This window comes from Acinonyx jubatus, chromosome C2, assembly GCF_027475565.1.
Source record: "Acinonyx jubatus isolate Ajub_Pintada_27869175 chromosome C2, VMU_Ajub_asm_v1.0, whole genome shotgun sequence".
Taxonomy (NCBI): domain Eukaryota; kingdom Metazoa; phylum Chordata; class Mammalia; order Carnivora; family Felidae; genus Acinonyx; species Acinonyx jubatus.
In genome coordinates, this window is record NC_069384.1 from 98287421 (window position 1) to 98431599 (window position 144179).

At 35.4% G+C, this 144179-nt stretch overlaps 1 protein-coding gene across 5 annotated transcripts; it reads left to right on the forward strand.

Moving 5' to 3' along the window:
• Positions 1-31102: 31102 nt before the first annotated feature.
• BCHE (butyrylcholinesterase) lies at positions 31103-117709 on the forward strand. 5 transcript variants are annotated; one of them, XR_008297840.1, is made up of 7 exons: positions 31111-31255; positions 36477-36618; positions 37249-38773; positions 88366-88532; positions 95032-95148; positions 113984-114110; positions 117487-117709. XR_008297840.1 is itself a non-coding variant. In XM_053221238.1 (6 exons), the coding sequence occupies exons 2-6, from the start codon at positions 36558-36560 to the stop codon at positions 117579-117581; spliced, it is 1965 nt and encodes a 654-aa protein (XP_053077213.1). In that variant the 5' UTR covers positions 31111-31255; positions 36477-36557; the 3' UTR covers positions 117582-117709. The 5 variants fall into 5 exon arrangements, 4 of the variants coding, with proteins under 4 accessions (XP_053077214.1, XP_053077213.1, XP_053077216.1 ...); XM_053221238.1 differs by lacking the exon at positions 113984-114110; XM_053221239.1 differs by lacking the exons at positions 36477-36618; positions 113984-114110 and having other exon boundaries at positions 31103-31255.
• Positions 117710-144179: the final 26470 nt, after the last annotated feature.

Sequence of the window (144179 nt, forward strand, 5' to 3'; positions counted from 1 at the left end):
GAGAATACAACTTAAATGTTCTCACCACACACACACACACACACACACACACACACAGTAATGATATGATAGAATGTATTAACTAATTCTGTGGTAATAATTTTACAATATATACTTGTATCAAATCATCACCTTATACACCTTTTGCTTACACAAGGATATATAGCAATTATATCTCAATAAATCTGGGAGGGGGGAGTAAACATCCCAAGAGTGGTAGAAACCCTTCTACAGAGAGGACCCACCCACACAGATAGCTCTTTTCTCCCTTGTACCACACATGGGAGACAACTGATAAGATGGAGAGATGCGCTGTCACTTAGCTAAACTACATCTATCTTTCAGTTGGGTCTAACAAGAAAGGTCTCAGGTTTCACGACTTCTGCCTTGAAACCAACAAATAGATAAAGTCTATTTTTGTGTTTAAGATTAATGTTTCCACAAGAGATACTGGTTGAGAGACACTGAGGAAGTAACATGTTGCTTTATGGGGACTTATTATTATTTCATTAAATGTTCTACATCCCCCCCCCATTTTTTTTCTATTAATAGTATTCATTTGCACAACACAGTCTCATCAGTAACACTCCACAGGCCAAGCTAGGATATCTACTCCCGCCTCCTCCTTGTGATTCATGGGGAGGCATATTTTTTGAACTATACTTAATCTTGGATAGCCTCTTGTTTTCTAAATAAGGTCTTTTCCCACTTTTGTGTGTAAAATTCCCCTTAAAATTAAGAACAGGTAATATAAAAAAAATCATATAATGTAAAAGTTACCTGAAAGTTTCCGAGGTAATGGAAGTGTTATTTGTATCAGTTGCGTTGTTGGCTTTATGGGTATATGCATTGGTAATAGCTCACTGATTTACACAAATGAGATCTATGCATAAATTCCTCATATATAAATGTCGTCAAAAAATAGAGTGATCTATGCCGATGTCTTTTGTTTGGATTTTAAGATAGAGTTTTACACTGGTCATTTTTCTGTGTCATAAATGATATGCTTACTTATTCCAGCTCAAGCAAAAGAGTTGAAGCCTTGAAGTCTAGACTATGTGGCAATATTATCATCTAGTAGCAGCATATTACCATTGCAAAAAAAAATGAAACTTAAAAGGAAAATTGCAGCACATAGCTGCAAACAATGGCAAATCATGGCTTCTCAAGGACCTTATCTTTTAGTTACCATAGTTCCAAATATTTTGTTTCTTGAGACCAATGTAATATTTCAATCTATGAAGAGTATCTAGGACTTGAAGAGACCTAATAAACATTTCTGACCACCCCCAACATTCCTAGCATTGAGAAAAAGATTAAAAAAAAAGTCCAAAATGTCAGCTTTCCAAGGCTACCTTGGTGAATACAGTTTAAAAACAAGAGTCAAATGGATTAACCCTCAGTTCAGGTTTTTGCAAAAGGTTGAAGACCGTAGAGCAAACATGCTTATTCTGTTGTCTGTCTTATACTGGTTTGACGTGGAGGTGCAGAAGAGATAAAATTCCCAATGCTTGTATTTTTTGATACACAGGTCAAACCAAAAAATTCATAATAATACCTATTATCTAGCAACCAGATAATTGGTTCTGCCTGTGTGAGTAAAAGTAGTGGTGGAAGAAGAAGAAATAAATGTCCAGGGAACATTGAAATCAGGAGCATAAAAGAAGGCCCTTCTCTATTTACGAAAGAGACAAAATGCATATGAAGAAAATATGTGAAATCAGGACATGGATTGTAGGCATCACTGGCTGCAGTCTTGGACCTTATGTAACACAGATCACTATCACTGGAGTTTGGTGATATACAAATTCATCAAAAGAGTTCTTTGCAGACTTCGACAGATTTTTTAAATGTTATTACAATACCAAAACATCAACGTGAAAAATAAAGTAAAAAGACATTCATCCAGTAACGCTTGGTTAAAAGGGTATTTGTCAATCCCTGTGTATTATTTTCCAAGCCATATTAAAAGAATGCATGTGGCTATCTGCTGCTGAAGTTGAGGGCAGATACAAGGTCAGGAGACTTCTGTATGTCTGATAGGATTATTATTGCTTGCAGGTAGAAAGGCATAGAGACAGAAATCACTGACAAGGGAAGACCCTGAAGCCTGATTGTAGGTGTAACATAGGACTAATGAAATCTCTGGGCTTCTTGTCATTTGTCAAAACTTTCCAGGGGCTTCTCATTTACTCAGGGTAAAAGCCCAAACCCTATTAATGGCCTACAAGATCCGACCTGATAAGGCTTCCTATTACCTTCTATTCTAATCTACAACTACTTACCCTCTTGTTCACTCCACCCAGACACACGTGCCTCCTTGCTATTCCTCATACACAGCAGGTATGATCCCACTTCAGAGTATATCTGTTCAGCTCATACCCTCACTTCCTTCAAGAATTTTTTTTTTAATGTCACCGTCTCAGTGAAGACTAATAATTAGCTCACTACTCCTGGAAACCCTTGCCCTATTACTTGTTTCCCAAGGAACTCATCACCTATCACCATATAATATACATATTTATTATGTTAGAGTTCGATTCCCTTGACTGGAATATAAACTCCAGGAGAGAAGGCATTCTTGTCTCTTTAATTCACTGCCATATCTGATGAATGAATGAGTAGTCACACATAAGATGACAAAAGCAAAGGGCGTTCAGGATTCCCTGGTGCTGCAGGATACATGCCTTCTGTCGGCCATACTCTGTTATACCCCTGACACACGCAGCGAGCTAATCGAGCAGCAAGAAATCATCCATAGGCACAACCCAGTTGTTGGATATTTTCCCAGGATAACACTTCAAAGGCCCTCGTGCTTAGCCAGCTCTCTGAACCTGTCTTTTTTGGTCCCTGACTTCATACTTCAGGCCTGTACCTCAGCCTCTGTTCCCTTCATGTCGATGATTTGTTTGGGCTCTAGTTGGGCTCTTTGCTCTTTCATCCAGATCTTTATATTGCATCCATGCTCACCTCCATCCAGGGTCACCCCTCATCTTGCACAAAGGGGGAGAAATAGAGAGCAGCCCGCTTCCTTTTTACATTTTTAAAATATGCAGCCCTCAGGGAAGTAATTTGCCACCTACAATTTTGTACTTATAGCCATGTCTGAAATTTTAAAAATCCCAGATATAACATGCAGAACATAAGGAGGAGAGACTTTTTTTATTTTAATCATATTATTTTCTCTGTTCTTCAATTTTCCTCTGCTCTCTTTTGAGTTATTTTATTTTCTGCTTGCCTCAGGGTCTCTTTTCCTTGAAAGTATCCTAGGGGCGTATTTCCCATGGCTTGCGTCTCTATATGTTAAATTTCAGAAGCAGGTGTGGAGTGCAGGCATCTGAAACACATCATCTACCAACAAGGTACAGGGGTGAATACTGAGTGGAGGCCAGGGATGAAGGGGGAGTGGGAGTTGGAACCAGAGTGAAACTGGCCTATGATGCTGAAAGGTGCAATAAAAGTCACAGAACCAAGAGAAAGAGCTAGATATAAACTTTTCACCGTACTAAGATTTTCCTTCCAGGAACAAGAAAGATTTATTTTTAAGTCTTAGTGTCATTATTTGCTAGTGGTGTAAGACTTGAGAGAAAATTTTAGTTCAGCTGTTTTCATCTGGGGATGATAAAACCTATCTCTACTGAACACAGCTGACATACTCTAAGATCCCTCTGTTCCCACACTGTGATTCCAGCCAACTGAGATCCATGCTTTTGTGGAAAACTCTCCCTCTGAGTGTGGATAGAACCACACTTGATTCTAACCAACAGACTTGCTTCTAATAAACAGAAGCTGGCAAAGGTAGATGATGGATATCACTCCTGTGGATATGTTACATTAAATAAAACTCCGTCTCACTAGCATACTTGCTCTAGACTCTCCTTGTTGACTTGATGAGGTTAAATGACATGTTGGGAAAGCCACTGTGACTAGCAACTGGGCAACCTCTAGGAACTAGGGCAACTCCTAGCAGCTGAGGATGACCTCGAACTTTTAGCCAGCTACATTAAGAGAGGCAGTCAACCCTATAGCTGCGAAGAAATGAAGTCTGTCAAAAACCTGAGTGTGTTTGAAAACAGATTCTTTCCCAATAAAGCCTCCAGATGAGAATGCATCACCAGCTGACCTGTATGGCAGCCTTATGAGACTGTAATATTTAATGATTATATCATTATAAGCAAATAGTTTATACCTTATAAGCAAATAAGGAGGCTAAGCTGCACCCAGACTCCTGACCCGTGGAAGCTTTAATTAAGATAACAAATCTGTGTTGTTTTAAGCCTCTAAATTTGCAGTAATTTGCTGTACAGCAGTAGCTAACTAATACACTGAGTTTGCAAACCTTGGTGGTTTGCCCATGGTAAAAACACTTAAAGGATGCTGTCAACAGTGATTTTTACCAAAGGAATCCATTTCTCCTACTTTCCCAGTCACATTCTACCATACTAGGATTGGGCAACTGCTAGTTCATAAACTAAAAGATATGACTTTGGTAATCTTGCTTGAAAACTGAACTATGCCAGTTAGATTTTCTTCACCCAGTGAACACTAAAGAGTGCCTTAAATTGTCACAGATTTTTGGGAGGAAGATCAAGTTTGAGAGCATAATGAATGTATTTACTACAATATGCAGTTCTATCTACATATGAGGTATTGATAATTTATTCTTATAATTTTCAAAATAAAAGGTACATAAGTATCAAATATAACCTTTACAATCAATATTAATTTACATTTGTCTCTACCCACTTGTGTTGTTATTTCTATGTTAGATATCTTTTTGACAATATTACATAATGAATGCATTTATATTATTAAACACTTGCTAATGACAGATACTTAAGTCAGAATCTTTTCGATGGGAAGAAATAAAGATAGCACGGGGCTCCTGAATTTAGTCATATATAAAAATGTGTAGGTGGCAAAGTGGGTGTTAAAAAGTGCTGAGGGTATAGAAAAGCAAATTTGTAATTTTATTATGGTTAACATTGGTAGAAATCCAAAACCAAACCTTTTTAGTAGCCATCCCATAGTATATCCGATTTATTTAGTGTTTTTAAAATAACAATTATTGGGTAGTATCAATTATAGCAGATAACAGGTACCACTGATAGATGAATGAGACACAATACATTTAATCAAATATTTTACACTCAGAGAAATGAACATTATATATTTCAAATACATTTTTTCAGTCTTTAATAAAATTGTTGAAATCAAATGCCACATTCTTGAGAAAACCTTGAAGGAACGCTTGATATATCTTAAAATATAACATTGGATAAATATTACTTTTTTAATAAAGAAGGAAAGAAACATTAACAAACATAACTGTCATAGTGAAATCTACACTTATGCTCATCAGAAAGTTGAATTCTATTTCACTTAATACATTTCCCAAGGTCAGTCCTAAGGACTGAAAAGTTTCCTTTTGTAGTTCCAGACATTTTTGACTAGTGCTTTGATAGTATGAATACTATTCATAGGGAACTAAGTGTGCTAGGATATTTATTGAGAAGATATTGATCCACTTAAACTTGTAAACAATGCCATAGGAGATTGGCAGGATTGCAACATGTACATGGTGCTCTGGGAACACAGAGAAAGGGGACCCAACAGAAAATAGAAGAGCAAGAAATGGTTAAGTTTCGCTTTGAAGAACAAACATCAGTCAAAAGCAGAGAAGGAGTAGGAGAAATGGACACAGATATACAAAAGAATGGCATATTAAGGGCTTAAATGTACATTTAATTAAAATATATTGTCACTGGGGCACGTGAGTGGCTCAGCTGTCTGAGCACCCAGCTCTTGATTTTGGTTTAGGTCATGATCATGTTTAGGCTTAGGTCGTGGGATTGAGCCCCAAGTCAGGCTCCAGGCTGCACCTGGAGCCTGCTTAAGATTTATTCTCTCTTTCCTTCTGCCCCGCCCCCACCCCCGCTCGCACATGTGCCCTTGTTCTCTCTCTCTCTAGAATAAAAACAAGATATGGTGTCACCAAGTCTATTTGAGAAGGTTCCTTTAAACATATGTGATCTATGGTGCAAACGTTTTAGTAATATTCTTACTCTTATAAATTAATGTACTTTTTCTTTTAAAATAGATCTAAAGATCACATACAGATTTTATAAGCAGTGTAAAAAATTCTAGAAAAATGTCTTATCTAGTATTTATTCAACATCTTAAAACCGATTACTTAAGTAGGCATCTTAGTTCAGTTAATAGGGAAGTCATACACTTAAGACATTTTTTAAACATATACTTTGTAATGCCAATTTCATACTGAATTCCTTAAAGGACGGGTGTTGTGTAACAAACACTTGTGGGAGAAAATATATAAAAACCCAAACAGTTCTCCAATCATTGTTAATAAAACATTGAAGGTGCAGCATATACATTAGTGTGATGGTTAATTTTTATGTGTCAGGTTGGTTCAGTGGTAGTGCCTAGAGATTTGGCCAATCATTATTCTGGAAGTTTCAGTGAAGGCGTGTTTTTGATGAGGTTAACATTTAAATCATTAAATTTGACTACAGCAGATTACTTTATAATATGGGTAAGCCTCATCCAATCAGTTGAAGGCCTTCAAGGAGCAAAGACTGACCTGTCTTAAGCAAGAAGGAATTCTGTCAGTGCACTGCCTTTGGATTCGGGCTGTAGTTCTTCCCTGGGTCTCTGGCATGCTGGCCTGCCCTGCAGATTTTAGACTTGCATCTTCACAGTTAGGTGAGCCAATTCCTTGAATTCTATCTGTTTCTCTGTTTCTCTCCATTTCTTTGGAAAACCCAGACTAATACAACTATCTCTGTCACATGAATACTTAATCACACTGAATACTAATTTCCCCATCTATAAAATAAAAGAACCAGACTGGATGACTTCAAAATTCCTTATAGCCAGAATTTCTATGAGCCACAATTTAAGGTGAGATATGAGATATGAGATCTTGCAGGACTTGCATTCTAGTTTCATTGTTGATCACAATGTGCTTGGGAGCAAAAGTTGTAATTACATACAAATTAAGTAATTATGTATATAGACTCTGTTTCTAAGGAAATAAGTTATGTCCATATGATACCAGTACAAATGGCAAGAGACAAAAATAAAATCTAGATACAAGGACTTTTTTCCCCAAATAATGTCACTTTGTTACTTTTCTTCATACTGTTTTTCTTCATGAACTGACCAGAACAACTAATACTTGGTTATCATTTTTGTTAAGAGTCATTGCTTTGATTGGGATTATGTTTGTTTTCAAGGATTACTCCATCTTTGCAATGTTATTTGGCCTTTAGAAGCTAATGATCTATGGAGACTTCACATGCATATATCATCAAGAGCATTTACATAAAGACACAAAATAATTTATTTTCTTGATCATCCATCCACATTGGCAACCATGTTTTTTAAACAGATGGCACTATGATAAATTATCCAGTATGTAGAAATCGTGGCATGACTCTGGAAACTTTGCACAGATGCTTGTAATGAGATGTTCATGATCACACACCACTTGCACATTCAGAGAATGACAGAGCCTCCTGTTGTGCAAGACGCTTAAATGGTGAGATTCCCTTTAGTAATGTTTAGAGATGCTGCTTGCTTTAAGGGTGATGCATTCCCTAGGAAGTAAATATATTTAGTGGTCTCAGTCATTCAGGTAGAATATTTCTAAGAGAAGTTTTTGATGGAAAAGATCAATTTAGAGTTTATTCATTTTAATAAAAGGAGATGAAAACGCTCAGGCTTCAAGGAATTTACAAAACTAGCTTCCCAGATCTCAATAAGATTTTCATTTCCAACCACAGTGCTCTCCAGGCTGTCAGGAGAAAAACTTCAATTTGTTATATGGAGAAAATGTTTCAAGTGAAAAATAAAATGTTGATATCAAGACATATGAATTATGGTGCTATGTTAATTCTCCTTGAAATACAGGTCACAGAATAGCAGGTTAACTGAGCCACTCTGGAAAAAATATTTTATTCCAAAAGCACAGAGGCACTCAACTTGAGTTGTAAAAGACTTTAAGATGATATTAATAGGGAGCTAGTGACTTAGAATGTTGAGTGATGATTCCCAAGAAAGGCAGATAAATCACTTGACATAATATGAATACAAATAACTGGCAGAAACATGGATCATAACAATCTATATCTTGGTTCTTTGCTATTGAAATATTTAAGAATCTAACATTCTGGCATATGAATCTTAGCTCCAAACACAATTATTAGTTTCTCTGATTTATATATGGAGAAAAACACATGAATCCTAGCATATTCTAGGCCCTAATTTACTTACTTACTATATGTCTCTTTGCCTTTCTGTCTTTGTCTCTCATACACGTAGCACATGTACATACAAACATGCTTTCTAAAAATTCAGTGAAGCAGACACGGGACCATAAGGAACATACACAAATATTACTAATTATTTTAACTTCATTTTAAACTTGATATTTCTAAGTTATACATGAGAAATTCTCATCTGTCCATATATATATCATATTGGCAGTCATTATTGAACTTTACGTCTGCAAATCAATAGTGATGAATTGCAAACTAAATTATGTGCCACCTGTCTTTCGGTTTTATATTTCTAAACTGAATTACGAACACTTGTTACCTAGGCACACTTGAGAGTTGCTTAAACAAGGTATAAATTTGATTGACATATAATAACTTCTATGTCTCTATTATAAAATTTTTAAATGTTATCAGTGACTTCCATGGAGACAAACTGTGATAATATTGAAAACTGGAACTTAAACTCTATAATATTTTGATTTAATTTATGTGGACCATAAATTATCATTTTCTGATTAAGAAAAATATAATAATCCCTTACTTAGTCAATAAAAAATGTAGGAGCTATTTTTAATTCGTTGAATTTATTGTATTTTTATTAATTTTTCTCTCTTCACTCTTTACTTTTACTTATTTTTCTCATGTTGAGGTATTGTGTTTAGTTGCTATAACAAAACAAGAAAACTGTCGAGAAATAACCAAGTCAACATTTAAAATATATGGTCTGGGGATCCCAGGGTTTCAAGGAGACTTTTTCAGGGGTTCTATAATGTCAAAACTATTTTCATGACATGGAGACTTTATTTGCCTTTTTCACACTCTTTAGCTTATGAGTGTACAGTGGAGTTTTCCAGAAGCTACATGACATGTGATATCACAGCGGATTGAATGTTGAAACAGATGTGGAAATCCTACCGTCTGTTAAGACAGACATTACAAATATTTTCAAAAATATTAACACTGCTTTTCTGACTAAACTGTTTTGTGATCTAGAAAGCCGAGTTATTTTGTTTAAAATTGATTTAAATGAACATGTGATGGGCTTATTACTATTTTAAATGAATTAATACATTTTAAACATTTCTCTATCTTAAATTCTAATACTGTGAATATTAATATATACAAATCACATCAAAAAGCTATTTGAAATTCTCAATGGTTTTTAAATATATAGAAGAACCCAAAATTCAAAAACTTTAAGAAACTCTACCATAAATTAATCTTCAGTACCTGAGATTATTGCCATTTTCCATAAAAACTAAAGTGGCCAGGAATGCCTAGTATACACATCTACCTCTTCTGTTAATTTATTTAATTAAAAAAATTGAAATTTATCATTTTAAAATCATTGTGCTAATTACTGGGTGTAGAATGATCAACAAGACCTTATGTCTATCATTGAAGGAAACTGTCCTGCATTATCATGTTCTTACAACTAAGAGGTATCCTCTTGTGAAATTGGAGCGTGTATCTGATAAGAAGCATTGTTTACTGAATCCTGCTTTTTGCATTTTTATATTAATTATTATGCCTTAGCTATTATTTAACTGGAATTATAGCAATGAATCAAGGTGACTGCCTTTCTGCACCTAACGTCATGTTGCCTTAGTTACAGAAGTTCCAGACCACACTGGGGCTACACATACTGACTTGAGAAATGTTATTATGGCAGAAATAGAAAAAGAAGTAAAGGAAAATATCCTTACAATATAGGCTTTGGGGAGCCTATTTTAAAGTCAAAGCTTTTGGGACATCTGGATGGCTCAGAGAGTTGACTCTTGATTTTGGCTCAGGTCATGATCTGTGCTGAGTGTGGAGCCTGCTTGGGATCCCTTCTCTCCCTCTGCCCCTCTCCCACACTTGTGCTCTCTCTTTTTCTAAAATATACTATAATAATATAATATAATATAATATAATATAATATAATATAATATAACATAATATAGTCAAAGCTTTTGATTATAAGGGATGGGCTTTGTTAAGAGAACACAGTATTCTTGAAAAGCTAAATTGAAGGCACTTAGCATAGAAGAACATAAGCTTATGTCACAATAAAATTTGAAGAGATGATAAAGAAAGACATATTACTTAGACCCAGGAAGATGTACCTTATCTGGCATGGAATGGAGTTTAGGATAAGACACTGCTATAAGAGATGAGACTTAATGGAGGCCATGTATGGAGAAGCAAATACAGCATCATAAGCCTGGCCAGCATGGGTCACACCACCATCAGAGTTACATGGGATTCTCACCAATACATGAAGCATTGTCTGTTCCCACATGAGCACGTGCTTCATGTGTGCTGGGCTGAGGAATCATGTAGGCTATACTTCTCATCATCACCTGATAAGGGCTTTCATCAACAATTTCCTGCAGGTTGCTCGTGAGTCAACTCAGGAAAATGATTCTCATCTGTGCTTCAAGATTTTTCAGAACTCCATCCAAAACAACCAACACAGTGCTCCAATATTTATTTCTGGACTTTTTGTAAGCCTTTTGAATAACACAGAGAATTTATGAAGTTAGAATGATATGAAGGGAAAGACCTTAGCTACTGGACTATAGAGGTGTAAACATCCCAGACTTGTTACTCATGGGGATTTATGTTGGCACCACAGAGGTATTACTAATCCCTGGGAAAGAAAATAGAAGCCTAGTCATTTGAACCCAAGGTCATGACCCTTTAAGGAATAAAAGTATTATGCCAAGGAAAAATCAGGTTATTCATGGGTGGGTGGGAGTGGAAGGACAAAGAAAAAAAGGAGAAAAGAAAAATAAAGGGCATAGAAAACAACCTTTAAACTTGGTTCTTGGAATTAGAACTTTCAAAATATGGCACCTCTTTTTGGATACAGAATACAAGTTGCCACAGCTCAATCCCTTAGTGTTTTGGCCTAAAGAATATGTGAAGAGGTTGGAATATGTAGGAAAATATTGGTATTCATAATCAGCTTAGAAAGAAAATGTGCTATTGGTAAGGCAGACACTAAGTCCCTCTGGAGATGTCTTGGGAAGTCAGTGAAGAGTCTTGTCATTATTTAGGATGTAAGGTCACTTGCATTCCTCTTGAATCAGATGCAATTGTGACTCATAACTGGAAAAACGCTGCATAACTACTCAAAGAAAGTTTTGCCTGTGCTGTTGGCATAGCTACTAGTGAAGGAAATGAACATTCTTAGGCCCACTGCAGACCTACTGAATCAGAAACTCTGAGACTAGTTCCTAGGGATTTGCTCCCCCAAGCCCTGAAAATGATTCTGATGTAATTTGAAAATCACTGTTCTAGGATAAGACTAATGTCCTCTAGTGTTCAGATGTTGGAGAAATGGCAAGTGATAGAAAAATCAAGTTTGAAAATACTTAGCCCTCAACGTCTAGTACAAAATGGCATAAGACTAAGTATTTTACACCTTACATAAGATTAAGGGTCTTTTTCAAGAAAATATTGTTTTACTGGGGTAGGATGAAATTGAGGTAATATAATAGAATTCTATCCCAATATCTCAGTTGTACCTTGGCTTCCATACCCATTGATTGTGCATTAGTTTCAGAAGAAGTTTAAATTCAGCCTAAATAAAGCATGCATTGATTAATTTTGAATTTCAAGTTAGATATTTTTTAATCTACCAGAAGATAATAAACATGGTCATTATTTTTTCGTGCTTTTTAAGAGCTTATTATTAAATATCGAGATGAAATTTAGAGGTCTGAGCATGACATTTTGCCAACACCAACGTATAGAGAGAACATAGTATATAAATGATATCAGGACAGCTTTACTGTGACTTAGAAAGGAAATAAGTGTACGTAACAGTGACAGAAATATAAATATATACAATAGAAGGCTTGTTAAGTTATTGAGTAGGTCTCTGATAAGGGATCAAAGGCCCCATCGAGGATGAGGAAAAGCTGGAGCAAGCTGAAAGGGAAGATCTGGAACCTGACACTCATTGCAACCACAGAAGAATAGAACTAGCAGCCTGACATTCACAAGCAGAAGGAGAACTGGAGATGGTGCCACTGGGATCTATCTCACAGCTTGCCTAAGCATGCAAGAGCTACAGAGCTCTTCAATTACTCTCTGAGCATGCAAACACGAGGTAACCCCAAGAACTTGTGACCTGCAAGGTGCCTCAAGGTGAAATAAGGGAGCAGCAGAATCTGGTAACCTTGTGATGTGAGGCAGTGGAGCTACCCAGTGTCATCAATGAGTACCAGCCTGATGGTCTAAAACCAGACCAAACTTGCTACACCGGGGCGGACATCAGTTCAAGAGTGACTGTCAGCTCAGAGATCAGGGAGGACAGGAAGATGTGCATAGACAATGCCTTCCACGGAGATTAAAAAGTTTCACTCTGAACCAAGGTATCAAAATGGAGAGTCATGATAAGAAGAGACCTTTGAAACAGAAAATATCCTGATAGTATGCTTAAACTTTATATGGACTAAATATTTAAGGAAAACAACTATATTAACCAAAAGGGATCAAATTATACTTAATAAGCCAATGAAAGGTGCACTCCTCTGTCAACACCATCAGCAGGAAAATATGCTCCAAGAGACAATGAGGTGAATTACAGATAATAAAGTCATGTTTTCAGAGTTAAAATGTATAACAAAACCAGAAGCAGTAGGACTCATGGACTTATCTTCTCTAATAAACTTCTCGGATCTTCCAAGTAAAGCCTGCCCTTGCAGCAAGTGAGGCATTTTGTTAACTTCTCAGATAAATAGATCAATTCCATGTCCAAAGTGATATTATATTGCACCCAAGTAAATGCACACTATCTTAAAAAACAAAAACAAAAAACAGTTACAGGTCATCCATGCATTTTAAATAATAGCAGTAAGTTGTATTTGTTGAAGCAGAATTTTCACTAACATACCAGAATCTCTTAAAATAAATTTGAGAAGCTATAACAATTGACGAGTTTCCCAGGAATATTTTTGAAAAGTCAGAATGATTTAGTTACCAAAACTAAGCTGAGTAATCTGACATGTGTATTTTTCAAATATTGGCATCCATTCTAAGGCCATCAGATAAAGCTTATAGCCAAAGTTTGAGTGCAAACAATTCAAGATATGCTATATAAAATGATGCCAAATACAATAATAAATGCCTTCTATAAAAACAAGACTTACTCATAAAAGACATTCTTTGTGGACAGATAACTCATGCTGACAGCTTGTGAATTCCAGAATTCTTCAGGCAATGCTTCTATTGGCTATACTCTTTGGCCCAAGTTTACAATGTTGACCGATTATCACAAAAAGGTGACTAAGAATGCATTTTAAGAAGAAGGTGGATAATTTTGGATTTGCGGTGGCAGACAACGGAGACCTTTAACATGTTATATTATCCTTCTAGATGTGTAGACAAGAGGATTAAGCACTAAAAAAATGGATTCCAGCAAAGCACGCATGGTTATATAATTAAGACTGTAGCCTTATCCTACAAACAAAACTTTCCGAACAGCACACATTTAAAAATGCAGCCATAAATCTATTTAAAGGGCTTCTTCATTCAGGCTTGCAAACATAGCATTGTCTTTGTCAATTTGTCTGTAGTCCATTCTGGTAGGTGACATTGTTCTTGAGTACTAATCAATTGATGTCTCCGTGCCATCTGGCATTTTGTTGCTAAGCACAGCTGCAACACTGTACGGTGAAGTGTGAGTGGCAAGAAGCAAGGTTTGTGTTCATCACGATGTCACAGTCCAGACTACACAGTCAATAAATCCTTGGTATGCCAGGCTTATCCTACCAAGGGAAGAAATGCCTTGGAGATGCATTGAAGAAAATATGATGAAAAGTAATTGCTCCAGTGAGATTCTGAAGATCTTTTGCTTTGTTTATAGAGTGACCTCAAGAAAGGATACTGTTTTTTACTTATTAACATCGAAATCACTACATAAAAGGACATTTACTAAAAAATCTGAGTTCATATTTGCTCTTTACCAGTTGGCTATATGTATAATATTTCTCAGTGACTCATTTTTAACTATCATTAGGGGCCTTTATAATTTGTTTTTCAATTTCTGAGAGTGGAAGGCAGCATGCAGAGAAAACAGGCATATACCAGGAGTGACCCAGACAAATATAATACAAGTCTACAATTTGGGAAAATGGAATCCATTAAATATTGTAACGTTCAAGTAAAAACTTAAGTTCTTATCAAAATGTTTTCAAAATACTGATGGTTTGTTTCCAGAACTTCATAAATAATCAGCTGTCGTTAAGCTTGGGGTGGTAAAATTTTACACAAATCTTCCATTTTACACAAAATAATAATGGTAAGGTGTTGATTTCAGTAATAATTACTAATGCATAAGATCAAGAGTTATGGTGTACCTATCCATTCCATGAAGTCTCTCTTTGCAGTTATGTTTCATGATACCACAATCAGCATCCCTACCACCTTAGAAATATGTGTGACTAGATCAAGAACATCTTGAATTTTATACTCCGAATCTCCTATTGCATTCTTTAGACAAAAGGCACAAGACTAACCTTCAAATAAATCACTTCATTGAGTGTATCCAGCTGGAATGGAAGGTGTTCAGAAAACACCTTTGGGAAAGATATGAGAAATTCCTATAGTAGATAACCACCTATAACAGTTGAATGGTTTCAAAGAAATCACCAGTGATGGGAAACATTTATTGCTTTAAAAAAATGTATTTTCTCCTACTAACAATGAAACTCTTAGAGAAATAGGCACATTGCACATTTAAATGGTTTTGAGTAAATTGTTCTATATGTTTTATACATTCCTTTATACATTCAAACAACTACCAAGTTTTTATACGGTACTTAGTATATACCAAGGAATTTGCAAGGTGCTGAGAATACAAATACAAACATAAACAAAATTATGCCCATTTTATAAATCCAAATGCAAAGGGTGACACAAGAAAATCAACTTAAACTACAATAAAGTATTTACTCTAAAAGCATGCCCCCTCTTTTTTTCTCTGATGCCCTCACTCATGCTGGCCTGTTCAGATGTTTTAACTGAAGCAATCAGTGAGTACAATATTCACTTCAAGGCTACTGTTTATTTGAGTGGTATCAAAGGGAGAAGAAATAGAAATAGGAGTAAGCACCTGTCCTTCTATTTTCACATCCTTGCTTCAAAAGTGATATATTCTTGCAATATGGCCATCCTTCCTCAAGATCATTGTGACTGCCCATAAATGTGCTTACGTTTGCTCTTGTATTTTGACGTGGCTGCTTCTGGAAATCCTCCAGTGACTGGTGTCATAACAGAAATGGGCATTTCTCGCTTTTGTAAGACCAAGTGCAAAGAGTGGCACTGATCCTTACTAGCACTGCAATGTTATTGTGCTTCTGGAGACACAGTATGATTAGCAACAGACATAAAAATATTTTCTGGTCATTTATATGTATAAACTATAAAGTTGAGAATGATAATTCACCACATCCTTTCCTTACATTACCTCATGTGATTTTTCACAAAATTGAATAAAATAGACAAAACAGAAGTACATGTTCTCTGCTGAAGGCTCTTCATGTCTTATCTATATCTAGTAATAAAATTACACATCCATAAGTTAATAACTACTGCATAAAAACAAGCTAGATATGTATAATCTACTTGTAGAAGAATACTTTGCAAGGTATACAAATAGGTAACCCTTTCATATTATATTTCTTGGTATTTGTAGTACTAATTCATGCTTTATTTCACGTTGCTTATTTAAACAGAGCCAGAAATTTGACATCAGAGGAATGATTGATGACACAGAGAAGTAAAATGCCATCTGATGGGTTTAAGGAAGAAATCAAAGGTAGAACCATAGCTTGGAGGCAGTAAGTTATCTTAAGTTTTCTTGCGGCCCCCAAAATAAGCTTCTCCATGTTTAAGACTATACTCTGAATAAATTTCCTTTATATGGTTAAATGATTCTGTGAATGTAATCACCAAATATGAACAGACCGAAAAACAATATTAAGATGCAGACGGTACTCAGACATGGTAAGATTAATTATTAGTTGCCTGATTATATTTAGTAACTGCAGTCATGCCCCAGCAATCCAGCCCTCCGCTAAACGTCAGACTCTTTCGGCAACACGTGCACACTCCAGCTGCACAGCAAAGGTGAGTCTTAGCAGTTTACAATTTCTGCATTGCGGCTTTGACTCTATTTCTCCTTACTCTCTCCAAAAATAGTAAGATTTAAATACTGGCATTTGAAAAGTCATCCTGAGGTGATAAAAATAGTTGCTCTTAAAAAAAAGGCAGAAAGAGATCTATGGAAATATTGCAGAGATGATGAAGGGAAAGAAGATACAGGAGACAGAAGTTGGGGGTGGGAGGAACTGAGGAGACATTACCCTGGGAATCAAGGCAGGATCTTCCTGGGGAAGGGCCACCGTTGCTCTTTTTTAACTCTTGTCTCAGAAGTCGCTGTTTGACTCCAAAATGTGCTCCTGTAAGCATTAAAATTATTTTATAAGAAGCTTATTTTTAATTAAACATATTATGTGTAAATTAGAAAAGTTTTCAATTACGGAAGTGAAGAAAGCAAAAGGTTACAATTTCCCACCTCAGAAATACAGTAGCATAACTATTTTATTTTATACCACATAAATCTCTCTCCTTTTTCCATTGTAGGTCTCTCTGCGTATTTTTGCAGCCAGTGTCTCTGAGTACTTACACACACACACACACACACACACACACACACACACGTGCACGCGCACACTCACACATACATTTGTTCCAGAATCATTGAAAAACAATGTTAGTCTATACTACTACCAAACTCAACCTTGAGGATTCTCAGGAGGGATTTACACCTCACTACAAGTATCTTCCCTTCCTGAAAGTTTTTCTTATGCATGTAACTCCCCAACAATTGCACTCTTTAGGGCAGTTCCCCAAATCGCTTCCCTCTCCTTATCTTCTTCACCTCACCCACCCTAAAATCTCCTTGCTTCAGCTTCTTTAAACTGCAACTTCTTGTTTTGTTTTTCTTTTTTTGCCCTTAACTTATTTTGCCATGAAGTTTGTATCATTTAAAAAATATCAGCTGGGTAGCTTTTCCTCTTTCCAATTCCCTAAACCAGTTAACACGCGCTAAGATCTCATGAGGTCCATGGTGGAATTGTTTCACCGCTATTTATTTAAATTTGACTCTCTATCTGGGTATATATACATAATGATTATAGGATTATAGGAACAATAATTTTGCATTACAGAAAACTGGAAAACATAGAGAAACAAACATTTAGAAGTAAATATTATATATACTCACTACACAGCTGCAACCACCATTAATATCTTAATGCACATCCTTTCAAATCTTTCTCTGTATATGTATGTGTGTGTGCACTACCACAATGGGATGCATTTCATAATGTTATGTGACCCACTTCTTTTAATCAAGAATTTTCACCACAGTTTTTCTCATCTAATGTAACACCCAATAATTATTCAGATTTTCAAAAATGACCCCCCAAATAACTTCTGATATTCAAACCCATTTCTATTCTGTGCCACACACTGCGTCTGATTATGTCCTTTATGTGTTGTCCAATCTTACATAACAGAACCCTTCTTCACTGTTTGGTTGAAATTACCAGGCCCAAATATTCCACTTTCTGGAGTTGTCTGGTTATTTCATTGTGATATAATTTATTTTCTCATTATTTTCTTAATTTCATATAAAGTATAAGTCATATCTTAAAGCTTGGTGATAAAATATTTAATTTAAAAATTTTTAGGTACACTAGATGCTGTTCTATGCCAGATGTTCCATTGATCCCACTATCCATGATGCTAAATTTGACCCCCTGCTTAAATAATGAAATTCTGAACATAATTCAGGTTTCTTGGGAATATCAAACATCCAGTTCTCCATCAGTCATATACCTAATGATTTTAATATCAATTGTTAATTGTTGCCTGACTCAATATTTTCACCAGGGTTTGTCAAATTTTTGCTTCTAGCATATTATTCCTTCTTTGTTTATTAGTTGTCTTTTTTTAAGTTAGCCTTGCCCCTCGATAACAGAGCTGTTCAGTTGTGTTCTATTTATCACACTGCTGATTGAATTCACTTATATCAATAGCCAGAGGATTTTCATAGATTTTATAGGACAGTTTAGGGTAAAGGATAGCCTTTTATTTGTTTGTTAGTTGCAAATAACACTGAAATAACTCAGAAAAAAATAAGAGGCACATATGTATACATGCACATATATTATCATATACATATATGTGAAGAAAAAATGATATTGAAATGGGTCAAAATATTAACATGTGAATCTGGGTAAAGGTATCTGAGACTTCTTTAAACAGTTTTGAAACTTTTTCATTCATTTGAAATTACATCTAAGTAAAAGTTACATTTCAGAAAACTAATAAACACAAGAAAATCGTAGCAATAAGCAAATGAATTAAACATAATAATATTTTATCAAGCGAAATGGGAAAATAAATAACAATCTATTTTCCTTGAGCATTAGAAAAGAAACATTTTCTTAATGTGCATTGGAAATTTAAATTGATAATACTTTGTAGGTAGTTGGTCATATATGTCTTAGCCATAAACTGTAAATTACTTTTGAACAATTAGGATTTAGGTAATTATTCCATGAAAAACAATAGATGTATAAAGATATTTGCAATTATTATGTCCATTTTTATATTACTATCCATGAAAATTTAAAACAATCTATCTTTACAATGAAAATGAGTTAGTAACATTATAGTAAAACCATAAAACCAGTTAAAATACAGGCAATAAAATTAAGCTGAAAAGAATATACGATAGCAGTTATATGAAAGCCTACTACAAAATATTATATTTGACACATTTCCAAGTTAGCGTAAAGTTAAAGATATAATTGCACATTAGTAGATAGGAGGAAAAAGATAAACTGTACATATGATAGACTAGCAATTTCCTGAGGAACCCAACCCTGGAACCCTGCCTCTTACAGTGTGGTCTGTGAACTTCCCTAGTCAACCCCACAGAGGAGGCTAGTTTAGAAGATCCCACCACTGATCTTCTAAAGCCAAAGGCCAAGGATGTGGTCCAGGAATCTGTATCTTCAAAGAGCACTTGGATTGATTCTGTGGCATGTTAATGTACAGTTTTTCTGAAAGTAGAACTCCAAGATGAATCAAATGTTTGGCAAGAGTATATTGAAGCCAGTTCAATAACTTAGATGGTAAACAAGGAAAGGTGCCGCTTCTTTTCCCTTTTTTCATGTTTAGAACAATGAGTTTCTCTTTCTTTGTTTAAGCCCTGTGTGATTTAGTTTCAGAGTGTGTTTCCTTAGAGTCTAGTGTTCTAGACTCTAACCAAATTGTTGGTGCCTACAAATCTCTATCCAGAACTCCTCTATACAAACTACCTGTATACCCATATAAATAGCACAGGGTTACTTCAGACTCCCCTTCATCCAGTCTTCCTTAACTCCAAAAGATCTCTGTTGTAGCTCTGTTGCCATTGCCTGCAGGCACTTCCATATTTGCCACCTCCACACTCTTAAATAATTTTATTGTTTGCAGGGCTAGGCCCACTTCTAAAATTTGTCCAAAAATCTACTTTTAAGCACCTTCCACACCCAGGTATTTGAATGTACGGTCTCTTGGCTCCAGAGACTTGCTCAGATTTATTCTGATTAAGAAGATTTCCTTTTTTTTGTCAGAAGGTGGGAACTTTTTTTTTTTTTTTTTTTGAGAGAAAGAGAGAGAGAGAGCACCAGTGGGCAAGGGACAGAAGAAATCTTAACCAGACTCCATGTCCAGAGTGGTCTCCATCTCAGCACTGTGAGATCATGACTCTAAGATCATGACCTGAGCTGAAATCAAGAGTCAGACACTTAAGGGACTGAGCCACCCAGGAGCCCCTGGAAACCTATTCTTATTTAAAAGTCTGTGGAGGCTCTCAGAAGATTGCAAAAAAAATAATTTATTTTGTACTAGTCATATTCAGTTATTCCAATTCTGGGAAAATAAATTAAGAAAATAAGCAAAAGTTACATCTGAATATCCATATGCAAATATTTCAATTGTAATAGCGTTTACATAAAAAATACTAGAAAATAGTTTTATTACCTGCATGATTTTTGTCAAGTTTCTTAAAACTTTCATGGCTAAATTTCCACAGCTGTAAAATAGGGATAATAACTGTCTTATTTAAAAGGTGTTTTTAAATTTTAAATGAGTTAATATATTTAAAGTTCTTGGAACAATGTTTGCAAGCAGTAGTTATTAGCTAAAATTATTATAATAAATATAACAAATGTGCAATAAATTATGGTACATTCACTATATCACTTGGTCATTAAAGTATTTTAATAAAAAATAATATCATGATAAATTTTTAAAAGGAAACAAATTATGATAACCTATTTGACTACTGCTATATATAACTCTATAATTATGTATACATTTTTTAGAATAAAATACATCACATGATTTTTTCCATCTCTGTGATATGTAAAATGTAAAAATATCCTTTCTGTAATCCATATTTTCTTTAGAGAAGGCATTATTCTTGTCAAAAAAACAAAGTATTAATAAAAGATTAGGGCATTTTGTGGCATCAGTATGCCTAAGGAAGACTAATGTGTAATATGGGATTAGGATTCCCCACTCTTTCAAATCTCCTTGAATGCTGCTCTCTAGAAAACAACCAGCTCAGTGGTACCTAAGTTACAATGAAAACCTAGAGGCAAAAAAGCCACCATGATAGACTAACTGAAAATGAGCATAGAGTCAAGACCACAATGGTTGTCTTGCCTGAGCTTCAGCATATGTGGCTGCCAAATCTGAGCAGTGTCCTATGATATTTCAGGAGCATCACTTACAAGGCATACTCAATAGATAACAGCATGAGCCCCGCTTAGGGTGAGCTCAGCCCCCTTTGGGTGAACGGGAGCTCTGCATGGGGTGAATACAAGCTCTGCTTCAGGTGAGCCCTGCTTCTCTCTCTCTCTCTCTCTCTCTCTCTGCTCCTCCTGGGATTCTCTCCCTCTCTCTGTCCCTCACTCACTTGTGCCCTCTCTCTCTCAAAAACAAAACAAAACAAAAGCAAAACAAAAAACAACAACAACAACAAAACACAACTCACTGCCTTTGACCTACATGGTCGGCTGGATATATGTAAAAGAAAAAAAAAATAATGATATCACAGAAGTAAAACAGCTGTTGAGCTGTTCTTGGGGTAGGGTCCCCTCCCTAAGGAGAGAAAAAAGAGGAGAGAAAAGAAAAAAAGAAAAAACCTTCAAGGTAACCTGGGTATGCGCCTACGTGACAACATCCCTCATGACCTTGTAAACTGCGACTACTTAATCAGCCTACATGTTTGTGTGTGTTACCATGTATGGGAGACAAAGAAACAGAAAATGTATTAAAAAAAAAAAAAAAAAAAACCTATGCCCTGGGACGTTCGGGGCTCAGTTCTTCAGGTGTGAACCTAACTGAGCAGTAATGGCAGGAATAAAGTTGCTTCCTGGAAAGAAAGGCCTCGGTGTCACCACTCTCTGTGCGAGAATCCTGCTACATTACCTGGGGGCTCGTGTCCAGGATTCAGAGATGGTGTGTTTCCACCTCCTTTGCCACAGAGGATATGACCTCAGGGCACCGGGAGAGGCAGCCCACCTGGTGCCAGTGGACCACTTGATCTGCAGGAGACTATCCCTCCTGGCGCACCGGGGTGAGGACGCCGTGTGCACCAACAGAACCTGTGAGGCCCAGGAACCAGCTTAAGGAGCACTGCCCGTCAGACTGGTAAGAATCAGGGTTTGTTTTGGCAGACCTGTCCCTAACAGACAGAAGGGGAACCTGATCACCTCCCAGAGTTGCCCTAGTAGTCCCACAAGGGACGAGGAATGAAGCTGCAACTCTAAGGCACTGGGCACTGGGTAGCAGGTTGGAGTCGCCTTGTGACTGTGTGTGGGGACTTGTCTCTCCTTCATTTCCTGGGTCAATGACAATTATAATTAGAGCCAACTGTCTCTGGTTATTCTACCTTAGAAAGGGCACTTTAAGGAATATTCCTAAGCAGCTGCCGAAACTCCCTTTGTTTTGGGGAAATTCCCTATCTTCTCTGGACTGACATGGACTGCCTAATTCCACTAATGGAAAACAAACCAAAACAAAAGAAACCTGGAGTCTGCTCCTCTGTCTGAGTTGACAAGATTTAAAACAGGGGATTCTCTTTCTCTGCCTTCTGTTGGCACCTCTCCTCTTCTGCCCTCCCTTCCCCTGCTCCTTTACTGCCCCACCTGGGTGGGGGGCAGCCTGCATAACTGGCTCCTCAATGCATCAGGCACTGTCAACTCCTCCTCCCACCCTAGAGGTCTTGGAGCAAAGACCACACACTTCAGATTTCCCCACTGATGCCCCAGGTAAAAATAGACAATGGGGAACAAATTGATTAACTTTTAAATGGACTCAGATGGAACATATTTGGTATTTAAGTGGAGTTAAGTTTGTTGGTCTTTATATATCTTTAGAGTTATCAGCATTAAATATATAAAACTTTTTTCTACCTAAGGTTTTCTAAAGGTCAAATAAGCTCTTGTTAACTCTGTTGTAATCTGTTAGCAAAAAGGTGACTTAAAATGATGGTTAATTTTGTCTGTCTCAAAGTTTTCATGGGTAATTGTTAAGACAGCTTTCAAAGTCTTTGGTAACCCAAAATGTTAAATGTTTCCTTGCATGATAAATTAAGACTGAATTCATTGGATATCTAACGAGATAAGAGGCTAAAGCACTAATTACTAGATGTAGGTTTGTGCTTCTGACTTGCTGCAGAGAAACTAATGATATATGGATCTATGGGAAAACATATTTTATGCTTAATGGATTTATAAGTTTGCCATCTAAAAAAATTCTGATGTAGCATAGAGTTCACTATTGGTTGCTACTTAGTTTTCACTGGAGGTTTAGGTTTATAAGACTTAAAATTCTGCTAAATGTAGTTAAAATGTAGTTAAAACTGATAAAAATTTAAAAAAGCAACTCTGTACGTAGAAATGTAGGAGATATGAAAGAAATAAGAAATGGAAATATATTTTTGTTGAAGGTAAAAGAAAGTAATTTTGTCCTAAATGAGACTGGTTATTTGGAGAGAAATGGCTTGGGACAAAATCTAAATGCAAAGAAAAGTTGTAGAAGGTTCATGAAGGAAAATCTTTAAAAAGAAGTTTTATGTGTGGTCAGGACAGATTAAGCTTAAAATAAATGGATTTTAAAAGTACACTGGGTTAAGATTAAAATTCCTCCTGATTTGATCCAAAGGCTGCGAAAATGATGGTAATACCCTTGGTGCCAGCCTCCAAATCCTCCACGTTTGTGTTGTTCCTGTTTAGCAGAGTAATGGATGCCTCTGCCATATGAGTGATGAGTGATAAATGAAGGGCTTTTGCTAAGATACATAGGAGTCATTTTACTAAAGTTAGCCCGCTGTATGCCAAAACTGGATATCCACATGGCTGAAACATATTTATGCGGGCATTGTTGAAAAAAGAAGTGAGATAGACCTTGATGTTGGCCCCTTAACCTCCTTCCTCAATGGCCAGTGAGCAATATGTAAGTTACTGTTGGGTCAAAGTAAAATTAGTGCATCCTACGATAGCCAGGAAAGTCTTGCTTGATCACAGTCCATTCCCCCAAGATCCTGCAGGCAGGAAACGGAGGGGTAAGAGAAAAATAGGAAAGACCAGGTCAGCTCTCCGAGATAGGGTCAAGCCAGGTTAAGAATGACTACTCCCAGGACCTCGGGAGACTGACAGGGCTTTTGGCTGCCAGTCGCATAGCCAGCCAGAAACCTTATCTCCTGGCCAGCTATAGGAAACTGAGAGAAGAGCCAGCTTTCTTCCTTTTTCCTACAGATGGGTAATTCCCCAATCAAGGCCATTATTCCTTTGGAATGCATTATGACTCATTTTCTTTTGCACAAAGGCTTGGCCCCAATACATATTGGAATAGGGGACCTGGCTGCCAGGGGGAAATTTCACTGACAATACTGTTCTACAATTGGACTTGTTTTGCAAATGTGAAGGGAAATGGGGAGAATTCCCATATGTTCATGGTTTTGGGGCCTTAATGAAAGAAATCAAGATATATGTAAGCAATGTAAGGTGGATCCTGATTTAATGGCAACCCTTTCTGAAGTCCAGCAATCAGGAGGGGAAACAATTAAGGACCCCTTACCTGTATCCAAACCAGACCTAGAGAAGGAGGAAGGGAAGGGAAGGGAAGTCTTCCACCTCAACCTCCTCCTCCTCAGGTCTTGGGTCTATATTTAAAAACAAAACACAATTCTGCGCCCTGCCACCCACCTTACCCAGACCATCCCCGTAATGTAACAAACATGTTTCCCTTACAACAAGCTAAAATGCCAGAAGAAAAACCCTTTACATTACAAGGTTTAAGACAGATAAAAGAAGATCTAGGTAAATTTTCTGATCAGACAAGTATATAAATGCTTTTCAGAATATTATGTATGTTTTTGAGTTGACCTGGAAAGATACAATGCTTTTGTTAAATCAGACTCTTAATGAGACAGATGTTTTGAAAAAATAAATAGTAAATAAATAAGGAAATCTAAGATTTAACCCTTAAATTATGCTAAATTAGCCACTATTTTACAAACACAAAGTGAGAGCCCAAGGGCCTTCCTGGAGAGGTTGTGGGAGGCTGTCATTAAATATATGGCTATCTTCCCTGACACCCCTAAAGCTGAGATGATTTTAAAGGACAAATTTGTCACTCAATCAGCCCTAGATATTCAGAGAAAATGCAAAAATTGGCTGTTGGCCTTGAAGGGACCCTAGAGGAGCTCTTATGAGCTGCCAGTTGGGTATATTACAACCAAGATCAAGAGGAGGAAAAAAAAAATACAGAAAAGGAGGCTTAAAAAAAAAAAAATCTGAGGCCTTAGTTGTGGCCTTATGTACTATGTCAGACCAGACTTCCCAAGTTCCTGGCACCAGGTGCCATTTATATGGCCGTTCGGAGCACTAAAATGAGAATGTCCTCAGAGGGGACAACCAAAATGAAAACCCCATAAGCCATGTCCCTTATGTGGAGACAATCACTGGATATCTGAATGCCCTCGGGGACCTCTATCTGTGAGGGTTCCGATAACCAATGTCCCTGGAAAGGGACTAACTGGGGCCTAGGGCTCTTCACTGTGGCTCCCCTAAACCAACTGTCTATCAGAAACCCAGAGCCTCAGGTAACTCTAAATACAGAAGGAAAACTGGTTGATTTCCTTCTTAACACCAGAGCTACCCTTTCTGTCCTCCTTTCCACTCCAGGCCAGCTATCCAAATGCAGCATAACGATTAGAGGCATCTCTGGAAAACTTCTAACTAAATTTTTCTCTCAGCCCCTGGGATGTATATGGGAAAACCTAGTTTTTGTTTTTTGTTTTTTTTCTCATTCTTTCCTGATAATGCCAGAGAGCCTTACTCCCTTGCTAGAAATGGACATTGCTACTAACTCCAGGACAGAATAAACAATGATGTGAGTTTTGGGAAATTACTAGATATTTTAGGCTGTAGATACCAGGGTTCAGGAAAATAGTTTGCCTGCCATAATCAATTATTAAAGGAGACTCAATCCGACCTACTCTCCCCACCCACCCCCCCCCCAAAAAAAAACAAAAAACTGGGGTTTGACTCCTAGACACTGTCTCCAGCCCTTGGAATGGTTACAAACATAGCAGGGCAATTATTATTACCAAGCTCACAGGGCTAAAAGATCATTAAAATACAGCATCGAGCCTTTCCTTTAGGGAGAGACAAAACTTACCAAATGGCCCAAAGGATGTTTACTGAAAGTAGTATCAGCCTGTGAGGTCAACCACAAACTTGCTCTCCCAGGCAATCAAGAAACTGGAGGCTCTCCAGAAAAGACTGACAATTAGGTTTCAATACTTTTACTAATTGGGTAAAGACCCTCCCCTTCAAGACAGAAAAGGCACAAAAAGTAATAAAAATCCTGCTTTATAAAATAATACCCAGGTTTGGCTTACCTAAAAATTTACCAATTAATAATGGTAAATAGCTGCCTCGACTCTTTCTCTAGGAGAACGCCTTGCTCTTGGAAAAGTTTTACACCTCAAAATAAAGCAAACTGTCAGCCCATACTCAGGAAATCTCTAAATAACACCTCACAAGCATTAGATGCTTTAATTTTCTTTTAATTAAGTTAGGACCAAACTCTTAAAAATAGAACCACCATTAATTACTTACTGCTCCTGCTTCTCCATCACCTGGGTTATGAGAGATTCCCTGACATATGTTTACATAGCCAAGGTCTCTCCTAGATTGTTGGACAGGTTTGGAAACTATATACATTATCTTAAGATGCCATCTTGTTGGTCAATATAATCTTTACTTTGTTTTTCTCTTTGTGTCTCCTAACGTTTATGCTCTCTTATGCCTGCCAGCCTTCCTATAAAACCATACTGTGGGCCACTTGACTGACCCTTGGGAAGACTCTAACTGCTATACCCTACACCGCCCCTTATCAGCTTGCAGAAGCCAGAGCAGTCATCTCCCTTTTTCCTAACAGCAGTTACAGGCCCTATTTCAGGGGAGAAATACATAGGGAAAGGGTTAACATTAGGCAGGGAGAGATAAGGGACCTTCAGGGAGGCAGACTGCAACTGCAGGTGGGAGGCTAAAGCAGACGGGGTTCTCCCCTTATAAAATCCTTTATGGGCACCAAGGGCATAAGGCAGGGGGATCTAAGTGAGACAGGCAATCTAACCCTAAGACAACAGATGCGGGCCCTTGGCTTTACCTTAACCACCTTACACCACTGAGTCAGGGAGCGATAACATATGAATCTGACCACAGACACTCACCCCTTTAAACCAGGAGATGCAATATGGATAAAGGAGTGAAATAACCAAACCCTAAAACCCCTCTGGAGGGGCCCATTCACTGCCATTTTGTCCACCCCTACTGCAGTAAAGGTGGCCAAAGTGGGTCCCTGGATTCACTACAGCAGAGTGAAGCTGCCCTCTCGAAACTGGGAGTGTATTCCTGATTCATCAACGCTGTGCAAGCTGACCATAGGAAGAAGCGATCTGCAACTCCCCAGGCTCCAACAGACTGGAGTCCTGCTAATCTACGTATGGCAAAAGCTTGAGGAATCCACGATCTGGCGAAACGAAAGACTGTCCTTATTTTCTATATCTGTTTCCTTACTCTGATGCACTGTCACGCTTTAGTTCTCACTATTATTGTGATTCTTGCTCTACTCTTTGCCATAAGATTGGCTGAGGCTGCCTGGCCAGCTGGAAATGTGGTGAGAGGTTTCTGTTGACACTCACCTTCCTTTTGTGGAAAGGATACTTCATTGGCACTGACATGGGGCAACAATGGCCATTAGAGCCTAGAAAATTAGATCCCCACAAACCTTATAGTAAAACAAAACACCCCAGTCCTACTACTGGGGTTTGGCTTCTCAAGAGCTCAATTATTGGGAAAAACTGTCTTGAGTAGTGGGGAAAAAGTTCACTGTTGTCTCTTTTAAAAACTTAACATGCCTACGCCAAAGATTTTATAACTCAACTACCCGAAAAACCCAATTGTCGGGGGGGACCCCAGATCACCTTGAGCCAGATCCCCACCCCTTGTCTAACTTGTCTCATCTCTGAGAGGCCTGAGGCAATGTCACAGCCATCAAATGGCAGGTCCAGGTGGACTATACTAGATCTGTGGAAGGACATCCTATATAATACTTCCCTCAGTCTGGTCAGGGTCATATGTGCTGGAAACTATTCGTCCATCTTTCTTCCTCCTCCCACTTGCCAGAGGGAAATATTTGGGAGTCCAAGTGTATAGGGACAGGGAGACTCACAGGAAGCAGTGTGCCTTACAAATTGGCAATTAAAAAGATGATAAATGGCCTCCTGAGCATATAATCCAGTATTATGGCCCTGCCAACTGGGCAGAGGATGGGTCCTGGGGCTGCTGCACTCCCATTTACATGCTAAACCACATAATCAGACTGCAAGCAGTTGTAGAAATTATAACCAATGAAACTGCCAGAGCTCTTAACTTACTAGCCACGCGGCAAACCAAAGTGCACAAGGCCATCTATCAAAATCGCTTGGCCTTAGATTACCTGCTTTGCTTCTGAGGGAGGTGTTTGTGGAAAACTTAACCTGAGCAACTGCTGCCTACAGAGAGATGATGAGGGAAAAGTCACAGAGGACATCACAGATCAAATGGGAAAGGTTGCTCAAGTCCCAGTCCAGACTTGGAATGGTTGGAAACCCGGGGAGTTATTTAGAGGATGGTTTTCAACTCTCAGGGGATTCAAAACCTTCGTGGGAATTACCCTTCTAATTTGGGGAGGGTGCTTAATCTTACCCTGCTTAGCTCCCTTGATTGTACAGTCTGTCTCCAGTCTCCCTGAGGCCATGATTTAAAAAGGATGGCCATTCATGTAATAATGCTATAAAAATATAAACCTCTAAACCAAGATGATGCTCTTTGACCCAAAATAGAGGGTTTTGAGCATCAAAGGGGGGAATGTGGTAGGGTGCCCTCCCTAAGGAGAGAAAAAAGAGAGAGAAAAGAAAAAAAAATTCAAGGTAACCTGGCTATGTGCCTACTTCACAACAACCCTCATGACCTTGTAAACTGAGACTACTTAATTTTGTGTGTGTTACCATATATGGGAGACAAAGAAATAGAAAATGTATTTAAAAAACAAAAACAAAAAAAACTGTGCCACGGGATGTTCCTTCGGGGCTCAGTTCTTCTGGTATGAACCCAACTGAGCAGTGCTGACAGGAATAAAGTTGCTTCCTGGAAAGAAAAGTCTCTGTGTGAGGACTCTGCGAGATTCCTGCTACATTGTATGTTGAGCCACAATGGAAGAAACCTTCAAATAAAACAGGAGGAAGAAATGCACTGAAATAATGCATCAGATAATGTAGAATAGCTGAGAAATCAAAGAAAACAAACTAAAGGGGCAGTGGCTTAAGATGCTTCACTGAAGTGAAAATACTGAACTGAGGAAAAATTGCCAGGTTTTGTAGTCAGCTGATGCTGCTAGTCAGCCAACGCAAACATGTGTTCAAAATAAAAATCTGCTTGCAACAGATTATTTTATTGTTTGGCTTCTTGTTTACCAGATGAAAATGAAATATGTGTATCCGTGTGCTATATTTTACCTGGTGGTGAATGGATAGTAGGAGTGTGCAAAATGCTCTGCCGAATTCACTAATATCAAAAACATCCCTTGACAATTGCAGGATTTGAGAATAAGTCATGCTGGTCCAGAAAACAGTGCAAAAGAGCTGTGTTGGAGAGAGTTTTGACATTTGCATACCAAATCACATTTATTAAACCAATGAATGCTCTTTCGCCAGAATGACTACATTTTAAACAGAAATGCCATCACTTTACAAAGCATTGCTTAATTGTCAGTGTACTCCCTTTTAAAAAGCCCTCCTTCCTTTTAGATAGACCGTGTATTTTGTAACTTTTTTTGTGACTAGGTAATCATTATATAAGCTACATTCTAAATGCATTAGGGATCATTGTGATTGGGAATTTTTTATGTCATAAATACCTCCTGGGTAGCAATTTTTGCAGAAAAGATCATTTTTAAGACCAAAATTGCTGTTATCTTAGAAACGGTTACCGTGACATGACATCAGGCAAATCAAAGTTAAAATTTTGATTCCAACAACTACTAGCGGTAGGATATATAACAAGTTTCTTATCTTTGTAAGCCTTAGCTTCTTCATTGAGAAATATGACTAGTGATATTTAACTTATATATTTTTTGGACTAAAATAAAATAATTTATGTAACTGTCTATTATAATGACTGGAACAAGATAGTATGCATAACAAATGACAGCTCTTATGTTTGCATGTTTGATATTTCAGCACAATATTAAAAACAAAAATGGGTTTATCTATAAGTACATGCCTACTGATTAGTCCTCGGTGAACCCAATAGTGAGAGATTTAAAAGTTAAAACTCATTTGCAACAGATAAAGAAATAACTGCACTGAGAAAGAGGCATTCAAGTTTATTTTTTCATTTTCCTAAATATATATTTCAAGGAAGATAAAAGCCCGAAAGTTATAAATACATCCCTGGGAATTCATATTCTTCCAGCTGATAAATGTGTCTTTTTAAGAGTTTGGTGAAGATTGTTCATTGTATTTTTGTTTTGATGAGAAAATTGTTGCTTCTCATCACACTTGACTGCTTGCAGGGCCCCTGAATAGGAAATTACCAATGTTGAGATTTGTATAACTTAAAGAAAGTATCGGGGCACAGTGCTTGAAAGGACATAACTAATAGAGACATACATTCAGTTAGTATAAGTAATCTTTTGATTTGCATAGTTTTATCTACAGAGTAATTATTTTGTTTCCTATTACCTCTTTTGCACTCCTTTATAACTACATGCAAGGCACAGATTGAAGGTACAAAGAATTTCAATACCACACTTCTTCAGGACAATGTGCACGTCTTTAAATCTTAAAATAAGCACAAAAAATTCATATTCTATAAAAGAGGAAAAACACTTAAAAGTTCTGGTAGTGTTTAAAAAGGAAAACACGTGCATTTTCTGTTCAATATCAGCTTCTGTTAGTTAAAGCAGCTTCTCTTTTTTTCCCCTCACTCTGAAACTAGCGCCTGCAATTCGTAAAGAATCTAGTGATACTTTTGTAAATGAATCACTATTGCATTCGTACCATTAGCCTCTGAACAGATGTCAGAGTGTAAAGATTGGCTGCCTCTAGATCAAGTTGCTGCTGCCAACTCTCGCGAGCTTTGTCAGTAACAGTTGATTGTAATGTCAGTGCAGTCCAATTTACAGGCTGGAGCAGCAGCTGCATTCTGCATTTCCCTGAAGTATTCCATGACTTCCACTCCTTGCAAACTTTATCATCTTTTGTTGCAGTGAGTCAGGTAAGCTGCTCAGAATTTACGTGTTCGTGTAGAGATGCAACTTGCGGTGAACCTCATTCTGTAGGAGGATTGTTATCCCTTCACTTGTCTGCTGTGCCCCTTTGGTGCTCTGTGGAGGACAGTTATTGCAAATGGGACAGATGAAGCGAGCCAGCAGACACATGCATCAAATCTGCCTATTATTCAAGGAACGCAAACTGAGTCCATTTAACTGCTGAGAAAATAATGAATTTATTCAACTTTGTGTAAAGGACCGCAGCACTTGTGGAATCACTGTGATGTATGTTCTCAGGGCACTCCCTGAAGGAAATATTATTATGCTCTATTTTGCCCTTAAAAGCACGATTTAGTGAATCTCTCCTGAAAAGGGTAATAAAAGTGGTCTTTGACCTGTCTTAGTCTATTTTTTTTTCTTTTTTTCTTTTTTAAGTGGAATGAAATGAATAGTCCTCTTATTGTCTGGCTTGACAGGGTACTTTTCTTAATCAACATTTTGTCATCTGAAACTTTGCCAGTATCAAACTGGCAAAGAATGAGGTGTAAGTTTCTTGTATCTAAAAGAAAATTCTGTTTTCTAATTTCATTCACGAACTCCCCCCACCTTTGTCCTGTTTGTCCTCTTTTTTTTTTAAATATGTGCATTTAAAGTATAGCAAAATATTGGAAATTTTCTATTATTACTATTATTATGGAAACAATTAGAAATATAGATTTTCTATTCATCCTGTCGTCTGGCAAATCTACTCTTATTTTGATGATATCAGTACTTATTTAATCAGAGTATTGAACATTGAGTGTAATATGTATGAATGATAAAAGTAAACTGAAATGTGAACAAAATTATTTCATTGTTTATGATTTCCATATATAATTTCCTTTTATTTCAAGAGTAGGCCTTCCCAATCTTTATGAGTGTATAACATAGTAAAAAACTCAACCAGAAGTTTCTATCCCTAGTCTATGTAATATCTTCCATAATATAAACTATCTCATACTGATGGTAAGCTTAATTATATTTCATTTATGTAAATAGGAACTTTCTTAAGGATGAACATGAGTTTTTAAACGTCTTTATACTTTAAATGAAGATCTTCAGAAATTCTCTGTGATTTTGAAATAACATTATCTTTGAATGACAAATAAAATTTCTAATTGGATTTGCTAAGTTGTTTTATTCTCCTAGATTTGTTGTTCTTTCGTTGTTTTTTGTTTTTAATGCTCTGCTTCTTTAACCTTAAGAAACTGCTTGAGATCTATTCCACATTTCAGTTTTTGAAATATAAGTTAATAATATCTTAGCAAGTCACATCTTGTTTATAAATTTAGTTTCTGCTTTGAGTCGTTTTTTGATAAAAATTAATAACATGTTTAAATTACATGTTGTCTTCATACTGATGCTTTCATGCCAAAATCTGCTTATTCTTAGAAACTGAACTGTACAGGATGTTAGAGAATTATAGTTGAATAGATGTCAACCTAAGACCAGACTCAACTTTCAAACAAGACCCAAGTTATCTCTCTAATATTAAATGTTTGATTTATTCACACAAGGAAGACTTTGTGAATATTCTTCCGAGTTGAGGAGAGATACAGATCTTAACATTTCTAATACGTAACATCGTGTCTTCTATCTGTACACATTCTTTTATTGCCTAAAAGATATCAGAAAGATCCCTGAAAGGCAGTGGTAGAGTCTATTATAAACAGACTTCCTCAATTGCCCACTTCAAATAGCCTGCAACAAAACAAGCTTTTTAGGTTTGGTATAAAGGTTTAACTGTCTTACTTTGGCCAAATACATCTTAGAGACGCTTGTTCTAGATCATATCATCTAGATGTCTCTTGCCCGACTATTTTAAGAAGCTTTATTTTTATATAGAAATACATATTATACTGTTTTTAAAAACGGAAATTACACTCAGAGAAAACTGTTAGCAATATTTGCTTGACTGTGGGTGGCCAATTATTTTGAAAATGTGTTTGATAATCAACTATGGCAAATTTATGGCAAATAAATAGCTCTTTCTATCAATCGTTTTACACCCATATCTTATAGCATAACATATTTCTTAAAATTGATGCTTTCAAAATTAAATCAAAAATCCAAAAAATGTATTTTTTGCCTTTTTTTATTTTTCAAAGTTTTACTATTCAAAGTTTAGAATATTTTCCAAAGATGGCCAGTAGATTTTGATATCCTAGAGCACTTGATATCCTTAGAATACTATAGTCTTAAATATCTTTCAGCTTTTTCCTCTTCCCACTTCCATCATTCAATTTCTTTTGCAATTCCAAACAAAAACTCCTGCCTTTCTTTCAAAAACTATGACAGTAAGTTAAATGATCTAAATTTAGATATTCAGTTGTTTTTCGTATGAAAATTTTCCCTATTCTTTATAGTAAACGTGTTATGTATTCTCAGAGTTTAAATTGTTTATTTAATGTGACATTAGCCAATTTGCACTAGAATTTATTGAAGAAAATGGTTTAATTATTAATAAAGATTTAGATATATATGGGGTGACTGGGTGGCTCAGCTGGTTAAGTGACCAACTTCGGCTCAAGTCATGATCTCACAGTCTGTGGGTTCGAACCCCACATGGGGCTCTGTGCTGACTCTTGGAGCCTGGAACCTGCTTCAGATTCTGTGCCTGTCTCTTTCTGCCCCTCCCCACCCCTCTCTATCAATAATGAATAAACATCAATTTGGTTAAAAAATAAAGATTTAGACATACAAACTAATAAAATTTTCTTAGTCTCCTTTATTTATCTTTTGATTATTTAATCATGTGATAGCATATACTAAAAATACAAATATCTCTTAGTAGTAAAACTACAGAGAAACCTGTTAGACTAGAGAATACCAGATTATGAAAATGCTTATTTAAATAAGTGCTGCGGCTAAATATAAAAATATTAGCCTACACTAACAATGAGTATGTGAGCACATCAGTATTTTTGTATTAAAGTCTAGATTTCATAATATGGTGTATAAACATTCCAACAGGTAGCATGAGAGTGAGTTGGAATTATATTGCCATTCTTGCAGTGAACACATGCTTACAATGAATTTTTTGAATGTTCCTAATTACATTATTTATAAGATGATGACTCACAGATAATGGTTGAAAAAGCAAGCTTAGTTATTATTTGGATGAATCATACTATACAACATTAACACCTATTCAGCACAAATATAAATAAAACCATATAAGAAACAGTTATGTAAATCAAGCTAAGTGGCATGGGAATGATATGACAACCTTTTAACTGTTATAGTAGATATTTTTTTTAAATAGTCAAGGAAGATTATTGCATGTATTAATTACATGCAAAAACAAAACATTTCGGTGGTATTATACTTGCTGTGCAATAAAATTAATAAACTGTACAACAAATGTTTGAAAAGTATCAGAGACCAAAAATTATTAGCATTAGGTGTTTTGTTAATAAAGGCAAAATAATATTTATATAAAAACAAGAAAAAAGCCCAGACAATCTCTGCTTCAGACTCAGAAGAACATAGCTTGAGCCAGGGAGGAATGAGGCCAACCAGAGATACTGCAATTAATCTATTGAAATGCAGCTTAAAGTAAACCCACTTGGTATCTTAATTCTTTTTTTCCTTCCCAAACAGGTTTTTCAAAAAGAAAACAAAATCCATTGCAGCATTTTGTTCTCCAAATGTCACTGAAATTTATTTAAAAGAAAGGGTTTAGAAATTATCAAAAGGAAAAAAAAAAGACTGTGGTAGTCATGCCTCTAAAACTCCTAAACTGTCAGAAATATAAAATCTCATTAGTAAGTGTCAAGTCTACAGGAAACTTTACATTATTATTACATTATCATAATAGTGTGAGATTATACTATAATATAATCATAAATAATATAAATATATCATAGTATAGAAATAATATAATAATATAGAAATAGTATTAAGATATTATATACTTCAATAATATATTTCAATGGTTTTAACACAGATTCAATTGTATCAAATTTGAGAACATAAAATAATTTCACATTTTGATTTTTTAAAACTTGATTACCATAATAATCATTATATATAGACATATATGTAAAAATATGCATATACTTAGGGACATTGAAAGAATAAGATCTACATGTATAGCTGTATAGATATAGACAGAGGCAGAGATAAAGAGATCTATAAGTACACTGAACAAAATACTGTATACAATTGATCAATTTATTTAGATCTTTTGGGGGGCTCAAGAAATACTTTTTGATCACTAGCTGCACTATTAGCAGTGGTAAATGAGGTTGATTTAAAATGTGAAAATTATAACTCTGGCACAGTTTTCAGGATGATGCCTTCTTCTCTGCCTTCTGAGATAATCTAAATTAAACACACACACACACACACACACTAATACAATTTCTCAATGCTCACATGATTAGCTTCTTAGACACATAGATTGTTTTACAATTATAATACCAAAAATAATAAAGAAAAAATTTTGCACATTTATGGACCTTTGTTATTATTGTGTGGATGGAGTCAGTGTTTGTATTTGACCGTTTTAATCAGGTCTTCTTTCAATTATATAAAGATGGTAGTTTTTTTTATTGATATGGGCATTACATTTTTGTGTCCCTCTTTGTCATTTGGAGTTTCAGAATCTGAATTTTAAATGTTATTAATTTCAAAGAAATTCGAGTGTGAATTATGAAATTTTAATAAAACTTTGATTTCCATAAGCAATCTCTTCATGTCATCAATAAATATTTTTTAAATGTCAAATATTGCTTTTTCTTCTACCTTTTCCAGTAATTTCTCAGCATTAGTTCTCTTAATTTCACTAATTTTGTCCACTATCAAAATGTAACTAATCTGATCATGTCAACATATTTATCATCACAAGTTGTTAATCAATTAACAAATAATAGATGTGCATTGAGTGATACCTGAGTGTTAAATTCCTTCAAACTATCTTCTCCCACACGATATATTATCAGCTACTGGTTCTCTCTATTGACATTGTAATTCAGGTATAGAGAAGGAATTTCTTCGTTATTCACTTTCCAGAACTTGTGTGTTATATGTCTGCAGCCTTCTCTTCCAGTTTTTCCCATAGTTCTTTATAGGGGTCACAGATGTGTTCATTTTCACAATTTTTAAGATAAATGACAACTGCTGTATTTTTGTTACTTAGTATTCTATGAACAGATTGTTCAAATTCTCTTCTGAATTGTGTAGAGGAAGAAACCATGAGGCAGAAAGGACCACAGAAGGGACCATGGAAACAGAAAAATACAATAACAGAAGTCTAAGCTGGCCATGAATAGAACAGTGCGTATTTCAGAAAATACACAAGCTTGTATTTCCTCCTCTAACCAAGGTAGAAATTATATCTGACATAAATTGACTACTACTTAATTCCACTTTTGGTGGGTCTATGTATGGTGGAGAAATATATATATATATGCCTGGGACAAACTTCCTCTTGAAAATATTAAATCTTCTAGGGTGCCCGGGTGGCTCAGTTAGTTAAGCCTCCGACTTTGGCTCAGGTCATGATCTCACGTTTCTTGAGTTCAAGCCCCACTTCAGGCCCCTGTGCTGACAGACCCGGAGACTGCTTTGGATTCTGTGTCTCCTTCTCTCTCTACCCCTCCCCCACTAGTGCTCTATTTTTCTCTGCCTCTCTCTCTCTCAAAACTAAACAAACACCAAAAACATTTAAATACTAAATCTTCTTTGCAGACACTTGATAATGAATCTTTCCAAAGTGAAATGATTTCTGCTTTTCCATTCCACTTATTTCTATTCTAAATTGAAAACTGAAATATCTCCAAGCATTTTCTGGTTTTTTTTTTTTTTGATAAAACCTTAATAGTGGTAGCAGATTTATTAGTTTTCATAATTGGTAGGGTTAATTATAACTACTGTGTTTTAATTAATTATCATAAATAAAATATAATACTTGATGCATGAGGCTTTTAAAACTCCCTAATCACCTCTCTTTCAGAAATCAATATGCAGAGCAAGGGTACAATCATAAGCATCCAATTTCTCTTGCGGTTTCTTCTGCTCTGGGTGCTCACTGGGAAGTCACACACGGAAGAAGACATCATAATTACAACCAAGAATGGAAAAGTCAGAGGGATGAACTTGCCAGTTCTTGATGGCACGGTGACAGCCTTTCTGGGAATTCCCTATGCACAGCCACCTCTTGGTAGACTTCGATTCAAAAAGCCACAATTCTTGACCAAGTGGTCCGATATTTGGAATGCCACAAAATATGCAAATTCTTGCTATCAGAATGCAGATCAAAGTTTCCCAGGCTTCCCTGGATCAGAGATGTGGAACCCAAACACTGATCTCAGTGAAGACTGTTTATACCTGAATGTGTGGATTCCAACACCTAAACCAAAAAATGCTACTGTAATGATATGGATCTATGGTGGTGGTTTTCAAACCGGAACATCATCTTTACCTGTTTATGATGGCAAGTTTCTGGCTCGGGTTGAAAGAGTTATTGTAGTTTCAATGAACTATAGGGTGGGTGCCCTAGGATTCTTAGCTTTACCAGGAAATCCTGAGGTACCAGGGAACATGGGCTTATTTGATCAACAGTTGGCACTACAGTGGGTCCAAAAAAATATAGCAGCCTTTGGTGGAAATCCTAAAAGCGTAACTCTCTTTGGAGAAAGTGCAGGGGCGGGTTCAGTTAGCCTTCATTTACTTTCTCCTAGAAGCCAGCCATTGTTTACCAGAGCCATTCTGCAAAGTGGATCCTCTAATGCCCCTTGGGCAGTAATGTCTCTGGATGAAGCCAAGAACAGAACACTGACCTTAGCTAAATTTATTGGTTGCTCTAAAGAAAATGACACAGAGATAATCAAATGCCTTCGAATCAAAGATCCCCAGGAAATTCTACTGAATGAACTATTGGTTGTCCCCTCTGATACTCTTTTATCTGTAAACTTTGGTCCAGTCGTGGATGGTGATTTTCTCACTGATATGCCAGACACACTACTCCAACTTGGACAGTTCAAAAAAACCCAGATCTTGGTGGGTGTTAATAAAGATGAAGGGACAGCATTTTTAGTATATGGTGCTCCTGGTTTCAGCAAAGATAATGACAGTATCATAACTAGAAAAGAATTTCAAGAAGGTTTAAAAATATATTTTCCAGGAGTGAGTGAATTTGGAAGGGAAGCGATTCTTTTTTATTATGTGGACTTGTTAGATGATCAGAGAGCTGAAAAGTACCGTGAGGCCTTGGATGATGTTCTTGGAGATTACAATATCATATGCCCTGCATTGGAGTTCACCACAAAATTCTCAGAATTGGGAAATAATGCCTTTTTCTACTATTTTGAACACCGATCTTCCCAACTTCCTTGGCCAGAATGGATGGGAGTGATGCATGGTTATGAAATTGAGTTTGTCTTTGGTTTGCCTCTGGAAAGAAGAGTTAACTACACAAGAGCTGAGGAAACTTTGAGCAGATCCATCATGAACTACTGGGCAAATTTTGCAAAATATGGGTAAGTGTTGATTTTTGGAATTGTTTTGATTGTGATTGCTTTTGCTTAACTCTGCTTGCTCTGTGGTGTAGACTTCATTAAAGGCACAGACATGTTTTAGTTTTTTATTCTTTTTGTACCATAAGCTAGTTTTGGTTTTTATTATGTAATGAATTTCAATTTCTTGCATCAGGGTACTTAACATAAATCATCAAATGACTTTTACAAAAAAAAAAAAAACATTTTCTGATTTCATTTCCAAAATACTGTGAAGTACTTCAGTAATATTAATATGCCAAAGTTTGTATGGAAGTGGATGTTTACCTTGAAAACTAAAGGTCTTGTCACCATACTCTTGAACCTGAAATGTATAATGTTTACAGGTTTAGGGAAGAGCAGGAATATATCTTCTCTTCATGCTTCTAAGCAGAGGTAGTGAAAAAACACATTCCTGATCAGGAAAATCAAAGGGCAAGATGGTGATGGAGTTGGCCCTCAGATTACTCCAAATACAAATGCAGAGTTTGGCATTTTATCAATTTTTCCCCTACTAGGTTTGTTCAGAGTTTTCAAGTGATCTGTATTGGACAAGGGCGTCTACAAGGGTCCCCATGTTTAGCTAAGCTGTTTTGCATTTAAGCAGTCATATAGCTAACATTAGATAACCAGACATATGACAAAAGAACCCATTTTTCCTCATCTGTTATAAATATTGTGATATTATATCCTCAAGAATCAGAAGAAAAAAATCTGTTCACATGTATTTTCTAATTTGTGTATTTCTCAAATATATAAATGCATGTGCATTGATATAAGGGTTTTTTTGTAATCCTAAAAAGAATTTTCTATATTGGGATACCTTGTATCCATGGGAAGAACAAAACAAATAGAAATTTGAGCACCTATGTTTAAAAGAAATACTTATAGATACACAAATTGATGGATGTGCTAATCCAATCTGTCATAATATCTTTTATAACTGAAAAAATGTTGATACTAGTATTATTGCATTCCGGTTTTCTTTTCCAACCTCCATTTGAAATTCATTGTACTTCATGTCACTATATATATATATATCTTTCCACAAAGGACTTGTATAATATAATTCTTCTCAAAACTTTTTAATGCTTACCCACTGTGTCTATAGCTAAAATTCTATCTTTCATTAAGAGGCTTTTATAATCTTACTGCAACCCATATTCCCCAACAATATCTGGCTTCTTGGCAGGGCAGTTATCTCATGAATGCCAAAGATTTCAAGCTTAATACACCTTAGAGCCTTGCTCTTGCTCTGCGCCCTGTTTAAAATGTCTACCTTTCTTTTTAATGACACACGTCCCACTCTTTTTTTGAAGATCCTGAGCACCCACATGTTTCACCAAGCATATCTTTAATTCTTAAAGTTATAATTGCTTTGGACCTCTTTTCACTCTCCACAGAAGTGATTGACTGTAATTTGTCTCTGTGCTATTTTTCATCATATGCTGAGCCTCCTAACCTAGACTAAACAGGCTTCTGAAAAGAGAAACTGGTTTTACTGGATGCCCATTCATTAGAGTTACTGCCATTGGTATATAACATATTTATCAAATATTTGGCTATCCAATGTTATCCAATGATTGAGCAAAAATAGGTACAGGCTAGAATGAGTAAAAAAAAAATATATATATATATATATGTATGTATATATATATATATATTAAGATTTGTGGGCTATTAATTTACCTGTAGTTGTGCAATATCTTTTGCCTTCTCAACATCAAATTTCTGCTGAAGAAGGATCATCATTACTGGAGAAGCATTAGAATTATTTCTATCTCATTTTGTTCTCTGCCTAAAGGCTATGCCCATATTAAATCATTTTAATATGTTTTAAATTCTTTCTTATAATTCTAGAGATTGTAAAGAATTTAAGGAGATATATTTCTTAAGATTATTGATGGGCCTGTAATTTTTAAAGGACTTTATATTTTGCATATTGAAATTACCAGAAAATTTATATTTTCTCATGTCACAATGGAGAACACTGAGAATCAGATGTGGAATATATCTTGACACACAGATAGCAAGAGTTCCAAGAAGAGAATCTTTGACACTTAATAGAATATATTGTTTAACCCCAATCTACTTCTATTATTAATATATTTTAATGAGAAATATATGAAGGTTAACACATTTCAATCATAAAGACAAGTTCATATAAGTAAGATTTTAAGCCATAAAGATTAAAGTAAACTTTTCAGTGTAGTTTAGCTATCACATGATGTCATTTCAGTTAGGGAGTGTCTTTACAGTTCATATTCACACAGTTGAACAGAAATAATAATACTTCATACATGCTAACAGTTAACTTGATGGCAAACATAATGTTAATCTCCTGGTATAAATTGTCTTTTTTCAAAGTATATCTATGAATAAATATAAAAGTTTAAAATAGTTAAGTAAACTCCAAAGGAAACAAAGTTGGCAAATACACAGTTTGTAAATCCATCCACATCTGTCTTACCACAAACATGATGTTCTAACTCTGGTTTTCAATGCTGGGAGATTAATCCTCTACCCTCTCACGCTCTCACCGCCCCCCCCCCAAACACTTGGGAACATTCAATAATGTCTGGAACTGTATTTGAGTGTCACAACTGGGAGTGGGGGTAATGCTGGCAAGGAAGAAGCCAGGGATGCTCCTACACTTCCAGCAAAGCACAGAACAGCTCCCACAACAAAGAATTAACTATTCATTCCCAAAGTGAATAATTCCAAGATTGAGAAACTACAGGTTTCTACTTCTTCATAACCCAAAAACAATGCATTAAGAAAATAAAAAAAGTAGAAGTAGGAGTTGTAATAATTCTTCAGAAAAACAAGGTATCAAGTTCATGGCTCAGAAAATGTTTTAACAAATTTAACAAATAATGTGTAGTATATATTGTACTGTTTGTTATAATTAAATTCAAAATAATTTTGAATTGTTCTATGTGATTTTTTATGTTGCCAATGGGTCATTTAGTAGACTGTTATTTAACCTCCAAGTATTTGGATAATTTCTATATATTTCGTTGTTGATTTCCAATTTAGTTCCATTCTAGTGAGAGACAATACTGTAAGATTTTCCCCTGTGAAATATATTAAGAACTATTTTACGACCCAGTATATGATCTATATGGGTGATTATTTTATGTGCTCTTTAGTTTACTTGGTATGATTCGTTCCATAAATTAATTAGTTCACAATTGCTCAGGTCTTCTAATACTCTTCCTAATAATTTTGTCTACTTGCTTCAAATGCTGAGAGAGGGGTATTAGCATCTTCAATTGTAATTGTGGTGTTACTCATTTCTCCATTTTGCCCTCCTAATTTCTTTTAGTATTTTAAAGCTATGCTATTAATTTCTATGCATAGTTAGAATTATGTAGTCCTGATTAATTGGCTCTTTTGCCATTATGAAATGTCTCTTCATCCTGAAGTTGGATTTGCCTAATATTAAGATAGACAGGTCAAGGTTCCTATACTTATGTTTGCATGTTTTGTTCTATCCTTTTCTTCCACTTACATTTTTAAAGAAATCTTCCTTACAATCGGTGTGATTAATCCACCAATTTTTTTACCCTAATTGAAAAGTTTTTTTCAATTTAGTTTTTATATAGACATTTTTTTTTAATTTTTTTTTCAACGTTTTTAATTTATTTTTGGGACAGAGAGAGACAGAGCATGAACGGGGGAGGAGCAGAGAGAGAGGGAGACACAGAATCGGAAACAGGCTCCAGGCTCTGAGCCATCAGCCCAGAGCCCGACGCGGGGCTCGAACTCACGGACCGGACCGAGAGATCGTGACCTGGCTGAAGTCGGACGCTTAACCGACTGCGCCACCCAGGCGCCCCTAGACATTTTAATTTGCCTTTAATATGTTTTCCAGTGGCTGCTTTAGGGCTAACAATTGTGTCTTTAACTTATGAAAGTCAACTTAGAGTTAATATCGAAACATTTTTCATTTTGCAACTGGCATTTCCCACTTTCTTCACAATTCATGCTTCCCATTTTCTATTTCACCCTTACTACCTCACAAAGTCAGGAAACTAACAATATCATTTCATGCATTCTCGATGTTTTTCAATATTGCTGCCACATGTTTAGGCAATGTGTAATATAAAATCTCTCCTAAAATCTTATTCACTTTAACCATAAGTTATATTTATGTAAATTTATGGGAAAAAAAGAAAACAATATTTTGTATTTACCCACAGACTTGTCATTTCCAATGTTCTTTCTTCTTACCTGTGGATTCTAGTTTTCATCTGGTATCATTTCCCTTCATGGTGAAGAACATTCTTTAGGATTTCTCATTGTGTACATTGGCTAGTTACAAATTTTGTCTGTTTTCTTTTATATGAAAATGTCTTTATTTTACCTGAATTGAAGGATTTTTTTTAGGAATATAGAATTCTGAGTTGATCTTTTTTTCCTTCTCTTTCATCAAAGATGTGTTCCGTAATGTTTTTCTCTCTCTAGTTCTGATGTGAAGCTTTTACTCATATGATTTTCTCCCTGTATGCAATATCTGCTTTTTCACCCCTCTGGTTGATTTCAAAATTTTCTCTTTATCTTTGGTTTTCAATAGTTCATTCATGACGTTTCCAAGTATGAATTTTTTTTTTATCTCGAGTTTACTAAGATTCTTCTTGTTGACTTTTAATGTCATATTTGAGATATTTTGGGTCAGTATTTCATCAAATATTCTTTTTGTCTCCTCATTCTCATCTCCTTCTCAAACTCCATTTATACATACACTAGGTTGTTTAATATTATTCCACAGGTGACTAAATTTGTTTCTTTTCTTCAATTTTGCTTCTGTTTTTCAAATTAAATAATTTTTATTGATTTTTTTGCAAGCTCACTGACCCTTCTGCCTTCTCCAATTTGTAGCTGAATGAATCCCATGAATTTTTTATTTTACTTTTGTTTTCAGATAAAAATTTCCTTTTTTAAAAATACTTACATTTCTTTGCCAAGAGTCCCTCCCCGTCTCCTACATAAAACATATTATTTTTTAAGTTCTTAAACATACTTAAAATAACTTAAGGTTTTGTTTGTTCATATAATATCAGGGTTCAGTTTCTATTTTTCTATGTCTTTACATGCTTAGTAATTTTCAAGTTTATACTAGACTTTGTGGATTATATGCAGCAAAAATTCTATATTATTTTAACCTTCTCCGAAGAATGTATGCTTCCACTGAATAATGTTTTTTTTCTATTTTACCAGGCCATTCAATTAAAGGATGTATATAGAATTGAATTTTTCTCAAATGTGTAATCAGCGTGGTTTTATATTTTGTTCAAATGGATCCAGGGAAGGTCAAAGATATTTTATAGATCCTCCAACTTGGCAGGACTTAAACTCGAAAGTCTGTGTTCACTGAGGGCTTTGGGGGTAGTTGGTTTAATAGTCTGTCAGGGTGGGGATACACTAGGTCTTATTGTATTCTGTCCTTCTAAGGCATGACCATCCGTCCAGCTGGACACTGAACATTAAAGAGGTATTAATGAGATGTAAATTAAGTACTGACAACTTGACGATAGTTATTCACTTTCCAACTTTTCCATCTCTTTCCTGCTCTTAGCCCTGCAGCATCTTGTCTCTGGTCAGCCCCTTTATACTCTCATCCTATATATATTTAGTCCAGGCCTGAGTCAAAGATCTGTAGAGGACCCCTGAAGAAAATTTGAGCCTTCCTTCCTTCTTTCTGGAGTCCTGCTCCACAGATTCTAGCTCCTTCTATATCCAGGAACTCTTATTTCTGTCTCTTGACCTTAGTGAAGCCGCTCTACTGCTTAGGCTTAAGCTCCCTGCATCTTGGATAAGAAATTATGCTCTTGTGGGGTGCCTGGGTGGCTCAGTCAGTTAAGCATCCAACTTCAGCTCAGGTCATGACCTCACAGTCCATGAGTTCGAGCCCCGTGTCAGGCTCTGTGCTGACAGCTCAGAGCCTGGAGCCTGCTTTGGACTGTGTCTCCCTCTCTCTCTGACCCTCCCCCATTTATGCTCTGTCTCTCTCTGTCTCAAAAATAAATAAACATTAAAAAAAAAAGAAATTATGCTCTTGTGAGTAACCACGGTAAACATGGGCTCACCTTGGAGTTCCCTTCTCTCATATAACACAGACTTCTACTGCCTATTACCTGGTTCCTGAAACTCATTGCCATTTTTCGTTTGTTTGTTTGTTTGTTTTTGTTTGTTTTTTTATATAGTATTAAAATTGTTTATGGTGGGAAGGCTAATTCAGTTTAAATCACTCCATCATGGATGAAGATGAAAGCCCAAACTACTCCCATTTGTATTTTGAGGGTACTCTAACCTTTATATTTTTCATTCCCTTATATGAAGTGCATTTTTTGCAGTTACTTTAGAATATTTACCGATTTCCAATACATATGAAAGCTTTTGTCACTTACTTCTTGGCAAAAATAAGAAAACATTCTTTGGTAGCACTAAATTGTATTCAAATATGGTATCCTTAGTTGTAGCGTTTTAAATTCCTCGTAAAACAGAAGCCACAATATCATGTAAGACTTTGTTAACCACTTATATGTACTTTGCTTGCTCCTGCTTTTCCCTCAGTCCGATCTCTGAAAATGAATTTAAAACCGTACCCAAATAGCACACGGGTCCGTATGTGCATTACATCCAATATTCTGTGCTAATATATGTTGAAATATCAATTCACATATTTATCCATCAATCATTCATCCACGTAATAACTTGATGGTCAAGGAATTAAATTAAGCAGCACTTAATGACATCCATTCAGCACTATCCCAATTATGTAGGAAACTGGTGAAATCAAACTTAATTTACCAAGGAGGCCAGAACAGCTAAAGAGAGTAAATAGCCAAAACGTAATTAGTAGCATAATGTAAGATAGAGTAGGATCATTATTCCAGGACCCCTCCAGTTGTTTCCTACTGTTTCAGAGCATCTTTTGTTTACTGTAGGCTCCCAGGTGCTATATCCAGAGCACCTCCAGTGTGCAACTTCAAGGGGAGACATTCACAGTGTAGTTACACAGTCTTCCCAATTGTATGTGACAGGTCTGATGTGTCCAGTGGTAATCTTTCTACAGATCTTGTGTTTCTATCACTTCAGGCAAATTACTTAGAATTCCTTACTTCTCCTTATCTATAAAATGGGAATATAAATATACCTCCTTCACTGACATATTTAAATATTACCTTCTCATTTGCAGGGAATTGCATTCGTCCTTCCCACTAAAAAAATTAATGCCCCGTTCCCCACCAGTCATAAACTACTCCAATCTATCCTTATCTAAAATCAAACTTGCCTTCCCCCCAAAGTGTACAATTGTTTGACATCCCAGTTCCACATTAATTAATCAGTTCAGTTTTCAAACAAATAAACTGCAAAATCAAGGCAGCTAACTTCCTTCTGTCTTTTTGTTGATAATTCATTTATTCAGAATCCCTCTAAAGTGGTTAATGTTTCCTAACACACTTTTGCCAGAAATAAATATTATGGCACAAAACACTTTTCCTTTGTACTATTTTGATATCGTGAAACAAAAAAAAAATTACTTAACAAAATATTTGTAACTTCACATAAGCTTATCCACTGCTACTCTCGTGTATTTTATTTATTTATTATTTAGTCCCTTACACCGTAAGAAACTTTATCGCACATGAACAATTAATTATATGGGAACAAAAATGTAATACTAAACTTTCAATCCCATGATTCACTTATCTATTAAAAATAAATAAGAACCGTTCTTGATTTCTCTACTGGGAAGTAGGTGTGATTAAATTAAATGCTAAGCCATAATTTCTTAGTGCACAACAATTTTTTTTAATAATTGAGACAGTTTAAAAATAAGTATGCTTCCATGTACTAAATTCTAATTATAATGTGTACAATTACAGATTTGCCAGATTTCTAAAGCAATGACATTTGTTTCTCATCTGGAATATTTGGGATATATATATGTATATAGACACACACAAACACACATGTACAGATATATGCATGCATACACACACATATATATATACACACACATATACATATATATTTGGAATATCTGGGATGTATATATATATATTTAGAATATTTGGAATGTATATATACATATGTACGTATACATGTATACATATACATATGTACATATACATAATAAATATTCCAAATGTATATATGTATGTATATATACATGTATATAGATATATCCCAAATATTCCAAATCAGAAATAAAGTTCATTTATACAAACACACACACACACACACACACGCACACACACACATCATGTACCATGGGATGGGTGTTTCATATACATTATTATACTCACTACACTACTAGGAACACAGTCTATAATAATATATTTTCTGATATTTATAATGTGAAGTGGATTTAATAATATTATTGTTTAATAGGTATGTTTATATCTTGTTTCCTTATATATGACACAGGAAATAAAGTAATTGAAAGAACAACATTTCAACCCCACTTATTTTTCAAATGAGTATATTTTCTTTGTGTGCTCTTTTTCTTCCTCTCCTGCAGTCATTTTGTGTTTTCAAAAGATAATAGAAAAACCTAAGGAAATCAAAGTATGTGTAAGTAAAGAAGCAGTGCTTCTTCATTCTTAATCTCTCCATAGGAATTTAGTGTGTGTCCCTATTCATTATGTAAAGTTTATACAAACCCCTTCATCAAGAAATTAATTTTCATATTACACTTGAAATTATTTTTATTATTTTTAACTCAACAAAATAAATATCCTAGGACTTCATTACAACCCATTTCTTAATAAGAGATGCCTTAAGTAGCAAAACGAGAGCAGTAAAAGATCGTTTTAATGTGAATGATACCATTGCACTGACAAGGTAGGAAGTATAGGGATTCTATTATTAGGATGAAAAAAATGATGAAATGATGACACTATCTAACATTTCAGATGGGAAAAGTGTGGTCCACAGAAGAAAAGTGAATTGGAGCTAATAGGTGACAGAACAAAGATTGACTATGACTCAAGACTATTAACTTCATTTCCTTGTACTATTCATTCACCAGGCTGCCATCACCATGAATTATTGAAAGCAGTCATGAAACATTTTTAGGAAATGAATTTGGTAACAAACTAATAATTTTAACATGTTAGCATGCTGATACCTACCTGGTTAATGTTACAAGGGTAAGGGCAGAGAACAGGCTAAAATTAGACATCATGAGATATAGAGACAAGTTTAAGTTTGTGAAAGACTGTCATCTGGCCATCTACTGCAATTATTATCAGGCTTATAATTAGATTTTCTGACAGATAATAGTTCATGTGGTTTCCAGAGTGAAGAAAAAATCCTTACCCTCTGATTCTATAATTATTTGTGGTACATTATCATAATTAACCCAACTGAAACATTTTGATGACTTTGCAAAAGGGTCACGGTGCCAGTCCCCTTGGATTTATTTTATGGCTATCATGACAGCATCAGTGTTCTAGTACTTGAAGTTCTGTGCGCCCCTCCACCAACACTTTAGGAATTAGGTGAGGAGTTACTCAGTAAGGAATAAAACAGTGAATCTTAGCTGCAGTGTTCCTGTAAAGTACCTTAAATTCAGCAGATAGAATATAAATGTATGTTAAAAAAAAATACATGCATTAGTGTAACTTATTTGAAAAGGAGGAATTACATTATGGGACAGTTTAACGTGTATATAAGATCACTTGCAAAACCATTTCAAAGTGCAGCAATATTTTACCATCAGTGACAGTGGACTGAAGAAAAACCAGATCTCCCAAAGGGCTACATCTATGAAGATAGCTATAAAACTAAAATATGTTTGACTAAGTGTTTTGGAATACTTTATCACAGTGAAGTAGGAGAAAGCTAATGCTTTTATAGTATAAGGGGCTCATTAAAACATGGAAAATCACATTGATATGATCCATTTACTTGGAAATAACAATGTGATTAATTCTGTATTTTTTTCCACATACTTTCTGTATTTGGAAAAATTACGTTTTTCTTTAACTTGTAAATCTTAAATTCAATCTGAAATTAGATTAATCAATTATCTTTTAAAAAAACAAAGTCATAATTTCAGTAACATATAAATTCAATACTTCAAAAGACTTGTCACATACAAAATAATACATAATATTTCACTAAGTAACAAAATGCAGAAACCATAGTGTGATTTTAAATATTTTACTGTATAAAATACTATTTTTCGGACTGTTTCACAATCAGATATAACTAAAATGTATTTGGTCAGGTTTGTGAGTTCCAAGAAATTATTCTTGCTCCAATTTTCCTTCTGAGTACTAAAAAGCACAACTGCACCCTATTTTTATTTTTATATGTTAATATTTTATCTAGATTCCTTCCTATTAGCTTAATAGGTACTATTAACCCGAAAGGATGATATGTAGATTTATTGTGAATGAAATGCTAATACTAACTTGTTCACAGACCTCTATTATATACATCAAGTATCTTATACAAATTACATTATTTTTGATGTATATGTAAGGATTGATATCAAAGTAATATTTGTTTTAAGACAAGAGTTAAAATATTAACTACAAAAATATATTTGATCTGATAAACCTTCGCAAACCACCATAATAATCCAAGGAGGTCATAAATGTTAGAATTCCATGTTTTGCTTAAAAGCTATAATTCCAATCATGGTTTTACTGGTTTCATAATGCTTCTGGAAGTACGAAACTTAGACATTTTGTAAAACTCCTTGATATAAAAATCTGCATTTTTTATAGAGCGCTATTAGTCACAAGTTAACATTTTTTGTATGGTTGGGTCATATATTATGCAGGCCTGAATAGAGGGAAAGAGAGGGAGGAACCGCAGGTGGGCAGAGCGGTCAGAACACATACATTTGTCAATTAAGTTGTCTGTCTTACACAGGCAAGGTTTGTGGTGGCCCAAAGCAGTTATGGCAATAACATCAAAGATCACTGATCTCAGTTCACCACAACAAATATGATAATACTGAAGAAGTTTGCATATTGCAAGAATTACCAAAATGTGACACAGTGACAGAAAATGAGCAAATGCTGTTGGAAAAATGGCACCAATGGCCTTGTTGGAGGCAGAGTTGCCACAAACCCGCAATGTATAAAAAAATGCAATTATCTGTGAAGTGCACTAAAGACAAGCACAATGAAACAAGATATGCCTGTACTCTGAAGGAAGATTGGACAGGGTTTGCTGATAAATCGGGTGTGGGATATGTGAGAATAAGTAATGGCAAGGATGCTCTGAGGTTTTTGACCTAAGCCACCAGAGGTGCCATTTTCTGAGATAAGGATACCTATGGGAGGAGGTGGTTGGGATTTTGTAACCAAATGTGATATTTTAAATATTTTTAAGTTTCAGGTGCCTATTTTTCAGACACTTGTATCAATAAAATAACAATTCGGACACTGAAGTCTAAAACTCCAGGGAAAGGTAGGGGTTAGAGATATAAATCTGGTATCTAACAGCATGAGGATGGTATTTAAAGCCATGAGACAGGATTGTCTTACTCATACGGGTTTTAGAGGGAGCAGATATCTGAGCGCTCCTAGACTAGAGGTCGGGAAGAAGAGCAACCAGCAGAGACAATGACTAGCCAATGAGTTAGAAAAGCAACTACAAGAACAAAGTATCTCCCCAGAGCAAATGAAGAAAACATTGCAAGGAGGGAGTGATAGCAGTATCAAATATAGAATGAGTATAATGAAAACTACATGAAACTTATACAAAGGCCTATGGGTTATTGGTGGCAAAGACATGATGTTTTGATGCAATGGTGGGAAGTACAACCTTAATGGAGATGCCAAAGAGAAAGGGAGAAGAGGAATTAGAAATTTCAATTTGAATCAGTTTTTGCAAAAGGCTTACTCTGAAGTGTGGCAGGGAAGCCAAATCAGAATCAGGAGATGTAGGGACAAGAGAGAGCAAGAGGCTTTCTGATTATGTTAGCTTAAAATGAAGAGCCAGGATGAGAGAAAAAGGAATGTTTATTTGGTATAAAAGAATTTGCAATTTGGGGAGCACAGATTCAGGTAGAGACCCAACCAGTGTTTGACTTGTAGGTGAAACCAAGGCTGATTTATGAGGAAAAGGCAAGAGGCAATTACATGAGTTGAAGGAAAGCAAAAGGTTTTCTGTGGGTGTTAACAAGCTTTCCATGTGTGTTAAGTTGCAAACCACTCTGGGTTATTTTCTCTTCAGTTATCAATTGTAGACTGAGAGTCCACAGCAGTCAGTCTTGTGATTGGGTATCTGTTCTCCCACTGATTGCTAAAACAGTTGCTCTTTTGCCCAGTACAAAGGTTTTGACCCAGTGCAAACAAAGGCAGGTAAAGCAGTTTCTCTGCAGTGGCTGCTCGGGCTCTATTTTAAAATGGCTCCAGTCGTGTCGATTTTTTTCACAATTGTTTCTGCTTTTTTATGAGAGCCATCGCAACATGTTTGTGTGCTGATGGGAACAGTACAGTGATTAGTGTGACTACTTTGGTTTTGTGTCAGCATCATAATCATCTACCTAATTTTACTCATTTATTTATTTTCTGTGTTGGAAAACAATGCATCTCAATATAATGCAAACCACTTGGTTAGAAGTCAGGCCATCAGTAACTTGGATTTTGCAGAGCACACACTAAGGGAATCAAGATATGGAAATCAAAGGGAAAATAAATAAAACCACCACCCAAATATTATGAACATCAAAAAACCTATCATGAAATATTTCTTTGATTCCACAGAAAAGGTGGTATTTCATCACTTGGGATCTTTTGGTTTCTAATGTACCCTAAATTCTGAAAGAACCATTCCTTTATTTTTTAAGAAGAGAGCCAAATCAGAAGCAGCAGTTTCCTGAGAATTAAGGCAGGAAGTAAGCAACTTTACAACAGTCTGAAAGGTCATAGGAAGAGCAAGACAAGGAGCTGGAGGGGGAAATAACCTCTGACATGAGAGCTAGTATAAGTGATAATAAAATATTGACTGCAGATCACCTAACATGTTATGTAGTGCCTTCTAGGTGTCCTTTAACATTCAGGGAAATATTGTGCAGCCCTGTTAGGAAAATTAATTTGTTAAAATAAAATTAATGTGGTTATAATTAAAATAACTGAACCCTTAAGGAATATGCTTTGCACAGGACCTATAATTAATAATAATTAAGCCTTACTGTGTGGCCAGAATCTTCTGAAGAAAGTACTGACTATGGGGCACCCGGCAGGCTCAGTGAGTTAAGCATCCAACTTTTGGTTTCGGCCCACTTGTGAGCTCTCTCTCTCTCTCTCTCTAAAAATAAATAAACATTAAAGTCATTTTTAAAAAAGAAAGTAATAACTAAATGGCCTTGGACTAATAATTGTAAGTCTATATAGTGTTGTTTATATTAATAGCATCAATTAAAATAAATCAAATGCTAACATGAGCTGTCTTCTCAGGACTTCACTTTCATTATGCAGCTCTCTAAGGAAGCATAGTCATCATCAACAGGTAGTGTGATAGGACACTGAAGCTTAAAGAGCTTAAGCTTCTCAAAATTCTACAGGTATTAATAAAAACCAGAGCTCCAATTTGAATCCTGTTGTGTCATGGAGGAACACAGGTACCTCTTCCCTATACTTTGATCCCTGTTAGAATTTTTGTGTGCCATTGGGAAAGGGAAAGAGCAAGTAACTGAATCCTGTTTACCCTTAGTTTCCTTATCTTTAATATGGGAGTGCTAATGTTGAAGGATGTTTTACCTCAATACATGGGGCAGGGGCGGGGAGGGTCTCAGTATGATAGGAAAAGATAAGATTCAGTAGGCCTAGAGGAAAAGGTTAGGACCTGAGGTCTCTGGGTGTGGAAAAACACCTATTTTGGAACAATGATGGGAGTGTCTGACCACATCAAACCCCCTCAGTCTTAAGGTTCCACTTAAGAATGTAACAGACACCACCTAGTCCCCCTCAGGTTTCCCTCAGGAATTTGACAAAAGACCTAACTAAAAATAAGTAGTAGACCATCCATAAAATATATGACTCACAAGGAGGGATATGGCCATAGACCACTCTTCATACAATAGAAACAAGCCAATCAAAAAGTAATGACTAGGCATTTAGAGTGACCTAGCCAATAAGGGTAGAACCTATGAAGAAACAAGGGAGGGGGAAGGGAAGGTAAGTCTGACCAGAACCTTATAACACAAGGACTTTTTTTTTTTAATTTTTTTTTTCAACGTTTATTTATTTTTGGGACAGAGAGAGACAGAGCATGAACGGGGGAGGGGCAGAGAGAGAGGGAGACACAGAATCGGAAACAGGCTCCAGGCTCTGAGCCATCAGCCCAGAGCCCGACACGGGGCTCGAACTCACGGACCGGACCGAGAGATCGTGACCTGGCTGAAGTCGGACGCTTAGCCGACTGCGCCACCCAGGCGCCCCTAACACAAGGACTTTTGATGATAGTCCCAGGCATTCACTTTCAAATGCTCCCTTTCTGTAAAGAGAGCTTTCATACAATGATTCTTCTTTTCTGATCTTATACTCTAATAAACTTTTGCCTGCTGCTCATTTTGTGTCCACTTCTTCATTCTTTGAAGTGGTGAGACAAGGAACCCCAGGTTTTCAGTTAAAGAATCCTCCAACATCACCCTTCCCCCTTGTCCCTTCTCAGGTTTACCCTAATTGGCTGGATAACTCTATGTTCTGGGTTGTCCATTCCTGATTGGCTCAATTCCATTGTATGAAGAGTCAGACTACAGTCACACTGTCCCAGTATAACATAAGTTTTAAGGTTTACTTATTTTTAGTCAGGTTTTTTGTTTGTCAAATTCCTAAGGGAAACCTGAGAGACCTTAGGTGGTGTCTTACCTTCTTAAGAGGATCTTATGCCTGAAGGAGTTTGCTCCGGTCAGATGCTTCCAGCATTGTTTTAAAATATGTATTTTTTCCTACCCAGGGACCTCAGGTCCTAAACTTTCCTTCTCTGCCTATTTAATTCTATCTTTCCATATCATCCTAATATCTATCTCCTGGGTTGGCATGGAAATTTGAAAAAAAAAAAAAACTTTATGCAAAATAGCTGACGTATTTTCAGAAACATATTACAGGTAGTGTTGCCAGATAAAGTACAGGATGCCTAGTTAAATGTGAATTTTAGCTAAACAACAAGTAATTTTCCTTAGTGTTTAGTATGTCCCATAAATCTGCATGGGGCATATTATATTAAAAAGTAAAGAAAATCACATGTTGTTTAGCTAAAATTCAAATGTAGCTGGGAGTTCTGTTTGTGGTTGTTGTTTGTTTTATTTTTGCCAAATCTGGTAACTCTAACTGCAAGTCAGATGACTTACAGAAAATATTCTGAGTTGGAGCAGAGTTTGTCAAAAGCTGAGAAAGGTGTCAGAGGGAAGTTTGGTAAAGGCCCCATTGAGTAGGTAAGGGAAACAGAAGGAAATACAGGGCACTGTAGTGAGAGCTGGCTCTCACATGAAACCAGCAAGGACTGGAGAATGGGACTCTCAAGGGACACCCTGCATTTCTAAAGTCCTGGCTACATTTCTCAAGATTAGTTCTAGGGCTAGTCAGAGCTCAGCTTGCAAGTTTACATTACAATACATTAAGTATTGTGAGCTGAGGTAAGTAAAGATTAACATCATAAAGACAAAAGTTGATCTAAATAGCAATCCTTATCAAAATAACACCAGCATTCTTCACAGAGCTAGAACAAACAATCCTAAAATTTGTATGGAACCAGAAAAGACCCTAAATAGTCAAAGCAATCTTGAAAAAGAAAACCAAAGAGGGAGGCATCACAATCCTGGACTTCAAGCTGTATTACAAAGCTGTAATCATCAAGACAGTATGGTACTGGCACAAAAACAGACACTCAGATCAATGGAACAGAATACAGAACCCAGAAATGGACCCACAAACATATGGCCAATTAATCTTTGACAAAGCAGGAAAAAATATCCAATGGAATAAAGGCAATCTCTTCAACACATGGTGCTGGGAAAGCTGGACAGCAACATGCAGAAAAATGAACCTGGACCACTTTCTTACAACACACACAAAAATAAACTCAAAATGGATGAAAGACCTAAACATAAGACAGGAAGCCATCAAAATCCTGGAGAAGAAAGCAGACAGAAACCACTTTGACCTCAGCCACAGCAACTTCTTACTCAACACGTCTCCAGAGGCAAGGAAAACAAAAGCAAAAATGCACTATTGGGACCTCATCAAAATAAAAAGCTTCTGCACAGCACAGGAATCTATTAACAAAACTAAAAGGCAACTGACAGAATGGGAGAAGATATTTGCAAATGATGTATCAGATAAAGGGTTAATATGCAAAATCAATAATGAACTTATCAAACTCACCACCCAAGAACCAAATAATCCAGTGAAGAAATAGGCAAAAGACATGAAGAGACACTTCTCCAAAGAAGACATCCAACAGACACATGAGAAATGCCCAACATCACTCCTCATCAGGGCAATAAAAATCAAAACCATAATGAGATAGCACCTCACACCTGTTGGAATGGCTAACATTAACAGCTCAGGTAACAACAGATGTTGTCAAGGATGTGGAAAAAGAGGATCTCTTTTACACAGCTGGTGGGAATGTAAACTGCCGCAGCCACTCTAGAAAACAGTTTGGAGTTTCCTCAAAAACATTAAAATTAGAACTACCCTACAACCCAGAAATTGTGCTACTAGGCATTTATCCAAGGGACACAGTTTATAGCAGCACCATCAACAATAGCCAAAGTATGGAAAGAGCCCAAATGTCCATTGATGGATGAATGGATGAAGAAAATGTGGGGTATATATACAATGCAGTATTACTCGGCAACGGAAAAGAATGAAATCCTGCCCTTTGCAACTAGGTGGATGGAACTAGAGGGTATTATGCTAAGCAAAATTAGTCAGAGAAAGACAAATATCATATGACTTCACTCATATGAGGACTTTAAGATACAAAACAGATGAACATAAGGGAAGGAAAACAAAAAATAATATAAAAACAGTGAGGGGGACAAAACATAAGAGACTCTTAAATATAGAGAACAAACTGAGGGTTGCTGGAAGGGTTGTGGGAGGGGGAATGGGCTAAATGGGTAAGGGGCATTAAGGAACTTACTCAGGAAATCATTGTTGCAATATATGCTAGCTAACTTGGATGTAAATTAAAAAAATAAATAAATAAATGTAAACATTAAAAAAAAAGTTGATCTAAATATTAACATTATAACAGAAATAAGGTTTACTTCTCCCTCAGCCTGAATCTCTAAAGCTCTGAATATGCATTTGACTTTATTTTATTGTTTGCTTTTGAATCTTTTTTTTTTCCTTTTCCACCTAAGAAAAGATAACCTCTGGGAAATGAGTGTTTCATAAAATGTATTTATGAAGACTTTTGAATCATATTAATGAACCCTGAAATAAAGAATAAGAGAAAAATAAGATAAACCAGAAACATTATTTTCAGGATTTTTAATCTAATTCTATTTATAACACTAGACTTTGCAATCTCAAATTTAATTTTCAAATTATTTATTACTAAAAACTATTTGCAATGCTCTGTTTACTTATAAATTTGAATCATTAGAAAATAAATTATTCAGACCTTGTAATTATATAAAGGGTTTTATTACAAGGTAAACATTGTGGTAGTCAAAGAAACCTAACAGTTACAAAAATGATTAAAATTCAAGGAGGTACAAAGCCTAATCTTGTCTTCTCCATCAACTTTGGATTCAGATATTCTGTTACTTAGGCCTGTAATTGACTGTGTGTAAATTAAGATTGGCCTTTGATCTCTACCTAAATTATTGCATAAAGCCAAATTGATTACTTTATATCTTTTGTATTTAATTACATTCTGATGAGGGAGCACAGGCAGTCTGAGGACAAAGTACAAGCTAGCACCTCCCTCCCACCCTCCCCCACCACCTTCGCCCCAGGTGGGATATGTGTGATATTCCTTGGACACTTCTACCTACCCAAAAAAGGAAAGGACAAAAAAAAAAAAAAAAAGCTTAAACTGAGAAGAGTGTCCACCAGCTTATAAGAAAAAGGCAATGACATCAATGGCCTAAAGTCCAGGAACTCCTTACTATCTTAATGTTAATGCTCTTCTAGAGGGAGAAACCTCAACTTGACAATATCTTGGCCTCCAGTAATCTGTGAGTCTTTAGCATATGAAAATCTCTTTGGAGGGGCGCCTGGGTGGCTCAGTCGGTTAAGCGTCCGACTTCAGCCCGGGTCACAATCTTGCGGTCTGTGAGTTCGAGCCCCGCGTCGGGCTCTGGGCTGGTGGCTCAGAGCCTGGAGTCTGCTTCTGATTTTGTCTCCCTCTCTTTCTGCCCCTCCCCCGTTCATGCTCTGTCTCTCTCTGTCTCAAAAATAAACGTTAAAAAAAAATTAAAAAAAAAAAAGAAAATCTCTTTGGAAACTTCCCTTTTGACTTTACCTTCCCCAGTCCCATCTATATAAGGAGCCACTCTTCACAACTCCAGTGCAGCTCTCTCTGCCTACTGGTCCTGTCCTCGTGCTTTAATAAAATCATCTTTTTGTATCAAGACATCTTCAAGAATTCTTTATTGGCTTGTTAGCTCTGAAACCCACGAACCCCACCATCACCCAAAACCTCATCACATTCTTTTTCTAGCATTAGTACAATGGAGATCATTTATATGTAATCAATAAATAATATTAAAGTGAGAAAAATTATTAATCTTTAAACCTTAAATTGAGCATCATCTTTATAATTGGCCTTTCTTTTGTTAAAACATTTACAGGAAATTGGCTTAAAATTTACAAATTTATATTTATTGCTGTCAAATGACAAAAATGAAACAATTTAGTAATAAGTTTGATGTCCTTTGTTTAAGTAATAGCAGTGCATGGATTGGGGGAGTATACAGTGCTTATCAAGCAGTAGAACATTCTACCCCCGGGGATGTTTGGATGAGAGCAAATTTTATAGAGCTTTAGAAGCCGTAATGGGAAGGCAGGACTTTACTAGCTGGGTTTGCATATCTGATTTTATGTACAAATATCAAGAAACAAATAAGTAGAGAGTCATGAGTTGACTTGGCATTTGGGGATCAGCTGACTGGGTGTTTCTGATCAAGTGGAAAATTTGCAGGGATACAAAAGTTATCTAAGTTTGGTTTGCTGACCTATCACCTCAAGCAGAAACAACTCCCATTTTGGGCCTGGAAATTTATTTCAGCCTTGTGTTTTGAGTTTCCTTTCTTTTTCATTTTTAGGACTAGGGTAAGATTTTGGTGTAAATAAGTAAATCTAAATGGTGGATCCATTATGGTTTAAACAGAATATTCTCTCAACCAACTTTTCAATGGGATTAAGTTAAAGATCAATTATATTTATTTTATAAAAAAGTATTGACTTTACAAAGTATTGGTATACATATTTAAGTTCTCTGATTGGAACCTACTCTTGATATAAGCATAATCAGGTATCTACAAATGGAAAATAAGACGAAAAATCAGAATTGATGTTCAATCTTTAGTGATTAGGAACTGAAAATTATTTACTTCATAAGGAAGAAAACCAGAAGAGATAAAAGACGATTGTAGTAAAATGACCAAAAATAATATTTAATAATTCAATACCTGAAAGAGTATAAAATTATTTCAACATCAAAAAGATTCTACCTACAAAGTATCTTTTAAATTATATTGGTAAATCATCAAAGTGAACTTACTTCTTGTTTATCAACATGCCATAGAGCACTGATTTATTACAATTTTGCAGTTTGTATTGTTTAATTCATGGCAGCTTCTCTTTTTATCATTTTTTTTTCCTGGTAAAAAAAAAGTTTTGAACCAAAACTCTGACAAAACATGTATGCAGAGGACCCTCACTGAATAGTTGTAAATGAAAGTAAAGATGGTCTAGCAATTAGAGAATTGTGGAATCTTATGACATTATGAAGGAGATCTGAACATTTTTAGTAACTAGAAATGATAGACAACAGAGAAAGGGTTCTAGACAAAATCTGGAGTAACTAATGCCAATGTTCAATGTTTTGGAGCACAGTCTGCTAATGACTGGACTATACATCCATATTTAAAAGGCATACCCTCCCACATCACATGCTATTAGAGTGCATGCTTATTCACAGTATTATGTTTCTTTCTATGGAATATTAGTTAAATATTTTTCATCACTGGAAAATACCACATTAAAGACAGTGCAATTAAATAACAATTGTATTACCAGTAACTAGTAAATAAATACATATGGAAATATGTAAAATATTTAATTTTCTTTTATTTCTCTAGTGCTTTAGAGCAGTTGTAAAAATAATGCAAGCGGCGAATTAAAAAGAAATAAAGATATTATAATCCACAAAATTAGAAATGCCTATCTAAACACATTTTAAAGTTTGAGCATGCTGTTTATTTGAAACTATAGTAGTTTTACTGTTTTCTTTTATCTAGCATGTGAAGTCAGCATGGCTAGATTATCATGCCAAGAAAAGCAAATTAATAACTAAAACTTAAACATAGAATATAAATAGTGATAAATACGTTTGTATTTTGTCTTGTCATAGAAGCACAAAAAGGTAAAAAACTTATGAGATCCAACTTTTATCCAGTTATGGATTCATATCTAACAAATCTTTAGATAAGGATATGACAGTATTTTCTTTTCTTTTCAAACTGTCTATTATAAAATTATATATTTCAGATGTGGTACCAAAATGTTGAGAACGGATAAAGACCAGATTATTTATTTATATAAATTTCTGTTAGTTCCTGATAGAATTGATGTGGTCACTTATCTGTTCTTGAAAGTCACAGTATTCACAGAGTCTTTAGGATCTGACCTGAAGATCCTCTGAACTCTTGAGCCAATCTACAGTAAAAAGAGTCAATAGAGAATGAATGAGAAAGAGAAAAAAGGAAATAAATGAAAAGAGGAAAGTTTATCAAGTTTCTAGCTTTGGACTAAGTGCTTTCACAATATTAACCCACTTAATTTCCATAACAAATTTGCTAAGAAATTATTATCTCTGCTAATTAAATGAAGAGGTAGGGTGAGTTAAGTTGGGCAAAGTCAGATGGCTGGAGGTGATTTGAAATGAGATACCTAAGGAAGTTGTTATGACACCAAAGCCTATTTCTTTCCACTAGGTCACCTAACCCTCTTGTCACTCTAGATTTTACCATTTTATCTATTATTATATAGTCCCCATTCTGCTCAGTACTTATAATTGTGGGCTTAGATTGGCACTCTTTACAGTAGGAAGGTAAAACAATGGTTATCCATGTACCCTCCCATCTTGCTGAGGAAATAATGTCCAAATTATCAGATTAAATTGTCTTTATTTCAAATGTACAAATTAAAATTTTAATGCTAAAAACAAATCCAAAAAGGGAATTTTTGAGGAGAAAATCAAATTAATTTTTGGTCAGTTGAGGTTTGATTTTTCTGTTTTTTTGTTGGTTTGTTTGTTTTTTGGCAGATGCAGAAAATTCAGATATTCCTAAAACATTTTATCATTGTTCATGCAAGACTTCTCTCATGTCAGTAAAATTATTTTATTGTTTTTTTCACTTATCCCACATTCCTGCCTCTCCTCCATACAATTACACACTCTGTTAAGAATGTTTGCACAAGATGGGGCATCTATAAATGAATATATAGGTACATATGCCTTCACTTTTATTTCAGACTATTGTCCTTTGTCTAATGAAAATTTAGTTAAAAAAAGAATTAGACCTCCACTTGCATATGCAGAGTCATTTCTAATTTCACTTCTTCTGTGGGTATCGTAACTTCATGCTAAATGGAGATCTAAATCTCTCAAGTTTAGATTCATTTGCAATTTGGGTCTTCCACTTGTGAGCAAGAACATTTCATTCATTGGGTTGTCATATTCTACTAATTAACATTCAACATTGCTGCCGTGTTACAATGACTGACTTTTTAAATTAATGATTTATTGTATGTATTTTAGTTATCAATTGTGCAATTTTATTTTTATTATCACTACGAAATAAATTTTAGTCCGAAAGTTTAATTTCTAACTCTTAAGTAAAATGTTTTGTTTTGTTTTGTTTTGTTTTGTTTTGTTTTTAAAGGGAGTACTCCCTGCGTGTTTTAATGTATTAACACTGAGTTAGACGTTTCTCTTCTTCCAAAAGTTACCCCTAGTTTTATCTTCTAATCTGGCCACAGTCTGTGCTTTAAGATAAAAGTTCCACACCAGTTCTTCATTTAATGGTATACTAAAGAACAAAACTTTTCAAAAGAGATAAAAGGAATAACAGCTTGCTTCAAATACTGCTAAGGAGGGGCTTATGGGTGCTCAGTCCCTTAGGCATCCAACTTCCGCTCTAGTCATGATCTCTTGGTTTGTGAGATACAACAGGCATCTGGCGCTGTTTCCACAGCTCAGAGCCTGGAGCCTGCTTCAGATTCTGTGTCTCCCTCTCTCTGCCCTTCTCTGGCTGGTACTCTGTCTCTGTCTCTTTCTAAAATAAACAAACAAACAAACAAACAAACAAATAAATAAAACAAATAAATAAACATTCAAAAAAAATACTGCCAAGGAAACCAATGTCTAACTTCTTACTCTTAATTTCAAATGGAGGAACTTGATTCTCTGAATGGCCAGAGGGCAGAGCTGATCACAATGCATCCTCAATCCCAGTGGCTAGAGCTGTTTATCCCCAAATCATAGCCAGCCTAAAAACTGAAAAACTGCCAACAAAATAACACACCCAAGGACAAAATAGAAACAAATGTTATAAAGTGATAAAGCTGTGACAAGTATACAGAGACTCTCCCAAAATACAATGTTAGCACACAAATGAAGGAAGTGTTAAGTACTGGGAATCTATACACCTTCCAAGACACTATATACAATGTATATTAAGATATTTTGAGAGGGCATAATCTTCCTGATAGGAACAATATGGAAAACCCTCATAAATTTTTCTCTGTGAATTGGAATCTGCTGCTAGAAAAATCACAACTTGAACAGAAAAATATTATCCTTAACTCATACTGAATGTAACTATAGACAATAAAACTTGTTATTATCAAAGACCTATTTTTCTAAAAATTCAGCATGCAAGAATATAGCCTGCCTGAAGCTTACTATTTTTGTCTCCAAAATAAATATCAATTTCTTGTAACTGATGTGAAAATAGAGATTTTCAAAAATCTAATCATCTAATACAATGTATGCCATATGGTAAGCATTATTAAAAACAGTAATTTTAATATTATGAATAATCATAAATATAGACACCATCCTAGGAATGTGTAAAACTCTGCTGACTTCTATAAAATACCAAGAAATAGGGGTATTTTCCAATAAATTATAATAATGAAAGAATACTTAGCTTGGTAACACTTTTTGTTTTTAAAGATTAACAGTTACAGAAATTTAACTAAGGACCATGCTCCACTAGACATGCTTAAAGTCAACTTTTAATATTAAAGTTTTAATAAATATAAAAACTTTGTCACTTTTCTTAGAGAACCTAACGTTATCATATTATGCACTTTAATGTGGAAAATAATGTAAAATGAAATTATACTATGCTTGGATTATAAAATGCATGCTAAAATGGATGAGATAGTTAGAAGGAAATATACCTAACAAATATTTGCCTTGTGTACCCCTGCTAAACTTATGCTAAATATGAACATTGGATCTAAACAGTTATGCATATGTGATTATATAGAATGGGAAGTAACATGTTTTAAATCATCTCGAATCTCAAAAAAAATTTAAAATCTACTCATTCGTTCTATGTTCTTATTATATAACAATTTTAAAAAGTTGAAAAGTGTCCTGTATTTAAGATGTATTTAGTATGCTGCACAAGAGATCCATGAATATTTCAATTTAGCAAGAGTGTAGTCTTGACCTAAAAGTTGAAAAAAAAAATCAGTTTTTTAATTGAAACCACATGGAAATTGGGTCTAGCTATATTTTATACCTGAACTTCAGTATTTTCAGTTATACTGGCTGAATGCTGTCCTTCCAACTCCCCAAATAGCCCACATAAAATAATAGTTGTTTCTAGAAGATCACAGTGTTCTAGTAACACTATTCTTTTCTAATTTAACACAATTTTGCATTCTCAATCAACACAGCCATGGGAAAGAACCCAGTTTGGTCATTAAAACAATCAGAACAATATTTGATCTATTTTGCTATTATTCAGGCAGATCAAAATAAACTACATAGTCATTATTGTAAAGACATGATTATACCATTATTTGGGCATCTGGTTCTAATATTATCCAATATTACGAACAAAAAATCTTGATTATACAAAATCAAATATTTTATATTAAATTGTATCCTACATCTCTATGATATTTTATAATTTTATTCATTGAAAAAAAATTCTGAGCTCCAATTATAAGCCAGACACTGTGGTGAATGTTGTAGAGTTAGTAGAAATATACTTAAGAATAAAATGCAGACCTGCCACCTAAGAGGTACCACTTACTGCTGAAAGACAGCAGCAAATAACAATTTTCCATGCACAGTGACAAGCGCTACACCATGAGTAAAAATAGGCTTCTGTGGAATAAAGCATCGAAGAACCTCAAGTCAGTCCTAGAGTCTTATGGAAACCTTTCTCAAGGAGAGAGCCCTTTGGGAAGATAAAATAGTTTTTGCAAAAACCCAAAGCTGACAAACAGAGCAAGAGAAAACAAGAAGGCAGGAGTGGGGAGACATGAGTCTGAAGAGTTTTGCAGAAACCAGTTCATAAATGTGTCAACTCTACTAGTTTTAGGATTATATTGGAAGGGCACCATGTGGAAACATCTTGTTTTGTTGCTTCCTTGTTTGTTTCAGTCAGGGCAGAATGCTATTAAATTTGCATTTTAGTAAGATCATCCTGTCTGCAGGGGAAAGATGGCCTAGAGGTGAGCAAAAAAGGTGACAGAATATGATTTAGAGATGTGTTTCAATGGACCAGGGCAGCAATAATAATCCTAGATTAGAAGGGTTATGTTGAGAATGCAAAGACCTGGCAGCGGGCACCTGGGTGGCTCAGTCAGTTGAGGGTCCAATTCTTGAGTTCAGCTCAGGTCATGATCTCCTGGTTTGTGAGTTTGAGCCACACATCAGTTTCTGTGCTGTGTGGAACTTGCTTGGGATTCTCTCTCTCTCTCTCTTTCTCTCTCTCTTTCTCATCTCCTTCTATCTCTGCCCCTTCTTCCCTCTCTCTCTCTCTTAAAAATAAATAAATAGGGGCACCTGGGTGACTCCATCAGTTAAGCTTCCAACTTCAGCCCCGTTCATGATCTCCCAGCCCCTCATGGGGCTCTGTGCTGACAGCTCAGAACCTGCAGCCTGCTTCAGATTCTGTGTCTCCCTCTCTCTCTGCCCCTCCCCTGCTCATGCTCTGTCTCTCTCTCTCTCTGTCTCTCTGTCTCTCAAAAATAAATAAACTTAAAAAAAATTAAAATAAATAAACAAACTTAAAAAAATTAAATAAAAAAACAAAAGACCAGTCAGATGATCGATTTGAGAGGTTCAGTGAATATGTCAGTTTGATGATTTGATGATGATATAAGACGGTTTGATGATTACTTAGATAGTTATAAAGGGTATTTGAGAAGGGGAAATCAATGAAGTTTACACAGTTTTCTGACTTGACTCAGTATCTCTTTTTTTAAAAAACAAATTTTTCTTTTTAATGTTTATTTCTTATTGAGAGAGAGACAGAGACAGAGCACGAGCCAGGGAGGGGCAGGGAAAGAGGGAGACACAGAATCCAAAGCAGACTCCAGACTCTGAGCACAGAGTTGGACTCCCAGCTCGAACTCCCAAGTCGGACACTTAACCGACTGAGCCACCAGGTGCCCCGACTGGTCAGGATCTCTTACTGAGTGAGATACATGTGAATGACAGAAATAATAAATTGAGGAGTTCAGTCCTTCACACATTGAGTTAATGTCTATGAAACACCCATGAGTTTTCATTGTTAGGCACTTGGATATAAAGAGTAATTTAATCAGCCAAACTGGGTGTGATCACTAAGATACTTTATGTACAATGGGAAACCTAACAGGACTATGATACCTCACAATATCCAACGTTAGGGAGGAAGAAAAGGACAAGCTGCCTAAAATTCAGAGTAAGAAGGAGTGGCTATATATTAAAAAAAAAAAGAAAAAAAAAGAAAAGAAAAGAAATTTGTGCTGTTTCTGAAGGCATTGCAAGTAAATTTCTGGAAAAGAAAGGTAAAAAATTAGCAAAATAAGCACCAAAACAATGACCTTTATATTTAATGATCTAGGTCATTGGTGTCATCCATCTGTGCTGTATCTTAAATTTTTTTAATGTTTATTCATTTTTGAGAGATGGAGAGAGACAGAGCATGGGGGGGGGAGGGGCAGAGAGAGAGGGAGACAAAGAATTCGAAGCCAACTCCAGGCTCCGAACTGTCAGCACGGCATCTGACTTCAGGCTCAAACCCATGGACTGTGAGATCATGACCTGAGCTGAAATGGGATGCTCAACTGACTGAGCCACCCAGACGCTCCTGGTGCTATATCTCAGATCTTCCAGAATCATATGAAGAGAGAAAAACATCTCTTCTTCTCCCACTATACATCAATTTAAATAATCAAAATATATAACAAAACATCTTATACCACTATGAAACATAAGCTTGTATTTAAGAATCCCTTTGGAAATGTATTTGTGTGTCTTCAGTAACCTATACTGAAAGACACCCTAATCAAATTTCCACTTTTGCCAAGCTTCCAAACCCCTCCCACTGTCCCTTCTGGGATTCCTGGTCTGTCAACAAAATTCACTGCAGTTTCAGTTTTTAAGCATTTCCTTCATTCTTTGGTCCTGAAGATTCTATTTTCCCTTCAGCCCATTCAAGGGATGACTGTTTTTATTTCAGTATTCATGTACCAGAGTCATACAACTGTCTACCTGAGTGCTCATCACCATTTCCAAAACATCATTCCACCCACCTCCCTCATTCCACTCTGAGGCAAATTCTATTGAACAATGTCAGACAACGCTACACACTCCCCATTCTTGCTGTAGGAGTCTGCTTAAATCCTAGTGAATCCTACTCACTCACCAATTTTGAACATCTAGCTTCCTTGTCCTCTTTCTACCATAAATCTTGTAAGCATTTTTAATTATTTCAGTGTTCATAACAATAATCCATCCAATGACTCTTTTTAATCTTTCTCACCTGCAGGAATACAACCTTCTTTATGTCTAAATATACAATTGCAACCAAACAGTTTAATGTGGCTGTACACACACACACACACACACACACACACACACACACACACACTGTACTAATAACTTTAAGACCTCACACTCAAGATCTTTAATGTTTCTTGCTATTAAATATTGCTAGCCAATTTATTTATTTCTCCAACTTTTCTAGAGAATATTATTTATTTACTCACTCTTCAAAGCCTAAACATTCCTCTGCCAGTCACACTTTCAGTTATAAACCTGCATTTTACACACACACACACACACACGCGTGCACACACATACACACAAACCCTGATTCTATTAGCTCACCAAATCAATCAACTTATCAGAATTCACACCTAAGTACCCTACCTTCCTCTTTCTGTAGCTAACTTTCTGTCTCCTTTGCCCACCGCAGGTGGGATGCATGGAACCCATCCACTCATGACTATGCAAGAATGTAGCTTTTAAAATTATTTTCCTTCTCTTTAGGGACGCATGGGTGACCCACTCAGTTGAGCATCCAACTCTCGATTTTGGCTCAGTTCATAATCTCATGGTTCGTGAGATTGAGCCCTGTGTGGAGCTCTGGGCTGACACCGTGGAGCCTGCTTGGGATTCTCTATCTCCCTCTCTCACTGCCCCTCCCCTGCTTGCACTCTTTCTCTCGGTCTCAAAAATAAATAAACATGAAAAAAATTATTTTCCTTCTCTCTTTCATCATTTTTCTTTATATATCATTCCTATTTTTATTAATGTATAACATCTTAAAAAAGACATCACATTGTTCAATAGCTACCTTCTCATTTTCCTATTCTCTTTGATAGCATAATATCTTTACCAATTGCCTACTTTTCTTCTCTCATTCTGTATTTAGACTATCCCATTTTCCCAGCCACCTCAAATTGACTAGTCTTGTAATGGTCAGCAGTTGCTTCTACATTACCAAATTATATAATCCTTCCTCAGTCTTCTTAACCTTTTACCAGTGTTTGAACTTGGTGCATTCTCTCCTTCTTGAAGCATCTCCTTCAGTTGGGTCCTGCAAACCCAGCCATCACCAAGTTTTGTCTAACCTTTCCAAAACTGTTTTAGTCTCCTTTGGGGTTTCTCCTCTTCAGCTCACCTCTGCATGTTGTAGTGTTCCAAAACTTAGTCCTTGAATATGCTCTCTTTTCTGTACATTTTCATCCCATAGGTGATCCCAACCAGCTTCATCCCTTTAACTACCATCAACATAATAATGACTTCCAAAGTTGTATCTGCAGCCCAGACCTCTCCCTGATTGCCCTGGACCTTATGTGTGTATTTGTGTAGATACTTACTATCATAAACTAAATAGTCATAATTTTCTTTTAATATTCTCCTCTTAGGCTTTCTTATCTCCGTTAAAAACAACTCCATTCTTCCATTTGCATATGCCAAAAATCTCAGGATAAATGTTGCTGCCTCCCTTTTTTATCATTCCCCATATCCAGTTTATCAGTAAATTCTGTCAACTTGACCTTTACAAAAATAAGCAAGCAAGAATTCTCTTAAGGTTACATACTACTTATAGTTATTAATGCCCATTACATATCTTTTTATCTAAAATAGTCATAAATATAGTCTGGACATTCAGTGATATTTAGAAATTATTGTTAAATTTATTTGGTAGGACACTTTGGTTTTGGCTAAGTAGGAATATATCCATTTTAGGGAGAGGAAGATGAAAACTAAATTGCTTAGATGCAGAATGTGGTGTCTGTATTACAGCATAAAACAAATGAATGGATGAAAGGAGTTTAATAACTCTTGACTACTTCTGCTCCTACTGCTTAGGTTCAAACCACCATCGTGTCCCATATATATTTTTTCACTAGCTTTGTGCCTGGTGTTAACTTTCTTGTGTTTGCTTAACCTTCATCTGTTGTCAACACAGCATCTCTGTTCCACACCTTTCTGTTTCCTTAATGTTTCTTGAACTTATAGGGCACACTTGATGCTGTTTATACTCAGAACTTTTGCAGAGTCTTCCTCACTGATCTCTGCCTCCTTCTTCAGATATTTCATGAATATACCCTTCATTTTCTTCAGCCCAAAATTCTGCCCAATTTTCCAGGCTGCCCAATTTTCTATGCATTTAACATTTTCCTTCTCTGCATATTTTTGTCCTCTTAACACATATTATTGAGCAGATTGGTCTTATTCACCATCTCACTCTCCCACCAAAATATAAGATCCAGAAAAATAAGGCTTTTATTTAAAACTGTATATCCAGTACCTGTAACATTGTTAGGCACATAATAGGTAGTCAACGAATAATTTTTCAGTAAGTGAGTAAATGAATAATTAAATGGATTCTTCTCAAGAATCTAAGAGAAGAACTAAGAGAGCTTAGTTCTTAGATCTCTTCCCTTTTTTCTTTTTCTATACTCTTCCCTAAGTAATCTCATCTATTTCTATTGTATTAGAAATAGATGAGATTACTTACTATATATGTGTGTGTGTGTGTGTGTGTGTGTGTGTGTACACATATAGTGTTTAATATATATTATATAATATATATATATATAAACATTAGTTAAGCACTATATATATATAGTGTTTAATATATAAACATATATAGTCTTAGACTATATTAATTATTAATTAATTAATTCCATCTGTAAATGTCTCCTACATTTCAAGTTACTCAAAACTTAAACCTTCCCTATCTTTAAATCCTTACTTTCTCCATTCTACATCAGCCAGTTCTATCAGCTCAACCTTTAAAATAGATCCAAGAATAATTTAGGTCTCACTGTTTTCAGATACAAGCCTATTCTACACCACCAACGTACCTGTTCTGGTTTACTACAATAGCCAGTCTCCCTGGTCCCTCCTTTGTCACTTTATAGTTTATTCTCATTCTTTATAGCTGCAGTTATCTTTTCAAAATGTTAGCCAAATCTTGTCACTGCCTAGATAATAGCTCTCTAGTGATTTCTTATTTTATCTAGAATAAAATCTAAATTTCTCATCATTATCTAAAAGGGCCTCTATGAGATGTTCTTTGTCTACTTCTATTAAGATTCTGTCCCTGCTTACAATGCTCCAGCCAACCTTGTGGTCCTCTTGAGATCACTTATTAAAAATGTATGGATAAACAGGCTCTGAGAAGTTGAATAACGTCATGCGAGTTCAGCCAGTTTTTAGTAGGAGAGTATAGTTTCAAAGCTTGTGATTCCAAACCACGTTTTATGCAGCCCTTCAGGGTGTAATGTGATACTGGGAGCAAGTTGAAGACATTAATTGAATCTGAGAACACAGAGAGTGCTTTCATGGAGGTTAAATATGGTGCAGTCTCATAGAGTTGAAGGAAAAGCAGAACAATAAATGTAGGTGTATATGCAGTGGCTGGGATTTTATGACTTGAGTCCAGCAAGGTGTTGTGGATGAAAGAATGTGGACAGAGACATGTGAATTCATCATGTACAAGAATAGTTAAAACTGAAAATGGATATGTTTGTCAAGAAAGGGGACAGAGGCAAGAAGCAAATTTGAGTGAAAGTTAACACTTGTGAACCCAGAATCTGAATAGCAGTTTGATTTTTAATTTAATATTTTTTAATGTTTATTTATTTTTGAGACAGAGACAGAGCATGAAAGAGGGAGGGTCAGAGGGAGGGAGACATAGAATCTGAAGCAGACTCCAGGCTCTGAGCTGTCAGCACAGAGCCCGACACGGGGCTCGAACTCACAGACTGAGATCATGACCTGAGCCAAAGTCGGATGCTTAACCGACTGAGCCACCCAGGTGCCCCTTGATTTTTAATTTATTACAAACATTTGAATAACAAGGTCTTTACTTGCCTCCAGAATATTGGGTCACAATGACAGTGATTGTAAAGATAAAGAAAAGGACTTACACCTTTATCAAAAACTCTAGGTGAGCAGGTGCAATTTTAAAAGGTCCTGCAAATAATTCTGAATAACCCCTAAATAGATGTGTCTCCTTATCACCACTGTTTCTCCTCTCTTATTTCTCTTCACATTAAGAATTAGTGCTTTATAGCATAAGAAACAGAAACATACTTAAAATATTTTTTTCAACTACACAGACAAAAAGCAGGATAATATAAGAGAAAATAATGGTGGTAGCAAAAGAGATATAACTTAAAAATGTGTATTAAATTAAAAGCTATTTCATGCATAATATTCTCATCGATGTGCAAATAAGATAAATTGTGGTAAATTCATGTCTGAAGGAATAGGTTTTCTAAAAAGTGTTGGGATGAAGATTTTTTCTTTTTATTTATGATTTATTTATTTATTTATTAAATTTTTATTTAATTTATTTTTTTAATTTATATCCAAGTTAGTTAGTATATAGAACAACAATGATTTCAGGAGTAGATTCCTTAATGCCCCTTGCCCATTTAGCCCATTCCCTCTCTCACAACCCTTCCAGCAACCCTCAGTTTGTTCTCTATCTTTAAAAGTCTCTTATGTTTTGGTCCCCCTCCTGTTTTTATATTATTTTTGCTTCCCTTCCCTTATGTTCATCTGTTTTGTATCTTAAACTCCTCATATGAGTGAAGTCATATGATATTTGTCTTTCTCTGACTAATTTTGCTTAACATAATACCCTCTAGTTCCATCCACCTAGCTGCAAAGGGCAAGATTTCATTCTTTTTGATTGCTGAGTAATACTCCATAGTGTGTGTGTGTGTGTGTGTGTGTGTGTGTGTGTGTGTGTGTGTATACCACATCTTCTTTACCCATTCATCCATCAATGGATATTTGGACTCTTTTCATACTTTGGCTATTGTTGATAGTGCTGCTATAAACATTGGGGTGGGTGCATGTGCCCCTTTGAAACAGCACACCTGTATCCCTTGGAAAATACCAAGTAGTGCAATTGCTGGGTGGTAGGGTAGTTCTCTTTTTAACTTTTTGAGGAACCTCCATACTATTTTCCAGAGTGGCTGCACCAGTTTGCATTCCCACTAGCAGTGCAAAACAGTTCCTCTTTTTCTGCTTCCTTGCCAACATATGTCGTTGCCTGAGTTGTTAATGTTAGCCATTCTGACAGGTTTGAGGTGGTATCTCATTTTGGTTTTGATTTGTATTTCCCTGATGATAAGTGATGTGGAGCATTTTTTCATGTGTCAGATGGCCATCTGAATGTCTTCTTTGGAGAAGTGTCTATTCATGTCTTTTGCCCATTTCTTCACTGGATTATTTGTTTTTTGGCTGTTGAGTTTGATACGTTTTTATAGATTTGAATACTAACACTTTATCTGATATGTTGTTTGTAAATATCTTCTCCCATTCCATTGGTTGCCTTTTAGTTTTGCTGATTGTTTCCTTTGCTGTGCAGAAGCTTTTTATTTTGATGAGGTCCCATGAAGATTTTTTTCTTAATTACAAGTATGTTTAAAAGATAAAACACCGTTTTATTTTCATTACTTTTTAATTCCAAAAAGATTGAAATAAATCACATGAAAAGTTGAAAATCTAACACACACTGAACTGATTTCTTGGTTCTTCTTTCATCCAACAAAAATAGCCTTATTTTTTTGTTGAACTTCCAACTATAATGGATCAGAAAGAACATGGCCATTATAGGAAGATACACTTGATCCTTGCCATATAGTTTCCAAGGTGATTAATTCCACCATGTCTCTATTTCCCTAATAAAACCTACCTCACATCTTTATTGGGAAAACATGTCCAGTAAGTAATATGAATTCTACTGTGGAAAGCCTGTAGGCAACAGCCAGAGTGGCTTTGGTGGCTATAGGACAGTGCTGTTATCACCTTTACCATTGCTGTTGTCATCTACTTATTCATCACACTTTCCACTTATTAAATGTTTTATTAAGACTAAGACCCATTTGTTAAATACTTTATTAATGTTTACTATTAAATATTCTATTATGATTCTAAACATTCTATATAGATATTTCATGCATTCTTTACAATGAATGTGTGTAAAATGCATTAATATTCCTATTCTACAAATAAATTGATGATTGGGGAGTTTAGGAAAATTGCCCAAGATCACACAGCCAATAACATTGTTTTTCTGAGAGAGAGAGAAAGAAATTGTGCACAAGAATGTGAGTGGGGGAGGGGCAGAGGAAGAGGGAGAGAGAGAATCTTTTTTGGGAGGGAGGGCAGGGGGAAAGAGAATCTTAAGTAGGTTCCACGCCCAGCATGGAGCCCCATGCTGGGCTTCATCTCACACCATGAGATCATGACCTGAGCTGAAATCCAGAGTTGGATGCTTAACTGATTGAGTCACCTAGGTGCCCCGCAATAGTATTTTTAGTAAATACCTTTTCCACCTTGTTTCTTGATATTAAAGTTGTTTCTAAATTATGGTACCTGAAATAATAGTTTAGAAACTTAAACTGTGAGATAAATACATTGTAACCAAGATCACTTGTTCCTCTTCTTCTTTATATAGCTACTATTTCTATGTAGAAAATAATTTTTTTCCACCTCTCAGATTAAGAAAGTTTTAAAATTTCTAATTTCAAGTATATATTTATTAATTTTACATATTATATTTCATAATTTATATTTACTTCATAATTATATATTCATATAAAATGTCAAAAATATATCTGATCATAGGAAGATAATTATTTCTATAGCTATAATAATAAAACAACATACAATTTAACAGAAAATAATATATTTTTTAAATTTATGTATTTTGAGAGAGACAGAGACAGCATGAGTGGGGAGGGGTAGAGAGAGAGGGACAGAGAGAATCTCAAGCAGGCTCCACACTGTCAGCACAGAGCCTGATGCAGGGCTCAAACTACATCAGCATGAGATCATGACCTGAGCCAAAATTCAGAGACGCTTAACTGACTGAGCCACTCAGGTGCCCCAGAAACAAATATTTGTAATTCTTTAGCATTACTTCAGATAGTTTTACATAAAATTCATGAAAAAGTGTCCAAGGAACACTGTCTTTAAATTCACAAGTTATTAAATCTTACTAGCCAATGTAAAATGATTATCTTTTTGGTTTTTATTATGATACATCTGCTTCGTATATAAGAAGTAAAACCCTATGACTGACTTAGCCGCAATTTGCAAGTCATTAAGAAATTACACTCAACATTGTCTCTAAGGAAGTCCAGGAGGGACTGCTTGAGCTGTACTTAGCATCTATGAGAACTGCAAAGTCCACTCTGTTCATCCTTCTTAAATTTCCTTTTCTAAGGAAATGCCAGAAAACTGTAGCCAAGAAGCAGCACAAGAAGTAAGGTTTGCTTTCAACACCTGTCAGCTCACCTCAAACTTTTCCATGAATCAATAGCCAGTTCTGAATTAGTACATGCTTGTTAAAGATGTTTGGCTATACTATTTGTCTTTCTTCATCAACAATATTACTATCTGAATTTTTTATATCTGTTACTTTGTTTATATATTGTCTATCTCCACAAATTAAAATAATGGATCTCTGTGATCAGGGACCTTATCAGTCCTATATCCATTGTCCAGAGAGGAATTCCTGGCACACACTAGGTGATAAAATTCAATGAAGAAATAACAAACAACTTCCTGAAAAAAAATTAGCTTGATATTTTATTGTGGATTAAAAAATGCAACAAAACACTGTCTATTATGTGATACATCTCCGATTAAGAATAACCTCACTGTCTCACAAGTGAAGAGGTTACATTTAGTCTGGAGGGGAAAAAAAAAGGTGTTTGTTGTGGCAGTGAGTGTAGCTGGTTTCAAGAAAAAAAATTATGTCATAAAAGAGAGTTTAGATATATTCTATGTGGGCACAAAACAGAGAACCTTTGGGTAAAATTCATATAGAGACCATTTTTAACAGTATAAAAAAAGAAAAAAAAACATATTTCTCTTTGAGAAAGAATAAAAAATATCCACAGTGCCTGGAATTCTAGCAGGGCCTGAATACAGGTCTGTTTTATCAAGTAGAATTAGTAATGAATAAAGTTGTCAGGGATTGGAACGACCTGGTCCAGAATGTGACACACATCCCATTATGGAAAGGGAATGAACAGAAGCTGGAATAGCTTTATGTAGATATTTTACAGGGAATAAAATACTGCATAGGAGATTGGACAACATTACTTCAGGAAACCTTTATTTATTATTGAGTAAAAATATTAAAAAAAAATTTAAGTAATAGAAAAGCTAGAAAAATATCCAGAAAAAGGTTAAGAACAGAAAATCATTGATTATAAAACATTTCCAACTCCATGTTAATAAATAAATATAATTCTTTAATGAGAAATGATTGACGCTGGGATAGGACATCATAAAAATTTTAAATAATATTTTAAAAAATATGGATAGGATAATTTCTAATCTATTAATTATTGTTCAAGTAATATAATAGAATTATTGAAAAACAGCATCCTATTTTATATTGTAGATAGAAAATATATAATTTACTGTTATCTCTCCAATGTTCATATAGACTTAATATCACTTAGATCAAATGTTTTTACCTCTCATTAAAATGAAATAAGATTGGTTTGTATATATAACTATTTTAATGATTAGAAATTAAATATGCTTGAGTGCTCACTTTGGAAAATTCATTGAGTGTAATTTGAAGCTCTGTATATATGTGCATTGCCATAAAATTTACTACTTAAATTATTTGTTATGCTGACAGTTTCTCCAAAAATGATATTATTGCTATCCATGTACCTTAATGTGGCACACTTGTTTCCATTACTTACTTTCCCTAAAAACAATGCCCTGTAAATATACAAATAAAATCATATATAGATAGTTGAAAGATTATATTTTGTAATATATTAATTAGCTAAATCTTTCTTTGCACATTAGAAAAAATTATATTTATATATTTATACATAAAATTATAATAAGTTGAAATATAATCAATTTAATGGTTTACTTACTTCAGCAAGGTCTAGTAGGCTACCCCGTGCCTTTACTGAGCACTGACTATACTAGGCTATGGGAATGAGCACACAGTCATGTTCTCCGCTCTCATGGAGCTTTTCAGTCTAATGGAAGTGATTACTCAAATATAGGGACCTCCAGTGAATAGTGATATAAAGAAAATAACTTTTAATTCAAGGAGAATTATTTGATATGCTCAAACTACACATTAAAGAAAAAAAATGCAATAATTGCGATTTTGTACAATTTTCTTAGAGCATTTGATTTCCCAAGTCTCTTCTAATGTTCAAGTGTTCCCTTAAAATCAAACTATTTTAAGATATATATGCTACTACAAAACTAAGTTTCCAGGACTTTTTCTTGGCATTTCCTAGGCTTATTCCTGAAACTGTGGGTTTGCTGCCATTATCTTTATGGCAGAGACTACAGCAAACCAACATGAAGTACAAAACTGATAGAATTTGGAAGAGTCAAAAGAGAAACAAATTTGTTTCCAGTTTGGGATCATTTTCTTATCCATAATTAATGTTAAGTTTGCCTTTTATTAAAATAAGAGCTCTAGTGTTGTTATGTAAAAGTGCTTCTGGAATTTCTACAGACCCTTGGACTGTAGTGTCTCTGGGAATTCATGTGATCATATACAAATGATAGTGGTTGATCTATTGCCACTAGAAACAAAATTATAATGCAAATATAATGCATTTGGACACTTGGAAATTAGGCAAGATATATGGATGCACTTGCCAAGCTAACAAAGAGAAAAGAAGAAAGAAAAGAAGGAAAGGAGGAAGGAAGAAAGGGAGGAAGGGAGGGAGAATAAGTTTCTGCTTCTCCCTAAGCTTCTGCACAGTGGAGGAAGTGATAAATGAAACTAAAAAGCAACTTATGGAATGGGAGAAGATATTTGAAAATGATTTATGTGATAAAGGGTTACTATACAAATATACAAAGAACTTCTAAAACTCAACACCCAAAGCACAAGTAATCCAATTAAAAAATGGGCAGAAGACAAGAACAGACATTTCTCCAAAGAAGACATACAGATGGCCAACAGACACATGAAAAGGTGCTCAACATCACTGATCATCAGGGAAATACAATTCAAAACTACAATGAAATATTACTTCAGACCTGTCAGAATGGCTAAAATCAACAGTACAAGAAATAACAGGTGCTGGCATGGATGTGGAGAAAGAGGAAAGCTTTCACACTGTTGGTGGGAATGTGCACAGGTACAGCCACTCTGGAAAACAATATAGATGCTCCTCCCCCCCACAAAAAAACTACCCTATTATCCAGCAATTGTAAATACTGCTAGGTATTTACCCAAAGAATACAAAAATACTAATTCAAAAGAATACATGCACCTCAATGTTCATAGAGCATTATCTATGATAGCCAAATTATGGAAACAGCCCAAGTGTCCATCAACGGATAATGGATAAAGAAGTGGTATATATACACAATGGAATATTAGTCATAAAAAAATGAAATCTGGCAATTTGCAATGACATGGATAGATCTAAAAAGTATTATGCTAAGGGAAAGAAGTCAGACAGAGAAAGACAAATACCATATGATTTCATTTGTATGTGGAATTTTAAAAACAAAGCAAACAAACAAAGTGAAAAAAGAGAGAGGGGAAGGTAAAACAGACCTTAACTATAGAGAACAAACTGATGGTTACCAGTGGGGAGGTATGTGGGGGATGGGTAAAAATAGGTGATCGGGATTAAGGAGTGCACTTGCTGTGATAAGCACCAGGTGTATGCAGGTATTGAATCACTATATTTCACACCTGAAACTAATACCACTGTATGTAAACTAATTGGAATTTAAATAAAAACTTTAAAAAGCACTAAATAAATAAATAAATCACTCTAGTGTTCAACCCAGTTCATTTTCTGGAGAGCTGGAGGAGCCAAACATTGCCTGGTATTCCTGTTTAACTCTCCAGATAATTAAACAAATCATTCTGTCCAAACAATGCAGAGGAAAGAAGAAAGAATAATTTACCAGACCAAGAAAGCTTGGTCATCCATCATGCCATACTTTACCAGGATAGTAAAGATCTTAGAGATCTTTTGTTTGGAAACCTTTTGCTCTTTCAGCTGATAAACAACTGAAGATGTGCAGTGAAAACCAATTGCTAAATGGGAACTGCATCTTGGAAATCAACTTGTTTGCATGACTCTATCCAACTATTGCAGTGCAGTATTTAGGAGAGTGGGTTAAGTACAGTGGCCACATTTAAATAGTAATTAAGATTTAAAAGTTTTTACAAAACAGAAATGTGTTTTAAGTTGGGTAACTTTTTCTTAGTTATTAATTTAGGGAAAACAAAATACTACATCTCAGCAAAGGTGAATATGTGTAGGAGGACTTAGATTTGGATTAAAAGGAGAAACATGTTTGTGTGTATTTGAAACATTTTCCTCCCACCCCCTTTTTTTCTTAAATATGATTGGGTTCAGCAACATTGATAACCAGTGCCAGGTTCTCTGTTAGGCACTAGTTAAAAAGAGGAAGAAGAGGAAGAAAGAAGGAAGAAAGAAGAAAGAAAGAAGAGGAAGAAGAAGAAGAAGAAGAAGAAGAAGAAGAAGAAGAAGAAGAAGAAAGAGGAGGGGGGAGGAGGGGGAGGAGAGGGAAGAAGAGGGAGAAGGAAGAAGAAGGAAGAAGAAAGATGAAAGAAGAAGAAGGAAGAATATGGAAGAAGGAAGAAGAAAGAGGAGGAGGAGGGGGAGGAGAAAGAGGAAGAGGGAGAAGGAAGAAGAAGGAAGAAGGAAGAAGAAGGAAGAAGGAAGAAGAAGAAGAAGAAGAAGAAGAAGAAGAAGAAGGGGAAGAGGAGGAGGGGGGAGGAGGAGGGGGAGGAGAAGGAAAAAGAGGGAGAAGGAAGAAGAAGGAAGAAGAAGGAAGAAGGAAGAAGGAAGAAGGAAGAAGAAGAAGAAGAAGAAGAAGAAGAAGAAGAAGAAGAAGAAGGAGGAGGAGGAGGAGGAGAGGAAGAGGAAGATGGGGGAGGAGGAGGAGGAGAAGGAGGAGGAGGAGGAGGAGGAGGAGGAGGAGAAGAAGGAGAAGAAGAAGAAGAAGAAGAAGAAGAAGAAGAAGAAGAAGAAGAAGAAGAAGAAGAAGAAGAAGTAGTAGTAGTAGTAGTAGTTGTTTAGACAAGTTTCCTGAAGGACTCTCACCTCATGGGGCACTTTGGGTGGCTCAGTCGGTTAAGTGTCCAACTCTTGATTTCAGCTCAGGTCATGATTTCACAATTCGTGGGTTTGAGTCCCTTCTGGGGCTTTGTGCTGCCAGCCCAGAGCCCACTTGGGATTCTCTCCTTCTTTTTCTAGCCCTCCTATTATGTCTCTCTCTCTCTCTCTCTCTCTCTCAAAATAAGTAAATACACTTAAAAAAATCTTACCTTACTTTAATATTCCACAGTTTTACTTTTTATGATCATCCTTTAGACTAGATGTTTCTTTCTTACCAGGCATCCACTTGCATAGCACATATCTAGCTATACTATATTATAATGGGCCTTTGCTTATTGCTAGTGCTGAAACCTCAGCCCATATGCTGCCTACCTTCAGTTACTACAGTTACTAATTATTCTCAAAGTTAGAAGATGATATGCAGCTAAACATATCTCATTTAACTAATGGTATTTATTTAACTGAAATGTAATGTGTTCCTTTTTATTAATGGTGAGTGAAAATAAACCTCCCTCTCTTTTTTTCTTCCATAGGTGGTTTAGCCTATTGATATGGTTTGTTTTTTGAGCAAATTTGGTAACAGGATCATACAGTTTTTTACATGGCCTTTAGGATTCTTCTCTTTTCTTCCCTTCTTTTCTTTTCCTCTTCCTCTGATCTCTCTTTCTCTCATAAATATCTGTATTCCTATTTTACTGTGAGGTTAAGAATGTATTCCAATCCACTAGTTAGGAATGATAAATAATAAAAATTTAATAACCAACTTGACCATGGACTGTATCCACACAGTAGATTTAGATGCAAGAAGTCATTGTTAAAGAATTTCTGAATTACTGACAACTTCTGTGTTGTACTATACAGTCCTGACCTTCTGGGTACCCAGACTCTTGCCTAGAATAACAAACCTGTTGGAGTAAGGGGGAAACTTAACAAACCAATGAATCTAGAGACTTGTTTGTCCATAATTACTTCTCTCATCTCCACAGTTTGCACTGGAAATGTCAAGAGATGGAAGGAAGCAAACAACAAAAGTGAACTAGGTTTAGATATTTGCATTAAATATAATTTAAATTGCAAATAATCTATTTATAAAAAACTCTCTATGCACAACTACATTATTATACACTACATATTGCTTTAGTAACTAATATTTTTGCCCTTATTGCCTACAAAGGGAGAACAGTACGACCATAAAAACCTTCCTAACAAACTACAGTGAATCTAGATGAGGCCAAAAATGAACCTTGGAAAAGAGCTGAGTTTCAGTTTGTGAACAGGGCTTATGAGAAACTCAGAAAGTCATGCATATTGTGACTCCTCATCAGCTGATGTAGGACTTGGACATTAAATGCATTATTACTTTAGACACTTAAAGAGCTAATGTGAGTTTTCAAGTTTTTAACCTGAGAAGAGTATTATTTACAAGACTTTTTGTCATCTTAACACATGAGAATAAAGTTAATTCCTCTCTTCTAATACTGTGAAAATTAATATTTTATAACTGATATTAAATTCATCTAAAATACATCCAAAGTTCTGAAGGCTAGTCACTTAGTTCTCATTTAAGCAAGGATTTATTGAACGTATAGTTTCTGTGCAGGCTTATGATACATGCTGAATATGCAAAAATAAGTAAGATGTTATTTACTCTAAAGCTCAAAATATAGTTGTTATCTATATAGTCTGGTACTGGTACTTTTACAGTGAATTTCAATAGTATGATATAAATTACATTTGTATATAAGTGATATTTGTTCAATTGTTTTTGGTACCTCTAATATTCGAGTTGCAGAATACACACACACACACACACACACACACACACACAGGGTCAGGAGTCAGATACATAGAAATATGCATGTTTGTGTGTTTGTATGCAAAGAAAAATTATTTAAATTATTCCATTTGTCTTTAAAGATTCATCTTGGAAACTTGTAGGAAACGATAAAGTTCAGTATAAGTTCTATAAAATTAATTGATCAACCTAGGATACAGCCTTATAGGTTAAAATGGAGGCAGTATGTTTGAATTATTGGGAATGCATTCACAAATTAATACTAAGTTGATTTAAGAGAATTCAGTGGATATTTAGTTGGTTATATGATTAAGAATATATGTTACAATTGGGGCACCTGGGTGGCTCAGTTGGTTGAGCGTCCAACTTCAGCTCAGGTCATGGTCTCTCAGTTCGTGAGTTTGAGCCCTGCGTCCCCGCGTTGGGCTCTGTGCTGACAGCTCAGAGCCTGGAGCCTGCTTCGGATTCTGTATCTCTTTCTCCCCCTCCCCTGCTCATGCTCTGCCTCTCTTTGTCTCTCAAAAATAAATAAATGTTAAAAAAATTTTTAAAAGAATAAATGTTACTATTAATTTAATTTAAAAAGCTATTGTTTGGTCAGTTTTAAAGATTGAATAGTTTTTAGCACACTTAAATGAAATCAATAATGGCACTTTGTCAAATTTATAAATATAGTCACAGAAAATGTCTCTAGAAGGAATAAAACTACTTCAAAATGTATTTAATGTCTATATTTATCGTAAGGAGTTGCCTGTATACAAAATGAAGCAAAGAATATGATCTTGAGAGAAACAGGATTTTATTTATCCCTTGCTATGTACTAGCATCACTGTTTTACCTGTCTTCATATTTTTCTAAAATAGATTATATTATGAATTCATGTTCATCATTATATACTTATATATGAAGAGAAAATTTGTTTACTATGTTAAATTGCTTTGTTTGCTCTTTACATAAATGTCAAAATAGAAGCAACTTGTGAAACTTTTCATTTTCTGCTACCACTACTAATCATGATATTATCTCCTTTTTAGTTTCTTTTTGATCAGTTTTGCTCAATTGGTTCCTAATTTTTTTCTAAGAATAATAAATCTGCACATCTCACTTTTTAAATGAGATCTCCTAGGCACAAATTTATGCTATGTTATCAATTATGTTTATTTAAATGTTAAACTGTCATGGTAAAAAATAGTTTACGTGTAAGGCACATGTTAAAACTATCCTATAGACTCTTATAGTCATATAAGTCATCTTTGAAATATAATTTCCCATGTGGTGGTGGTTTTTAAATGTGAATATTTACTATAGTTAAAGACAAATGAGATAAACTACCATGATGTTGTGATGTTTCTTATTTTTTTCTTCATATTTATTTCCTAAATACTATGATTCAGCACAGTTTTAGGTTGTAAATAAATGATGGTTTGCATGGAGCTTACCCTCTGTCTTAGCCCATTCTTGCGATACCAAGATACCACAGATATGGTAGCTTCTAAACAACAGCTCACACTTTTGGAGACTAGAAGTCAAAGATTAAGTTACCAGCACGGTCAGCTTCTGGTGAAGACCCTCTTCCTAACTGATAGCCAGCTCCTTCTCGTTGTGTCCTCATGTGGTGGAAGGGGCAAAGGATCTCTATGAAACCTTTTGTATAAAGACACCAGTCCCATTCATGAGAGCCTGCCTTTATGGCTGAAGCACTTCCCAAAGGCTCCAGCTTCTAAGACCATCACTTTATTTTGAGAGCATGCAAACATTCAGACCACAGCACTCTGTAATGAGGAAAGAGGAAAATGTGCAGTTAAAATAAATTTTGAGAATTATTCAGCCATAAAAAAGAATGAAATCTTGCTATTTGCAATGACATGGATGGAGCTAGAGAGTATTATGAAAAGTGGAATAAGTCAGAGAAAGACAAATACCATAGGATTTCACTCATATGTGGAATTTAAGAAACAAAACAAACGAACAAAGAGGGAAAAGAGAGGCAAATCAAGAAACAGACTCTTAACTGTAGAGAACAAACTGATGGTTACCAGAAGGGAGGTGGGTGTGGGAATGGGTAAAATAGGTGGTGAGGATTAAGGCATACACTTCCTGTGATGAGGATCAAGTGTTGTATGCGAGTGTTAAGTCACTATATTGTACTCCTGAAACTAAAATTACACTGTATATTAAGTAACCAGAATTTAAATAAAAACTTAAAAAGTAAATTTTGAAGTGTGAGGAAATTGAGACTGGCCATTTTAATGGAGTCATCAAGGAAGGCCTGTCTGACAAGATGGTAAGAGGAACATTAGACCAAGGAGCTACAATATAGGAAGGGACAGGTGCTGTGTGTCCTATGAATTCATTTATTGCAAGGTGTATATTTTTAAATGTCATTTCTGCATTGAAATTTGGAAACTGAGTCAGAATATTGGTGTTCCTGGGGAATAGTACCTTCAAGAGCTTGTGAATCCATTTGTAAGACAGAGATTCCCTCAGTAAAATAAAGATTAGCCACTAAATTCCAACTGTCTACTTCCATTCTGTATTTGTATCTCAAATTTAACATGCAAAGAGCTGAATTCTCAATATTTTCCTCCAAATATGTTCTTCTTGCAGCAGTTTCTATCTCAGTAATGGCAACTCCATTCATCCTTCTAATTTTTCAGGCCAATATCCTTGGTGTCATCCTTGACTGCTCTCTCTCTATATCTACTCCATTGGCAAATTGCAAGGGTGCTCTCTACCTTCAATACACTCAAGATATGACCACTTCTCTCAACTTCTACTACTACCTACCTGGTTCAAACAACCATCATCTCTCACCTAAATTATACAGTGGTCTCCTAGGTGCTCTCTCTGATTCTGGCTTTGGATTCTCTGCAGTCTATTCCCAGAATTCCAGCCAGATAATCTTTTGAAAAATATAAGTGAGATCTTGTCTCTTCTTTGTGCAAACCCTCCAATTACTTCTCCCACTGAGAGTAGACATAAAAAGCTTACAAGGACCTATAGTTCACTAATTAATGTGGTCTCCTGTTACCTCTCCAACTTCCCCTCAGACTACTCCCTCCCTGGCTGGCTCTACTCTAGCCCCACTCTCTTACTCACTTTTCATGGAAAACTCCAGATGCTTATCTGTCTTGTAGCCTTTGCTTTCTAGCCCTTCTGTTGAAATGTTCTTCCTCCAAAAAATTGCATATCTCAGTCCTCTTCTTCTTCTTTACTTAAAAGTTCCTTTCCTATCAAATATTGCAGCTTCCCTACCCTGAGGTAGCCAAATCAAGGTTAATGGCTCAGGCCTTCAGACTTCCAAGTTAGCCCAAGATTTCTGACACTAGTTGCAAGTTCAAAGCCACCAGATCCACCCTCACTTCAGAATAGTGGGCTCTAAATTTGAAGTCTCTGTGAACTTCCTCAGATTTAATCATGCCCCAGAATGACTCACAGAACTCAGGAGAGTGCTATAATTATAATTGAAGTTTTGTTTTCTTCAATATTTATTTGAGAGAGAGAGAGAGAGAGAGCGAGCAATCTTTTTTAAAAGATTTCTTTATTTATTTTGAGAGAGAGCAGGGGAGGGGCAGAGAGAGAGAGAGAAAGAGAAAGAGAGAGAGAGAGAGAGAGAGAGAGAGAGAGAGAATCCCAAGCAGGCTTTGTGCTGTCAGTGCAGATGAGGGACTCAATTTCACCAACTGTGAGATCATGACCTGAGCCAGAATCAAGAGTAGACTACTTAACCGACTGAGCCACCAAGATGCTTCACAATTGCAGTTTTTATATAATAAAAGGATATATATCAGAACCAGTCAAAAGAAGAGATACATAAAACAGGATCTGGTACTGACAGGATTCCAAAGGCAAAGCTTCTGGGACCTCATAGATGCATTACCTTCATGGCATTAATTGTGGCAATGTGTACATGGAGTATCACAAGCCCAGGAAGGTCACCTGAGCTTAAGGTTCAGAGTGTTATTGTAATTTCATTATATAGGCATAGTTGATTAAATTATTAGCCACTGTGTTTGAACTCAATCTTCAGCCCTCTTCCTCTTCCTGGAGGTCAGGTTGATATTACCTAGCTCAAAGTCCCAACCCTCTAATCACATGGTTGGTCCTTCTGGAATGGCTGGTTCCTTCCATAAGATATCAGTGTGAACAGCCCCACCCTGAGTCAAGCCTTTAGCAAAAGCCATTGATGCCCACCATGAGTCGCCGTGTTAGCATAAACAGTTCGGTATGGTGCAAAATTCCAAACATTCAGAGGTTACCTCATAGGAACTATGGACCAAGGCCAATCAAATTCATTATTGCATATTCCTTCACCACTGCCCCCTCTCTAGAACTATTACTACCCAACATATTGTATTTTCCTTATTTATCTTGTTTATTGTCTATCTTCCTCAAAGAATGAATACTGCAAGGGGCAAGAGTTTTTATTTTTGTCTTTGTTGATTTTCTGTGACTTAAATAAACCTGAAATTATATGCATTCAGTATTTGTTGAATGAATAGATGAATTTTTTTTTGCTAAATTCAGATTCTCTAATAGCCCTTCTACTCTGTAAATTAATATACAATTTTATTCAAGTGTGACTTAACATAGAATATAAATCTATAAACATTTTCATATTTAAGAAATTATCCAGTGTCATCTGTAGCCCTCTCACAGGAGTGGAATATTTCAGATGGCCTTTCAATTTACAACTACTAATCATGGCTTTATCTTACTAGAAATATATTCACTTTAAAATCATTGTATAGCTTTCTTAGATACCATTGTCTCAAAATTCTTAATCAAAAAGAATCTTAATTCTTATGTTAAGATTGATAGGCAATCCTGGGATTTATAATCCCAAGAAAACTTGATGCACAGAGCTGAATGCATACTTTGTCTTCATATCAGGCATCCTGAGTCAATTAAAGTCTTTTTTATAAGTCTATTCATAAAATAAGACATCAAATCTTTGCTCAAATATCAATGACAAGCAGGTAATTTCCTGAAATACAGATGTTAGGAAAATACTTTGCCTTTTTGGTTAAACAAGCTGTGTCTTAAAACTTTTCAAACCTACATAAGAGGAAAAGTGTAATGAATGATATTTAGACCGCTTCTGTATACCACAAAGTAGGGAAAAAATCTCATAGTAAAAACAGAGCAGAGATTTCTCTATTTTATAAAAAAAAAATTCAGGTATTAGCACTTTGAAGTCTATATTTTGTGACAAGAACAGGAAATATTTTTAAAAAACAGCAAAGCCAAGATGTTTAAATATATCTTATAGTTTTGAGACTAAAATTATATAGTGTTTCAGAATTGTGTATCTGGAAAATACGTTGTATTTCATAAAGTCTTTAATTGATGTGGATAGAAAGTGAATTATATCTCTTGTTAAGTTTTAAATTCTTCGAAGATTTCTTCAAATTATACAGTAAAATGCTCCATCGCTTCAATAGCTATTTCAATCACTTTTTGAAAACTATATCTGCATCCATAGGCAAAGGAATTTTATTATCTCTGAATTGCATTTTGGAATTTCATGAGTTATTTCATAGAACAAAGTTTGTCAAATGAACACGGGCAGTGCCAATAGTGCTTTGCTCTTGAACTCAAGTACGAGTCAGCTCACTTTAAGTCACCATTTGCAGCAGCCAGAAATGAATGAGCAGTTAAAATCGTGCCATAAGTTAATTAGAGTGGAATTAGAAGGAAAGTGGGCAATTTAGGAACATAAGAATTGCTGTACCGAATCAGACCAATGGTTCTCCTGGTTTAATATCCAGCCTCCAGCAGCTGTACTTGTTAGCTTCTAAAGCTTTAAAAGAAAGGGAAAAGACTATATAATTCACCTAGACAAGTGTGCCATCTGTGATCCAGAGAAATTTTCTTCATGACCTCTCTCAAATAATACCCTAAAGCAGGAGGTTTCACTCCTGTTATGATATTGGTTTAGCTTGAATAGCTCTGGTTATTAATAATTCTTTTTAACCATTCAATTCCTACATAAAATCAACTAGTCCATCAAGAAGCTATTTATCTCCAAAGCTCCTGAATTCATGGTTGAATATGTCTACTTTTATGATAAAATATGAATTTATGGTGCTTATTCGATACAAGTTCTTGATGGCAAAATGTGCCTGTAGATAACCACGCTGAATGAGTGCCTGCTTCTCTTTCCAAAATCTACTGAGTTCACAGGCTTTTGGAAAACAAAACAAAACAAAACAACAACAACAAAAAAAACCTTGTATCTGCTGTCACTACTCCGAACTTTCTATCCATACCAATCTACAGAACTATTAGAATGACAAAGAAATTTGTGCATTGAATTTTTAGAAAAGTTCAACCAGAGTTTTTCTTACATAATTTTACTTAAGGTAGACTCTAGGAGAAAGGAATGAATTACTTATCCTTATCACTTTAGTCTTCTGTTTATGATAGAAATACCTGTGACTATAGGTTCTTGATTATTCTGGATAACTTCCAGGTCAGTATTTCTAAAATGTTATGTTCAAAATAAGCCATTTAGTCAAAAATCCCTTAAGAATAATAAATGCCTGAAGTTGTACTTCAAACCATTTTCCTAGGCTGTCAGATGTTAATGCAATAACACTGATATCCTGAAGCTGTAACTCTAATAGGATGTCCTTTATCCTATATTCCAAGAAAACTAGTTTTTTCATTGTTATTTGACCTAACATGAACACTCATTATTTATACTTATGTTAATTGTTTTCCCCTTCTCTAGTTTTTCCAACTTCTCTTCCTGGATCAGTTCTTTATTTGCTCTTCTTATGTCAGTTAGAATCTCCTTCCTTCAGGCAATTTTCTTGCAAACATGTAGTGATTGTTCCCTCTTCTGACAATTTGTGTCCCTTTGTTTATGTTTGGTTTAGGCTACCATATATTGATTCTTTGTTTTCACGAATGTTCTTCCTTGCACATATGTACATATGTTTCCCATATTTGTTTGTATTTCTAGATCTTAGAGCAGAGTCTAATTCATAATCATAGCATAAAAGTTCATTAAAGGGAAATCTAGGGACTCACCAGTGGCTATTTGGAGTCTCAAAATGTTTACTCTTTGAATTTGTGTTTGTGTGATCTAGGTAAGAACATATTATTGAGTGCTACAAAGGTGCACATAAACCCCAAACTATAAATTTCTAAAAAATAGAGGGGTGCCTGTGTGGCTCATTCCGTTGAGTGCCCCACTTCAGCTCAGGTCATGATCTCATGGTTCGTGGGTTTGAGCCCCGCATCAGGCTCTGTGCTGACAGCTCAGAGCCTGGAGCCTGCTTCAGATTCTGTGTCTCCCTCTCTCTCTGCCCCTCCCCCACTCATGCTCTGTCTCTCAAAAATGAATGTTAAAAAACATTTAAAATTTTTTTCTAAAAAATAGAGACAAGTGTTATTGATTTAAAAATCACAATGAAAGATATAGGAAATAGCAGCACAAAAGGAGAATATAAAAAAGAGAATTCGAATTGACCTAGACCCATGCTATCAGGAAATGAAGGGATTCCAAGCAGAGTAGCTGTGACAAGGGCAAGGAAGTGAAATAGAGGAGGGAATTACTAAGGAACTGTCCCTAATTCCTGTTGGTTGCCTTATGCAGAGACTATCTGAAAATAAGCTTGGAAATATGGGTGGCACCATATTAATTAAATTTATCTGAACCCACAGTGAATCACTGAAACAATTTTTAATCAGTGAGCAGATCTATAAGAATGTAAGATCAACTTAAAAGTGAGACTGGGGCACCTTGGTGGCTCAGTCAGTTAAGCATTTGACTCTTGATTTTGGCTCAGGTCATGATCTCAGGGTTCATGGGTTTGAATCCCTCATCAGGGACTCTGCACTGACAGTGCAAAACCTACTTGGGATTTTCTGTCTCCCTCTTTCTCTGCCTCTCCCCCCTCCTCTCTCTCTCTCAAAAGAAATAAATGAACCTTTATCTTTAAAAGTGAGACTGAAGGCAGTTTCCTATAGTAATGAAGTTATTGCATAATAAGATGTGTAATCAGTCACAAACTCAGACAGTAATGACAGGAACAAATAGAACAACATAGATGCAAGATATTGAGAAAATGGTATTAATCTTCATTGTGAAAAGACTGGATCTGAGGTAAAGGAATGAAAGGAAACAAAAAGAATACTGACCCTTCAAGCTTGTTTAAGCTTGTCTATTCCTGAAATAGAAAAAAAAAATTTTTTTCTTCCTTGTATGTTAAGCCAAAATGCATGGAAAAAGTTTTTCTTTAAATTTTAATTACTACACTTTTAACTAATTTAATGCTTCAAGTTACTGAAAACATTCTACCCAGTTCATTTTTACTTGACCTCATCAAAACAAATCCACATTTTTTCTGACTTTTTAAAAGCTCTTGTTGGTTTTTGAGAACAATATTCTAACAATGATTTTAGTAGAACTATACTGTGTCTCTTTAATTTTTTAGAAATCCAAATGGAACCCAGAACAAAAGCACACGATGGCCTGCCTTCAGAAGCACCGATCAAAAATATTTAACCTTGAATGCAGAGTCACCAAAAATATACACTAAACTACGTGCTCAACAATGCCGATTCTGGACACTATTTTTTCCCAAAGTCTTGGAAACGACAGGTATGTGCTTTTTAGTAGTTGGTCAAGTAATTGATTGTGGATTATGTAAAAGGGAGAAAAGGTAGACTATCCAAGGCACAGTGATGGTATTAACTTGTGATTTTACAATTACTTGATTCCAGTGAGTAGATAATTTTAACAACTTTCTTCCAGCAAGTTTAGATGTGTTTTGAGGTCTTACTATATGAGTAGCACTTTAGTAGTAAAGAAAACTAAAATAGAAATTCTCCCGTAGAGGAACATAAAACGTGGTAGTGGAACTAAAATAGGGCACTGCTTGCTAACACATTAGTTAATCTATGTGTAACTAATTAATGGATAAATGAACAAATGAATATATAAAGAAGGCAATGTATAGAACTAATAATATAATTAATAAAATATAGAATGAAATATAATTTACACTCAAAGAGAGGTAAAAACAAATTTATTGATAAACAGAACTCTTGATTTCTAAGGGGGGAAAAAACCCTCCAGAATTAAATGTTTAAAAGCAGACTCCAAACATTTCTAAATATTCTGAGGTTAGAGATATTTATCTTGAACACATAGATGTATTCCATAATACAATAAACAAACAATAATTTAGTTAACTAATCTTTAAGAAAGGATTCCATAAGCTTATACAAGAAAGTGCTAGGAAAACTGGTTCATATTATTATGTTATTTCAAAACTCATCAGTAAGAAGATATTTAAATCAACTCGAGCAATCAGCTTGAATGATCGCCTCTTCTGTGAGGAAAATGACATGTGTATCTCACTCACTTGCTGGTTTTAAAACGCCCAGCTGTTTCTAACCCATGTGACTCCTCAGGTCTTTATTTTTCAAGTAAAAGTAATTGACTTTCAAACATCAGACATATTGCTGCCCCATTCCTTTAGACTTTACCACTCTGTTCATCATAATACTCTGCAATTTTCAGGCTGTGTTAGATACCGCAATATAGTAGCTGTTTTGGTTTAATGTTTAGAGAGGTTGGGGGTTAGTTTCAGGCAAATATGGGCATCTCAGAGCTATATTTGATTGTTTAATATGTGTTTTAATTATCAGACATTACTCACCAAAATTATAATTATGTACTCCATCTGTTTGGGAGATGTTTCTGATATACCCGTGCTCTGTGTATTACCAAATGTTCTGTGACATAATATATATCCAGAGATGGGTTTCTGCATCCCTTGGCAAACCTACAGTGCTGCCCTTGTGTCCTCCGGGTGTGAATAACAATGAGGTAACATGTTTAAACTGCCAAGAGACCAAAAGAGGTACCATTTAACATATCACAGATGGCACATTCTTAATCTTTACTTAAAATATTTTTAAATGAGAAGGTTGTACTTGAGGGACAATGAAAGGGGAGTGGGGAGGATTTTCAATGACCAACTTATCATAAGCCAAATTGACTTGTTCTGGTTTGAGCTTGTGCAGCCTATTGTAATTTATTTGTTGACAAAATAAAACTTCAGTATCAACAATTTTTGAAGATGTACTTCAAAATCTCTGTCTTTAAATAGTGAATTGTCATAAAGCAGATTGAATAAACAAACTGTTAAGTTTTTGGCTAGCTGCCACTCCTTCCTATCCAGTGCTGAACCACTCCTTAGTTGAGCAACACTGAGCTGTTTGGAAATACCATACCTTGCTCTGGGTTTGTACAGTGCTTTGGAATAGTTCCAAAGTGTCTTTAAAAAACACAACTTTATACTTTAGCATTTTTCAGATAATTCTCCCCAAAAAGTTATATTCAATATATTTTATAAAATTTAAAGTAAATGCATGATATGATTGTTGTAAAATCAATGTCTTCATTAATAATCAACAACTTTTTTTACATTTAAACAAAACCAGTTTGAAGTTACATGTTTTTAGGTTTTACAAATAAATAATGTAGGGGGATTAAAAAGATTAAGAAAACATGTTCTTACCATATTTTGTGTATTTCAAGTTGCAAAACCTCATACATTTCAATCTTTGATATTTTGCAAATTGGGGTTATTCAGATGACTTGTGCTGAAGTTTCTATGGCAATATTGTTAAATGCACACACACACACACACACGCACACGCACACACACACACACACAACAGCTCTACACATAAAGGAAAAAAAAAAAACTAACTGGATTTCTTAAAAGGAGAAATATTCACCTCACTCAAGATGGAAACCCAATGAGCTTTATAAGTACCACTTGAGCAGTAGTTTACTTTTGAGCAATAAATGTTCTCAAATAAAATGATCCTTAAGATTTGTTTAAACACATGAATTCTAGCACTTAACTTTCAGACTATACTTCAGCATATGCCTGTGCTATTATTGCATGCACCTGCAAGAAATAAAATGTGCAGTATTTGTTTCAGATGTTATCAACAATTTTCACTCAAAATGTAACTGCACAGTACTTCATAATTGTTTGAAAAAGAAAGAAAAGGAAGTAGAGAAATGATCCATTCAATGTCAATAAGATACCAATATTTTTCACTAAAAGTGAAAGAGTAAATTTACCTAAAGGAAAAACCACTTTGACCTTCAAATCTTCCCAATGAAGAAAAGCGTTAGATCTAGTGTTGTTTTCCTTTGTTGCATTTTAAAAATACAGACATACATAGAAGATATTGCCATTTGGTTTCAGACCACCACTATAAAGTGAATATCACAATAAAGCAAGTCAACGAACTTTTTGGTTTCCAAGCGCACATAAAAGTTATATTTACACTATACTGAAGTCCATTAAGTAGTAGACATAGTAGCATTGTGTCTAAAAAATAGTGAACACATCTTAATTTAAAAATACTTTATTGCTGGGGTGTCTGGGTGGCTCAGTCAGTTAAGCGTCCGACTTCAGGATTCTGTCTCCACCTCTCTCTCTGCCCCTCCTCTGCTGGTTCTCTCTCTCTCTCTCTCTCTCTCTCTCTCTCTCTCTCTCTCTCTCTCAAATATAAATAAACATTTAAAAAATTGAAATAAAAATACTTTATTGCTAAAAACACTATCATCTGAGCTACTTGATAGCATTTGACCCACAGTAGAACTTTCAAAATTGGGGTCAATCCTCTCAAACCCTGCTGCTGCTTTATCAACTAAATTTATGTAATGTCTAAATTCTTTGTTGTCATTTCAATAATCTTCACAGCATCTTCATCAGGAGTAGATTCCAGTTCAGGAAATGACTTTCTTTGTTCATCCATAAGAAGCAACTCCCCATCCTTTACAGTTTTATCATGAGATTGCAGCAATTCAAATAGAATAATAATGAAAAGTTTGAACTATTGCAAGAAGAACCAAAACATGACATAGAGACATGAAGTGAGCAAATACTGTTGGGAAAATTGTGTGGATAGACTAACTTGATACAAGGTTGCCATAAACTTTCAATTTGTAAAAACGCAGTATCTGCAAAGCACAATAAAGTAAAGTGCAATAAAATAGGTATGCCTGTAAGTGATGTCTTCATAAAGCCTAGCCTGAGCTTATGGTAATTCACTCTGTAGTATTAGTATAGATATAGTTCACTCTAATCCCACACTCAGAATTATAACAGGAAAATAAATGTGTTTCTGATCTGTCTCATAAAGAATTATGCATTCCTTGGTAATTTTAGTAATTGATTAACAAATAGGAAAATAAGTAATGGGGACAAGAGAGATTTTCAATGAAATCTCAAAGTACATGAATCACTTTTTTTTTTATTATAATGATCAGAACAATTCAATATCCATTTTAATCTTTTCTTCTAACTTTACCTCCATTTATAATTTTGAGTCAACTCACCTCTCCTGTATTCCTTCTTACCTCCTTCAACTTGATTAAATAGACTCCACTCTGGTGAAATATGCCCACTCTTTTTTAATTGGCAAGACAAAAAGTAGCTTTATTAGTATTACTCTTTCTGTAAGGAAGAAAGCCTGACTCTTTCTTTTTCCAAGTGAGACAACAATGTGGACAAATCAAAGAGCATGAAAGTCCTGAAAAAGTTGTGTCAATATATTTATGAACTACTGGTATTGATCTAGCTGTACATGGATTCAATAGAGAGCAAAGTTAAGAATAAATTTTTGTAATAGGGCAGTAAATTCATTTTTGGAGCTCCCAATAGCTGTATCGAGCTTGATTTTATAATGTACATACCAGCTGATTTATCCTTCACAGTAACACTGCACAATAGTGAACACCAACCCCATTTACAGTTGGAAAACTAATTTGAAAAGTTAAGAATTCATGCTATGTCAGAAATATAATAAGTGGTCAAGCTGGAATTTAACCCACATCAGTCCAAAGCCTAAATAATGTATTTTATTTCACATTATAGTACCTTGTTAACTACAAGATGATACATCTACATCTCACAGATGATCAATCTATAGCCACTTAAGTAGTATTCCAGTTTGGAGGAAGAGGAGAAGTAAGAGGAAGAAAAAGAACTAATTTTGGTTTGATTTATGTCATGGATTCAAAATTTTTGTTATCTTTTTACTAAGGTGTATTCAGTTCTTCTGAGTTGTATTAGAAAAAAATCAAATGTTTCATATTTTATTGTCTTAGTCAATGTTCAGTATTATTAAAGAAAAAATTATTAGGGTTTACAATGCATTTGTGCACTAAAAAGCAAAGTATAGTGTTTGATTATGGTACATAAGGAAATACGTTTACATTTATATGAATTAATGGATTTGGCATCATTCTATGTACAAGAAAAAAAATTAAATCTAAGACTTTTTTTCTGAGTATTAAAATTCATGGTGTAAGTGCTAGATTACCAATCATTTATTTCTTTTTTTTTCATTTATTTCTTATAACAACAATTTTGTTCTTCCTGAACTTTAGAGCCCTTATTTTGCATAACACTTAAAACAGCATTTAATTATAAAAAATATCATATGAGTGGATCATTTGGCATGATATTTAATGTCTTTCACATCTAATGTTTTTTTAGAAAAGTTCTATTATTCACAAAATAATTACAGTCATTGACCTTTTAAAAGCCATTTTTAAAATGGGAAATTTTTGTATATATTCTCAAATATTTATCCAAAGTCCAAGCATTATGAACATTTCAAACTTAAATATATCTTAAATTACAGGGGATATTTAAGTAGCTGTGTAAATGTTTTAAATATATTGATTTTCATATAAACTAAAAATAAATCACTGAATGTGCTCCATTGTTAACAGTATGAATGAAACAAAGACACATTTTCATGTATAATGTAGTGAGATCATATGAACTGCCTTCTCCAAATTAATATCTTACAAAGTTATAATTAATTTCAAAAATTCCTAACTGAAAAGTATATAATTAAAACACTGTCAGTCTTTATTCTCAAGGTAACTGAAATAACTCAAAATGCTGTTTTTAATTCAATGACTATAGCACAGCATTCTAAGAGTTTAAAAAGTAAAACAACAAATGTGTAAAATACTTAGAGATTTAAATAACTTAAACAATCTTCTAGCTTTATAATATATATTAATATTAGGAGGGGCTTCTGGGTGTCTCAGTAGGTTAGGCATCTGACTTTGGCTCAGGTCATATCTCAAGGTTCATGAGTTTGAGCCCCACATCAGGCTCTGTGTTGACAGCTCTGAGCCTTGAGCCTGCTTCAGATTCTGTGTCTCCGTCTCTCTCTGACCCTCACCCACTCACACTCCTTCTCTCTCTCTCTCAAAAATAAATAAACATTAAAAATTTTTAATATTAGGAACATATATACATAATTTCAGAAGTTTGTGTTCAAGAGTTTCTATTGCTCACAAACTTTATTCTTTAATGTAATAGATTTTCAAATAAATCAAGGTTTCAAGGTGCCTGTAGTACACATAGACTGTTTTTGGTTCATTGCCTCACATTATTTCTGACATAAACACTCCTTTCTCCTGACACATGCATACACTTTGCAAGATACTGAAGAGCAGAGATTTTCTTAGTCATCTTTCTAATTTGTAAAGCAATTAATAAACTGCTTTCATGTAGTAGTTTCAATAAGCTGCTTTCAATGAGTAGGCATTGTTTGGAATTAAAATAACTCATATAGGGTGAGTATAAAATCTTCATGGAATGTCAATTACAAAGTTACCCTTATGCATTAATAAATATATATAAATATTTTCATCAGAAATAATAGTCTGTTGTATCATACATAAATGAAATTCATTAAATGAGATTTCTGTTATGCAGAGGGGTTCAAAAAAAGATAACATCTATATATCTTCTTAGAAACTAAATATATGTTATGTAATATAATTTGACATAATATATCAATTCATGTTCACATTTTTATGATATATTCAATTCACATATATATTATTTGCATTTCCATGTAAAGTATAAAATTTTATTAAAGCTTTTCAGGTAGCGAAAGAAGCTGATAATAAATAATGAAAAGTAAAAAATTACTGCACAGTGTACTTGGAGAAAATAGCATCTATAATCAAAATTATTTTTCAATTAATGTAAACAGATTAAAATTTAGATTAATACAACTTATTCCATGTTTTACAGGAAATATTGATGAAGCAGAACGAGAATGGAGAGCAGGATTCTATCGCTGGAACAATTACATGATGGACTGGAAAAATCAATTTAATGATTATACTAGCAAGAAAGAAAGCTGTGCAGGTCTCTAATTAATAGATTTACCCTTTATAGAATGTTCATTTTCCTATAGATCAAGGTAAAAATATCACTAGCTCTCTTACACACCATGTAAGAAAGCTATTATACTGCTGAAACAAAAATGCCAGAAGGATAATATTGATTCCTCACATCTTTCACTTAGTATTATACCTAGCATTTCAAAACCCAAATGGGTAGAATATGTTTAATTAAATTTCACAATATAAAGTTTGACAATTAATTTTATGCATATTAAAATGATTTGTAGCTTCAAACTCTCTTTCCTGAATAACCTTAAGAATTTTTTCTCTCAAAAAATACCTGTATTCTACTTTTAGTTGCATATGTATGTTTATGGCCACTCATAAAAAAAGGTATCTTTTTAAAATGAACTAGGTTTTGAGGGGCACCTAAGTGGCTCAGTCAGTTAAGCATCTGGGTTAGGAGAATTCTTGCCTGGACCCAGAAATATTAGGATTTTCAAAAGGAAATTGTTTAATTCCAGGAAAGAAATTGTTGTACTTTCTGTAGACAAATGATATTATTATTATAATTTAAAAAATTACAAAACTGCATTTACTAACTGGCATGGCAACTAAAGACATCCATGAATAAATTAATTGAGTAGTTCAGTAAAGAGGAGAAGTCAGAGATTTTAAGTTCCAGAAAAGGGCAGTGCAAGTTGATTGTGTTAATTAAGCATTGAAAACTGACACCCAGGATAGGACAAAGTGAGTTCGTAGATCTGTAGACTGTTGGTTAAAGCATGTCCCATTGTTCATTGGCCATAAGGATGTTCATAGTTAGAGACAGTGTGGTTTTGCCATCCTCACTCAAGGTCATTCAGAGTTCAGGCTACCTTATCATCTTCAGCTGGTTAGAGGGAGTTATTATACAAGTCAAGTCAGTTTTGATAATCACTTCAGTGCTGCTGTAAATGGATATTTTTGCTTTATAGTTCTTCCTTCATCCTGTGATGGAAGGAAGGAAGGAAGGAAAGGAAAGGAAGGAAGGAAAAAAATACCACAAATAATAGGTGAATGAGCAGGCATTTCATTCCACACCACCATCTTTGTTTTGGGTGTCATTCTTCCAGGATCCATTATGTTTTTCTGAATCATTTGAGCCTCCTTTCGATGTAGAACCCTCTGAGATATGAAATGAGATGATGCCTGTTCAACATCATTAAAGACCCTTTAAAGATATTCTTGATGAGACCAATAATTAGGAAAACATGATTATGTTTATAGAATACCTGTAACCTGCCTTAAATGACATGCTCCAGTCATCTGAAAAGATCACGTGGATCACTTTGTCCTACCTTGGACAATCAATTGATTTGTTCTTGAATTTTATTGACACAAGCCTTGGCTTACTCTGAAACTTTTACCTAAATGCAACAAGGAGAGTCAACCAGCACATAAACTCCTTCGTGTTTGCTCTGTAAATAAACTATTATGAATCCACTGTGTCTAGCACCATTGCCGGAAGTTAGGTTAAGGCTTTTGGAGAAAACACTGTAGCAGCGTCTATACAATTTCTCTTACTATGAATGCCATTTAAAAGGCAGTTTCAGTGCAGTATTTATTCCAGGGACCCCAAGCCAAGGGAGAAACTTCTGCATAAAATAATGGAAACTAATACTTCTGAATAGATCTTGCAGATTTACATTTCAGCAGGCTCATAGATGAAAAAAGTTTTGATTGTCTCAGATACTAACAGTACAGAAGTATTAAAACCTCAAAATGGCATAAACCCTTCCCAGAAGCAGAGTATGGGGAGATATTAGCATAAATTCACAAAGCCATGGAGGTTAATAAATAAATGGGACCTTCCTGACATTGCTAAAGAAAGAGGACAGACTCATCAGCTAGTAAAATTCTTGTTGTGCCTGTAGCCTTACTGAATTGAGCAAAAGTATTCTCTTTCCAAAGAGTTTGTTTTAAAATGAGGATGGTAAGAGCGGCACTTGGGTGTCTCAGTTGGTTATGTGTCCAACTTTGGCTCGGGTCATGATCTCATGGATCGTGAGTTCGAGCTCCTTGTCGGGCTCTGTGCTGGCAGCTCAGAGCCTGGAGCCTGCTTTGGATTCTGTGTCTCCCTCTCTCTCTGCCCCAGTACCACTCACACTCTTTCTCTGTCTCTCTCAAAAATAAACATTTAAAAAATTTTTAAATGAGGATTGTAAGAAAAATAAGGCATATGTATTTTTAAACCAAACATACTTAATGTAAATGTAAACCAGCAATGCTATTTATCAATACAATCTCGGTAGAAACTTGAGACTGTTAAAGAACAAAGTGAACACCAGATTTTAAAATACACACACACAGGTAGGTACACACATACACACATACAGGACTATTCTATTCATGTCCAGCAGGTGGTCACATTGAAGAATTCCCTGAATAGTCCCAAGATAGGAGAAAACCAGGAGGTTTGGAATACAGACAGTCCCCTACTTATGATGGTTTGACTTACAATATTTTGACTTTACAATGGTACGAAACCAATAGGAATTAAGGAGAAACTGTACCTCAAATTTTGAATTTTGATATATTTTCCCAGGCTAGCAGTATCTGTACAATGCTCTTTTGTGACGCTGGACAGTGGCAGCAACCCGCAGGTCCCAGTCAGCCCCACAATCAGGAGGGTAAACATTTACAAAAATTCTGTACCCAGTCATTCTGTTTTTCACTTGCAGTACAGTATTCAATAAATTACATGAGATATTCAACACTTTATTATAAAATAAGCTTTCTGTTATGGAGTGCATGGGTGGCTCAGTCAGTGACTGACTCTTGATTTCGGCTCAGGTCATGGTCTCATGGGTTTGAGCCCCACATCGGGATCTATGCTGGTGGCACAGGGCTTGCTTGGGATTCTCTCTCTTCCTCTCTGTGCCCCTTCCCTGCTCCTCCCCCTCCTCTCTCAAAATAAATAAATAAATACACACAAAAAATAAGCTTTCTGTTAGACAATTATAGTCAACTGTAGGCCAATGTAAATGCTCTGAGCACATTTAAGATGACCTAGACTAAGCTATGAACTTCAATAAATTAAGTGTTTTAAATACATTTTTGACTTATGATATTTTCAACTCAAAATGGGTTTACTGGGATGTAACCCCATGCATGGTAAGTCATGGAAGATCAGTGTTAGAAAAGAAGAGTGCATGGTGGTCATATGATGGCCATCTAATTATGCATTAGACACTAATGTGAAATGTATATTTTGTTAATACATATTTATTGTGTATTAATATACAATTATAAAAATATTATGAAATTATATAATAGACAATATATCTTATATTAGGACCAATTCTGATGAAACACAATAGTCACTTTGACATACCATTGACAAGAGCTACTGTAATTGTAAAATATTTTACTTATAAATTTATTGAAGAGACTCATAACAGACCAATTATATTGTCAAATACTTTGTGAAGGATGTTGTCAATCAAAATGCAGGAAGGGCATTACAGGTTGTAGGGCATAGAAAAAGTAAAACTTTTATATAGCCAAGCCACAAATCTAATTCTATATCCCAATGTGAACAACATCTAAAATTACAATTTTCCTGAAAAGAAAGAAAGAAAAGGAAGGAACAAGGAAGGAAGGAGGTTAGGAAGGCAGGAAGGCAGGAAGGCAGGAAGGCAGGAAGGAAGGAAGGAAAGAAGGAAGGAAAGAAGGAAGGAGAAAAGGAAGGAATTCTTCAATTAGGCCATAGCTTCCATGAGTTCACCTTACTTTGTTCTGTCTTATCCTTGGTCCAAAATCTCACCATTAGAGTTACCAATCAATGAGATAATAAAGCAATAGAAGTGGCATAGTTATATTAGAGGTGAATTTTAACACCAATAGCCATACACACCTAACACAAAACTTACTTACCTCACCAAAGAAGTCTGGTTTCTTCTCTATGCATTGTCCATTTTCATAGGACTTTACAATTTACAAACCTACTTTAACCCTTTACAATTACCCTGAATGTTGGAAAACCTGAATTCCCAAGGCAATTAACTGCCAATGTCTTGATGTTATGAGATTCATCACTGGATTCCCAACTAGGAACTGCATGCACAATGCCACCACACTGTGTGGTGCTTGTTGACTCAGTGGATAAATGAAAGGATAAGAAACAGTGGAGGTGATGGGTCCCTGGGTGGCTCGGATGGTTAAACGTCCAACTCTTGATTTCTGTTCAGGTCATAATCTCACGATTAATGGGACCGAAGCCTGCATCATCAGGCAGACAGTGTGAAGCCTGCTTGAGATTCTCACTCTCTACCTATCTCTCTATCTATCCCTCACTTGTGCTCTGTCACTCTAAAAACAAGTTAATTTCTGTTACTTAAAAAAATTAATATTTATTTATTTTTGAAGGAGAGAGAGGCAGAGTATGAGCAGGAGAGGGGCAGAGAGAGACGGAGACACAGAATCTCAAGCAGGCTCAAGGCTCCAAGCTGTCAGCACAGAGCCTAACATAGGGCTCAAACTCACGAACTATGAGATCCTGACCTGAGCCGAAGTCGGCCACTTAACTGACTGAGCCACCCAGGTGCCCCTCAAAATGAATAAATAAATTTTTTAAGGAGCATCTGGGTGGCCCAGTCAGTTGAACATCCCCACTTCCACTCAGGTCATGATCTCTGAGTTTGTGAGTTTGAGCCCCAAGTCCAGCTCTGTGCTGACAGCTCCAAGCCTGGAGCTTGCTTTGAATTCTGTGTCTCCTTCTCTCTCTGCCCCTCCCTTGCTCATGCTCTATCGCTCACTCTCGAAAATAAATAAACATTAAAAAAAAGACTAAAATAAATAAATAAATAAATAAATAAATAAATAAATAAATATATATTTTTTTTAAATGGAAGAAGAGAAGGAGGAGTATGACAGCCTCCATTTGTAATCAAATTTATCCAAATGATCTATCACTTGAGCGTTTCAGGCTGGAAGAAGTGTGAGATAAGAAATTGGAGATAGATAGCTAGATAGGTAGATAAATTTTTTAGATAATTTTACATTGATATAGGGATGTTTAACTCAGCAGTTTTCAACCTATATCCTCAACAATATGTTAGAATTCCTGGCTCTATGACTGTTGCCTGAACCTACCAGACCAATTGAACTAGAATCACTGAGAGTAGAGTCTAGATATCTATCTATCTATATATATTTTTTAGTTTATCAGATGATTCTAATATTATCAGGCTGAGATACACTGATTTATTTTTTTCTATGATAACACTGTTTGTCTTGACAGGTTTAAGGACGATACTTTCTCTAGAGAAAAAATCATAGGTCTTAGATCAATAATTCCCAAGCTCTGTTACATATTAGAATTATCTCAAAAGTTATTTTGAAAAACTCCTAATATCTATATCACAGCCAATAGAAATACTAATTAAATCACAATGTGAGGGTCAGAGCCAGGTACCAGCATTTCTTAATGGTTCCTGATTGGTCCTAATATGCATTAAAGGCTGGGAACTAATGGCCCATTCTAGATGGTCAATTTAAAGAACAGGGAGAGTATTCATATTGTGTTAATACTCAGAAGCAGAACATATAAAACTTGCAATTTAATGTGACAAAGAAGTGTATTCATTACTGATATCTGAGAAACTAATAGTTTTTCTTTGAACAAGGAACTGTAACAGAGATGACTGAATATGTGGAATAAATTTGGGGTGCATACTTTCTTCCTTTACACTAGAAATCATGTTTACCAATAAATATAGGATTGGGTAGAGATATGTTTGAAAAATAAGATGGGTAATTGAAATATATATAATATTTTATGGTGGTGTGTAATAGCAGTTATTACAGAAGATCATTGTTGGCATTGAGGCAACCCACATTGGCTCACTTGATAATAATTGAATATAATAATTTAGATTCAAGATAAGGAATCAGAATTTTAATTCTCATTTTCTAGTGTCCTTTTCACTTAAAAAGTGTTTTGACAGTCTTGAGAATTCTCAGAAATGCAAGTAGGTGTTCATTCTTGCCAGACTCATAAAGAGATGTTGTTAGGACTAAATACTTAATGATTATTAAACTAGGTAGGTGAGTATTAAGAGTTGTTTTTCATCTCAGAAGAATTAGCAGAAGCCTCTTGCTTGAGGCAATTACTGTATTACCTTGTTTCTCTGAAGCGAGACCTTCCATTCTAATTATTTTGATTTCCGTTAATAATTTAGGGAGAAGGGGGGGAACTTATTAAAAATGTCTCTGGAGAATAAACTATAAAAATGTATTTAATAATGTTAAGCATTCTAAAATCCTTAAAAATGAATACACCAGAAAATGATATCTATTATCTATCTATCATCTATTTGTATCATCTCTCTAAAATTGCCACTCCCAATTTTAGCAAACATGGGCAGTGGTGACCAGTGGAATGGAACTAATAAATCTCATCTAACTTGAAATATAAATTCAAAGTCCTTGTTTAGAGGAAGATGGCCTTAATGGTCCCCTCGGCTCATCTAAAATTTAGACAGACTTCTTGCTGTCTATACCCCTTTAATCATCTGTTCCTTAGAGCGTCTATATTAAAATCTTGCAATTGTAAGTTTTTTCTCTGCTTTTTTGTAATGTATGCAAATATCCCAGCCTTTTGCCAGTGTTAGTACTAGGAAATGCCTTTTTGAAGGACCTATATACTAGGGCTTCAAATTAAACAGTACAAGATAGAGTGGCTCTGTCTCCCAGTCCCTCCAACTTCACTGAGAGCCAAGTACCAAACACAGATGCCCTAACCAGAGATAAAAACATTTGCAGACTCAAGAATAACTCAGTGTGCTGAATGCCTACCATCAGTCAACCCTTCCCAAAAGTCCCCTCGTACTTTTCTGCCAACTCACCTCAGCACTTAAATACTCTTACTTCTTTAGTTTCACAGAGTTGAGTTCAGTCTCTACGACTGTTAATAGTCTTGAATAAAGTCTCCCTTGCCTGTTTATTTTGTCCAATGCAATTTTTACTTTAACAGTCTAAACTAAAATCCCAACACTTTTTTAAAGTGCCTGGGGCACAGTCACATTTCTACCAATTTTTTAAGCAGATAATAATTTGCATTTCTGTGTTAATCTCAAGTCTTTGGTGTCTTTCATTTTTAGCATTTCTTAATATTCTGGCATTTTTTCCCCTTCTATATGAAATTTAAGTTTTCATGTTCATACTGTTTTCCTATTAGAGTGGCCATGAGCAAATGGATTCTCTCATTTTGCATATATGATTTCTTTTATTTTTTTCTTCTCTCCTTTACTCTTTCTTTTTCCTTTTTATTAATGCAAAGGAATAACTATAGATCTTTGTGCTGTTGTCTAGAAGCCACTAGTGATATAAAGGATTACATTTACATCTGTAATGCATATTTCCATTATACTGCTAGGCCTTTGGGAACAGATGAAAAATAACATTTTCACAGAGAAAGGTTTATCATGAAGCTAATATAACTTAAGGAATCTTCACTTGCAAGGACTCCTCTGAAGGCACTATATGTAATTTTGTATTTGTAATTTCATATTATTGTTTTAAACAGGTTTACTAGAAAGATACGAGTTTTTGAGAGGAACACAACTTGGGTTAGCTTTGGTTTTTCACCATCAACAGAAATGAATCTTTAGTTTATAGTTCCATGCAGAAAACAACATTTTTAATCCAAAAGGATTCTTCTCCCACTGTTCTTAAAGATATTTCCCTGGTTTTCTTTAGCTGCAATGTGTTATCTTTGTTTTACAACATTGTAATATGCTAATTTTGGAGTTACTATCTTTGTGCAAGGTAATAAGTAAGTGAAAAACTCAAATGCTAACATCTGCTGTGGTATTTCAATTTTAAACCAAATGTGTGTATAATATTCTCTTCGGTGAGTGAATTAACATTTTCACAAAACCGTGAAAGATAAAATTTTAATAACCTCCCTTGGAGTTGTCCCTTTGAAGTCATGTGCAAAATATTAAGTTACAATTCTAACAGAACACCATTCCTTCTTTAAGACTTATGAAGCTTTCAAAGACAGAGGGTGAGTACCATGTCCCCTGTCTGCTTACCTGGTATTATAGTCAGTTACAGAGGCAACTATTTATTTATCTTGGAGTAGATTGAAGGCTACCAAGGAATGCATCAAATTCCAGAGCACCTAAACTTCTTGACCAATGGTTGGCACTGCTACTTAGAATTCCACTATTCCATATAAATTTTTTATCACCTGGAAAACATTCTTTTTCTTTTCTCTTCTTTTCTTTTTCTTTCTTTCTTTCTTTCTTTCTTTCTTTCTTTCTTTCTTTCTTTCTTTCTTTCTTTCTTTCTTTTTTGAGATAGAGAGAGCACAGGTGGGGGAGACAGGAAGTGGGAAGGAGAGACAGAATCTTAAACAGGCTCCATATTGAGCTCGGAGCAATCCCACCACCCTATGTTCATAACCTGAGTAGAAATCAAGAGTCAGATGCTCAACCAACTGAGCCACCTATGCACGCCTCTAAGGATGTCCTTTGATCATCTTTTAACTCTTTTAAACTGTGACTATCTTTTAGAAGAACAAAATTTAAACTATTATATACGGATGTCCTAACAAGAAGTATTTGATTTATCACATTACTATCATCATTGTCAATTTAAGTGAGTCTGGCTTGGATCCATGTAAAGAAATTTGGTAGTGGAATGTCTTGGGACATTTTCCCATTTAAGGTACTCCTACTAAACAAATTTTATTTTATTTTATTTTTGTTTTGTTTTATCTTGTTTCATTTTATTTTTTAAGTTTATTTATTTTGAGAGAGACAGAGACAGTATGAGTGGGGGAGGGGCAGAGAGAGAAAGGGGGAGAGAAAATCCCTAGCAGGCTCCTCACTGCCAGTGCAGAGCCCAGTGCAGGGCCTGATCTCACAAAATTGTGAGATCATGACCTGAACAGAAAGCAAGAGTCAGAGACTTAACCAGTGGAGTCGCCCAGGCACCCCTAAACAAATTTTAAAGGTAGCTTTAGAAGAGGACTCCTTGCCATATAAAATGGCAGCTACCTTCATCTTCAAAAAGAACTTGATGATTGCATATCCATACACCAATTAATTATTCTCTCTTTTTCTGTCTTATTCATCTGTAAAAAATGTTAATAGCACAAGTCCTAATTTTAAAAATATTTGTTGGGGGTGCCTGGGTGATTCAGTCTGTTGAGCCCTCGATCCTTGATTTCAGCTCAAGTCATGATCCTAGGGTTGTGGGATCAAGCCCCTCATTAGACTCCATGCTGAGTGTGGAGCCTGCTTACAACTCTCTCTCTCTCTCTCTGCTTTTGCCCCTCTCCCTCTTTCATGCTCTCTGTCTCTTAAAAACAAAAAAAAAAAGAAAAAAATTCTGTTTCTTAAAAAAATTAAAAACTAAAAATATATGTTTATTGAAAAAACTTAGAAAATATGAAAAAGTAAAAAAAAAAAACAACTATACTCATACTGACCAAAGAAGAATCTTTTTTTGTAGGGAGAGGGCATTCCATATGCATATATTCATGAATTATTATATATTACATACATAAAAATATATATGCTTACATGACATATATATTTCAAAATGTGTTTCAGAATATACTGGGATAATTTTTTTTCACTATTTTTTCATTTAATGTGTTTATTGAAAAATATTAACAGCTGTTATTAGTTGTTATATATACTTTTAAGCCCAGGGGATACAGCAATGATCAAAAAAGAAAAAGCCTCTGCTCTTCTGAAACTCACATTCTAGTGGTGTGAGGTATACAATGAAACTGCAAATATACAGTTGTGTAATGTCAGACCCATGAACAAATTTTTGGCAGAGTGAGGAAATAGAGAGTTAGGGTGGGGCCTGGACAACAGGGGATATGTGAGCCAATCCTGAAAGAACTGAGGCAGCCAGCCATGCAAGTATCTGGGGGAACAATTCAGTGAAAAGGGACAAACATAAGGCCCTGGGAAGACCTTCCCCTAACTCATGTGTTAAGACAGCAGCCAGGAGGCCTAACTCTTGGAAGAAATAAGAGAGGGTGGTAGGAGATGAAGTCAGGAAGTGACAGGAGCAGCTTGCAAGCCATTGCAGGGCTCTGAGCAGCTAAGTAATGCAGTCATGATCATACTTCAGTTCAGATCACTCTGGTTCCTTGGAGGCTGGACTATACAAAGGCAAGTGTGGGTGCAGAGCAAGATGTTTAATTATTTGAGGCAAGAGAGGAGAAGGGCTCCAGCTAGGTAGGAGCCACAGAGTGAGAGGTGTGGTAGTTCTTATATCTCTAAACAACCGCCAATGGGGTTTGCTAAAAGATACGGAAAAATAAACAATGGAGAGATCTTCTGCTTAAATAATTGGTTAAATAGATTTGCCATATTCTGAGACAGGGAAAGCTAAAGGTTCACCAGGTCTAAATAGAGACACAAGAGTTTGGTTCAGGGTGTGTTAACTTTCAGATGCCTATCAGGTATCTAAGAAAAAGAAAAAAACACGGTTAAGTGAGAGTTGACTTGAGAGGAGACGCCTAGATTAGAAATATAAATCAGGTTGTCTCCAGCATACAGATGGTATGCAAAGTCACAGGACTGAAGGAGAGTACCTAGAGACTGAGTGTAAATCTGGCCTGAGCAGAGAAGCACTCCAGCATGGAGATTTAATTTGATGTTTAAGTCTCTGTTAAGCTACAGTGCTTATTGCCAGACTTTTATAAAAAACTTCCCTCTTTTTAACTTTCTAACCTTGAATCATCTCCCATCCATCTGTAATGCAACAAAATTTTATCTTCAGGAAAACTAAATTGAGCTTTTTTAGAGCTGAGAAAATCTTCTGGTTGCCTTTGCAAATAAATGAGTATTTGGTTGAATTTGTAATACCACCATGCTTCCTCAATGCTGTAGAATTCTCTACAGAATGATAGTCTCAGAACAACTAGAATTTTGTTTCCATGTATGTAATCTGTATCTTGTGCTTGGAGGCTTGCAAAATTTATACATACATGCATACATGCATACATACATCTAAATCACAGGCTAAATAATGGCCCCCCAAAAGACATCCACTTCCCAATCCCCAGTACTTATAAATGTTGCCTTATATTGCATTAAGGAATTTTGCAAAAATGATTAAATTGGAGATCAAGAGAGAGAGAGAGAGAACACTGGATAATCTAGGAGAGTGGTAAATGTAATCACGTGCATGTATCATTGTAAGAGGAGGGAACGCTGACACTGAGAGAGAAGGCAGTGTGACCACAGAGGCAGAGGCTGGAGTGATTCAGCCACAAGCCAAAGAATGCCAGCAGCCACCAGAAGCCAAATGAGACAAAGAACAAATTCTTCCCTAGAGCCCATGGGGCAGGTGGCCTTGCTGTCACCTTGATTTTGACACAGTGAAACTGATCTCAAATTTCCTACCTCTTGAACTGTGACAGAATAAATTTGCATCGCTTAAGCCATCAAGTCAGTATTAATGGATTACAGCAGCCACAGGAAACAAATACATAGCCATCTCAGTTCACCATGATAAATGTAAATATTATTTATCTAACATAATTTTCCCTAGGTTTTCAAAGGTATTTGCAACCTGCCAGTTGAAATATGTCTTTATCTGGTGAAAGTTTTCAGACACACGTCTTCGTTATTTTTATTCTGTCCACTCTGTCCTCACCAGCATGGTATGTGATACGTGGGTCTGATTACCTGGATCTGCCGCACTTCAGACCTACTTTCACTTTATTTTATTCCTCTCCTCAGAAATACTCTGATTTGAACACTTTCCCTCCAGTGCCTTTTTCTTCTCCAAGATTTGTCTTCTATAGCTAATCCATTATTTTTATCACCACCATAATTTTCATTAAATTTTATAACATGTGTTTTGCACCATACAGTTTTTCTTATTTCACCTTTTCCTTTCTTCATGATTTATTGTTATAATTTCATAAATGCAAAAACTCCCTTTGGTCTTTTAAAAACAGATTCTTTTATATTCATAAATATTCTAAAAATTCCTTATTTATTTACTAACAGAATTTCAAAAGCAGGTTGTTTTTGGATATAGTCATTTTTAGATGAATTATTTTTCCATAAGTCTATGCCAACACAGTATTATGTGATACAAATGTTGAGATTTGGGCAGAAATAGGTAAGTATTTCTAGTCTACTCTTTCAGACATAAACAAAAGGAGACAAATTATCTTTAATAGAACTTTAATTTAACATGTGGAAATCTGACATCTGGTAGGGTCTATGGAGAAATTCTTGCGGTGGGTCCTGCCACAAAAGGGATATTTATCTGGGTTCCAGAGAGTTTCTTCTCTAAGATAGATGTGATAGACAGAAATTGCCTCAGCAATGTCCCACTCCAGTTTACTTTTCATTTTACTTATTTGTCTTATTTTTCATTATTTCAGCCTTCCATGGCCCTGGGATTGCATGAGCATTTTCCTTCAGAGAACTGTTTACTCTTTGCCTGGCTCAGTTTTTAGAACTTGAAATATGATTAGTTTAAATGATAGAGTCCAAATGCTGCCGACCTGTAGAGGTAAAGTTTAAAAAAATCCTGAAAATGTAAAGCAATAGATAGGATGGAATTATGTGTGACACCAGGGCAGAAATTCCTGTGCTAGAAAAAGAAGAACAAAATTACATCCTCAAAAACTGTAGGTAGACCAGTGTGTCAAAATCTTTCATCAGAAACGCAAGGAGGTATATAGCCCAAGAAAAGTAGGTGAAATAGTGGTATCAGCTGGTGATCACAATATTGGTATTAATTGTTCTGTAAAAAACAAAACAAAAATGTATGTCAACACCATCACATAGGAATATAAGATTATTTTTTTTTAATTTTTTTTAACATTTATTTATTTTTGAGACAGAGAGAGACAGAGCATGAACGGGGGAGGGGCAGAGAGAGAGGGAGACACAGAATCTGAAACAGGCTCCAGGCTCTGAGCTGTCAGCACAGAGCCCGACGCGGGGCTCGAACTCACGGACCGTGAGATCATGACCTGAGCCGAAGTCGGACACTCAACCGACCAAGCCACCCAGGCGCCCTTATAAGATTATTTTTACTGAACACAGCAATTTTCAGTTTGAGTAGCACGTCTACTAACGATTTTATTTCTCTGCAGTAGGTTCCATAGCTCTCAGAATATATTATATAATATGCTTATATGTTCAATAGCATTTGAGGACTCCGGTTATTTTTCATTGAGGCGTCCTTTTCAATTAAGAGTCAAGAGGCCTGATGCTGCTAACCTTGAGTTGGAAATAAATCAACTCTTATTGCCCAGACATATTAAATCACCCAATTCTTCTTCTTTTCAATATTTTAAGATAGCCTTTGTCAATAAAGGCCAAGATGAACATTTGGGGACCATTAAGCCAAAAGATGTTAAATGCCATCATTAATAGCAAAATTTATTTTGAATATAATAATTTATTTCAGCGATAAACTAAGGAAATACTGCTTTAATTTAATAATGTCCTGGGGCGCCTGGGTGACTCAGTCAGTTAAGCATCTGACTTCAGCTCAGGTCATGATCTCACGGTTCATGGGTTCAAGCCCCATGTGGGGCTCTGTGCTGACAGCTCCGAGCCTGGAGCCTGCTACAGATTCTGTGGCTCCCTCTCTCTCTGCCCCTCCCCCATTCATACTCTGTCTCTCAAAAATAAATAAATGTTTAAAAAAGTTTTAAAAAATAATGTCCTAAGAAAAATTCCTGCCTCACAATAAAATTTTGGCAGATTATTGGTCCCAGAACTGAGTTCATTGAAATTAAGAAACAAGAACAGTGTTTACAGGAAAATGCTAGAATAAGATTAGATTTAAGAAATCTTAATGATAAAGCAAAAAATTATATGACCTCAAGTTCAAAGCAGAGGTGCAAGAATCCAAGACAGATATGGTAGATAACAGAGAAAGACAGCACATGAGTTAGCAAAGCACAGGAAAGAAGTAAGAGAAAAAAATAAAATCTCAGGTATAAAGCCCACTTTAGGAGCAACACAAAAACTATCCCCACTGAAAACATGATAGGATTGAAAAGGAAGTGAAAAAAAAAAAAAGGAATGAAGGAGTAAAAAAAAAAAGACAAAGGTTAATAGGAAAAAAATTTAAAAAGAGATCTAATACAATCAGTTTGCTAAGCTTGAGAACTAAAATAGGAGAAAAAAGAATTCACATAATCAAGAAATTTGTTAAGTACAACTTTTTGTCTATAGATTGAGAAAGGACACAATTTCTCAGCGGGGGTGGGGGTGGGGGAGAGTACTACACATATCCTAGGAATTCCACAAGACTTTTTTAAAAAAAGTTCTTTTTTATTAGATAGTTAAAAGCACAATTTAAATGTCCAATAACAGGAAAGTATTGAAGGTAATTTGGTTTATCCATAAAATGGAATACCATGCAGCAGTTAGATAGGAAATTTATGTGTGAATATGGAAAAATCTCCAAGATATTTTGGAATAAATCAATGTGCATAATATTATAGATGGATTATGATTTCTATTTGAAGGCAATATGCATGGGATATCTGCTTGGATGTACTTAGATTATCTCTGGAAGCACATCTAAGAAGAGTAACAGTGAATGCCTCTAAGGAACTAGATGGCTGTGATAAAAATGTGGGACTGGGGTGGCACCTGGGTGGCTCAGTTGGTTAAGCATCTGACTGTTGGTTTTGGCTCAGGTCATGATCTTTTGGTTGGTAAGTTCAAGCCCCACATCGAGCTCTGTGCTAACAGTATGGGGCCTGCTTGGGATTCTCTCTCTCTCTCTCTCTCTCTCTCTCCCCTTATCTCTCTGCCCCTTACCCTCCCCTCAAAGCAAATAAATTTTTTTAAAAATGTGGGACTGCGAATTATTTTGTATGTTATTTGAGTGCCTTTTATACCTTGCATCATGTGCATATATTATCTATTCAAAACAAATAATAACATGTACTTTTAAAAAGGTAGCCAGTCTGTTGTTTAATTATTGTCAGGGGGAACAAAATGCAACCACAATAAATACCCATACTGTTCCTTTGGGCAGACATTGTTCAGCAATATAATGGAATGATGTTAAATAATTCCATCTGACCTGTTAATACCTTCTACAACTTAGAGCATCATTTTGCTATGGACTAATCCTGGAGGACTCCTGAAGGCAGTGCTAGTCAAAATTCTACACTGGGCAAGAGATTTACTAAAGTTCCTCAATATCTACAAATAACCAGTAACAACTACCTTTAACATTTCCATGCCAAAAATGACTCTTCCATGCCCTGTGGCACAGAACTCTGGGATTTCAATCAAGGCATTGATTCTTTTACAAAAAAAAAAGCCCCAAAACTCCTTAAATAAAAATACAATTTATAGTTTTAATTTCCATAATGGAATGTTTAAATGGGCACTTACAGTTTGCTTCAATCAATATCAGAATGTATCTATATCCTATGTTGTTGGAATAGATAAAATGGTTGTGAGGCCTGCCTACCCCAAGCCGTTTCCTTCTCTGATAAGACGGAGGAAAAGTAACGCCAACATTTTGCCATAGTAACCAGACAGAATTCCTTTGATATTCATGTTATGCATACGTGCTCCCTTCATCCCATTTCTGTTGATAAATAAAAGGAAGGCAACAAAGGGAAAAATACGTGCCCAGATAGGTGCTTTGTCAGATAATCAGGTCTGTTTTCCGATTGAGATAAAGCTCATTCTTCCCAGAATTTCCACCATACTGCCTTCTGTAATTTCTGAATAAAGCAAATATGACCCATACACATAAGATATTATAGTTCACATTTTTTTGTTACACAACTTTCTTGATAAAGAAAGCAGTACATTGTCTCACATTCTGTTGCAATTTTCTTATTCCCATTTCCAACCACTCAGGGGTTTTACTTAGAAGAGCAGTGATAATGGACTTCTGGATGAGGTAGGTTCCATGGTCAGAAATAACCCCCTGCCCCGGCAAGTCAGTGATACCTACACCTGACATGAAAATAACAAGAATGGGACTGTCATGCCAATATCTGAGAAAGAACATTCTAGGCTAGTGCAAAGACCTCAGGGCAAAAAATAAGCTTATTGTGTTTGAGGAAAAGATTGGAGTTTAGAAAAGATAGCACCTGCCACAAGAGATGAAGTTGAACCATGCAAGGTCTCCTGAATGTTAGGACTTTGCATTTTACTCTAGAATCTTCAGTGGACAGCTTTTTAGGAGGGAAAAAGGCAGAATAATGTGATTTTATTTCGATTTTAAAAGATCATTCTGTTGTGTGGCAAATGGATTCGGGGGAAAGGTAGTCCAAACAGAAGCAGGATGACCAATAACGAGTCTATTATAATAGTCCACGCAGGAAATGACTGTGGCTTGAAAGTGATTAATATTGGTGACGGTCCAGATAAGAAGACGGAATATGCTTTGAAGATGAAATTAAAGCTTTTTAATGTTTTGATATGGGGTGTGAAAGAAAAGAAAGACTGGAGAATGACTCTAAGATTTCAGGTAGATTCACTGGGTTTACTATGGTGCAGTGAGATGGGGAAGCTCAGGAAGTGGAACAAGTTAACTAATGTAATGTTCTGTTCTGGACATGGCCTATATTGAAATCAGCCCCATACTCCTTAGGAGAAATCACTGGATCTTCATGTCTGATCCAAGACTATCTCTCCAACCATATCTTTAGTTATTCCCAACAAACACAATAAATCCCGTTTTCCAAAACAAACCATTTCCCTTTGTTCAAACTGACTACATCTGTGTACTTTCCTAATTACACATCCTGTAAGCCTTAAGTACATATGTCAGTTTCTTTCTATTGTTTTCCTTGACCCTTTTCAAGCACAATTGCCTCTCCCCCAGCAGTACTACTTCCTTTATTCATACTTTTTAGTGGAAGGTGTCACACTGACATTCTCGTCAACTCTACCATGAGTTCCTCAAGGGTGAGTCTATCTCCAATTCATATTAAGATTCCTGGAAACCAGCCAAGTGCATAAATTCTCACTAAAGATAAATTTTCATATGCACTCATGCTGAAAAATGGCTCATGAGCAGTATTTTCATACTCACCCACATACATATAAATAGCAATCACTCTCTCCAGATACATCTTCAAATTTGAAGGACAAAGGAGTATTTGGAAAATCAAAGGTTAAACTTGAAAAATTAATAGCAAAAATATGACCTTTTTTTTAAAGACAATCTCTTTTTAAGTGTATTTTTATGTTTGCTGTAAAAACATTTCATTTTGGATTCGGAAGAAAAAGTGTCTCAATTTCTACTTTTTTTTTTTTTTGGTAGTAAATATTGCATGAAGGAACACATTATTTCCATACTAAATTGACACATTTATAATTAAACCAAAATGGTTTCCTTACAAGTTGCAGATAGGGGTTAAGAACCTGACAGTGATTCAGGGACTAGGAAACAATGATAGCAGTGAGTCTGGCTCACCATAGGACCCATTGCAGAGAAGGATGAGTGCCAGTTGAATGAGTATGTGCTCTCTCTTTGCTTCTTTTTACAACCGTGGGGGTCTGCCAAAAATCTGTAAATTGCTGGCCAGCAGGCAAAGCCAATCCAAGCACCTGTGTTGCAAAATGCAGCAATTGTGTGATTGTCATTACTGATCCATCTGTGAGGCTGGTACTTGCCACATGTCAGTTGACTCACATAAGGTGGGTTGGAAGAGAAATTCCATTAGATAAGGAAGACAGCAAAATTAATATATCATCTGTTCTTCTTTGTGATTGAAAAAATGTAGCAAGCATGATGGAAAGTGAGAATTTTGTAAATGATTTGAACAGATTAGTAATGGCTATTACATGACAAATGGGAAACCTTTAATTCAAAAAGAAAAAAATAATATTATATAATTTTAGGAAGAAAGTCTTTACTTTCTCTAATGACTCACTGCACACAAATGGAGTACCAGAGTTGTTAGTCCAGAATAGAGGTAAAAGAATGATGTCTTACCAAAGACTATAAAGCACCAGGTAAGGTTCATTATCTTAGATTCTTAAATAACAAAATCTCATTTACCAAGTCTCAAAAAATCCAGACTTTGTGGTGTCAGAACCTGTCTAAGCTAAAGATAGGATTGCATTATCAATGAAAAAGGGCATAATAAAAATACCGATAATATTAAAAATTATTCAAGGGAAAATGTTGAAACTTCTTTTGAGTATAAATGATTTTTGCAGTTTGCTCTGTAAATATGCTGGCAGTGTACAAATCAAAAGTAACATACTAATAGAAATTATCTCTTACGCTGACTGGGCATATGGCATATACTGGATGAGGTGCTACTAGCATGTTATGTTACTTCTTTTAAAGCTGTTCAGGTTTAAGTACTAAGGCTCAAAGATGTTGCCTATCTTAACCGTTCAACAAAATGACCTGTTTAATATTTCTTAAGATGAGTTTTATTTCCTTTATATGATTTTTATGGCACTATTCATGGTGATGCCTATTAGGCAGTACTTGATAAACACCTCAGTCCCCAAACTACTGAGAGAGTACAATCCAATAATATTGTATTATGAAATACATGTACAATATTGTAGTAGCTGAGAAAATCAGTAGAACATAAAATACCCATGGAATAGGTCAATGAGAAATCTGAAGGATAAAAACAAATATTTGTCATGATAAGGTGCAAGTGGGAAATGATAAATTTGGATTTTAAGAAGCTGAGTTTCTGGCCCGATCTATTAAATGACAAAGATAATACATACTTCCCATACATTTGCTTTAGTCTCTCCAACTTTTTAAAGGGCATTTATTAAAGCAAATTCTAGAGAAATGTACACCAAATATCTCTGAGTATTGAGGAAACAGATAATTTATATTTTCAGATTTTGCTCTTGTGGATTTCTGAAAGACATAATTATTCATTGTGGAATTAAAAACTTGAAAGGAATAACTAAGATGACCCATTGTAAACAGCAACTATGGTACACACTGAACTTAGAAACTTCAAAGGTAAGTGGGGTTAAAGCAATGTAAAAGAGCATTGTGGAGGTAGTAGGAATAGAGATTTTTCTAGATTCTCAAATGCATAGAAATATTGAGAATGAATTTTTTATATTATGAGGTGTCAAATCACTAGATGTTTATTTTTTCCAACATTTCATTATGATAATTTTAAACACACAGAAAAGCAGAAAGAATTTCAGAGTAAAAATTCACGTATACACTATGTCAGGGCTGAAATCAACATTTTATTATATTTGCTTTATCACATATCTATTCATCCATATTCATATACACATCCCTCTGGCCATTGACTCATCTATCTTATTTCTTGATGCATTTCAAGCAAAGTTATAGAATCAGTATATTCCGACAAAAACTTCAATGTGCATATTATTAACCAAAGCTCTAAATTTGTTTCTAGTACTTTTTTGTTGTTTTTGAGGTGAAATTTATTTACTATTAAATGCAGAAGTCCTTAATGCCCTTTCAATGAAATCTGAAAAATGCATTTAGATGTCTATTTTTAAAGGGCATTGACTCATGGTAAGCTTATCTTCTTGTTATTATTTTCTCAATAACTTTCCAGATTGGTGGATTAAGGGCTACAAATGTAAATCAAATATACAACATTAAGGAATTGTATTTTATGAGTACTTTCACTATTTATTAGAGTTTTAAGTTGCAAGCAACAAAAACCAACTCAACTAGATCTGGATCTTTTATACCTAAATAGAAAATAAATTTATTGAAAATCTATTGAGTTTATTTATTTTAATTAAAAGCATAGAAAAAGCACTAGCAGGCTAGAAGAGCCAGGCTTTGAAACTAAAGGAAACACAGGGTCAAGGTATTAAGTAGGGTCATCAGATCTGGTCAGTGTTGTTGCCATGGCCCAACACAATATCCTACTCATGGCAATTCTATGATGCGCCACATGCAGTCCCTTATGAATGCCCCTGAGTAGCCCATGTAGGTCACATGTTCATGCTTGAGGTGTTAGGGAGACTTGGAATGTGAGAATCTAGCATTTTTAACTTCTATAGTGTGTGCAGGGAGCTTAGCTTTCCAAAAAGAACCATAAAGAAAGAAATTCTTTAAATATAGTGAAGAAATTTATATGATTGGTGTCAAAAAATTTGCAAATATTATTAACATACATAATTTAATTTTTCTACTAATCAATTCTATAAAGTCATAACCAGGGCAAGCAAACCATTTTTGTTTTATGGATGAGACCGTTTTTGAGACAACTGATACATTATTAGCTCAGCCTTATTATTATAGTCTCTGGTTTGACTAGTGAGTACTGGTCAGATTAGAAACTAAGAACAATAACCAAAAGAAAAGAAAAGAAAAGAAAAGAAAAGAAACAAAAAGAAAAGAAACAAAAAGAAAAGAAAAGAAATGGTAAAAAAAAATGGTAAAAAAATAAGAATAATAAAGAAAAAAAGAACAGATGGGTCACCTGGGTGGCTCAGTGGAGTAAGAGTCAGGTCATGACCTCACAGTTCATGAGTTGGAGGCCCTTGTTGTGCTCTGTACTGACCAGGTGGAGCCTGCTTGGGATTCTCCCTCTTTCTTTGCCCCTCCCCTGCTTGCAGTGTCTCTATCTCTCTCAAAATAAACAAAATTAAAAAAAAAAAAACAGCAAAAAAACAAAAACAATGAGATCTCTTTCTCTGAACACAGTAATAGAACCACAGGATCCACTGTGGTCAGACTAGGAGTGGTGATTTATTGACACCAACTGGGCTGAAGAGTTCCTTAGCAAGGAATGTAGACATTTTTTTTTTAATGTTTATTTATTTTGAGAGAGAAACAGAAAGAGCACATGACTGGGAGAGGGGCAGAGAGAGAGGGAGACAAGAGTATCCCAAGCAGGCTTCGCGCTGTCAGCTCAGAACCAAACACTGGCCTCGATCCCACGAACTGCAAGATCATCACCTGAGCTGAAATCAAGAGTCAACCACTTAACTTACGGAGCCACCTAGGCACCCCAGGAATTTAAACATTTAATCTCTATTATGGCACCCCTCTTCAAGGGAAAATTCTAAATGAGAGGTAACGGCAGCCATTTTCAGCTACAAGAGGTTGGTCAGTAGAAAGACTGAACAAGGAAACAGCCCAGAATGATAATTGAGAGAAAGCCCTAACAGCAATGATGTGGTGGTTCCAGTTTCTTTCCTAAGGCCTGGCCACATGAGACCCTTGAACTGCGAATTACCCTTATATTCCATCCTAGTCATACATTTCCCATTTTGACCAAGAAATTCTCAACAGGTTTTTTATTTGTAGGAAGAATAACCATTATATTAATTATAGGCAGATGATCCTGTTCTGACACCTCCTTTCACTCACATTGCAGGGATCGACCACAATTAATTAAACGTGGACCTCAGCATTTTTCTAACTATAATCTTTCATGTAATTAATACTGAATTTATTCTCCCCTTAATAAGTAGTGCCATAGAATAACGAGTTTTTCTTAAAACAAGGAATGCCTGCTTGTACTCTTAGAAGTAGCTGAGAGACCAAAAAAGGACCAAAAAGTATTGAAGATCCATCTCATCTTCATTTAAATTATTATCCATTTTATCTTCTCCACCTCATTTCTATAAAACATTAATAAGGCTTTAAGTCTAAGCTCTTATGTCATTGTAACTGTGTGTAGCTTTTGGACTCTACAAGAGATTGACTCCAAATATGGTATTTTCTTGCTACAAGTAATGTGCATATGAGAGGCAATAACTCATCTCTGCGAGGTCTAATTCCATAATAATTTATTCCAAGGCCTTGGCAGCTAATGCTTCACTCGCTATTAATAGAACACTGTGCAAGTGGTGTAGGTGGTACTTTCAGTTTAGTGATGCTGTAGTTAATTTCTTTAATTTATAAAGTATTTATAAATCTCATCTTTGCAAAGCTGCTGAAACTGTGTAGGCAGAAACCAGTTATCTCCTTATCTCCCATCCTTCCAAATTGTATCCACTCCTGTAGCCTACATAATCACTTATACTCTTACTAAATCTGCTGCATGACCCCATCTGCCACTTTGTATCTTGTGAAACAGCTGATTATTTGCATGGCTCATGATTAAGAAATATTTTGTTATTGCCATTACTCTACAGCAGGTTTTGTTACAGAGGGCCTGAAGGCTTACTGCAGTCCAGATTCCTGGGCTCTATCTCAGCAGCGCCTGCAACTCTTTCAACTTTTGCCTTTTTGAATTCTCCTTATTTGTATCTGACAAAACCTCTCAACCTAAAGCCTCGTTTATTTGATACCAGGAAAATCCTATCAGCCGTATCATGCTAAGTGTTTGCATGATTGATCTTTTCTCATCCTTTTTTTTTTTTAAGTTTATTTATTTATTTTGACACAGAGACAGAGAGGAAGAAAGGCAGAGAGAGAGAGAGGAAGAGAGAAAAAGAATCCCACGCAGGCTCTGTGTCCTCAGCACAGAGCTGGAACTCATGAACCAGGAGATCATGACCTGAGCGGAAACCTAGAGTCGGACACTCAACTAACTGAGGTATCGAGGAACCACAGATCTTTTCTCATCCTTTTACTTTCCTGTGTTATAATAAAACTTAATGTTTTTTGAAGTAGAATTTTATATAATTTTAACTCGTCACACAATATTTTCTTCTTTTGATTTTTTTCCTACCACGTACAATACATCAACTAATCTTAGCTTTGGATCATACAAAACAAGAAGTGGGCCAAATTTAGGCTAGGGGCTATGTTGACTAACTGTTACCAACACCTACTCTACAATACACAATAAAGTTAATCCTATTTAAAATGTTGGATTCACCAAAGACAAGGGAATTACAAGCAAAAATGAACTACTGGGACCTTATGAAGATAAAAAGCTTCTGCACAGCAAAGGAAACAACCAACAAAACTAAAAGGCAACCAACGGAATGGGAAAAGATATTTGCAAATGACATATCGGACGAAGGGCTAGTATCCAAAATCTATAAAGAGCTCACCAAACTCCACACCTGAAAAACAAATAACCCAGTGAAGAAATGGGCAGAAAACATGAATAGACACTTCTCTAAAGAAGACATCCGGATGGCCAACAGGCACATGAAAAGATGCCCAATGTCACTCCTCATCAGGGAAATACAAATCAAAACCACACTCATATATCACCTCACGCCAGTCAGAGTGGCCAAAATGAACAAATCAGGAGACTATAGAGGCTGGAGAGGATGTGGAGAAACAGGAACCCTCTTGCACTGTTGGTGGGAATGCAAACTGGTGCAGCCACTCTGGAAAACAGTGTGGAGGTTCCTCAAAAAACTAAAAATAGACCTACCCTATGACCCAGCAATAGCACTGCTAGGAATTTACCCAAGGGATACAGGAGTGCTGATGCATAGGGGCACTTGTACCCCAATGTTTATAGCAGCACTCTCAACAATAGCCAAATTATGGAAAGAGCCTAAATGTCCATCAACTGATGAATGGATAAAGAAATTGTGGTTTATATACACAATGGAGTACTACTTGGCAATGAGAAAGAATGAAATATGGCCCTTTGTAGCAACGTGGATGGAACTGGAGAGTGTGATGCTAAGTGAAATAAGCCATACAGAGAAAGACAGATACTATATGGTTTCACTCTTATGTGGATCCTGAGAAACTTAACAGAAACCCATGGGGGAGGGGAAGGAAAAAAAAAAAAAGAGGTTAGAGTGGAAGAGAGCCAAAGCATAAGAGACTCTGAAAAACTGAGAACAAACTGAGGATTCATGGGGGGTGGGGAGGAGAGGAGGGTGGGTGATGGGTATTGAGGAGGGCACCTTTTGGGATGAGCACTGGGTGTTGTATGGAAACCAATTTGACAATAAACTTCATATATTGAAAAAAAAAGATAAAGCAAGTGAAAATCCAAGCTTAAAAAAAAATTAAAAATAAAAATAAATAAATAAAATGTTGGATTCAATATTTACAGTTCATTTTTATTTGTTCAATTGATATTGATTAATTATCAAAATTGGGCAAAGTGTTATAAGCAGAACTCTAACAGGGAAATAATACATATAAATATCCAATATTAAATGTAAATGAAAAAAGGGCATTATGTAGAATACTGGACAGTACTTTGAGGTTTTGTTAAGATAGAATTTAAAAGCAATAAAGTGCAAAGATTTAAGTAGATAGCTAAAGGAGTTTGGCAAATGTGTACTTCTGTAAAACTCCCATCCCAATCAAGAAAAAAAGTATTTTTTATCATACTGAGAAAATACATCTTGCTCTTTACAGACAAACCCCCAACAAAACCAACCATTATTGAGATTTTCCTCAGATGAGATCAGTATTTTCGGTTCTAGAAATATATGTAAATAAGAACATACGGCAATAATAATGATGGATTTCTCTAGCTTTCCCTTTTGCTCTGACAGTTATTACTTTGTGCTTTGTTGAGATCTGTTAGTAGGTGAATACAGGTTTAATATTTTAGATCCTCTTGTTAAATTGGCTTTTTTATCATTATGAATATTTCTTATATCTGGTAATACCCTATGTCCAGAAGTCTTTATCTGATATTAGTATAGTCATATCAGCTTTACTATACTGTTTTCACATAGTGTACTTTTCCATGTTTTTGCTTTCAACTTTCCTAGGTTGAAAAATCATTTCTCTCTCTCTTTTCTTTTTTCTTTTTTTTTTTTGTTTTTGTTTTGAGAGAGAGACCATGCATGAGCAGAAGAGAGGGGGAGAGGAACAGAGGGAGGGAGGGAGGGGGAGAGAGAGAGAGAGAGAGAGAGAGAGAGAGAGAGAGGGAGGGAGGGAGGGAGGGAGAAAATACTAAGCAGGGTCCATGCTCAATGCTGAGCCTGATGTGGGGCTTGATCCCATGACCCTAGGTTTATGACCTGACCCAAAATCAAGACTCTGATGCTCAACCTGACTGAGCTACCCAGGCTCCCTAAAATTCATCTCTTATAATTTGCATATAGATGAGTCTTGCTTATTTATCTAGTTTGACAATCTCAGACTCTTTTTTTTTTTGTAAATTTTTTAATGTTTATTTATTTTTGATGGAGACAGAGAGAGAGAGAGAGAGAGAGAGAGAGAGAGAGCAAGAGTGGGGGAGGGGCAGAGAGAGGGAGGCACAGAATCCAAAGCAGGCTCCAGGCTCTGAGCTGTCAGCACATAGCCCGACGTGGGGCTCGAACCCACAGACTGTGAGATCATTACCTGAGCCAAAGTCGGATGCTTAACCAACCGAGCCACCCAGGCACCCCATCAATCTCTGACTCTTACTTGGAGCATTTAGTCCACATTTATTTGACATAATTGTTGATCTATTTGTGTTCTCTCTATTTGTCTTCTATTTTTCATTATCATTATCATTTTCATTTTTCATTCTTTGTCCCGTTGTTCCTAATGACTTCTATTTTTTTTTTTTTTTTAGGAAACAATGAAATCACTTTGTTATTTTTCATTTTGAATGGTCAGTTCAATGTCATTTGCAAAATTTAATGAGGAAAAGAGCCACTGGATGCTGTGTCCTGGGAATCACTGGGATACATCCATCCTGTGGGAGATAAATTGAAGTGTGTGAGGGGGGAAAACTCCACAAATTGGCATGTCTTCTTATTTTCTCCCAGCCCAATCCTGAGTGAGACAAGGCTGAGTGGCCTGAAGGTTTGGAAGAAACCAGGGCTATCTGTGTTGAAAGCACCTGGTTGGGGCTGGGATGCAGACCACAGGGTTCCCCTAGGCTGAATATTCAGGTAGGTGAGCCTTTAGTAGAGACCACCTGTGGACTGAACCCACCCCCAGAACCAACCGGTGGAAGGTTTGTGGGTCCCAATATTTCCATCTACTGAAAAGTGACCCGTTAACCCTTTTGTTGGAAAACTCTCTTTCACGAAGTTCTAGACTGGGACCTCGAGGTTACTTCCAGTTTCACAAAGAACTTGCCAAATGTGAAAGAGGGGAATGAGGGTCCCCACAACTGCTGCTCCCACACCTTAAGTCAAAGTCTGTATGAGGGCCTGGGTGGACACCTCTGTTAAAAGATTTTCAAAGAAATAAAGTGCAGCTCTATTTCTTATTAATTTTCAGGCTCTTACCTGATCCCTGAGAAGCTAGAGTTGAATAATGCCTTTGGGAAGCCCTACCACATCCAATTCAAAGAAAGATCTTTCAGTGACATTCAACATCCCAAGTTACTGTCTCCAAAGGAGGACACATTTAACATCTCATTTAGAATTCCAATGAAAGTACCCCCTCTTTGGAAGTTTAATTTCTGCGACGTAGCTCACACAGTAGTTGAATGCCTCACCCAGCTGACCTTGAATATTCTGTTTACACAGAGTTTCCCATCTTTGTATGCTACCAAGCCATTTTCTTGAAAAACATAGTCATATTCCTCAACACATCATTTCCCAGTTGCTCCTCTCAAAGTCCTACCTGCCTAGCATTCCAATTTTCATCTTCTCCCTCAGTTTTTGTAAAAAGCCATCTATTTCTTTAGTAATTTTCTGCTGCAGGGTCAGCAGAGTTCAGTTCACCTTAAAAAAGCAAAGCACTGAGCTGGGAATCCCCGTTTCCATCCCCCTGCAGCTTTCTTTTGAAATCACTGTTTTCAGTATTCCATGTTATCTTCTATATGGAATGTTATTATTAAGTCCTTCAATTAGCTTCATGGTGGTTATTTTAGGAAGTAAAATATGCTTCCTTAACTTTTCATCTACCTTGAATTAATATCATACATCTCCACATATAATGTAAGAATTATTCCCACTCAATTTTTTTCAGCCTGATTCATTTCCTATGGTGGCTCTTGCAGTAATGTCCATTCTCTTGAGTTTTGTTGATCTGAACGTGTCTTTATTTTGCCTTCCTTTTTGAAGTATACATTCATTATCCTTAAAATTCTAAGTAAGTTTGTTTTTTAAAGCCTTTTAAGATGTCATTATGTCCTCCGTTACTCCTGATAGATTAGTTATCCTGCTTATTGTTTCTCCATGGTATATATCACTCTCTCTCTTTTTCTTTCCTTTTTTACTCTCTTTTTTCTTATTTTTTTTTACTGGTTGCTTTCAAGATGTTTTTTTTATATCTTAGACTAAGTAGTTTGGTTATTTGTGACCCTGAGTGGTTTTCACTATGTTTATCTACCTTTGGGTTTCCTTTCTTCTTGGCTGTGTGGGTTGATACTTTAAAGAGTTTTTTGAGGGCAGTGCTTATATATATATATATATATATATATATATATATATATATATATAATCACTTTTCCTCTGCCTTCTAGGACACCAATTACACATGTTATAGATTGCTTCTTATTATCCCCTAGGTCATTGTGGTTCTGTTTATTTCTTTCAATCTTTTCTTTCTATCTGTGCTTCAGATTAGATAAGATAATTTGTGCTTCAGTTTAGTTTCTCTTTACTGGTCTCCAAGTATACTGATTCTTTTCTCCGCAGTGTTCTATCTGCCATCAGTCCCATTCAATAATTTTATTTTGGGGTGCCTGGGTGGCTCAGTTGTTTGAGCATCCAACTCTTGATTTCAGTTCAGGTCATGATCCCAGGATTGTGAGATTGAGCCCTGCATCAGGCTATATGCTGAGCATGGAACCTGCTTAAGAGTCTCTCTCCCTCTGCTCCTAAGCTGCAAGCACATCCTCTCTCTCCCTCCCTCTCTCTAAAATAAATAAATAAACAAAAAAGTAAATATAACTAAAAATTAAACAATATAATAAAAAATAAAGTACATATTGAATCTTTTTAGTTCTGAGATTTTCTTTGGCTGCATTTAAATTTTTTTTAAATGTTTATTTTTTGAGAGAGAGAGAGAGAGAGAGAGAGAGAGAGAGAGAGCACAAGCAGAGGAGGGGCAGAGAGAGAGGGAGCCACAGAATCTAAAGCAGGCTCCAGGCTCTGAGCTGTCAGCACAGAGCCTGACGTGGGGCTTGAACCTACAGACTGTGAGATCATGACCTGAGCTGAAGTCAGATGCTTAACTAACTAAGTCACCTAGGTGACCCTGGGTGCATTTTAAAGAGATTTCATATCTCTCCTGAAATTCTCTATTTACCATTCTATTCATCATTTACTGTAAATTATTTAACATATTTCTAGTAGTTATCTTGAAGTCTTTGTCTGCTAATTCCAACAAATCCACCATCTGAGTATTTTTTTTTTTTCTATTCACTTATTGTCTCTTTTGATTATGGATCACACTTCCCTGCTTCTTCACATGTCTATTAAGATTTAATTATTGGGGCACCTAAGGTGGCTCAATCAGTTAAACTTCCAACTTCCTCTCAAGTCATGGTCTCATGGTTCATGAGTTCAAGTCCCGCATTGGACTTCTGCTGTCAGCACAGAGCTGCTTTGGATCCTGTGTCCTCCTCTCTCCTCCCTCGCTTCCATGCATTCTCTCTCTCTCTCTCTCCTCTTTCTCTCTCAAAAGTGAATGCACATTAAAACAAATATTGAATTATGTGCAAAACATTATAGATGAAAAGTTGTAGGGAATCTTGATTTTGTTATCTTCACTGAGTGTTCAATTTTTCTACATGACAGTTAAATTGTTGGTGGATCTTTTTTATCCTATAAAGGTTTTGTTTTGGTTTTTGTTAGGATGAATCTATATTTATTTTATTATTCCAATAATGTATCTCTTTATTTTCAGAAAGACCCTTACTCCTAAAACATTGGCTTATCTGTGTTTCGTTTGAACTCCTAAAGTATTTGCCAAATGTCCATATGACCTGTTCAGGCACCTATACAAATTTGACATATTTCCATCAATTTTTTAGCATTTTTTACTTTCTCAGGTAACAAGAATTTCCAGGCTCATCTTTTCTACTTTCTCTCTTCCATATTTAAAATATGCTCTAAGGAGTACTGGCTCATTTTGGTGATTAATAATATTTTAAAACAAAGATCTAGGTAGGTACTGGATATCCTTACGTTCATGATATGTCATTATTTCTGGACTCTTTCAGTGAAAAGAAATAGGACATTTTTTTTTTCCATAGCTTCAAGGGCATTTTCACTTCTGACAATGCAGTGCTATGAGAATGACCCTGCTTGTATCTATCTATCTATCTATCTATCTATCTATCTATCTATCTATCATCTATCATCTATATATCTACAGGTTTCAGACATTAGACAACAACCAGAACAGGACTGTGATCCCTGAGAGAAAGGAAACAAATACATCAACCTTATGATTAACATAGGTTATTTTCTGAAGGCAGTTTCCAGGTTGTCATCCAGGAAAAGAGAAACCAAAACAAACAAACAAACAAACAAGCAATCTCAGTGAGATGAAGAGCCAGACATCAGAGTCAAAGGAGATAAAGCTCAACTGTGCTGGAAAGAATCCTGGAGAGGAGTCAAGAGCATAGAGAGAGACAGAGAGAGCTTCAGAGAACTAAAGAGGGGTCTCTTAGAATATTTACCTTATTAGTGGTCTGTAAGCGGAAGGGGTGAAATTCCATGAGGTGGTTAGAGTACGAGCAATCTAAACAAATCCTAGATTTGAAAAAATATCAAAGCAGAAATACATTTAAATTTATGGGGCCTCAGGGATAGTTCACATATGGTGATAGTATCACTTCAGAAGTTGAGCCAACTCAGCTGTAGACTAAAGACTTCTTTGAAACCACCTTCATCATGTTTAATAGCTGTCCCAAAAAGATCAAATTGACTGCAAGTAACTGTATGCCCCAGAAAAGTCCAAACCTCTTGAATGAAATAAGACAAAATGAATCACCCAACAATGTAAAATTCATAAGGTCCAGGATCCAATACAAAATTACTAGGTATGCAAAAAAGCATGAAAAAAAATGTGGCTTTTCATGGCAGCAGAAAAAATGAATCAAATGAAAGAGATGCAAAAAAGATTAGGGATAAGGGAATTACCAGATAAGTATCTTAAAATAGCTATAAATGTGTATGCCCCAAATATGCAAGAATATAAACAATATTACTATTATGAGGAATGGACTAGAAGATAGCAATGGGATGAAAATTTGTAAAAAAAATAAATAAATAAGACCAAGCACTTCGGGGTGTAAAGCAATATTTCAAATAAATTGTACCCTAGATGGTATTAAGATTAGATACTGTGAAAGAAAAGATCAGTGTGCTTGAAGACATGGTAATAGAATGAAGCACAAAGAGCATATGGCCAGAAGAGGGAAGAAAAATTATTTAAAGAAATAATGGCCAATGACTATCCTAATTAGATGAAAACTATGAACCCACAGATAAAAGTTTAACAAGTCCAATCAGAATATAGAAAAGAGTACCAACGCACATCATAGTCATATCTTGATAACCACTGAAAAAGAAACCTTAAACTTTTTAAATTCAGTATTAATAAAAATTTAGTGAAAACTCTTAAATGTAGATTGATTGTTTCGAATCTTTACTAGATCAGTTTTCTTGCCAGAAAATAACAAAAGGGCCTAAAGGTGTAGAAACAGAATTACTAGATCAAAGGATAAGAAGTGAAGTAGTACAATAGATTATAATGGAAAACTGATAAGGAGTTATTGACTAGTAATTGTACTGCTTAAGGCAATATCTGTTTTGCTCACACTATTATTTATATTGATGAGCTTTTTAATGCCTTCATCTTTACTTGTGAATACCCAGACCTTAGAGAACTCTGTGTACATTTGTAATTTAACGGCATGCTATTTTTAGCATCTGCTGGAGATGCTGCAAAATTAATAATGCTGCATATATGATATAAAGAGTCCTGCCACTTTGAATTTGCTGCTTGAGCAACTTTGCTTTTAAAAAAAGTATATAAATTACACAGTGGTATTTAGTGAGTTGAGACATTTGCAATGATATTAACGCTCTAAAATCATTTATTCAGAAAGAGGAGTTTTCTAAATATTTTGAATTTTCCTTAGAAAATAATATTTTTAAGAAAAATCTGAATACATATACTTTTAACTACCTATCCACCTACCCACCCATCAATCTATTTACCTTTTTGAGGAAGCTACACCACCTCTGAAACCTAATTACTCTGGAATTATGGAAACTATTCAGAATTAACTGAGAAATATTAGTATTTCACTTAGCAGCAATCTAGTAATAATTTTGTCACATTTGTGTTATGTTTTATACTTTATAAATACATTTATATATATTATCTCATTAGAATTTCACATTCCTGTGAGAGGAGAAGAGAGCTAGTATGACACCCATTTGAAATACAAGAAAGATCAACTGCAGACGAAACAAAAGCTTCGCTCATTGCCACGTGGCTAGTATTGGACTTGGAAGTCAGATATTTTGGTTGCTCTTCCAGTGTTTTTTTCCATTAGAACACAAAGCCTCTTTGGAAACTGATGCAAATTTGTGTACTGCCCTTACATTAATTATGTTTTCACTAATAGTAAATACAGTGTCATCATTACAATTCCTTAAATTAAACATACAATTAAATTTAATTAATTAAATTTATCATTTTTCTCTGTGATCAAATCTCTTAAAATCTATGAATGACTTATCAAACTAAACACTCAAAAAACAAATGATCTAGTTAAAAATGGGCAGAAGTCATGAATAGATATTTTTCTGAAGAAGACATCCAGATGGCTAACAGACACATGAAAAGATGCTCCACATCACTCATCATCAGGGAAATTCAAATCAAAACTACAATGAGATATCACTTCACACTTGTCAGAATGGCTAAAAACAACAACACAAGAAACAAAAGATGTTGGTGAGGGTGTGAAGAAAGGGGAATCCTTTTGCAGTTCTGGTGGGAATTCAAACTGGTGCAGCCACTCTGGAAAACAGTATGGAGGTTCCTCAAAATGGTAAAGACAGAACTACCCTATGACCCATCAATTGCACTACTAGGTATTTATCCAAAGGATACAAAAATGCTGATTTGAAGGAGTACATGCATCCCAATGTTTACAGCAGTGTTATCAACAATAGTCAAATTATGAAATGAACCCAAATGTCCATTGACTAATGAATGGATAAAGAAGTTGTACAAATATACAATGGAATATTACTCAGCCATCAAAAAGAATGAAATCTTGCCATTTGCAATGAGGTGTGTGGAACTAGAATATATTATGATAAGTGAAATAAGTCAGTCAGAGAAAGACAAATACCAGCTTATTTCATTCATAAGTGGAATTTAAGAAACAAAACAGATGGGCATAGGGGAAAGGAAAAAAAAGAAGAGGGGGAAGCAAGCCATAAGAGACTCTTAATCATAGAGAACAAACTGAGGATTGATGGAGGAAGGTGGATAGGGGATGGGATGAATGGGTGAAGAGTATTAAGGAGGACACTTGTTTTTTTTTTTTTTTAAGGGTCATAAAGTCTGACCCTTTCTTTTAAAAAAAACAGTTTAATGTGTATTTATTTTGAGAGAGAGACAGAGCGCAAGTTGGGGAGGGGCAGAGAGAGAGGGAGACACAGAATCCAAAGCAGGCTCCAGGATCTGAGCTGTCAGCACAGAACCCAATGCGGGGCTCGAACTCACGAACTGTGTGATCATGACCTGAGCCAAAGTCGGTCACTTAACCAACTGTACCACCCAGGCACTCCCCAAAGAGGGCACTTGTGATGAGTGCTAGGTATTGTAAGTGATGAATCACTAAATTACATTCCTGAAACTAACATTATACTTTATGTTAACTAACTAAAACTTAAATTATAAATGGAAATATTGAAAAATAGAAACATTGCAGTGTTGTCTCAGTAACTAAACCACAATAGTAATGGACATTGCTTTGGACACCCTGTTAGATTTCTATTACTGCATAACACATTACAAATGTAGCAGCTTACAACTATACTCATTTATTATCTCACAGTGTTAGCAGGTTAAAAGTCAGGCATAGCATAGGTAGATACATAGCTCAGTGTATTACAAGGTTGAAATTAGAGTGTCAGCAGGTCTGCAATTCAATCAGGTGCTTCGGGTCCTTTTCCAAGATGACTAGTTATTGGCAGAATTCATTTCCTCATGCTTTCCACATAGTCTCCTCCATACTCAAGCCAGCAATAGCAGATGGAGTCCTTCTGTGCTTCAAATCTCTGATTTATCTTTTATCAGCATCACTCTAACTTCCTCTTCTGCTTTTAAGGGCTCATGTGATTGTACTGTGCCTACTAGATAATCTAAAATAATCTTTCTATCTTAAAGTCAACTGATTAGTAACCTTTACTACATCTGCAAAGTCTTTTTTGCCATGTATCGTAACTTAGCTGTTGGTATGACACTAGGGAGAAAGGTGGTTTCTAATAGAGAGATATCTTCTGATAAGAAAGAGATAGCTAATGCATTTTTGTCTGGGAATAAAGTTCTATCTACTTAAAATTAAACTTTAAATGTTAAAGAGAAAACAGATTAAAATTTATTCAAAAAGTATTTATTTGGTGCATAGTAAGAAATAGTCAAGAAATACATATCATGTGCTATAGACCAGTACTGTTAGAATCAAGACAAAACTCTATCATATTTTTTAATGTTTTAATTTTTTTTTTAATTTATTTATTTTGAGAGAGAGAGAGAGAGTGTGTGTATGAGAAGGGTAGGAGCAGAGAGATGGAAGAGAGAATCCCAAGCAGGCTCTGCACTGTCAGTGCAGAGCCCGACACAGGGCTCGAACCCATGAACTGTGGATCATGACCTGAGGTGATATCAAGAGTCTGTTGCTTAACTGACTGAGCAACCCAGGCTCCCCAAGACAAAACTGTACCTTAATATCTTTTTGTTCCTGGTGTATTGCATAGTATCTGACAAAAAATATGCATGTATTTCTAAAATAATCATAGAATAAAAATGTTTCATTTCTGACCCCACAACTCACCATATAAAAAGAGTAATTGGCATGCAAATTGTAGTGAAAGAGAAAAAAAAAAAAAAAAACCAGAATCTCCATAGCTAGAGACCTTGTTGTATAAGGGACAAAAGGGCAGAGGATAAGCCTGGAAAAGTAAACAAGAAACAGAGCTTTAAATGAAGGGTTTGAGAAACTAATTTTCAAAAGTGACCATGATAAAACAGTCTAAAACCTTTTTATACTCTTTTGCCCTTTCGTGTAAACTGAAAACAATGTATTGTCTCTTCTAAGTCATATTGGGGTGGAGGGATTGGAGGAATAAGAAGATATCATTAATATGCATGTCCCGCTTACATACATTATAGGTATAGATAAATAAATGAAGTCATGTATTTTAGTTTAGCAGTTTCTATTTGTCTGTGAAATTATATGATGTAGATTATCACCTGTTCTATCTACATGTAACATAAATCTCATGATTCATTATCAGATTCATGAGCAAATATATATTTCTCAGTGACCCGTAATTAGATACCAAAAATATTTTCTAAGAGTGCAAATTGAGGAAATCATCATAATCAAACACATTTATTTCATAATTAACACATATGACCATTTCCTCCCAGTGCTCAGAAGTGTCCAATGCTATCCTACTGTACTTAATGACAACCTCCTCACCAAACTCAGAAGACTTTGCCTTTTCCAATCTCTGCCTACTTTTCCAAATTTTTTTCACATCAGTTATCTACCTTTACTATCTTTACCACATTAACATGGTCATTTTTAAAAGTATACTATAATACTTTCTTCCTTTCATCTCAGAGCCTTTTAACATTCTCTTCTTCCACACAAACTTCAGCCCAATTAACTCATAATAATTACACCAACTGCAAATCAATGTTTTCTTTTTTTTTTTTTTTTTATCATGGTTAGGTGTATGTGGGTTTATTTTAATAAAAATTATTCAAAATATTTTTCTTTTATTTTCTACATTGTGAAACATTTTAAATGTCATAAGAGGTTATTATTTTCACAGTTTGATAAAATTCCCTTATTGGGCCTCCTGGGTGGCTCAGTTGCTTGAGCATCAGACTCAACCAGACCCTGAGCATCAGGGTCCTGGGATCAAGCCCCACATGAGGTTACATGCTGAGTGTGGAACCTCTTAAGACTCTCTCTCTCCCCCTCTGCCCCTCTTCCCCACTCAACGCTCTGTCTCTCTCCTCCTCTTATATATATATATATATATATTTCACATTCATTTGTTTTGGGGATTTGGGAGAGAGGAGAGGCAGTGTTTTTGTATAATTCATTAAAGAGTAACTTCCTTTCTGTTTTCTATGTTCCTGCCTTCTGCAAATCTTAGTAGCTGGATATTGGATATCGGACATTTTGAATCAATGGATTAATTTTTCTCACTTTCTACTTTCCATCTCTTTTTGGTTGTCCTACTTTCTGGATTTTCAGAAATTTTGCTCAAATTATCTTCCTAGACTTATACTGAATTTTATATATTTCTCCATGATATTTTAACTCCTAGGATCTCTTTCTTATTCTTTTTTGTTCCTTTATTTTTATTGTGATTTATTGTATGTAATATTATGACCTTTGTTTCCACATGCAGTATATTTGCTCTCTTTAAGAATATAAGCTATAATTTTTAAAAAATCTGCCTTTTCAATGTCTCTCTCTCTCTCCCGCTTTCTCTCTCTCTTTCATTTTCTTTACCTTTCATATTGGAGCTTTTCCTTCATGCATATTTGAGGGTTTTGGAGTGAGTGAATGTTAGTGCAAAATTTAATTCTCCAGGTCTAATGACTATATCTACTAAAACGAAAACCAAATGTAAGGGATTCTAATTCTCTAAAGCAGCTAATATCTCTTAATTTTACAGTTATATCTTTATCAGAGCAATTTTTAGAATGGCTTCTAATCCTGGAGAGAAATGACATTTACAATGTAATTTCCTAAATTGTATGTCTGATCCTTAAATTTTATGTAAAGAAAATGTACTCCACAGGTGATCAGTTTTATTATCTTCATTAGCAAAGTAACTAACAAAAAGATATTAAATCAAAGCTCATGAGGATTCTCATGTTACTTCTACCGAAGTATAATGAATAAATGGCCCCAAATCTTTACCCTTATGTATGATATGTGGTGCGTGGCCGGTTTGTGCAGTCAAACCCTGAATGCCGTGTTAATCACTATCTTGAGAATATACAGATCTCATCCTCCCTTTATAATCCAATCAAGCAGGATATGTAGAGTAACATGTTGTTCAGCATTCAAGGTCAGAGACTCCAGGGTTGCCAACCCAGATCATGTCCTTTGTAATAAAGAATGTCCAAATGGCAGGCCTTGATCTCCTTAGAACACTTGTCATGCAAGGAGCGAACAGATTACAGATAGTTGCTAGGCTAGTTGCTACACTATAAAAGCTTGCTGCATGTAGACCCCAGCAGTGGATGCTTTGTCCAGTCTGCTGCTCCTGGACTGACTGTACAGAAGTTCCCCTAATAAATCTATGTCTTGGTTGTTGTCTCCAGATCATTTCTTCTGTCTTGGTGAGCCATCAGCCACCCTTGGCCTAGAATCTGCCGAGGGTGCTAAATACCTTGCCGTGACCACATAATGAACATGGTGTCCTTTTCTCCCCTCTGACTTCAGGCTTAGACATATGATTGTTCTGGCTAATAGAATCCAGATGAAAGTAGCAGTGAGCCAGTTCTGAGGTGAGACCTTAAGAAAATTTATGTTTTCTTGATAAGAGATTTCCCAGGTATATTAATAAGGGCTCTACAGAGAAACACAACCAATAGGGGGATGGATATATAGAATATATAAGTATATATTCTATATATAGAATATATTCTATATATAGAATATATTCTATATATATATTCTATATATCCTATATTCTCTCTATATATTCTATATATCCTATATTCTATATATATATTCTATATATATATATATATCCTATATATATCCTATATTATATATAGGATATATACCCTATATATTCTATATATATATATCCTGTATATCCTATATATATATATATATATATATATATATATATCCTATATATCCTATATAATATCCTATCTAATACCCTATATATATGATAGATATAGATATAGATATAGATATAGATATAGATATAGATATATATAGATATATATAGATAGATATATTTATATAGGCTCATATGATTATAAAGGCTGAGAAATCCTGAGATCTACAATCAGGAAGCCTGCAGCCCTGAGATTCAAGAAGAGACAATGTTTCAGTTAGAATCCAAAGACAGGAAAAGAGCTAAGACTCAGCTCAAGGTAGTCAGGAAGAGGAGTTTCTGCTGATCTACCAGTGATATTTTTGTTCAGACCTCCGGCTGATTGGATGAAAATTATTCACATTAGGGAAGACAATTTGCTTTAGCTAGTCAATTCAAATATTGATCTTATCTGAAAACACCCTCACAGACACACCCATAATAATATTGACCAAATATCTGGGTACCCTGTGGCCCAGTCAGGTTTACCTAAAATTAACCAGCACACCTGGAGCTGTTACCTCCACAACCTAGACCCCAAGATGAATTCACCTAAAGTAGACCTATCCTAGCTAAGCGTAACCGGGCTGACAGTTTTAAGTAGAGCATAGCCTGTATCAACAAACTCTGAAAATCCACAAAGGCATGAAAATAAGTAATTTATATGTTAGGTCATTGAATTTGGGGTGGTTGTATGTACAGCAATATTTAACCTATGCATCTTGCATTTCCCTGTGAGATAATTGGATGGCCAAACATATTTGTGAGAAGACCAAGCACAAAGTCATACTAATGTATTTAATTTGAAGATCAGTATTGATATCTATATACACTTCTGATTTTGAATCATTACAATATTTGCTGTATTGGAAACAAATGCATGGTTTTAGAGGTAGAAAACTAGTATAAATATAAATGTCAGTGTATACCTCACAAGTGATCAAAAGCTGTGTCTTAAAATGAATAACCACAATAAGTTATTGAAGCAATACTGAAGCAATTTTGTTTTTTTTTTCTTTAGAATGTGGCATGTCTTTGTGAGTATTTATTCTCTGTACTTGGTTTTCTAATATAGTTTCTTCTATAATTTATGTTAAGCTAACCAATTTTCTGTTCCTGTACTTGTCATCATGTAATGCCTTTCCAATAAGTGTGTTATGACAACCACTTTCTAGTCTTCAGGAATCTGAAGTGCGCTTCTAAAAATATCATTTGCAACTTTCTTAATTTCTGTTGCATTTACTACGAGGTCTATGGATATGTATGTCATGTGTTTCCAATACATATCATTTTATTTTCCTAAAGAATATCTGATGATACCTGAATGCTACTAGAAGATATTTTATAAAATGAAATAAATTTTCTTTTGTCTAAATTACATCTAACCTCCACTACAAATAGCTCAAATTCTTCTTAAAATAAAAACAAATCCAGTAACAATGAAATCAAGTGTGAAACCAGACAGACACTTGGATTTGAACATTGTGCTCACCACTTAGCGGTCATATAATGTCAAAGAAATGCCTTATGTCTCCAGTCGTGTGTTCCCTCAGCTTAATGCCTACCTTCCAAGTATCTTACAATGATTATATAAGATTATACATGTAGCAGGACATTTATGAGTTGTAAGTTGTTCAGCAGGATTAGTTCTTTTATTTTTATTTAGAGAGGATCCTGTTATGTGAGAGACAACTTAATGCCAGTTTAATTGTGATCTTGCTTTTTTTTTTAACGTTTATTTATTATTTTTGAGAGACAGAGACAGAGCACAAGTGAGGTAGGGGCAGCGAGAGAGGGAGACACAGAATCCAAAGTAGGCTCCAGGCCCTGAACGGTCAGCACAGAGCCCAATGCGGGGCTTGAACCCATGAACTGTGAGGTGATCTCACTTTTAAAAGAAATTTTTAATATAGAAAATGTCAAGTGGCATCTGATTTGTAGTAATAATTATAAGAAAAATAATAAGAAGAAACTAGCACAGTTATAAGACCATAATATATGGAAATATACAAAAGAAGTGTTTCTAACAGGTAAATGGTAATTTTATTATTTGTAGTCATTAGATTTCTAGTTCAACTGAGAAATTTCTACTAATTTGTTGACAAGTACAGTATTACTCTTTTCCTTCAGAGAAAGATTTGCAAAAGAAATATATATTAAAATGAGTGTATTTTTTTATTCTGCTAAGAGGTAGGAATGAAAGGTTTTCTGAATTCAAGATATAAATATAAAAGTTTTCTGAATTCAAGATATAACATAGGGAAAATACAGAGCAAAAAAGAAATTCTTGTATTACACATAATAAAAATAACATTTGTGAGGAATTCATTACATTCTAAATATTTGCTAAACATTTTACATATTAATTAATTTCAAACACAAGCCTGTGAAAGGGCTGTTGTTATTATCCTCCTTTTACAAATAGGAAACCTAAGTGCCAAGAGTTTTTGTCACTTCCCTAACATTACACAATTGGGAAAAGACAGAGATGGTGTCAAAAAAAAAAGGTGCAGCTCACTTATATCTACAGCCAACACTTACACCTTGACATTACCCTAATGTCAATGTGGAAATTGAAATCTAGCATTCCGCTTTTAGACCAAAATTTCTTAATTTTTTTTTAGCTGAGTCAACAATTCATATCGTGCTTACACTTCCAAATCCATGCTGTTGAACCAAAACATAGAAAAAGTCCTATGCCTCTATGTTTATTGCTACATAAATCCAGGATTCTTGAGTACCATTATGGGTGAAATGCTTTCAACAATCTTTCAATGTAAAACTCCATTTGGATGTGGAAAAACGTGCACTTTGCATCCTCTCTTCCAAGCCATTACCAATCTCCTGTTGCCTCAGACTTGAGTGGCACCACCTTCTCATCCCAGGAAGCAGAAATGCTTCATAATTCAGAGAAAATCGATTTTCATCTTAAATGAATAGCAGCTCCTTATTCTCTTCCAGAAAACCTGATTCTCTTTAAGTGGTACTCAACTCAGAACAGTATTAGCATATAATCACTTTCTCAAGACAGACTACTAGAAATCATTGTTTACACTTCACATTCTCTCCTTGTCGTCTATATCCATTGGTAATTCTAGTGATCTTATCTCTTACAAATCTCTAAATCCATCCTCTTTGCTTGATGTCCACACTCTTCTCCTCAGAACAAGCTACTATAATCTCCTATGTGGGTTATTGCCATGCAATTCTGTTAACTTGTCACTCTGCATCCACTCCTGCCCTTTTCTACCTAGGCAATGGGTTTACAAAGCAAGTCTGATCAGATCAAAGTCCTAACTTAAACTACTTCACATTTTTAACAAAAAAATTTAATAAACCCCAGTACAGTTTTACATTATGTTTAATTTCTAGGTTCTACCACACTGGCCTTCTTTCAACTGCTTAACTGAACCTCATCCTACACCCTCGAGCCTTTTACCTGTTCCTTTCTCTGTCTGAGATGTACTTTCCCTTCCTCAATGTGTTTGTCCTTCTTATCACAGTTTAATTTCTTTGGGGAATCTTTTCCTGGTCTCCAATAATAGGTCTTTCCCCTCTCATGGCACTGTGTGATTTATCTTCATAGATCTTACTCTGTTGTAGTTGCAATGTAGTATGTTTGTGATTTTTTTAACATCTGCTTTAACTACTAAAGAGCTGTAAATTCCATGAGAACAGAAATAGTGTCATAGATTGAACTTTGAGAATAGAAAGTCCTTAATATTGCTAATTAATAGATTGATTGGTATCAGTGGTAGAAGCTTCCTTCATTCTACCCCAAATTAAATTTCTTCTTTCTTCACCTATCTTCTGGAATCTGTAGTGTATTATTTCCTCACCAACTTGCTCCTTTGGTTGAAGCTTTTTCTTTCAAACTTTCTACAAGTCACTTTCATTTAATAGTTAATATGCCTAAAACTCTCATTAAAAAAAATAGTAATAAGAGAACATTGTTGGGTAGCATATAGAATCAGTACTTTAAGAAGGTCATCATAAAACTGTGCAGAGACATGGCAGACAGGAGAAGAACAGAATGAGTCACTGTGGGTTGGGAAGCTGAATTATTCCCACAGTTAGCAAGCATTTTTTAAAAGCTGACTCTTAAAGGTCCCGATGAGGCCATGCATTATGTGGAAGTAAAAAAGCCTTGATTACAATGTATATAATTTTTAAGGATTTAAATTTAAAGGAAAGAAATAGTGATATTGCTTGAGTCTTTAAAGACGGGTCAAATATATAAGAAAAATTCAAATATAAGAGTCAGTCTAATATATAAACCAAAAAATGCTCAAATTAACCTTCCCAGTAAATATAAACTAATAGATAATATCAGATGTAAAGGTGTTTAGTCACCTACTTAGATTTTGTATTTTCAGCAGTTTTTTAATAATGCTGACTTTTCAGAGTTTTTCACTGTAATTCAAATTACAATTTTCACCAATATTTCTTTTCAGCATTATAATGTGCTTAGTGATATTAAGAAATATAATTGCTCTTTGGCTGAAAATGCATGGTCCACTAAATATGAAGACAGTTTTATTTTGCCCTGTCAAAAACAGCTTTTGAACTATAACTACAAGTATATCCTATATTTTTTCAGAAAAATTTTATATAGTGAAATGATGTGTGTGTGTGTATTCTTTTTGTCAACAATATAATCTATGACATCTTTCCAATATGACAGTGTCTTATTTTTCTATTTGTTAACACGAATTGAATAGATTTCTCCATCTTTCTTTTTCAATTCCCTCCAAAGAACTGACAGAAGCTTTTGAACTGACTTCTGCTAAATGCACGCTCTTATTAAAATATATGCTTTTGAGTAAAACAAGTAATTGAGTAAAAAGATGAAAGTATGAACTCTACTAAACAAAAATTTTAAAATTCATGCTACCAACCAACCCCACCAAATGTTGTATATGGATTTACTAATCCTTCATTCATTCAATCACTCAGAACTATGTTTACTTGTGAGCCAGGTATTTTCCTAGATATTAGTGACAGATAAAAGATAAAGTTCCTATTCTCATGTCACCCATATTCTAATAAGGGATCACAGTACAAATTAACCATTGTACCTTCGAATTATAAGAAGATGATAAATATTATGGAGAGAAAGAACACAGGACAAAAAGTTGACAGGCAGTCTCTAGAATGACACCCAATGATCTCTGTCTCCTGTTATTCACACCCTCGTGTATGTCCTCCCTGGTTGTCTAGTTTAATACATCCCATAAATCATTACAATAATTGAATATAACATGTGGTACATTTTACCAATGGCATATAGCAGAAATGATGGTATATCACTCCCCTAATTAAGGTATAAGAGGCACCTGCTCTGGTTTCAGTATGTTTTCTCTCTAGGATGACTTTCTCTGGAAAAAGTCAGTTGCTATTACATAACGAAGATTTTAGAGGTCCACGAGACAAGAAACTGAAATCTTTGGCCAAGCCAGTGAAATTAACCTTGTCAACAATCACATGAGTGACCTTGAAAGTAGATCTCCTCCAAATCAAACCTTCCAAGAGACAACAGTCCTAGCCAACAGTTCGTAACCTAATGAGAGACCTTGAGCCTGAACCAAGCAGCTAAGCTGCTCTTAGATTCCTGACCCACAGAAACTGTGAGAGAATAAATGTTGTTGAAGCTACTAAATTTGGGATTAATTTGTTAATCAGTAATAGACTAATTAGTAACAAAATCATGTAGTCATCTATTTAAATATAGTTTAATCAATTTTTCTGATTACAAAAGTAATGTAAATTTCTCATATAATGTTTAAATATTACAAATTATGTTAATAAACCTTGTATCCACAAGATACAATTTGGTGACTATTTCACAAGATTTTATTTTATTTTATTATTACTTTTTTAATGTTTATTGAGAGACAGAGACAGAGCATGAACATGGGAGGGGCAGAAAGAGGAGGAGACACAGAATCCGAAGCAGGCTCCAGTCTCCAAGCTGTCAGCACAGAGCCTGACACGGGGCTTAAACCCACAAACCGTGAGATCATGACCTGAGCTGAAGTCACTTAACCGACTGAGCCACCCAGGCGCCCCTCATAAGATTTTTTTTTTATTCATCTATTAACTCATGCTATGTGTTAACTTATTTGATCTCCAAATAAAAATGGATCATGTCATATATTCTATTATTAAATTTCCTGTTTTACGTGTTATTTTGAACAATTCATATAGATATAATCCATTTTCTCCAAATACTCTACTATACTCAGTTGTCTAGGTAAGCCATGATAGTATTTAAAGGTTTCTCTCCTGACATTTGGGTTAATTCTAATTACTGGGGTGCCTGGGTGGTTCAGTCAGTTAAGTGTCTGACTTCGGCTCAAGTCATGATCTTATGGTTCGTGAGTTCAAGCCCCACATCAGGCTCTGTGCTGACAGCTCAGAACCTGGAGCCTGCTTCAGATTCTGTGTCTCCCTCTCTCTCTGCCCCTCCCCCACTCACACTCTGTCTCTCAAAAATAAATAATAAAAACATAACAACAACAACAATTAATTATTTTGTTTTACAAGGCAATATTTTGTGAATTTGCAAGTGTTTCTTTAACAAAATATAAATCATATTATTTAGAAAATAGTGGATTTATAAGTTGTACTTACATTTGAAAAAATGAGAGTGAATTCACTTGACTAGTTTGTAGATTTAAGTTTAAAAAAATTTTAAGATTGAATTAATCAATTTAATTGAAAAGACAAAGTTAGTAAAAGCAGTATAATATATAAATATTTTATTCTAAGTTCTGTACCTTTTCTTAACAAAATAGTAATTGATTAATTGAAATTTTGATTAAAGTATTTAAGAAATTTATAATTGTTTTCTTATAAGTCTGCAACCTCATTCTACCATCCAGTTAAAAAACAAAATCAGTATTTAATGAATAAAATCACAGGTATGTTAAGTCACCTAAAAAAAAAAAAACAGAATAGCTACAGAGTTAGCTGACTTTAGTATAAATTATTTTAAAATGTAAATATATTAATTATACATATTCTGCCAGTTGAACATGGGATGGTCACATATCAAACTATAGAAAAGGCAGAAATTTGGAGTCAGCTATAAACAATGTCTACTCCAAAGGTTTTTAGAAAAGAAATTAGCCCCCCTCTTTAAGTAGTTTGAATCATTGACAAATTACATGCAATATAGATTTATCCTATGCCATTAAATAATTAATTGGTCTAACTAAGACAAAGTCATCTACAACTCACCAAATATTCTATATGCATTTCCACATTTCTCAGCCCTTTTCCTATTAGGTGATGTGATTAATTCTGGCCAACTGGTTGAGAGCTGAAATGGTGTGTATCACTTTAAGTGAATGCTTAAGAGTCATTGTTTATACTTCCATAACTCTAAGAGAAATTAATCCTTATTAAATTAAGCCACCAAGATTTTAGGGTTTAACACGTGACCATAGTATTAACTGGCCTATCTGCTTAGTGTACTAATTTACCTTATTATAATTTTATATTCACCAAACAAACAACATAGTTCTGTTCTGCACACACGCTGATTACTGAGAAAGGATGTGTGCTGAGGCCAACCTTAAATTCTTGCAAATGTGACAGGTACATGTCCCAGTGTCAAGTAGGTTGGTAGTAGGACTTTATGTATCAGGCTTCTTACCTTGGTTAATTTTAGTCTGTCCAAAAGATAAATATTTCTCCTACATATAAAATAAAGTTTTAGGGGTGCCTGGGTGGCTCAGTTGGCTAAACATTCGACTCTTGGTTTTGGCTTAGGTCATGAGCTCATGGTGGTGAGATCAAGCCCTGTATTGGGCTCTGAACTGACAGTGCAGACCCTGCTTAGGATTCTCTCTAGCTCTCTCTCTGCCCCTGCTCGCACATGTGAACTTTCTCTCAAAATAAATACATAAACATTAAAATAAAATAAAATAAAAATAAATTAAATTAAATTAATTTTAGAGTCTAAAGTACTGAATTCCTGGTACTGAAATACAGTACTTTCTCTATGAATGGTACCCTACACTTACACACACACACACACACTCTCTCCTCCATACTGGTAAAATCTTTTGTTATACTTTCATTCTGTCATTGCTGCTGGTATTCTTCATTTAACTACTTTTTGCAATATACATTTGGAAAAACATTTATTAAAATCATAGGAGGGTGTGCACAGAGACATAAAAAGACATATAAAGACATTTTGTATAGACATAAAAAGAAATACCACTTTCTTTTATCCAATAGCACTAAATATAATTCAACATGCTTAGGAGTTTAGACTCTTGCCCTCAAAATGCTATAAAAGCACCAACTTCGGAAATGATTCAAGTGTACAACATCACAGTTCATCTTTATATTTAACCTTTTTCCTTGGTACAATTTAAGAACACTTTTATATGTTCTGTTTTTGGTTCAAATAGAATTTTTAGTAACTCATTCCTCAGGATTCTCTTTTATAAGCCAACCACCTTTTTTTTTCTTTTTTAGGTCTTCTTTATATATCTTATTTTCCAGGCCATTTAATAATATCATCACTCATGGCTGCACTCCCTGGATTCTTTCCAGATATTTTTTCTTCCTTAAAATCTATACCATAAAATTCTAGAATAATCAAAACTTGATACATATGAAAACAAATCTCCATGTTTACTGATGTACCTGCCAGCAATGGACCAACACTATTTTCCCAAGTACAATTAAAGCCCAAAAGATTGCATCACTCACATATAAGATGCTTACTTTCTTTTTTTTTTAAGTTTGTTTGTTTGTTTATTTATTTATTTATTTTTTAATTTTTTTTTTAATATATGAAATTTATTGTCAAATTGGTTTCCATACAACACCCAGTGCTCATCCCAAAAGGTGCTCTCCTCAATACCCATCACCCACCCTCTCCTCCCTCCCACCCCCCATCAACCCTCAGTTTGTTCTCAGTTTTTAATAGTCTCTTATGCTTTGGCTCTCTCCCACTCTAACCTCTTTTTTTTTTTTTTTCCTTCCCCTCCCCCATGGGTTCCCGTCAAGTCTCTCAGGATCCACATAAGAGTGAAACCATATGGTATCTGTCTTTCTCTGCACGGCTTATTTCACTTAGCATCACACTCTCCAGTTCCATCCACGTTGCTACAAAAGGCCATATTTCATTTTTTCTCATTGCCACGTAGTATTCCATTGTGTATATAAACCACAATTTCCTTATCCATTCATCAGTTGATGGACATTTAGGCTCTTTCCATAATTTGGCTATTGTTGAGAGTGCTGCTATGAACATTGGGGTACAAGTGCCCCTATGCATAAGATGCTTACTTTCAAAAAATGCTATCTATAACATGGTACCACAATAATAGTATAAAAATGCATTTGAACATATTTCTGTTTTTTTCACTTATTTTAGACTGAATCTAAAATACATTGAAACTGGTCAGTGATTTTGTCCAGTGATTAAACTCCATACGTTTATGGAGATGCCAAGTAATGGAAGATGCGTAATTTTAAGTATTTTTTTTTTTATTGTACATAGCTTCATCATTAGTTTTTAGTAAAATCTTAAACTTTTTTTATTTTATTTTTTTTTTAATTTTTTTTCAACGTTTATTTATTTTTGGGACAGAGAGAGACAGAGCATGAACGGGGGAGGGGCAGAGAGAGAGGGAGACACAGAATCGGAAACAGGCTCCAGGCTCTGAGCCATCAGCCCAGAGCCTGACGCGGGGCTGGAACTCCCGGACCGCGAGATCGTGACCTGGCTGAAGTCGGATGCTTAACCGACTGCGCCACCCAGGCGCCCCAAACTTTTTTATTTTAAATAAATTAGTTTACCTAATTTAATTTTTAAAAATAATTACTATATTTGGTCTGCATTTTTGTCTGGTTTATATTTTTTATCTTACATATTTATTTCTTAATTTTCTGTGAAAATTCATAGCACAGATAATTGTGTTTGAATTTTTAACACATTCATAAAATTATATGTATTTATATGTCAATTTCAAAATCTTTTTAAAACAAGACCCCAAGTTATACCACTATACAACTAATTGCTTCTTAACCTTCAGCTAATAAATAGACCAAACAGACCTGTAATTAGATCATAGGTCTAGATACTCATCTTTTAGTAAACATTTTAGGGGGCAATATTCATATTATCGTATCCCTTATAGTCTAAGATTCTGTTCCCAGACTCCAAGATAGTGTTTCCCAAAGTTTTCTTGCAGAACACTAGTTTCTCAACATGTTTGATCAGAAATAGGCTCCCAAGTCAATTAAGTTTGAGAAATAGGGCACACAGAATACCACTTAAGAGATTTAAAATGTCCATTAATATATTCAAGACTCTGAGTTTCTGTAGCAAATAAACCCATTTAAATATTTTTTAGCAACCAATTTGTCCACATAGTTATTTATGTGTAAGCACGAGTGTGTGCACAAACTTGATTAATACTTTATAGAACATCTGCAAATCATGTTCTATGAGCAGCTATTTGTTGGGCACCTGGGTGGCTCAGTCAGTTAAGTATCCAACTCTTGATTTCAACTTAGGTCATGATCTCACAGTCATGGGATTGAGCCCTGCACCAGGCTCTGAGTTGAGCATGGAACCTGCTTGGGATTCTCTCTCTCCTTCTTTCTCTGCCCCTCCCCCCACTAGCGCATGTGTACTCTCTCTCAAAACAAATAAACTTTGTTTTTTTTTTAATAAAAAAAATGAAAGCAACTGTTTGCAAAACATTTGGGGGATGAGAAAGTCCTTTGTTGTGAGGGAGGACTGCCGTCCCTGCCTTGCAGGATTCCTATTGACATCCAGATTTCAAACCACAAGATGCCTGTAGTAATAAAAAATACCTCCATACATTGTCAAATGTACCCACCACGGGCAAAATTGTCTCCATTTGAGAACTACTGATGCAGACAATACAATTTTTTTCCACTCAGGTTTAAAGTTACTAAAGGGAGTTTGAAACATTATAATGGGTATTTGGGTAGAAGAGCTGAGAAAAGGGGCGCCTGGGTGGCTCAGTCGGTTAAGCATCCAACTTCGGCTCAGGTCCTGATCTCACGGTTCCTGGGTTCAGGCCCCGCGTCGGGCTCTGTGCTGACAGCTCAGAGCCTGGAGCCTGCTTCGGATTCTGTGTCTCCCTCTCTCTCTGCCCTTCCCCTGTTCATGCTCTGTCTCTCTCAGTCTCAAAAATAAATAAAAACATTAAAAAAAAATTAAAAAAAAAAAAGAAGAGCTGGGAAAAAAGGCAAGAATATAGAGGATGTTAGATCCTCATGGCGATGGCTTGCCGAGTTCTGAGGCTGCTAGTTCAGACTAATGAAGTGTGTGATTCTTTGTCTGCCCTTCATGTTAGTGCTGTGTGCTGGTCTAAAACAATTTTACTTCATACTCAAAGCATGGAAAGTCTTTAAGGATCTCTTAAGCTTTATAGTTTTACTCACCCTCCTACATGGTAAATATTTAAGGATTCCTTGGACCTCTTCTTAAATTACTTCAACAGTCTAGTTGGATAATCTTAAGTACTGGCATGGCTTCAAATACCACTGTCTGATACATATAGGTTAGTGTGTCAGCACTCCTGACTCATCATTCTATCAGAAATTTCCATCTGAATTCAAAACTTCAAACTCCGTATCTTATTCGCTAAAGCCTGTTCTTCAACTTCAATCTGTCCAAGCATCACTACCTTCCTGGTTGTGAAGAATGAGGAATGAGAAGGTGATGCAAGTCCCAGTTCATCCCGCCCTGTTCACATTCCCAGCAACCATATTCCACACCAATATTACCACCCAACCTCCTGCCCTGCTGCCTGCAGCCTCTGACACAACACACAGAGCGCACAGATGGAAGCTTCAAACTGTGTGTGCGCTCAGATCTCTGTGTGCGCTCAAATCTCAGTGTGCCCTCAAATCTCTGTGTGCTCTCATATTTCTGTGTGTGCTCAGATCTCTGTGTGCCCTCCGATCTCTGTGTGCAGTCGAACATGTGTGCGCTCATATCTCTGTGTGTGCTCAGATCTCTGTGTGCAGTCGAACATGTGTGCGCTCAGATCTCAGTGTGTGCTCAGATCGCTGTGTGCCCTCAAATCTGTGTGCGCTCAAATCTCTGTGTGCACTCAAATCTCTGTGTGCACTCAGATCTCTATGTGCGCTCAAATCTCTGTGTGCTCTAAAATCTGTGTGCCCTCAA

Bases quoted from the DNA above. Each gene is read 5' to 3' on its own strand.
- BCHE (XM_053221238.1), top strand. From the start codon at position 36,558: ATGAATAGAACAGTGCGTATTTCAGAAAATACACAAGCTTGTATTTCC. The intron at 88,533-95,031 runs GTATGTGCTTTT...CATGTTTTACAG, and splicing joins CAAAGTCTTGGAAACGACAG to GAAATATTGATGAAGCAGAA. The intron at 95,149-117,486 runs GTCTCTAATTAA...ATTTTGACACAG, and splicing joins CAAGAAAGAAAGCTGTGCAG to AGACAGAGAGGAAGAAAGGC.